The sequence below is a fragment of the Delphinapterus leucas genome, chromosome 7 (genome assembly GCF_059928025.1).
Source record: "Delphinapterus leucas isolate spDelLeu-1000000601 "Yukka" chromosome 7, BTC_Dleu_Yukka2, whole genome shotgun sequence".
Lineage (NCBI taxonomy): Eukaryota > Metazoa > Chordata > Mammalia > Artiodactyla > Monodontidae > Delphinapterus > Delphinapterus leucas.
In genome coordinates, this window is record NC_143135.1 from 27,495,445 (window position 1) to 27,639,623 (window position 144,179).

The 144,179-nt window shown below is 41.2% G+C and overlaps 1 protein-coding gene across 1 annotated transcript; it reads left to right on the forward strand.

Annotated features, from left to right (window-relative positions):
• Nucleotides 1–8,585: 8,585 nt before the first annotated feature.
• On the forward strand, nt 8,586–92,567 carry MPPED2 (metallophosphoesterase domain containing 2). Its single transcript, XM_022583716.3, has 3 exons — nt 8,586–9,133; nt 52,163–52,344; nt 91,977–92,567. Exons 1-3 carry the CDS (start codon nt 9,006–9,008, stop codon nt 92,204–92,206), a joined length of 540 nt encoding a protein of 179 aa, XP_022439424.2. The 5' UTR covers nt 8,586–9,005; the 3' UTR covers nt 92,207–92,567.
• The last annotated feature ends 51,612 nt before the right edge of the window (nt 92,568–144,179 follow it).

Genomic DNA, 144,179 nt, shown 5'->3' on the forward strand with positions numbered 1-144,179 from the left:
GATTAAATCAGTCAAAATCAGTTGAAAAGTTTTAACCATTTGGATAAGGGGTGTACTGCTAACTCATAGAAGAAAGAAAACAAAACCAAGCATTTCTTCAAAAACATGATTCCAGTCAGTGTTTGCTGCTGGGCTGGAAATCAAAAACAAAATATAAAGGAGCCCCTCCCCATCTTTGGCATTCTTTAACGCCAATGCCACTTGCTGTGGTTTATGCTGGGTAAGGAAAGTGACTGTCCTCTTGCTCCCAGCACATGTGACAAGTACGGACACTCTGGACATACTGTACAACAAAAGAAATACATTAGCAAGCCCTTCATTTCTACTCAGGCATAAGACACACCTTACTTCAAATTCAAGTGCCAGCAAAAATAAACTCAAAATGGATTAGAGACCTAAATGTAAGGCCAGACACTATAAAACTCTTAGAGGAAAACATAGGCAGAACACTCTATGACATAAATCACAGCAAGATCCTTTCTGACCCACCTCCTAAAGAAATGGAAATAAAAACAAAAATAAACAAATGGGACCTGATGAAATTTAAAAGCTTTTGCACAGCAAAGGAAACCCTCGAAAAGACAACCCTGAGAATGGGAGAAAATGTTTGCAAACGAAGCAACTGACAAAGGATTAATCTCCAAAATTTACAAGCAGCTCATGCAGCTCAATAGCAAAAAAACAAACAACCCAATCCCCAAATGGGCAGAAGACCTAAATAGACATTTTTTCAAAGAAGATATACAGATTGCCGACAAACACATGAAAGGATGCTCAACATCACTAATCATTAGAGAAATGCAAGTCAAAACTATAATGAGATATCATCTCGCATCAGTCAGAATGGCCATCATCAAAAAATCTACACACAATAAATGCTGGAGAGGGTATGGAGAAAAGGGAACCCGGTCAGAATGGCCATCATCAAAAAATCTACACACAATAAATGCTGGAGAGGCTGTGGAGAAAAGGGAACCCTCTTGCACCGTTGGTGGGAATGCAAATTGATACAGCCACTATGGAGAACAGTATGAGGTTCCTAAAAAAACTAAAAATAGAGCTACCATATGACCCAGCAATCCCACTACTGGGCATATACCCTGAGAAAACCGTAACTCAAAAAGAGTCATGTACCACAATGTTCATTGCAGCTCTATTTTCAATAGCCAGGACATGGAAGCAACCTAAGTATCCATGGACAGATGAATGGATAAAGAAGATGTGGCACATATATACAATGGAATATTACTCAGCCATAAAAAGAAACGAAATTGAGTTATTTGTAGTGAGGTGGATGGGCCTAGGGTCTGTCATACAGAGTGAAGTAAGTCAGAAAGAGAAAAACAAATACTGTATGCTAACACACACATATATATATAGAATCTAAAAAAAAATGGTTCTGAAGAACCTAGGGGCAGGACAGGAATAAAGACGCAGACGTAGAGAATGGACTTGAGGACACGGGGAGACGGAAGGGTAAGCTGGGACGAAGTGAGAGAGTGACATGGAGATATATACACTACCAAATGTAAAATAGATAGCTAGTGGGAAGCAGCCGCATAGCACAGGGAGATCAGTATAGCACAGGGAGATCAGTTCGGTGATTTGTGACCACCTAGAGGGGTGGGATAGGGAGGGTGGGAGACAGGGAGATGCAAGAGGGAGGAGATATGGGGATATATGTATATGTATAGCTGAGGGTGGGAGGGAGACGCAAGAGGGAGGGAATATGGGGATATATGTATAGCTGATTCACTTTGTTATACAGCAGAAACTAACACACCATTGTAAACCAATTATACTCCAATAAAGGTGTTAAAAAAAATTCAAGTGCCAGGAAAGCCCATTGTAAAAGGGACATATTTTCAAGTGAATTCTGTTTGATCTTTTTTTATAGGGGCTCCAACCAGCCTCTCTCCCTTCCTCCCCAGGCCCTGGAAACCAATTAATCTCAGCACAGAGGCCACAGACCAGGCTGAAACGGTTCCTTTTTATTTTTAGGGGATATAATTTCAGCCAGGATGTCTAGTCAGTTGTCACATAGTATACCTAGCACACTTCTCCCTCTCACACACATCCATTGGATTTCCCTTTGGAGAATGCCTAGATTTTTGAGTCTGCCTCCTGGAAAGGAATTAGAGCTGGTTGGCATCCAAATCCTTCAGCTCTGACAATGGCATAACATCACAGGGCCACCTCATCTTTCACAGTCGACACCACCAACCAAGTTTTCTAAAAGCCTTCTCTTCCTTGTCCTCTGTCTTCTAGCATTTCAGCCACTTTTCTTTTCCTTACGTGTTTGCCTACAGTTCTGAAAACCTTTTCTTCCATAATCCAAAGTAGCAGAGAAAAAAGGACAAACTTTTATTTTTACGTTTTTGAATTGCTTATCCTTTGGGAGAAATGTGCCCCAAACACAAAAATGGAAACAATTAGTCTTTGCCTCTCCTTGCCTCCATATACTGAACCTGCCTTAATTCATGGAGGTGAAAGAAATTATCAGCTGTATTGGCCTAGGAACAACATCGCAGAAAGAAAGGGGTGTGTGTGTGTGTGTGTGTGTGTGTGTGTGTGTCTGGCGAGTTGAAAGGCTTGAGAAAAGGGAGCATAGCTCTCCCCCAGGAAAGTCTAAGCTCAGCAGACGGGGAGGGGGACCCAGGGTCGCCTTCCCTGGTTTCAGCGCAGGGCCCGAGCCGCTCCCCTTGCCCCTGAGGCAAGCTCTGCGCCCTGGAGCTGTGCCAGGACTGCAGACAGCGCCTGGCAGGTCGGTGGGTGGGGGGCCTGGGGCCTGGGTGTTCCCTTTGCAGAAGACGCCCATTTGGAGGGAAAACTCCCTTTATTTTCCTGGGGCTCCGTAGCCCCCCTCCCCGGTCCCCTATCATTTTTACGCTGATCGCACTCCTGATGATGAACTTGCAGCTCAGCTTCCTGCCGCCTGCTTGACCCGGGAGCACCAGCAGGCCGCCGGCCTCGCCCTCAGCTCCCTCCTCCTCTTGCAACCCCGGGGCCTCAGGGCGCCAGTGGGGGTTCGAGTGGGCAGGGGCAGCAGGAGGGGCGCGCGGGGGCGCGGGGTCCCGCCGGGGAGCGCGCACAGAGCGGCGCCTCGGCCGCCCTGCTTCCTGGAGCTGTGCTCCTTTGACCCCAGTGGCAGTCCCTGTCACTGCACCGCTCTCGCTCCCTCCGGCTCGCCGCGCCCTCGCTCCCTCTCTTCGCCCCCTCGCTCGCTCTCTCCCCAGATCGAGGCTGCTCCCGTCCTTTCTCCCCCGCGCCTCCCTCTCGTGCCGCGCCCCCCGGCCCCCAGCCCCAGCCCGCGGCGGGACCTCTGGGGTCGAAGGTTCTGGCCCGCCCGCGCCCCTCGCCGCCCCCGCGCGCCTCCCGCCGGCTCCTGCTGCTTCGCGATGGATCGCCTGCTCGCCGGGCGCTGAAGGCATCCCCGGGACCCGGAGCGCAGCCCGGGAAAGGTAATCCGCCCCGGGAAGGGAGGCGGAGGGCGGGGGAGGGGGAGGAGGCGGCCGGGCGCCCGGTGCCGCGCGCGAGAGGAAGGGAAAAAAATGCACACACAAAGCGGAGCCCGGGTGCGAGGTGCCTTGTCAGCGGCGCGTGCGAGGGGCTCGGAGGCTGCGGACCGCGGCTGCCCCGGTGCCCCTGACATTCTCACAAGCCGGCGCTTCCCGGGCAATTCGGAACCCGAGGAGGGCTTATTTTCAACCCCCGAGCGAAAGCGAATTCTTTTTTAGGAGCTGTCTCCCTCCCACTCCCCATCTTGACCTTCTGCCCTTCTCCCCCCCCCCCCCCCAGTCCTCGGCCCTCGACCTCCCGGGGTCCTCACCTCGCGGCTCCCTCCTCCGCCGGGATTTCTTAGGAGGGAAGGAGGGGGTGTCGGCGAGGGGCGGCGGCGAAAGCCCGGCAGCGGGGATGGGGGTGGGGACGAGGGCTCGGCGAGCTGTTTACTAGAAAGTCCCGGGGTTATGTGTTCGAGCCGCCCCGGCCTAGGCCCGGGTGCATTGTGTTCGCCCGAGCCCCGGGCGCCCGCGGCGGCCCGAGCGAGGTGCGGTGGCCAGGAAGGCGCCGCGCAGCTTTGTGCTCGGGCTGCGCTCCGCGGCCGCCCCCGGGCCGCCCGCGTGCGCGCCGCTCTCGCGCGGGGCTGTTTCTCACTCTCTCCCGGCGCCCCAACCTCGCTCTCCCCCGCCGCCTCCGGTCTCCACGATCGCAGCCTGCTGATCGAGCAGGCGACCCGGGTTGGGCTGCGGGGGACGAGCAGCGAGAAAAAGTAACCGTTGCCGCCCGATTTCTTCCCTTGAGAGGCAGGAGTTTCTATGCTATTTACATGTAACAGGGTTATCTTTGTAAAGCCTTTGAATTCCAAGGTTTGCGGCCTAGGAGGTAGAGGGGGCATTTTCCTGGAGGTTGGGGAGGGGATTAGAATCTACCAGCAAGGAAGGAAATTAAGGATGCTCCAGTGGGGTAGATTTATTACCACATTCCCCCCCAACACACCCCAAATTAAGTGCAAATGCGGGTCATGAAAAATGTGTAATTGACTTGAGATGCTGCAAACAAACACAAACAGGTCATGGAAAAAACAAACAAAACTTTAAGTGCAAGAAAAGATTTCCAAAGGGGGGGGGAATCCGTGGCTTCCACACCCCCTTCCAACGCTCGCTGGCTCCCTCCCTTTCTTTCTCTGCCGCTCCAGGGAAGCAGCCCCGCAGCTCCGGGGCAGGGAGCAGGGAGGCGGTGGCGGCTCCGGGCGCGGGCGCCGCTCTGAGGGTTCGGGGATGCCAACGCACCCTGGAGGCTGACGTCGGGGGCGTGGGGCTGTGATGCTCGAGCGAGGATGGTGCGGTGTCAGAGCCATTGGCCGCCGGTGGTCATCAATCAATTCGGGGCTGGGGGAAAGGTAGAGAAAGAAAGGCGCCCAACGGAGCCTGGGGCCGCGAGCGCCAGCGCCAACAGTGCCAGAAGCGGCGGCCTCAGCGGAGGCGACGGCGGTGGCAACGGGGGACTGAGCGAGTAAGGCGAGCTGGTGCTCCAGGAAGGAAGGGGGAGCTGTAGTCCAGACAAGCCGGCCGTGAGCCGGGAGGGCAGGGCGCGCGCGAGTGTGTGTGTGTGTGTGTGTGTGTGTGTGTAGTTGCTGACCACCCCCAACTGCCCACCCTAGATTTAAAACAAACACACCAATCCAAAGTAGAGAATTCCGCGCCCCCCGCCCCACCATATATAGACTCTACGCGTTGCCAGAGGCGCGGGAGAAAAGTCCTGTCCTTTCTTTCCGAAAGAATGTGCCAGCCGGGTGTCCGCAGTGCTGGAGACAAGTTCAGGTGTAAGTGCGTCGGGAGGGAGGGCGCTCTGTGGACAGAGGCACGTGGAACTTTGTGCATCCGTCTAAACACCTTGCTGGAGAAGCCGCCCGGAAGGCTTCTGGGCATCGCTCCGGAATACAGGGATGAGTAACTGGAGATGGGCATGAAAGAGTAAGGGCGTGAGTTGAGAAAGCACTCGATCTGTGCTGCAGAGGGAGGAGAAAGCGAAATTTGGCGGAGTCGGAGCAGGCGAGTCCCAAAGTCTGGCCAGGCTGTCGGGCGGTCTTCTTAGGGGTAGTGAATAAAGTGAGCATCCTTGTTTAAACGAGGAAATCACGGGCTCCTTTCTCATAGGCTGTGCCGTGCGGTGCTCGGGCAGAGAGGTCATGAGTTGTTGCTTTGAAAACTCTTGGTAAATTGGACTTCTGGTGTCTAGGAGGTGGAGACAGTTATTTAATTCCTCAGCTTTTAATCCCTTCATTGCCAGCAGACTTTAAAAGCGTTTCCCACTAGATTCCTGAAAAAGAACATTCCAAGTTGCACAGCTTAAGGCACAGGATAAGTGATTGCTGTCTAGGAAATGCAAAATGTGCTCACATGATTTTTTTTTTAAAGAGAAAATCAAAGTAGCACCAGCATGAATGTTTGGCAGTGTCACATTTTTCTTTAGGATTCCTGGCATTTACTACTGGGTTCCTTTGTTTTATAGAGCAAATGTATTGAAGTATAAAAATGGAAATTTTAAAAAAGAATACTGGTCTCTGTAAATATTATACATAAAGTAATGTAAGTGTGATGAGGATGAGATGCTCCAAAATCTGATTATTTGGAAGGTTTTACTGACTAAATATGTGAAGCAAGGTGATGCAGGTTCTTGGTAGTTTTAGGTGGTGTATCATTCTGTCTTGTTTCAAGCTTTTTCCAGGTTTCTCAGGTTAGAGGAGGGAGTTTACCAAAAAAAAAAAAGGCCTTTCCCATGTATTGGTGTTTCCTGTTCTTGGGATGTGATCATCTTGTGATGCGAGTGGGGGTGAACATAGCATTTTTAAAAAATAAGCTTTTTCTTGATTTGTCTGTAAAGGTTCCTGTGAAAGTTTTGAAGCTCTCTGCCTCAGTCTGACATTTTCTTCAAAGGACTCCAGATTAAAGAAGATAGACACTGCAGGTGCACTGTTTCGATAAAACATTTGAAAGAGAACATGGTAAAGATGAATTCAAATGAGGTGCCAGCCACCCATTTAGCCTTTCCGAGTAACAGGGGCCTGTGCTTGCTGAAGAGGCACAGATCTCACTTGATAGAAAAGGCAAAACCCCATGTTGACTTTAGGGTACAGTGGACCATATAGGAGTGCAAACTGATCGCCTTCTAAGTTCCATCTTTTCTGGGCTTCAAACGGGAGGGTCTGATGCTAACTACTGTAAGTCATTGCCTAGATATTTACGTAACAGGAATGTATCTTTCATTTGTAGGCCATTTTGCTTAGTTTAATTAGCGAGTTTACTCCAGAAACATTTAAACTGTTTCTGGCACCCGGTGCAGAGATTGTTACTGAGAGGTCACAATGGTCTAGACATGAATTTTGCTTCTCTTGCTTCTTGATGTTCTGTATTTCACACAATAGACATTGATGGCAGGAACATAAGACTTGCCATGTAATTTTTACACCACTCTCTAATTTATGCAAACACTAAGTTCTTGCAGTCTGAAAATGTGTATTTTTTCCCCTCTGTGCTTTGATGGCTAACATTCTTTTTAATGACAGTCATTTCTATAACAGGAAGATGTTTTCATTTGTTTTTACTTTTCAGCGTGGTGCAATTATGCAGTTTTGCGCTTCAGTCGTGTCTCTCTGTACTTTGTGTCTCAAAAGAGAATTACAGTACTTAGAACAGGACTGCAATTTGAAGCAGGTGTTGTGTTTTACTGTTATGCAAAATAACAGTAAAATATAATTGTGGCGGAAATTAAGGAAACAGCTGCAAACTTGGTATGAAAACTGCTACATTATGATTTGTAAGCAGTTCTTATAGATATCTTACATCAGAGGAGTGGGGAAAGATTTTAATTTGTTAATCCTACTGGCCTGGTTGTCTGTCAGCTAGTGCTTAGAGGACTCATACCTCCCATGAAGTCAGGAAGAAGAAAGAGAACCCTAAGTGACACTTTGTTTAAAATGCCAGAGCATGAGGGATTCATTTCTTGGCGGTGCTGTTGTGCATTAGGAATGCAGGCAAGGTGGGTGTTATTTAGCTTGCTTTGCTCATATGAAGAAGGCAATGATTTGAGTAGAATGCTGCGGAATTTCTTAGCCCAGCTAGCATATGGAGGACTACACAAGCCCCGGGTTGTAAAATAATAAAATAAATGGCCTATGGCAGGCCATCTGCCTTTTGCTTGGTATTTAAGGTGTTTCATGCCAAATTTAAATCTAATCCTATTATTCTAAATATTTTTATTTGAGATAGCAGCTAAGATTCCCAGAGCTTAATGGTGCACATGGTGAAAGTATTCTAATGTGGAGCACTTAAAGTAAGAAGGCGGGTTACCTAAGGGTTATCCAGGGAGCGTGCTGACCACTTCTTTAAAATTTCACTGATCAATTGCAGCAGCAACCAAGCAGGGGTGTGCTCTGCTCAGTCTTTGCACACTTGGTATAAAAATAAGCATCCTCATTTCCGAACCCAGTGCAGCAAATAATATATTGACATTTATACAAAGAATCAAAAAGAACAGAAACGTATTTTAAAGTATGAAACCAGCTGCTGAGAAATATGCAGCACCAAGCAGGAGTGAAGCGGTAGATTCAATGGCCGCCCTCCTTTACCTCTCCTTCTGGGCTCCAAGAGGGGCGGTAATGAGTGCATCCAAAATGGTGGTCCAAGCCTGGATGTATTTGACTTTCCTCTGAGTAACTGGAGGGTTTAAAGAAATTATATTACATTTAGCAAGAAGGATTTGCCTTCCATAAAGTTCTTGGCCAGAGTGGAATCCATATATATACCAAGATTTGAGTACCTATGTGTGTTGGGAGCCACTGTGAAAGAAAAAATTATATGTGATGTGTGTATGTATTATGCGTGTATTACAGTTACAAACAGGTATCTGTTATGAGCACAGCATTTTACATTTACATTTGGCATTGTGTTTTATGGCTGTGCTAAGCACCGGGATTTCAAATTATTCTGTGACACCAACTTTGTACAGACCAAACATTCCAATTAGCAGGGAAGGTTTGGAAGATTCGCCACTTCGAGCACAAACCATTTATAGTTAGACACCATGGCAACTGTGGATGTGCCCCTTCCGTAATTCACGTTAAGTGCCATAATTATAATTAAAGAGGAAATCTTAGTTTGAACACCATTGAAATGATTTGCTAGCAGCCAGCCTTATCATTTGGAGTGTCATGTCCATTCTGAAGTACATGCTGGGTGGAGAATTGGGAAAGGTTTTATCCATGAGGCAACCACACAGATTAAGATTTTTCCTGAACCAATTTCACGTCTAGGTGTCCCATCTGACATCGCTTAGAACATCCTCTTTTTCTTTGTTCTCATTTTTTTCATTTGTTTTTTTCAGAAACACACAGCAGTATTGATGAGTAGACCCTTGGGTTCAGAGATTGGGCTGAAACGCACCATGCCTGCTTCCATCCTTTGCTCCGGAAAGTTGTGAATTGCTCATGCCTATAGGGAGGAAGGATGGCACATGGGATTCCTTCTCAAGGCAAGGTTACCATAACGGTGGATGAGTACAGCTCCAACCCCACCCAGGCATTCACGCACTACAACATCAACCAGAGCAGATTCCAGCCGCCACATGTACATATGTAAGTATCACTCATGAACTGAAAAAAATTAGCCATCAGGAAACTAGAAATAAAATAAGAAATTCACTAATGACTTCTGCCCAGGAGAATAAAAGGTGTATGATTCCCCAAACAGATGGGTATCTGTGGTTCCAAGTACAACTCAGAGGAATCCTCCACGTCGGTGTAACGCTGAACTTTTCCAGAGTATGTACTTTCAACTACAATTTGGCATGAGATCTTCAGAGCCTCTGAGGGTTGCCCTCATTTTGTGTATAACAACAGAGAGGTTAAGGTATTTGCCTAATGTCACACAGTGAATTTTGGCAGAGTCTCCTGACCCCTAATTCAGTTTGCTTTATGTTATACTGCTTGCCTCCATGATGAAATATCTTTAAAATTTCTGTAGTTTCCCCCCCAACACACACCTCACCGCCCCCACCCCTTTACATTCAGCTGGGAAACAGGCCTAATTGGGACTAATTGTCCAGCCACTGCTAAATCCATCGTCTTGCCTGTTGCTCGTAGAACGTGTGCTGCATGCTGCAGGACTCAAACAATATGGGGAACAAAGGATTAAGGGACAGTGGAACAGTTGGTTCCAGGAATTGTACTTTCCCCTCACTCCCTAATACTATTTAAGTCATGTCTCAGTTTAAACTGTTTCAGGAGCAAAGTGTGGGAGAAATCCAGAGGCAAAGATTTTGCAGCACCTGGATGCACACCAGCTTTTTTTCCGTTCCTCTGCTGCAGGATGTGCTGGGCTTTCAGCAGAACGGGCAAAAGGTCACCATCTCCCTTGTTTATTCAAGGCCTGGTGCTCATTCTCTATTAGACTCTTCCAATGTCTAACATGAGTCTTTCACAGTAGGACTAAACCCCTTTGCAAACCATTATATAGTCAAGAGAGAAAAGAGGTTAGGGCTCTGTTGAATGTTTTTGCCATTGCTGGCAAAATTGAACTCGGGGCACGTCCAAGTCACAAGCTCTTTTTTAAGTAATTGTTTTATTTGAGCATTTAAAAAAAAACAGTAGGTCTTCCCCCAACCCAACATGCAGACACATGCGCACACACACACTCTCAACCCCCCCCCCCAATTTAGAAACACTAACCAAACAAAAAGATCCTTCTCTTGACTGCCTGGGTAGTATAGTAAATACTGGGATGTTACTTCGCCAAGTATGCAAATAGAGCTACTCAATTATCTATGATGGGAATTCTGCAAAAAAAAAAAAAAAAAAGGAGAAGAAAAAGAAAAATCCTTGCAAATGGTTAATGCTAAACTATTTCTAAGATTCTTCTACTTTCTTTAAATCAGAATATATTCATGATAATGAAGGATTCCTAACATGGTTTTAAGGAGAGGGTTTAAGGGGAATAAGATTTTTCTTTGTTAAAACGGCTTTTCTGAACAATAACTGTGTTCATTTCAAATATTCCTTTTATTCTTCTGCTTCTGATAATTTCTTTTTCTTCAAATATGTTATAGAATGTGTGCAAGCTGGGCTTAGGATTCCTTTAGCTCTGCTTTGCTGGTGTGACGTTTTGTATTAGAGAATCACAAAGCACTTTGTGGATTCTGTTTCCTCCCAGGCAAAAGAAAGTATATTTTGCCCCAGATTCCTTGGAAAATGACTGATAGGGAATCTTAGCTTATTCTTCGCTTGTTTGTAGCCCTAAGATTCCACTGGTGAACTGTGAATGCTCAGAGATATTTTAAAAATCATGTAACTTTAGGACTGATGTGCTTAGATCTAGCCATGAAAAGTTCGAAGGATCAAATTATACCTTTTATGAAAACAAGGCTTGAAAAATGGAGTTTGCAGGGGCAGCCTAGACAGCTGTGTAGCCCTTTTACCAGACTTCCTTCCTAGAAGTAGAGGATTCTTCCACGGTCAACTCCATCTGGCCTTTTCACCTTCATCACCCACTAAGGGCTTCCCACCTGAACTCTTTGTTCCAGCCACGCATGTTGACTCTACCACCTGAGCACCCCGTGAGCCCTTTCCATCTCAATGCTTTTACTGTTTCTCACAGCTGAGACACTCTTACACTCTGCTGAGAGCCAGTTCAGGCCCCTCCATGTCTAGGAAACCTCTTCTATCTCACCCAATCCAAAATGACTGTGCCTACCTACCCCCCTACCAACACGATGTCCCTCGTCATTTGGTATTTACTTCAAACCAGACCTGTCTCCCACCCGCCCTCTCTCTCAACTATATCATTCATTTCTTAAAGGCAGGGATTGAGCAGGTAACAGGTGCTTAGAAATACTAATTGATTGCTTGCTTGATTGATCCATTGATTTGATTGTGAATTGAGATGAGAAATTGTGATTGAGATTTGGAAATTTTCATTGGGATCCTTCTGTCCTGTCTTAATATTTTGAGTGTTTGTATGAACGTGTGTGCATGTTATCAAGATGCTGGCCGACCTTTTCCTTGGCCTTTCTTTTCCGTGCTTGGTGCCCCGGCACAGTGACTGGCCCATGCTGGGCATTCAGCTATCTTAGTTAAATGGGATCATGTTATATTTTAAAAGATTGCCTTGAGTCTAAATAGAAACTTAAATTGGCTGGAAAATGCCTATAAAATGTTTAGTCTAAAATGTCTTAAGTTTTTCTAAAATTTTTAACATGCTATGGTAGAGCTTTACTCCTCTCCACAAAGATATTGTCTTTTCCACTTGAATAGTTGCTCATTTATTTTGCATGGGTTTCTTAAAATATTTGCTTTCCTTTAGCACTTAACAGCTGAGGTCTATGAAGACCCATGACAGATCACCTGGATTGGAGATACAATGCTGGGTCCTTAAATGATCTGTTATTTTCTTTCATGAAACCTAGTTGAGGTTTTCTTACCTTAGTTAAGGAATAGCTCACTTCCCATTTAATTCAGTTTGTCTCACCTCAGCTTTGTGACCCATCTTGGGCAATTTACCTCTTTTCTCCCGGCCTCAGTAAATGTAAACATTTGTAACAAATGATAGATATGGATCTTTTTAGCTCTGACATACTAAGATTAAGATTGCAATTAAGACATTTATTTGCAAGGTGTTGCTGTGGAGGGAACACAGATGCGTAAGACCCGGTTCCCATCTTTAGAAGCTCATCACTGATTCAGAGTTGTTGTTCCCACTGGCTTTAAGGGTTTACTCCATGGTCTTGGTTTGGCTTCACCTGTGAGTTCTGACCAGGTTGCTACCAAGCTTTCTAAGAGTCAGTAGCCTATACATCTCTGCCTGTGACGTAGGGAGGATTTTTTTTAAAAGAAAGCAATCCGATATGACCTTGGAAAAGAAAATTAAAGCGCAGTTGGAGTTGACAGGGCAGACTTGAACCCAGAATTCATGAGCCCCTCTTATCCAGACTCTTGAACATACTGATAGATGTGATAGTTGAAAACCAACAATTGACAGGGCTTCATTTTTCTACAACCCTGTCACCTTCCCCAGCAGAATGTTATTTAGTATTTTTAATGATGAAAATTATTTAGTATTTTTAATGATAGTGGGAGGAGGTGCTCAAGGAGCCAGTGTAGGTCTGAAAACACCATCAAGATTTGGTATGTTTTAGATTATCTGAGGCCTAATAAAATGCTGTAAGACATCTCTAGTAGGGTACCCAACCATCTCCGTTTTTGCATCGAAAGTCCCACATTCCGGGAGACCCCTCAGTTCCCTGCAAACCAGGATGGTTGGCTACCCTACTGAGGTTAATTCCTCAACTTTTTCTTTAAGGTTTGGTTGCTAGGAAGCTCAAATCAAATTTTATTTTCAGTTTTAGCTACATCCTTGTCTACGGCTTTAGTTCTCAACACCCCTGGAACCTTACTTAGCTCTTGTTCTTTTATACTTATTTTGAGGAGGCAGTGTAGTGTCGTGGTCGGAGTCTCCAGTGGAATCAGATTGTTGGATTTAAAACCTGGTTGCACCGCTTACTAGCTGTGTGACCAACCATGGACAAAGGTATTAACTTCTCTGGGTTTTTTTCCCCATCTCTAAAGTGTGGATGATAAAAGTAGTGCCTATCTCCAAAGGTTGCTGTGAAGGTTAAAAACTTGTAAAGTTTTTAGAGGAGTGCTTAGTACATACTCTGTACTCAGTAAATGTTAGCTCTTCGCATTAATGATTGTTTTATTGATTCTGCACCTTTTTATTCTAAGCTGTCTCGGTCCGTTTTGAAAATCACTGGAGTATAAAAAATGAATAAATAAGAAAATCACTAGTAAGTTTGTCCTGTCTTCCTCCAGGACTCATTACTAGCAAACTTGGCTGGGTGGGAGTTTTGGCTGTCAGGGTTGGAAGGTGCCCTGACTTCTTTTTTTAAAATTTTTTGTTTCTAAACTTTTTATTGAAGTGTAGTTAACTTACAAAATTGTATTAGTTTCAGGTGTACAAAATAGTAATTCTGTATTTTTATAGGTTATACCCCATATAAAGTGATTATAAAATATTGGCTGTATTCCCAGTGTTGTACATTACATTCTTGTAGCTTATCTATTTTATATCTATTAGTTCGTACCTCTTAATCACCCTCACTTATTTTGCCCCCGCTCCACCTCTTACCAATCTAGCAACCACCAGTCTGTTCTCTGTGTCTGTGAGTCTGTTTCCGTTTTGTTATATTTGTTCGTTTGTTTTATTTTTTAGATGCCACATGTAAGTGAAAACATATAGTATTTGTCTTTCTCTGTCTGTGCCTTGACTTCTTATTGCCTGTCAAGGAGTGTCTCACCTGCCTTCAGTTACTCCATGGGATTGACAGTCCCGAGGGGGCAAGGAATCCCAAGAGCTGAGTGTCGCCTGGTTGTTCTCTGCAGAATCACAGTGGCCTTCATTCACTTGTGCTCGTCTCAGGCCCTTGTACCCCCATCAGTCAGTGTCTTAGGCTCTCTACCTATGGCTATGGTTACAACAGAAGCATCAAGAGTTAACCATAATTAACTAGGACTGAGTACAAAGGGCACAGCTTGAGCTGGGGAATGAGGACAGTATTCACACAGCAGCTGAGAATGTGGTCTGAAATCAGAGATCTGTATCCACATGCTGATCCCACCAGTTACTGGCTTGGCTAGGTGATGTTGGACAGAATTGTTGAACTTCAGTCTTCTCATCTATAAAATGGGTTTGACGAGTCTCTAAGACGGTTGTAAACAATATATGAGATTATGTATATGACATAGTGCCCAGAAGATAGCACTTGATAAATAGATGCTGTGATAATATTTATGGTCTTGTGCATTAGCTGGTGAGCATGAAATAAGTGTTAACATCTTTTTGTTTGAACTGCTTGCATAAAACTTGACAAGACCAACTTGTTCTTGTTGCTTTGTTGTGTTTTACAGCATCTGTCAGTGTTTGCTTGGGTATTGCTAATCCGAAATGATCTGAAGCTTTTAGGGTATCTGGGTGATCTTTCCATGCCAAATTGTTACAGGATTTTGTTTGTCTGATCTGAAGTTTCATTCTTGCATGGTAGGAAGTAAATGTTTATTTCAGGTCTGAATTAGGTATCCTTAGATGCAGGAAGAAAGTTACAGAAGAGTGTTATAGAATGATGCCATTTGGTTAAAAAAAAATCTCAAAATGTGTAGAAAGATAAATACCAACATTACTGGTGATCATGTAGGGAATAAATTTGCAAACAAATCTGGGGGAGGGAGTGATGGGTTATTTTATATACTTTTGTATAATTTAAATTATTTTTATAAGAACTATGTAATACTTTTATGATAATAAAAACTTTTTTTAAAGAATGATAAAAATGTGATTTGTCTACAATCCCTTCTGCTTTGTTAGCAAGGTTTGCATTAAAGGCTCACTCTAATGTAAATCTACTTTCTTTGAGCACTGCTTCCTTGGGAGGTACCTTCTTCTGTTTTATGTTATAATCAAGGTATAGACCAAAGGCTGTTCATTGGTTCAGTATAATTCAGCTTGGTCATGTGTGGAAAGATGTGAGGCCAAGGATGCTGGCTACTTCTTAGTCCTATAACTGGAGGGAAATTTCTTTAAGAAGTACCTTCAAATTCATTTTTGAAAGCCAGCAGAGTATATAGTATCAGTAAACAGATAGCTTGCTCTAGTGGATGACTTGACAGTGTTTCAGGGAACCTGGATTCTGGTCCTGTCTTGGTCACTAATTAGGTTTGTGATTCCGAGCAAGTTGAGCCTCTTTGAATTTCAAGTTCCTCACCAGCCATTGGACTCGATGCCCTTTAGCTTCATTCCTTCCTACTCTGGCAGTCTAGGGTTTCTCCTTTTCTTCTCTTTTCTTTAGTCTGTTTGAAATTAAGAACACAAATCCCTCATCATTAGTGATATTCTGTAGGGAAAGATTATAATAGTGAGATATCATGGGGATGCTTTGGAGGGGGAAGACCAATGACCTCTTCCTCACACAGAGGAAGAGTATCAATGAATGAGTGAATGTCTGGGGCTCTGTAACATTGCACATTACTAACAAGGTAGAAATTCATCCTTTGTCGCAGAGCTGGGCTGCATTCACTGTGCAAAAAAAAAAAAAATTCTAAACGTTTTTCTCTTGGTAAGCTGCTTTCTCCTTCTCATTACAAATTTATCACTGGCCTGAACATTAGCATGGCCATAATTTCTGTTAATGTTTTCAATCTGAAATTCGCCTTGGAGATGGCTGAATGGCCCTTTTGGCTTGTGCTCATATATAAACACGGGGTATTTTTCTTTTTAAAAATAAGCTCTTTTTCCTATATGCTCCCTGAGGGCACTGGTCTTGTGGTCCGTGGCAGTTAGACTTCATTTTAGAACTGACTTATTTCCTATTCCGTCGATTTCTTTGTTTGAATTCTGGCTTTAAAAAGGCAACCTAAAATTAGATATATTTTTTTGTCCATATGGATTTGTTCTTAGAAACTTAGCTGTATATTGCATAACTGGGTAGTTTTGTTTGTTTGTTTGTTTTTGGTTACTTGACTCTCTGGGAGGGTAAAGAATTTTGACAAATAAAGTAGATTCTTTCTACTGTGGTATGCCTGGATTTCAAATCCTGAGGCAGTTATCTACATTTGCAGAGAGAAAGGTTCATACGGAAAGTGTGGCCAGTTCCTATCCTGAAACTAGGAACTCGCTGCTCACCTCTCCTTATGGATTAAATTTATCTCCTGCTCTAAGTACAGTTTTTTAAAAAATTTCTTTTAGGGAGACATTTTGATAAAAATAGACAAAATGACAAGACTAGCTAAACAGGAAGTATTATAATAAGGAGTCTGTATTTGAAACATGCTTAATTTTAATTCTGAGATTTAGAGCCAATGAAGATGTAGATTTTAAGACATAAAAACAAAGCTAATGCCACTAAATCTGCCACATTTTGTGTAACAAACTCTAGGTAGTTCTGAACTATTTCCAAAAAGGAGAAAAAACTCACCGAGTCTGGGAAGATCTATCCACCATCAGCTTGTTTTTCTTCTTTTTCAGTATTTCCTTAGCTCTCTCCTTCCCATGTCTCTTCCCCTTTTAGACTTTCCTAGCATCCAGGAAATTGGATGTTTCAGTAGCTATCCTGGAATGATTAGGCTATTATTTCAATATTAGTACAGACAAAACTACCACACTTTTCCAGACCGCCGTGTTAGTCTGCCTCTTTTTTTTTAATGTAAAGAGTACACTTAGAGGCTTTGTCTGTGTAGAAACACTAACTCTGCAAAGAGGAAACTCTGTTGAATTTATTGGCCTTTGCAGTATTTGGGTCTGCATATTTTTCTTCTGTTTTGCTTTGAAGATTTTTTTTCTTCAGTTTCTGTCCCTTTAGAAGGGTAAAATAAGAAAATGCGTTGTTGCAGGCTTTTCATTTTTTTTTCCTTTACCACAAATCAAGAATATAAGCCCCTCTAGTCGGTTTAAATTTTTGTATGGCTTTATATTACATAGCAAAGCTCTTGACACTAGTTGAGAAAAAAAAAAAAAAAACAGGAAAAGAAACACTAGTACCATTTAATAAAGCAAACAAGTAAATTTTCAGTACTTGATATTATTGCGCCTTAAAATTCCAGATGAGAATTAAACCCTTCTTGAAGTTCATTTGTCTGTAGTGGCTTCGTTAAAAGATTACAGGGCACTACACCATAACATGAACTCTACTCAAATCCATTTATTTCTTTGGTAGACAGTCTCTGAAACCTTCCAGCTCAAAGGTTTGTCAATTCTGGGATTGGAAAAATATCTTTTCCCGTCTTTCGGTGGGCTATTTCAGCATTGCTGCTGATTGGCTAAGAAAAGTGGCTTACTTGTAGTATTTAGTTTTAGGTATTTGGGCCACAGACCAAGTTTCAAACCGTTTACGTGTTGTACACCTCGTTTAAAATGTGTTTTGCGCAAAGACTTAAAACTGAAATCAAGAAAAAAAAGTGAAATCTCCCACCAGCTAAGCAACCTCAGCATGTTTCTCTAATTTCCTGAGTTAGCCTTTTGCTATGACATAGACATTCTACCAGCTCTATTTTGGTCCTGAGTTTTGGAAAACTTTTCCCCCTTTTGTTTCATTTTGCTTTGCCTTAAGACTTCAGAGATAACCACAGAAGCCTGTCAGACTACATTAGGCATTTTTAAAAAAAAATCACAAGTATCATACCCATTGCTCTTGGTTTTGCCTTATATTTAATATATTCCATTTTTTTAAAAAGTACCAACTTTTACACGTTGGTCCTGCTTGGGTGGGCAGCAGATATAATGTGGAGGTACATGTTTTATGGAGAAGAGGGAAGACAGTGGTATATGTGAAGGAGAGAGAAAAGACGAGAGGGTGGGCCTAGCAGATATATCCTGTTAGTTCATAACTCTTTCTTGCAATTATGACGTCCGTGGCCTTGGGCTTGACTTTAACACCAGGAACGTGTCAGCATCCCTAAACATCCATCAGCAGGAAGATAAGACAGATTTCACCTTGGCTTTGTGGGGTATGCATGCCAACTCTACATACCAATGGATCCAGCATTTGAAAAGATCAGAATAGCAATTTTTGATACATTGACCTGTTTTGATCCCTGAGAAGGAACAATTTGGTAGGCCTTTTTAGGTAACTCAGAAGTTGAGGTTTGCGTTTCAATATATAAAAAAAAAGTCCATTTGAGAAATAGTGAACTATGAATTGGCTTTTGAGAAATGTAAAAGTATCTGAAACTTCAATTGCCCAAGGTCTGCCATCTGTTAGTATCTAGGAGACTTACCATGCGTTGTGCTCAGATTCTGACTTTTACAGGTTAACTTGTTTTCACTTTGTTCCTGACCTTCACATTTTGGGCACAGCTGGATGCTCTGAAACCTGTTTTGACTCCACCAACTTAGAGAAAAGAAGAATGAGGAGGAGGGAGTCTTTGGGAAGAATAGACAGACTAGGAAGGAGGTATTACCTCCTAAAGGATGTTAATCCCGAATTCTTCCATAATGCAGTTCAAAGAAGGATCTGTTTTCCCCCATGTGAAATATAAAGGCATAGGCAGGTGTCCTTTTCCTTACAGAAGAGTGAGTCCAATACCACCCCCTTGCCCACTGACACTTGAGAATTCAGAAGGGAAATAATAACCCCGCGGGAGGTGGTTGGTCCCATGTCGTGCCCCTTGGTGGCGGATGGCTGGCCTGTTTTGCATCTCTCCATCTCGACCCCTCCACCACGTTAACGGCAGCCGGCACGCTCCACTGTTTATCTTGGAATTGGATACCATCATCTTGGCAACCAAACTGGGACCTTTCCTGCTCAGATTGTTTGTCATTTGTTGTTAATTATCTGTTACCATAAATTCTGCACTTTGAGAAAAAAGGGAATGTTTTGAAATATTTCCTCCAACATGTAAGTGGAGCTTCATTTTCTGTGGACAGAAGAGGGGAAAAAAAGATCAGCCCTTTTGGGAATGGGTTTCAGGGAAATCAAATGCTCTGGTTTTTCAGACCAGATGGGTTAGATCCTGCTAATGCAGCCAGGATTCGCAGCAGAAGAACCTTTGCAATTCAGGAATTATCTATATTTGTGAGAGGTGCCCCCTTTTGAGGGAAAAAAGAATTTACCTTTACATAAGGAGTTGTGCTTTTATCGCAGTCTCTTTGTGCCATAATTGTGTGTTGTGTGTGTATGCTCGAGAGCCTGTTCCCTGCAGTTTCTCACTTTCAAAGGTTATTAAGACAAAGCAGTCCAAAGTGAAAGGTAGCTTCTGCTTACCTGCCTTTGTGAGGCATTTATTTTGTCAAGTATAGAATTAAAATGAGCTTTCTGGCCATTAGTGGATTTTAGTCATGCCCCCGCCCTCTGCAGGGAAGGTTGCGTCACCTTATGAACAAACAGCACTGTTTTGTGAGGTGCTGTATCATGAGCTGAGGGAGCCACCGCTGGACTTACTGTCTTAACAAAGCGGTCAACAGAAGAACAGGAGACAGGAAGAATGCGTGCATGCATTTTGGAGGGAAGAGTTTGGGAGTGAAGTGGTTATTGCTAAGCAGAAATCTAGGCACATTTAAAGACATACAAACTGAAATCATTTGAAAAGTTCCAAAAGAAAGTATATCCAGAATCCAGGCTGTGTCTCCACCCCGGGACCCCTTACATGTGTTCGCTTATAGTCTCTGTTGCTAGTATCTCATCTTTACCATGGGGATCATAACAATATATGCCTCCATAGGTAATGGTGAAGGTTATATTAGGTGATGCTTAGTATTGAGTAAAGCACTTAGCACAGTATTCCAAAGCTCCATGCATGGAAGCTACTGTTACTAATATTGTTTACCCACAACATCAATGCTTGAACTTCAGCAGAGTTTTAATGGCGGCACATAGACCATCATCACCATAACTTTTTTTGCCATTAAGTTTGGTGTGTCTGTTTTCTTCTCGTTGAGGAGCTTTGTTTTTGTTTTCCTCTCACTGTTAACGTTTTTAGGGTTGTGCTGTCTCCCAAGGCATCCCCACACTGGGAGGGAGGATTGAGTCTCTGCTAACCTGCTGATAGTCAGGGGCACACACTTAATAAACACCCATCGCAGCTCCTGCCTGCTGCTTGGGACAGTGTAGCTCTCAGAGATGTGCCTTTTCCTGGAGTTGAGGAATTTGCCTGGGTCTGCTGCCTTTGGTTTCTGCAGAGCCAGAAAATGTTCTTCCCAGGCTTAGAAGGAAGGAATCCTGACCTGAATGGTGTTGCCCCTGAAATAAAACATCCTTTCTACGTATTCCACTTCCGTTATCCTTTTATCTCCTCCCTCAGTGTTTTTCAAAGGGAGTACGGTAGGTGTGTGTGCATTATTTTAGAGCACAGCTTACAATCACATTTTAGGATTAAGAAATGAGTGTTAACCTAGTGTCTCAGATTTAGGAACAGTTTGCGTATGAGAACAAGAGACTGGATGGAGGAGAATGGAGGTTGAAAAAACGCACCCTCACACTGCTCTGGGGGAGGCTGGGGAAAGGATTTAACACTTTGGATTCTTTAGAGGCCATTAAAACTCTGATGGGATTGGATTACCTGACTGCACATCTGAAACATGAAACCCTTGCCCAAACCGTGCAATCGAGTTAAGCTCAAAATTCAAGGCCTTCCCCTAAGACTGGCCTCTGGGTAAGCCTCACCGTGGATGGCAAAATGATTTCCTTTGAGAGGAGCAAGACTGCAGTGAGGCTTTTATGGCCAATTGAGCCTGTATGTTGGTGCCAGCCAGACAGTTGGCAGCACTTAGTGCCAAGTTCGGTGATCTGTCCACCAGTTTTTCCCAAGGTCTTCAATTCCGTCTGGATTCAGGGCTGACATTGAAGAGAAGTCCATTGTAAATCCAACTTCCTAGGCATGCCTCCTGAATTTTTTATTTTTCCAAGTGGAGAGGTACTGAGAGGTGCCGGGAGAGCAGCAGGCTGCTCCCCTGCCGTCAACTTTGAGGCTTGGAATGATGTCCTCCTCCCTAAATACACTTCCTTTCCTCTCTCCACCTTCGTCACTGCTTCAGGGGAGCCCCTACCCCTTTCTCTGGATTACGTGAACCCTTTGTGTGTATGGACCCAGAGCACCTACAAGTAATGCTTTCCCTTGGTCGCACTTTTTATAAATGTGTTTTCTGAATGCTTGTGAAATGTCTGTCTTCCACTAGGCTTTAAGCTCTCTGAAGGCAGCATCTCTTTTTTTTTTTGCGGTACGTGGGCCTCTTACTGTTGTGGCCTCTCCGTTGCGGAGCACAGGCTCCGGACGCGCAGGCTCAGCGGCCATGGCTCACGGGCCCAGCCGCTCCGCGGCATGTGGGATCCTCCCGGACCGGGGCACGAACCCACGTCCCCTGCATCGTCAGGCGGAGTCTCAACCACTGCGCCACCACGGAAGCCCGGCAGCAACTCTTTTTATTCTTTGTTGCCCATCTGTATCCACAGCACGTATCATAGTGCTATCACATTCTAGATACTCTCCAAATACTTGTTGAGTGAATGAATGACAGTTGAGTTTTCAGGGATTCCATGTTCTCTTACTATGTGCTTTCCCAAGAAGTGTGTGCTCCCTTGGAATCATTCATTCATTTTGAGGGCATGTATTTAGACTTGATGGTATACTTGGCTTTAAAAAGGGTAACTTATGAGTCTCCCGTGTTTTTTTCAGGATGGAGCTGGATGAAGCTCAGAGTGAGTATTTCTGATACTCCTACACTAATGCTATAATCTGTCCTGCCTTCGGTTGACTCTTACTTTGACAGTAGTAGACTCTCATTTCTAACACAGGAAAAATGTCAAAGTTTCACTTTCATCTTGACCCTAAAGATTTGGGTTTCCTATCTTTTTCTCTACCTTAAAAACTGAGGTATTAGAAAGTATGTTGTCTTAACTCCTTGTAAAGCGCTTACTTATTTATCCTATTTGGCATCAACTATTATTGGCTAGAAGCGTGAAATTAATTAGGATATATTTCAGCCCGAGTACCAGGAGCCTGTCAGCTGTCCCTAATATGTGGAGTTTACCTGAAATGAAGACCACGAAAAGGGGTCATCTCTTATCATGGGAATCACACATTTTGCATAAAGCGAACCAATTTTATTCTGTATCCTTATGTTTTTAACAACTTTACTTTTTTTTTGTAGTAAACTCTTCTAGTTCTTATCATACGACTATTTTCACAGAAACCTGTGATTTGGGTTTACTACAGATAACACCACTATAACGACATTGGTGTTATACAGTGATTGAAAGCCTTCTGAAACTTCTGTTTTAAAGGTGAAACAAATGAAATTTAAAGGAAGCATGCAATGGATTTCTAATTACTGGTGACTAAGCTATAAACTTCTTGAAAAGTAAATGACAAAAAAATGCTGCTGAAGAGTGCCAAGCTTAAGGAAGAATTTTACAAGGGGCAGAGCATAAAAGAGGGGAGAGAATAAGAGAGATTTGCATGGCAAGCACTTTGGGGCAGGAAGTTGTTAATTTAAGTGATGGGCTTTAGGTTTTCTCCCTGACTGTCCCCTTACTGTGTCTACTAAGAAAGGTGTTGTATAATTAGGCTTTCTGGAGATCCCTTTTGGCTGAGGACCTAATTGAGTTTCAGGACTAGAGGGCTGAGCTGGATGGAGTTGGGGGAGCTTTTGGCCCTGCTGGTCGAAACCCATGGGTGGACCTGCCTCTTTGATAAGTACCTGTAGTGACTGGCAGTGACATTGTTTGGGGAAAGTATGGTTTAGTAATTGAATAGTCAGTGCTCCTTAGTATATGAAAATCTCTCTTTAACATAGGGAAGACACCAAAATCCACATGTGCAATTTAAATGAGCTTGTATTCTGCATTATAAATATGCACCGGATGCCAAGTAGAAAACCGGAACACTCTCTCAGGATGCTGTTAGGGCCAAGCGGAATCTCATTAGGGACGGCTTCAAAGATCAGTTCCTCGTGTCCATAAAAACAAGTGTAAATTATCTGGTGCGCGCCTGCTGTTAGCAGTTGCGGTGTTGCATTATGCATGATGCCAGACTGCACAGAGGAGCCACAAACCGCTTGGAGCTCCAAAATAGATGTGGGGATTCCTCCACCCATACATAGATATTTTTTTGGTGCTGAGTCCTACATTTTGGAAATTTATTGGTGTGTTTCAGTTAATGGAGGGTGCTACATATAACCTGCTCGTACATTTTTGATGAATTGGAGTCAGTTTGGAGAGGCGTGATAAGGCTCTGAATTGTTTATATGAACGACCAATCTACTCAGATTTATGTATTTTGTTCACATCTGGAGTCAGATTATGGACATAGCACAGTGCCTGGTACAGTAAATAGTTATTGATGAAGAAGTGGATAAATGGACGTCTTCTTGGGTCTAGCAGTCAGGATAATGTAGAAATGCAAACCACCCAGTCCTTGTCTAGTAGGGATGTTTTGCTTACTTAAGGAGACAATCAAATGTGTCTGAATTATATACACTTGATAAGATAACCGTGTGTGCACTGTTAATAATAGAAGGATCAAGGTGTATTTTTGCATACCTGTGTGCTGTGCTCACTGTGAGGGAAACATGTAAAGACTTTTACATATGGACAGTTGGCAACCCAGAGAGCTTAAATGACCAGAGCAAGGTCACACAGGACGCCTGACTTACAGTACATTGTGTGTGTCTTTATGACCCTTAGTGAGCAGAAGGTGCTTAAGCAACTTACAGTTTGGGGCAGACAATAAATCCTAACCGGGGCCCACTGAAAAAAAATGCATAACGTGAAAGTTGTGAGTTAAGTTTTATTTGGGGCAACTGAGGACTATAGCCTGGGAGACAGCTTCTCAGATAGCTCTGAGGAACTGCTCCAAAGAGGTAGCGGGGAAGGTCAATATATTATATATATATGATTTTAGTGAAGCACCAGTTCTGGCAGAGGCTGGCTGCTAGGCACGAGGAGCATATGTCTCCGTTAATGATTTTAGTACTTTTGTAGATATGAGGAGATGCAAGAATTTGCGCTCATAAAAATCTTCTCCTGAAAATATCTAACTAGCTGAAGTCCTGTTCTGTCAGTTTTCCCCAGATCACAGAGGTGCCTCATTCCTGGTCTCCATCCCGAACTCCTTTCAGGGAGCGTTGAAGGTCAGTGGCTGTGGTGGATAGTGACTTAATCCTTGTAGAGGCAGATGGCAAGTGCCAGTTTTTAGTTGGCAGTGAGTAGGAGAAGCGGGGGAGAATTTCTTTAAGAACACATCTGAAATAAGCCTTTTACGAGTAATCTGACTTCATTCTATTAAATTGCTTTCCAATTTTATTTCCTAATTTTCCACTGTAGACATAGCCCAGGTTAGTCAAAGCGTCTTCATGTCTAATTCTTTTCCCAAACATGAAAGAAGGAAAGCTCCCTGTAGGAGGCACCCCGTTATGGAAAACTGTTTAAATGAAACAGGAGCAGCTATTTTCTGCCATGGAGGATCACACTTTGCTTTCATTTCATAATATCTCCTCCTTTTCTTACCACCCATGTGTCCCTTGGTTCCTCTAAAACCTGGCAGCGTTTTTCTGTACCTCAGAGTCCAGAAACCACTGACATTTCCTTCTCGGTGACGATGCATACTGGACAGCACTTGCATCTTTGCTGGGATGTGGGAACTGAGAAGTGTGGAGCCATATGCCATGGACTTGGACAGTGGCACACATTCCAGACAAGTGAAATGGTTTCTGGCCCACTGCTCGTGCTGTGTGGGAATGAGCAAACCTATATGCTTCTAGGTCTTTCGGAGACATGAAGATAGAAGGTTAGATGCTTCAACACAGTACCTTTTACAAAGTTCAATTTGAGTACAGTTTTGAGACCTGACCGTGGTTGAATATCAAGGGTTACTTCAAAGTCACCTGCATTTTTGAGAATTTCTCAAAGGTTGCTATTTGGAAATAATCTCTCTGACCAAAAAAAAGTGGTGTTACTGCATAGAAAATTGCTTCCGCGAGCCGTAATCGGTGTTGGCATCACTTGGGAGACCATCGAAGTGTGTCTTCTTCACTAAGATTGAGAAACCCCATAGCCACGAGTCACTCTGCAAGTAGCATTTCCAGCCACGTGCGCTTGGAAAAAAGCTCTGTGGTAGGTATGAGGTATCCTATTAAACTTCTTTATGTTAAAACTGCAGCTGGGCCCAAGTTGGCTTTGGCGACGGTCCTCTCTGCCTAGGGTGCTGCAGATCTAGCCATCAGCCAGACTCTCACCAAATGCCTCGGATGCTGGTGCAGTGGCCTGCAGCTGGGCGTTGCTGGTGGTGAGCCAGAAGTACCTGTTAGATCTTTAAAAGCGGAGCAGCACAGACAAGTAGAAGAATTCTTCCAGCTCTGTTGCTTTTCTGGGAAGTTCAGAGAGGGCATTTAGCAGCGACTTTTGCATTCAGTTCTGACTATTGAACTTCGTAATAGGAAAATTATCTAATAAAAGCTCTAGTTTTGGGTGGTGATTAAAATGAGTAGCTCTGGAATACTCAAGACCCCCACTTAACTGCACAGAGAAGCTCATAAAATATGCATGGTGAGGAGTCCAGCTAGTGAATATGTTAGTTGTAGAAGTCTATACTATACCTCCCTGTAGAAATTATACATCTCCATTGTTTATATACGAATGTGTGTGTATGTATCTGCACACATACCCACAGATAAATGAAGGTTTAAAATTAAACATAGATGAAAGTGTTTTCTGAACACTGCTGATGGCGATCTAAAAAACAAATAAAACATTGGACATTGTTTGCATGTGGGTTGCACACCTCAGCTAACGATTACTAACACGGTTGACCTTGTTTTCTATTGAGGGCACCGAGAAGCTACATTATGAAGCATATTGGGTCAACCCGGAGTTCACAGTTAACATCATTTTTCTTTCTGTGGAGATGAAAAGGTCTTCAGCCAGATTGTTTTCTTTTGGTTCCACACCAGGTGGGGGGTAGCATGATTTTTGCATGACTATGGCTCTGCTCTATAAATGAGCAGATTCAGTCTTTTGTTTTAAACGTAATCAGCAAGATTGCATTTGCATTGCTTGTAAGTGAATCGCATAAGTGAAATTACACTGCCTGCATCTCATTTGGTGTCATAAAATGTTACGGGATGCAGGCTGTTTTTCTCCAACTAAAGTGTCTTCAGTTGGTATTAGGATGCTTGCTTTCATTTTCCTTTGTGACCAAATTTATTGCATTCTGCAGAGCTAGGGCTCATATTTTCACTTAGGTTAGTTGCTGGAGAAATACTCCTTCATGTTCCCTAGAATAAGCTAAGATATTGGTTCAGTAGGGGGTAAATGGAGTTTTAAGACTATCTCATGTCGTGTAGCAAGTGATTGGTAATCACTTGCTGTAGTTTGACACAAACTTCTGCTTCCTAAGAGTAAATAAATGCTAGTCACTGTTGGTTGGAAGTATAATGCAATCTAAAGCTTTTCAGGCAGTTAATGTAAACCACAAGATGGTTTACATAAAACAAAAACAAAAACTTCAGTTAGTCACTTTTTTTTAATGACCAGTATAAAATACATATCTTAATTGGCTCTTAGGATAGTCTTAAGGCAGTTGACTTAAAAGTCATTTTGAGATTCCTCCGCTTATTTCCTTGAAAATAAATAATTTAACACAACAGTAGTAATCACTGACTTCAAAAGTCAGTAATTTCAGTGACAAATGAGAATGCCCTATTTCACAGATCCCTCCCCCTTCCATTGAGGTTTTCTTAATTCATGAATTTTTCAGGTGGAAGTTTGAGGGAAGGGTATGAGTTCTTAGATAACCTAGAACATGGTGTGGTTATCCACAAAACCGCTGTTTGTTAACTACATGACTGATAAAACCCCACAAGGCAGCGGGCAGCTGAAGTGCTGATTATGCCCTTTGGTAAATGTGAAAACTGCTTTCAAAAAGAAAAAGTATGCCAGTTATACTGATACCAACAAAATCAAAGTGCTGAATAACGAATGATGATCTTTAGTTATTTGGATAGTTATTAGTAGAAAAAAAATGGGAAGAATTAAATGTGACGAATAGGAAATGTAAATATCAGAGGGTGCGTTGTTTCGCCTATCAAAAGAGAAGACTTGAGAATACTAAATCCAAAAGCAAAACTAACATTCTAAAATAGCTTACAGGTTTTTTTCAGTAAGACCTTGAAGGAGAAGTGCAGTTTTGTATTCTCATTATCTTAAAAAAAAATGTGTCTAGAAAAACGTTTCATATGGAAGGAGAGGATTGAGTATAACTTCTTTTTAATTAGTGAATTTTTAATTGAAGCATGAGACATAGAAGTGTACAAATTAACTGTATTTGACTAAATGAATTCTCACAAAGGGAACATGCTTATGTGATCAGTATTGGATGTCGTTTTAAGGATCATTTGTTTTAGTCTGCAAAACAATATTCTAAAGTCATGAGATTTTAAATATCATAGTCTCTGATAAACTTGTATTAATAAAAATTGTAGAGACCTTTGTTACTAGCAGTGTGTGATTTACAAAGGAGATAATTGTACGTGTTGGGATCCCAGTGGCCTCCCTAGGATTCCTCTGTAGTTGGAAGTTGCAGGGCTGAGCATATATGTGACTACTATGACTTTTATTTAAACTGGTCTCTAAGGCATACTTTCCATTTGTAGTCATTTAAGATTTCCCGAAGGCTCCTCTCTGTGATTTGATAATTCTCTGGATAATATTTCCAAACGGATGACCTTCTTGAGTTAAAATAATTTTTTTAGTCTAGCTTTAAAGACATCTTTATTTTCTATTCCATTCATCACCATTTTCCCATTGAAAAAATTAACCATGCCTATCCCACTTCAAATGAGCAGCTGCACTTTGAAACTAGATCCTTCTTTTGGCTGTAATTGTCCAAATGAGGAGGACTAGGTTGGCTAACTATTTTGAAAGGAATTGATTGTGACTGTAAAGCATTTTTTTTTTCTTTCTTTCTTTTTTTTTTTTTTTTGCAGTACGCGGGCCTCTCACTGTTGTGGCCTCTCCCGTTGCGGAGAACAGGCTCCGGACGCGCAGGCTCAGTGGCCATGGCTCACGGGCCCAGCCGCTCCGCGGCATGTGGGATCTTCCCGGACCGGGGCATGAACCCGTGTCCTCTGCATTGGCAGGCAGACTCCCAACCACTGCGCCACCAGGGAAGCCCGTGTAAAGCATTTTTATGCTTTCAGTTACTTTCTGTTCAAATTTTGGTGTGTTCCCAGCTAGAGAAAAAAAAAAAAAAGGAAGAAGAAAGTTAACAAGGAAGGAGGGAGGGAAGAAAGAAGGACAGAAACAAAAGAAAGAGGAAAAGGAGGGGAGGCAGTTCACAAAATACTTGTAAGCAAGACAGCTCTTACATGGAAATAGCTTAACTCCAGCCTTGGAAGAAAGGGAAAGAATGACTCCAAAATCTAGTCTGAAAAACACTTCGGGGCTTGAAGTATGACTGTAAACTACTGACACAGAGTTTTCTTTTTCATAAATTCCCCAGAATAAATAAAATAGTAAAAAAATGCATACATACATACGTGTGTGTGTGTGTGTGTGTGTTTATTCTGTTTGGTGTCATTTTCATCTATTCCTGCAATACCTACATTGCTCTCAGTATGATTCTGAAACTATTTCTTTAGCGGTTGTCTTTGGAGCCAATTCATGGATATATAAGGAAAGAGTTCTGTTTTCCAGTTACAGATATCATCTTCATACATATTCATTCATACCTTCTTGGTGAAATCCTTAAGGTGTCCAAGGAATAAAATTCATCAGTGAGTTTTTACTTTTGACTTTCTCACTCTGGCCACAGGGCACTTTAGAGTTACCAGGCTAAATGTCTTCTTTGGTTGCCCGAAGAGTTCTTATATACATAGTACTATGGCAGCCTTATACTTTTCTACAAAGGTACTAGACTGTCTATTGGAAAGCTGATCCAAAGGATCCTATGCAAATGGAAAATATGGTCTATCAGCTTACAGACTGAAATAATTGCACATTCTGTTTAGGTGACCAAGATGGCTGATTAGAGATGGTTACTGATTGGTTACTTAACAAGTAGCCATTTTTTTCAAAGGAAACTAACAATCGTAATAGACTAGCTGGCTATATATGTATGTTAAATCTCATAATAACTAGGGAAGAACACTTCCAAATGAACATGAATTATAGCTCTGTTTATTATACAATTGTGAAAGCTAATAATTTGTCTTGACATAATAGCTGCTTTGAGCTATCAAGAGTCACGAATAACTGAAAATACATATAAATTTCCAAAAATATATTTGAATTCTTATATTTTGATTATACAAAATTATACATTGTCTCCAACAAAAAGTTCATACTGATACCTCTAGTTAAGACAGAAATATTCTAAAACTCACTTAACCTTATAAAGAGAATGGCGAATACCATGGTCTTAGAGTTTTGATATGTACTTGCTTATTTGGCATGGTCATGCTTTTATTCATTCACTAATTCAAGTATTTATTGAATTTATGCTATGTCCCAGGCAAGCAAACTGCTTGAGTCTGGGACTGTTTAACAAATTGAAATGATAATCTCATAAATTTATTATGGGGGAAAATAATTCAATGTAATGCACACTAATGGTCTGTATCGGCCTTGAATCAAAATTTTTCATAGCCTAGAGTATAAAACTAACCCTCATTATTTTGATTATCTTCCATTTGATGGCTTTTTCTTCATTTTGTTGTCTTATTTTGCTTGGTTAAACACTCTTTTTAGGGAACCCTTTTCCCCTCTCCTTCAGGGCATCTTAGATCTTCTGGGCTTCAGGGCAGACAGTCTACGGTAGACCAAGGAAACCAGTTAAAATGAGCAAACCAGACAGAACAAGACAAAATCCACAGAGATTATAATAATAATAATAATAAATAATGGCTACCTTCTTTGGAGTGCGTATTGTCTACCCAGTAAGTGCTAACTGCCTTAATACATTATTTTATTTAATTCTTAATATAACCCTCGGAAGTGGGTGGTGTTATTCTCATTTTGCAGATAAGAAAACCAAGGCTAAAAGAAGCCGTCCAGAGTGACCTGGGTTTCACAGTTGGTCAGTGAAACATGTTTACCTGAGTCTATGCATCATGCTAGTCTGTCAAGGAGGCAGCGATAGACCCACAGATTAAAGACTTGGATTTTGACTGTTTTCTTCTTCATGAAGAAGCATGAAGTAAATACAATCCCGATCCACAAACATATTTTTGGAATAGTTCCACTGATTGAGGCTCTGTAGAGAAGCATGACCTAGGATGACTTTTTCTCTCAGATAGAAACACAAGTATGGAGGAATTCATTATTAGGAGGCTGGGGGAATCCATGGAGAAAATCATATTGGATTGAGACTCAAGTGGCGTAGGCTTCATCCTTAAAATGGAACTAATACTGGTTAGAGCAGATGGTCTTCAAGGATCCTTGCATCTCAAGCGTTCTAAGATTTTAGTCTGAAGTTACTCAGAATTCCTTGTATTCCTGGACTTTCCACTCAAACGCTACGTGGATTGGAAGATAATGCAAAGAGAGGTACAAATGGAAACATTACACTCACAAGTCATGTAATTCCAGAAGGAATGCTCAAGACTGTTAACCCATTCAGCTAAACACCCAAAACTGAGTATAAGCATTTAAGAAGGAAAAGATTTTCTCTACCTCTAAGTACATTTGGGGGCCCTTGGAAGACAGAGATTTCCTCAAAGAACACATTGATATGGAAGTATGAAATAACGATGTGGAGACTGGGCCTTTTACTGAGTGAAATGAAGAATTTGAGATTCCAGAGAAGTGTGTCAAGGTTTTATTTCTTTCACTGGTTCTTAGACACACTCATCTAAGAACATATCAGTGGCCTGAGCAAGCTTCTAGTTTCAGAATGGCTGCTGACTCACACTTTGACATTGGACAAGTCTCTCCAGCCTTGTTTTCTTATCTGTAAGATGTAGTATAGGTCCCCCAAACTGCCAAAACACCTGTAAATCAAGTATATCTTTAGATGTCACACAAGCCAGAGAGTGACAATATTGAGATGGTGTTTGGAGTGATGGGACTCCCAAGTGACTTGAGTTATGGCCAAATGACCAAGTCAGAGGACCTGGACTCACGTCATTCCTATGGAGCAGAATAAGAAAATTCCAAAGTGAAAAAAAGAAATATGCAGTTGAGTGAGAATGGTTTGTCCTCTGGAATGAGTTAAATAGGTGATGATAATTCTGCCGTCGTACACAATGGCATCGAGGAAGATGGTGGAGGAGGCCAGATCGTTCAGTCCAGCATTGCTGTGGAGTCCCGGAGACTCTCTGCTTTGGGGTTGGTGTGAGCTGCAGGTCTAGAAAGGACGAGAGGGCCTGTTACTCTGAGGAGTGTATACTAGTGCACTAATGTAAGGGAGACCAGGCTTAAGGGAAGGCAGAAGTGCGGCATCTTCTAGCCCAAAGGTGTGGCAGGAGGTGGCAAATCTCTAGTGGATAATCTTGAGTTCGGGGGAAGAAATTTTAAAATAGGAACCCAGCCTTAAAGGAACAGAGTGAGGGCAAATGGATTGCGTTCCCTGGACTTGTAGGTTATAAAGGCTTATGGCAGGAAGGAGGAGAAGCTCATTTCCTAGAACTGAAGTGGAAAGCAAAGCAGAGGGAGATGCCAAAGTGGCTTGTCCCTGAGATGCTTGAGGAATGGATTAGGATTTTCTGGATGCCATCTATGGTCAAGGTTGGTCAGGGTCAGCCCAGAACCCTGGCCTGGGACTGAGCTGAGTGGTGAGCATGCAGCTGCCATAGCTCTGGGGAGAGAACTGGCTTGGGGAGAGAACTGGCTTGGGGACAGGGAACCTTGCTGTGTATTTGTTGGGAAATTCATAAAATGCCTGGAGGACCCTATGTTAGTTAAGGTGCCCCAAGACATGCCAAGAAGTCTGAGAAGGGTGTGCTTTTTCTCTCTAGTTCTTAGTTTGCCTCATAAGGTTAAAAAGAAGGAGGAGTAGTCCTCAATTTCTTAATCTCTAGGTCTTTGATTTATGTTTCTGATTATTTATGGTCATAAAATGGTCAGTGTAATCTACCTGACAGCTTCCTCCTTGCTGTATAGCCTTTTCTTGTCAGTAATACTGAAATCCTTACAATGTAAGACAGACCTGTGCCAGAGGTGGTCCTTGGAGTTGTAGATACCATATTTAACACTCAAAGAACCCTCTGAAGTGGCTATGGATCCTTCCTTCATGAGGCTTGAATCAGGATTCAAACCCAGCTCTTCTTATTACAAAGCCCATTCTTTTTCACAAGGCCATCCTGACTTTCAACTTGAAGTACTTTCTTTCCTGTGTCTCGATCTTGTTTTTAACAGGAACAATGAAGATTTTCAAAATTCCAGATGCCATGCCTAGAAATCTACAGAAAGAAATGCTGTCTTCTCTTTGCTTAACCTTTAAATGCTTCAGACAAAAATATGTGTTGGTTTGTTTTTTAACTGTAGGAAATGCAAATGTAACTCACGAGTTGTTTCTTGAGACCACACCATCCTTCCCAAATTTGAAAGGCATGGCACTGAATATTGGATCTTAAGATGATGGTCGTGGGTGAGCATGGAGGTAGTGAGTGAGCCCAGATGATTGTGTTCTCTGACCTCTAAGCAAGACCTACATTGTTTTTTACTACATAAGCCTTGCCTTTCTGCTTTTCTCTCTTTCTCTTTTTTTTTTTTCTGAAAGACAATATAAGGAACGTGGTAGTTTACTTTATAAAGTAGGTTTGATGGTGCAGTTGGCGGCAAATGGTGTTGAGTGGTGATGGAACAGTGATTTTTGGAAATAAACTGTGTAGGGGAAGAAGAGGAAAGGAGATACATATGTGCCCTGTGTTTGCATTGGAGCAGGCAACGCACAGGTGGGAGGTGTTTGTGCTCGTCCCTGGGCTCGCCGTGGGTGGCCAGGACTGTCCAGAACATGATTTTATTTATCTTAGAGGAGTTGCTGTCATTTTTTTTTCCCAGAACTATTGGCATTTGAGGTTCACACATCACTGAACTCCTGGTCTGTTGGCATTTGAAGAGTAGGACTCACGGTGTTTCTCACTTATGGCGAGAAGTTATATAGCTAGTGCCCCAAATGGCCCAGTTCATGACCACAGGCAGCCCCAGTGTTAGGGCTGTGTGTCTAGAAATCTTGTCTGGGCTTGACAGCTTAAAAGCCTTTAGGGGGAGTTCAGCAATGGGAAACGGCTAAGAAAATTACGACAAAACTAACCCATGAAATAACCTGCAGCCAGTGAAAACGTTTATAAAGAGTCTGCAGTAACACTGAAAATGCTGATGTTATAATGATTGAAGTGGAGCCCCCAAATCCCCGAATATAACATTTTGAATGCAGAATGATCCCAATTATGTTTTAAAAATGCATAGTGAGGGCTTCCCTGGTGGCGCAGTGGTTGAGAGTCCGCCTGCCGCCGATGCAGGGGACACAGGTTTGTGCCCCGGTCCGGGAAGATCCCACATGCCACGGAGCGGCTGGGCGCGTGAGCCATGGCCGCTGAGCCTGCGCGTCCGGAGCCTGTTCTGCGCAACGGGAGAGGCCACAACAGTGAGAGGCCCGCGTACCGCAAAAAAAAAAAAAAAAAAAAAAAAATGCGTAGTGAAAAGATGAAATGGAAAGAGACCAAAATGTTACTAGTAGCAATTCTTAGGTAAATGAAGCTGGGTTCATCTTTCTTTGCTTTGTATACACATATTCTTAATTTTGTTGATGTTAGTTATTTGTGACTTTAGTAAGCGTATATTTTCCAATTAGGAGGAAAAGGCTTTTTTAACAGCAGAATAATAATTTCACATATTTGGGGGAAACTTGCCTTTCTGGATCAGGGAAATTTGCTTGTCCTTTGTGATTCTGGTTTCTCAGGTGACTCTTATTTGACTGAATTAACACATCACTTTGTGTAAAATAACACCTACTTGACACAAGTACTGAGATGACCTAGAAGACTTGGCAGTTTTAATAGTATTAGGTGAATAATAATTTTAAGAGATAGGGTTGAATTATGAGTCACAAACTGGTATGTTCTTTCGCATTTAGGGTGCAGGCTGCTTTATTATCCATATAGAAGAGAAAGTTGGAATAATTCATTAAGCAGACTATTGGGTTTTGTCATCCTAGTGAAATTAGGGCTATCCTGAGAAATTTCTGTAGAGACAGAAATAATGACAAAACAATACTAATTATGATGATTATTGGTCCTTCACACCATACTCAGTGCGTTCTCATTACTTCCTCACAACATTTCGATGAGGTATTTTTACCCCTAATGTAAATGTGGAAAAGCTGAAGTACGAGATTCAATAACTTGCCCACATTCCAGAGATTGTCCGTTTGTATATTTGGGATTTAGATCCATGCTGTTTGTCTCGAGAACTTATTATGCTCATAAAGTATTATGAGCGATTCTAGTAAATTTCATGCAGAAATTTATATTCAACTACCTGTTTTTCTTTTAAATGAACTAAGAGATGGATGTGAATGATATTTAGACCAGTCAGAACACCTGATGACAGATAGCACTTTATGGTTTTCAGGGTATTTTCTGTTGGACAATAACCAAGTGGACAAAACTCGAATTTCAGAAGCTTATTAGATGTTTAAAAGTTATACCTAATATTTGAAATCTTCAGATCTAGAGAAAACTTGTATTTCTTCAATTTAACATTGGATTTGTATAGAAAAAAAGTACTGGACTGGGAGGCAGTGTAATAGTGAATAAGCCAGGAGTTGGACAGACACCTCTTGTAATTGAGGCTTCACCATTTATGGCATCTCTGACCTTGGGGAGATCACTTATCCTCATTAACCCAGTATTTCTTATTTGTAAAATGGGATTAATAATACCCACCTTATAGGGTTCTTGCAAGGAATAGAGGAAGTAATATTCATAAAATTCAGGCACAGTGCCCAATGCCTGGCATTCACTGATGGGAGCCATTATTTTTGTTACTGGGAGTTGGGAATCATGGAACCTGGAGCCAGTTCTGCTGCTAACAGTGGTCGTGAGCAAGTCCCTCAACCCGTCTGGATCTTCGGCCCCAATGGCAATAATAACACTGTCTTTTTTACCTACAAGGTGAGGATGAAATCAGATTATACATGAAGCAGCTTTTGGAAAAAGTGTGAAGGGCTGTACCAACATACAAGTTAAAGATGAAGGGAACAGTAAGCAGATCAGAAGGGGCAAAGTAGTTGACTTGAGTTTAGGTTGTAACTGGAACTTCCCACAGGAGTTCATTTTGCAGAGAACAAGTTGAGTAAGTTATACTTAGTCTCCTGTGAAAAAAAGCTTTAATCCAGAAACCCAGCAGCATTATTCACAGATTCGCCTGTCTTGTGACCTCTTATCAAGAAAAAGCCAGCCCCGACCTGGACATTGTGGGAAGCCTTATTGCATATTTTCCCCAGTGAGGGCTGGGCCTTTGGTTATTAGGGAACTCTCTGACAGACCTGGCCAAGTTTACTCTTTCACTTGAGAGTGAGAAAAAGAACAAAACAGCCCATTTCTTCAGCCTGGCAAGCTGTGGAAGCATCAAGTGTAGATATGTGCAAGCTGGTCCATACCCCCTCAGACCAATTTATAAAAATTATCTATGTGCTAAATTGCCAGGCACACTCAGAGAAGTTTTGCTTTGGCAAACTTACATCAAAATTCCTGGCTACTCTCAAATCCCTGCCCGGCTGCAGGTACCGTAGCAAACATTTTAATTACTCTCTGTTTGTCCTGACTCTTAAATGTTTGCTACAGGACAAAGAGAAATTATATTTCCAGTCCCGCTGCCCTTATTGAGATGGGTTCATGATTCTTACTGTGTTTGCCAGTATGGTGACATGCTACAACATGGGTGGGAAAGACACAGTAAGTTCTTTGGAATCAGAAACTATTTGTAGTTGGGGGTTATAAATGCTCTCAGTGACTTTCTCAGGCTACCACTCACCCTAGATTCCAACAGGAATCACGTCTGTACACAACAGTGCCAGCTCCAACCTTAATCAAGTTTAATCTGTCAGCCAAGACTGCGTTCCTACAACGGGCATTTGGAGGCATTGCCTATTAAAATATCAAGTCTTTAGCACTGCCTGGAAAGCAAATCTGAAGGCTTGATCGGGACTACCATCTTTTAATTATTATTATTGTTATTGTTGTTATTTTCAAGAGCAATTGATATGGGAGTGAGAAGGGGACTGGTTGGAACTTAACATGCCCCCTTGGCCACCCCTCCCTAAAAGATGATTTAAAAACAGGCAGTGAGCCAGAGAATTTGCAAGGCTAACTTTCTCACGTGGAAGAGAAAAATTATTGCAATGCCCTTTAGCTAAGTACACTCACTTCAGCCTTTATAGACGGCAGTGATCACGTGGTCACCTCTTCATGAGGAAGAGAGCTTGAAACAATCACACAGCAGAACCTCCAGAGATTGGGGGTGGGATGGTATCTGATAGGGTACAGGCAGTACCTGTAAGGTTTTTTTTTTTCCTTCTTTTTTTTAAAAGGCGAAGGTTTTTTGAGGAAGTTATCTTTTTTCCAGAAAACTAAAGTGGCCCAACTTCCTTTTCATCTTATCCATCATTGCTCTAGCAGAAAGAGATAGCTGACATGCCTCAGTCTTAGCAGACCGGTAGGGCACTACAATAGGCAGTTTTGCGGAATGCACACCTCAGATAACCGCCCTCTACAGTTTAGCATTTGAATGGGTATATGCAGGCGTGAAAAGGAGCAGACAGTATTATGAAAACAAGGTGGAGGAAGACTTTCTCGTAAACTTTTGCAAATGTTGACACAGACCTGAGAATTAGCTGAAGTTTATTCCCTATCCAAAGTATCCAGGAAAGTCACTGATTTGAAATAGAACAGGGTGATTTTATATGTGAACTATCATGAGACCAATAAAAGAATGTAGAAATGACATATAACCAGGTGCTGAAAGAAATTGGATCTGGCCAGGATAAGGACTACGGTGTAATTGGATTTGTGTGTTATCTCCTTGGGTGTTTAGGAGATTGTGTGTGTGTGTGTGTGTGTGTGTGTGTGTGTTTGCACTGAATGTAAGCTAACTGTTAAAAGTACATTGTATAAAGTTTGGCCTCTGTAAAATGTGGCCTGTACTTTGGGCTCAGTCAGTCTTGGTTAGTACCTTTTGTTGTTTTTATAAAGTTTGGAATAAAATAACCACTTGTTCCTGATGGGTACCTGGACTGGGTGAGTAGTCATAACTGTAGTCATGATGATTCGTTGTCCAGGTTTTGTGAAAACTGGAATCTGGATAATGCATTCCGACTTAGCAATCCTTACACCACTGTGAAGTAGAGAGGTACAAGCTTTAACAAATTTAGGAAAGTTTAGGTCACCTTAGAAATGCAGTGTCTACCAGGGAATTACCTTCCTGTAAATTCAGCCCTCTGACTCACTTCCTCACCTTCCTACCTCTCTCTCTCTCTTTTTTAATATAGTGTTCCTTTTATGTTGAATGACATTACCGTAGCTCTCTGCTTGGTGATCTCCTACTGCCCCTTCAAGACGCAGATAAAATATACCCACTTTGTGAAGACCTCCCCATCCCCAAATAGAACTAATTCCTTCCATCAGTCCTTTTCTTGGAAGACTCTCAATAATGATGGCTAACGCTTAATGAGCACTTCATATGCACCAGTCCCTTTATAAGCAACTGTCATTTAATCTTCGTGTCAACTTTATGAGGCAACTACTATTATTATCCCCAGTTTACAGATGAGACACCTGAGGCTTTGAGAAATTTAGTAACTTGTCCAGGGTCTCAAAGCTAGGCAGAGACAGAGCCATGGCCTAAACCCATGCCCTGTTGATTCTCTAAGTGACATAACTGACTCCCGGACCTACATAGATATATGTGATTTATGGTCACATCAATTACAGTTTGGTATGTATGCCCTCCCCAGCAAAAATGTGAGGTTCAAGATGGTAAAAATGACAACCCTTGTAAAAGAATAATTCTTAAAAATTCTGACTCTCACCCAGATATAAAATGAATACTTGTTAAAAATTTTATATACCTCATTAATAAACAAGGGAACCAAGAAATTTGTTATAACAGATTTATAAGAGGACCACAAATTTATATGGAATAAAAGAAGGTTGAAATGAATTCACAAATGGATGCAAAACTGGAGGGGGGGAGTCAATTGAACATCCACTGGACAGAATTTATTTGCATCTGTAGATAAGAATTATTTGCATTGCCTTCACTTATCTACAAGTTACAAAGTTGTATAATAGCCCACAGACTAAGGCCTATATCCCTGTGGGATCAGATAATGCCTGGAGGCTTTATCATTCCATGAAAAGGATGCTCACTCCAGTCTTAAATTTTTCCCTATACCTTTGAGAAACAGTATTCCATAGCAAAGGGCAGAAGCTCGTGGTTTAGATAGGCTCTGAATCCAAAGTACCAAGCTTACTTGTGTGACCTTGAATAAAATTTGGAAGGAATACAAAAAAGTTCACATGCTTGGCAGGTGTGTGCGTGTACACACACATGAATCCTGCAGAGAAAGATCTTGAGGGGATTAAATGTAATAATACAGGAAGAGCCCCTGGCACATAGTAGATACTACTAAATTTCAGGTATTATTAGTAGTAATAAAGTGTCATGTAGTTGTTGCTTAATAAATGTTGAGTGACAAAATCAGGAGTGGACAGACTTTCCTGTTAAGGTCCAGATAGTAAATATTTTAGGCTTTGCAGGCCATATGGCATCTGTCACAACTGTGAAACTCTGCTGTTGTAGCTCAAAAGCAGCCATAATAATATTTAAACAAATAATATAATTGTGTTCCAGTAAAACTTTCTTTCTAAAAACATGCACTGGGCTGGATTTTGCCTTTGGGCTACAGCTTGCTGACCCTGGACTAAATGATTAAAATGGCTAACTCAGAAGCTTGGGGTGAAGGACTAATTGCTAGTCACACCTATTGGTAGACCTTGCCAATGCCACTCAACAGGGAAACCTGGGCAGAGGTTAGCCAGTGGTAAGCTGAAGTTGTAACATGGGAGAGGGCATTTCTCTTTGTTATTATTCAAAGTAAATCGACTACTGGATATGCAGTCAGACCTAGATTTTAATGTTTTCTCTATCACGTACTAGCCGGGTGATCATGGGCAAGTTACCCACCACGTCTGTACCTTGGATACACCAACCCTGAGATAACCATGGGGAAATGTAAACTGTGAAATACTCTACCCAAGGTAGTAAGTACTCACTGCTGGAGAGGGAAGTAGTCCTCTATTGATTCTACCATTGTGTGGGAATTATGTAATTTCTATGGTTGAATAGTAGACTAGCTATTTCAGCAGAAGATAAAGATGTAAGGTAAAAAAGTTCTCTCATTGTCACCAATCAGTCTCCAGAGTAACATATATTGAGTCTGAAAATTATTGTATTGGATTAATTTTGAAAGGTCTTTAGATGTTGGCATCATGTTAAGTTGCCTTACAAATAAGCAGTTGTCTTGAAATGGACTTACGTGATGTCCCATATGTAGCTAAAAATGGTCTTTCTGCCTTAGGGACAACTGATATTTTGAAAGTAAGTCAATAAACTCAACCCAAAGTTGGAAAAAACATTAAGGACCATTAAAACCCAACATCTGGCTACATACTTTAAAGAAGACCCATTAGCCATGCAAATATGAAGTTACCTGCACTTCTGATAAGCGCAATTAACTAAATAATGAATTCCATTAACAGCTACTTGTGAGACATTAAGACTTGGAAAACTTGGCTTTGATGAGTTGGGAAGTAGAAAAACACAATAGAATTTGGTTTCCTTTGGCAGAGTTTTAATACAAGAAAAAACCCCTTTTGATCAGTTAGATCCAACATCTTCTCATGAATATCCCCCCAACATTTAAAAAGTAAATGGTTGTGTTTTTTAATGTCTCTTAACATTCTTTCTACTGGACTGAGCCAGTTGAAGACATGTTTTCAGGTGGATCCAGTGTTCAAAAATGACCCATATTTTGTTCTTGAGGTTGGAATTGTAATGATTAATTATTAATTTTAAAAATGTGTGCCCCATTTTAGGACAGAATCTGCTCTTATATCTCTGTGTGTTGTGTTGTGTAAGAGGAGGTTGTAAGCTGGCGGATGACAGAGCAGACACTGAGCAGTCAGCTTGGGACAGGGCCACCTACTGGCCTTGTGCCTCTGCTTAATCTGAGTCTCAGGTTTCTCGTGTATAAAATGGGAGAAAGACAGGGCCTACCTGCTGTAGGGATTAAATGAACACTGCCCAGATGAAGGGCATCACACACCTGGCTTTGAAGTGAAAAGTGTTGCTGTTGCTCCTCGTCATTACCATCGTTATTTTCAGCCAAAAAATTCAATGTCAGTATCCAGATGTCTTAGTCAGCTGGTATCACAAATACTATACACTGGGTGGCTTAAACAACAAACATTTATTTCTTATGATTCCAGAGGCTGGGAAGCCTACAATCAAGGTGCCAGCCAATTTAGTTCCTGGTGAGAGCCCCCTTCCTGGCTTGTAGATGGCTGCCTTCTTGCTCTGTCAAGGTCATCTTTCTTGTGTCTCTTTTTATAAGGCCACTAATTCCATTCATGAGGGTTCCACCCTCTTGACCTAGTTACCTCCCAAAGGCTCCACCTCCAAATACTATCGTATTAGGGCTTCAACATATGAATTTTAGGGCAGGACACAGACACTCAGTCTGTAGCATAAGACTAGTGATAAAAAATGGGGACAGGATGAAGCTACAGGAGCTGTAATCATGTAGGATGTTGTAGTTCATTTTTGACTACTTCTCCAGTCCTCGTTTACAGTATACTCATGATAGTTTCTGTTTGTAATATCATCAGGTTTCTTTTTTTTTAAAGAAGATGTTGGGGGTAGGAGTTTAGTTATTTAGTTATTTAGTTATTTATTTTTGCTGTGTTGGGTCTTCGTTTCTGTGCGAGGGCTTTCTCTAGTTGTGGCAAGTGGGGGCCGCTCTTCATCGCGGTGCGCGGGCCTCTCACTATTACGGACTCTCTTGTTGCAGAGCACAGGCTCCAGACGCGCAGGCTCCGTAGTTGTGGCTCACGGGCCTAGTTGCTCCGCGGCATGTGGGATCCTCCCAGACCAGGGCTCGAACCCGTGTCCCCTGCATTAGCAGGCAGATTCTCAACCACCGCTCCACCAGGGAAGCCCTATCATCAGGTTTCTATTGCCTTTCCTTCATATCCTCTCCTTTCTGTTTTCACTGGGCTTGGCTTTATCATCATACGCCTAGATTTTTACAGTTAATTTCAAGTCAGCCTCCTTTCCTTTAATGCCCCCCCAACCCCATCCCCATCCCCCTCACATCCTGCAGGGGCCACATCAGTTTTCCTAAAGCCAGCTTTCTTTGTGGCCCCTTGCACCTTTCAATGAGTGAAGGAGGAGGAAGTTTCCCACAGCCTCCAGGACTGGTTCAGGTCCCACAGTCTGGCTCTCTGTGGTGTGATCCCCAATGCCACCAGCCTTTCAAACCTCCCACTGCTCATTGACACAGCAACTGTGCTCTGGCCATGCCTCTTTACTCACAGGTCCCTGAGTAAGCTAAGTGTTTGCACGCAGTGCCCACTGTTCCCTGGACAGCCCTTCTTTTCTGCCTGACTTTCCAAGTCCTGTGCTTGTTTAAATCCCAATTCAAATTCCAGTTTTAGGCCACTCTCATGCCTCTTCTTTCTGAGCCTAAGATCCTTTGTCCCAGGCATTTGAAATTGACACTCTACCTTGTATTCCATGCCCACTGTAATGTCCCCTGTCCTTCCTAGCCCTCAAGCAATGCCAGGCATTTTCTCCTTTACCCCACAGTACCATGCACATTCTTGATTATAGTACTTTGCAAATTGTTTCATAAATCACCTGTTTACATATCGCAGAGACCATCTGGGACTTGGCTTTAGCTGTCTCCCCAGCGCTTAGCACAATCTATGGTTCAGAGAAGGCGCTTAACAAATGCCTGTGAAATAACTAAATGACTGAGCAGGAATCAGGCAGGCCAATAAACATTTGTTGAAGACAGGCATACCTAGTTTTATTGTGCTTCACTTTATTGCGCTTTGCAGATAATGTGTTCTTTACAAATTGGTGGTTTGTGGCAACCCTGCGTTGAGCAAGTCTATTGGCACCAATTTTCCAGCAGCATTTGGTGACTTTGTGTCTCTGTGTCAGATTTTGGTAATTCATACAATGTTTCAAACTTTTTCATTATTATTATACTTGTCATAGTGATCTGTGATCAGTGATCTTTGATGTAACTATTGTAATTGTTATGGCGCGCCACAAACCATGCTCCGTATAAGACAAGGAACTTAATTGATAAATGTTTTGTGTATTCTGACTGCTCTACCAACCAGCCATTCCCCTTTTCTCTCCTCCTCTGGTCTCCCTATTCCCTGAGACACAACAGTATTGAAATTACAACAGTTAGTAGCCCTGCAATGGCCTCTAAGTGTTCAAGTGAAAGGAAGAGTCGCACGTCTCTCACTTCAAATAAAAAGCTAGGAGTGATTAAGCTTAGTGAGGAAGGCATGTCGAAAATCAAGATAGGCTGAAAGCTAAGCCTCTTGCACCAACACTTAGCCAAGTTGTGAATGCAAAGAAAAATTCTTGAAAGAATTGAAAAGTGCTATTCCACTGAATACATGAATGATAAGAAAGTGTAACAGCCTTATTGCTGAGTGGTCTGGATAGAAGATCCAACCAGCAAGATTAGGCTTTCGCTTTCCTTTAAGCGAAAGCCTAATCCAGAGCAAGGCCCTAACCCTCTTTAATTCTGTGATGGCTGAGAGTGGTAAGGAAGTCACAGAAGAAAAGTTTGGAGCTAGCAAAGGTTGGTTCGTGAAGCTTAAGGAAAGATGTCTCCATAACACAAAGGTACAAGGTGAAGCAGCAAGTGCTGATGCAGAAACTGCCACAAGTTATCCAGAAGATCTAGCTGAGATAACTAATGAAGGTGGCTGCACTAAACAACAGATTTTCAGTGTAGGTGAAAAAGCCTTATATTGGAAGAAACACCATCTAGGGTTTCCATAGCTAGAGAGGAGAAGTCAATGCCTGACTTCAACCTTCAAAGGACAGGCTGACTCTCTTGGTAGGGGCTAATGCAAGTGGTGACTTTGAGTTGAAGCCAGTGCTCCTTTAGCATTCCAAAAATCCTAGGGCCCTTAAGAATTATACTAAATCTACTCTCCCTGTGCTCTATAAATAGAACAACAAAGCTTGGATGACAGCACATATGTTTATAACATGGTTTACTGAATATTTTAACCCCAGTGTTGAGACCTACTGCTCAGAAACAAAACAAAACCAAACCTTCTTTTCAGAATATGACTGCTCATTGACAATGCACCTGGTCTGCCAAGAGCTCTGATGGAAATGCCCAATGAGATTCATGTTGTTTTCATGCCTGCTAACACAGCATCCATTCAAGTTTGTGGATCAAGGAGTCATTGTAAGAAATACATTTTGTATGGCTGTAGCTGCCACAGATAGTGATTCCTGTCATGGATTTGGGCAAAGTAAATTGAAAACCTTCTGGAAAGGATTCACTGTTCTAGATGCCATTAAGAACACTTGTGTTTCATGAGAAGAGGTAAAAATATTAACAGTAACAAGACTTTAGAAGAGGTGGATTCCAACCTTCATGGATGACTTTGAGAGGTTCAAGACTTCAGTGGAGGAAGTAACTGCATATGAGGAAATACCAAGAGAACTAGAATTAGAAGTGGAGCCTGAAGATGTGACTGAATTGCTGCAATTTCATGATAAAACTTTAATGGATGAAGAGTTGCTTCTTATGGATGAGCAGAGGAAATGGTTTATTGAGATGGAGTCTACTCGTGGTGAACATGCTGTAAAGACTGTTGAAATGACAACAGAGGATTTAGAATGTCATACAAACTTAGTTGATTAAAACAGTGACAGGGTTTGAGAGGACTGACTCCAGTTTTGAAAGAAGTCTTACTGTGGATAAAATGCTATCAAACAGCATTGCATACTACAGAGAAATTATTTGTGAAAGGAAAAATCAGTAGATGCGACAAACTTCATTGTTGTCTTATTTTAAGAAATTGCCACAGCCACACCCCAGCCTTCAGCAGCCACTATCGTGATCAGTCAACAGCCATCAGCATCAAGGCAGGACCCTCCACCAAGCAAAAAGATCACAGCTCACTGAAGCTCAGATGACAGCATTTTTTAGCAATACACATTTTTTTAAGTTAAAGATGTACATTTTAAAAAAAATTTTAGGTATAATGCTATTGCACGCTTTATAAAGTATAGTGTAAACATAACTTGTATATGCATGGGGAAACCAAAAAAATTCTTGTGATATTCGCTTTATTGTGGTGGTCTGGAATCGAACCCACAATCTCTCTGAGGTATGCCTGTCGTGAACTGACAGACCAACTGCAGAATCCTTAAAGGAAACACCCTTGTTGCTTCTTTGTCTTCCAGAACTTGCCATAGCACCTGGCACGTAGGTAGATGCTTAAGAAATCGTTACTGACTGACTACCTTACTGACTGACTGTGTGGAATGACAGGCCTTCAGTACAGTGTCACGTGCCTTTTTTTTTTTCAAATGCAAGGCCAGTATCCAGAAGTGTAAGCCGATTAACCTGGTTGTTAGGTTAAAAGAATAGGAAACATTTAACCCCAGACAACACATCTCCAGTGGGATACTTATGACCCAACCATATGCCATCTGAGAGGCTTCAGTGGCTCCTACAGTAGCTAGCCTGACGGGCACCAAAACCCCTCCAGTGGGACCAACAGAAGGACCAGGAATTCCTATCGCGTGCAGTGCGTGAAGAATTAAATTGTTACCACTTAATATTCATTGAATGTCAGCGCTGTACTTTTGTACTAGGAGAAAATAGATGAGACACGAGACACACTCCGTGCAGTGGGCTTTGTTAGCTCTAATTAGTTGGTAGTAGAACAGTGCTGATACAGCAGTTCAGCAGTTAAAGGAAAGCAGTGCCCTCGGTACAAATGTGAGTATATTTATGCATCTGGTTCTGTTATGCTTCCTTACTGTGTTTCAGCACCGTTACTGTTCTGGGGCATGATGGCTAAATTGGGAGAGTTTTACCAGCTCAGAGTTGTAGCAAAACAAGAACAGCCCCGTTTCTGAAGGAACTATTTAAATCCCACATCCTTTAATTTTTGTTTTATTGTGGTAACTGGGATTCTGGCTTATTTGTTCTCTTTTACACTAGAAATACCTGGGAGCTCCATCTATGGCCCTAAATTGCAGTTTCACTTGTCTTTATATGTAAGGTCTGGCTAATACTGATTATATTTGGATGGATCTGGACTGTGTTCACCTTTGCATTGTCTGGAGGCCAGAAAGTAAAATTGCAAAGATAAAGAACATGCTTTAAGCTGCTTGCAAGACTGACTTGTTTCTGAGGTCTTGCACAGATTCCTAGTGGTGTAGGAACGAAGCAGCTAGTCATCTGGGCATCATTTGGTCCTGCCCCTCTTTTCATACTTGAAGAACAGAGGCTATAGGAGGGAAAGTGACTTGCCCAGGGTCACATAGCTAATTGATGACCAATGTAGTTGGGGCATAGGAAGGCCCTGGACACCACAACCATAGCTCTTTTTAATGAGGCTTGTCTCTCAACTAAAGTAGCCCCTCTAATGACACCTGTATTTGGAAACATTCACAATCAGTCTGACTTGACATCTCTGAGAATGAGGAACACTCTTTATCTTTACCAATATTCTAAAAATCAAATTTTATATTGCTTATTTTCCCTATGAACTATAACGTGTGGTTTTTGAAGTTTTAAGAGACTTCATTCAACTGGATAATGTACATAAGAATTGAGGGTGTCAGTGTATGGAGCCCTAAAACTTGGATAGTTTTGACAATTAATTCAAATAATTTTGAGCAGTCTCTCTAGATATTAATGGCTACAAGAGTTTAGGTGGTTGATTTGCTCTCATTTTATAATTTTTATCATCTTTTTCTCCAAGTGCAGGTATATTTTTAGGTTCCAAAATTAAGTTGGTAGAAAGAGAAGTGAATTGGAAGTTAGAAAACTTGAGTTCTAGTTCTGTAGAGTAGACAAACCTGAAAAAATTTTAGTACTTACGTATTTCTTTTAACGTGTCATTGAAAAATACAACGTGTATCCACGTCATGACTTCATAGATGATACTGTTTAGGGCAAAACTAAGAAAAAATTGTGTAAAAGCTGTAAGACGCTTAACAAAAATTAAGTAATAGTATACACAGAAAGGCAAAAACTGTGAAGAGGATATTCAAAGAAGAGAAACACAGGATTAGATCATCTCTGAAGCCCTTCCAATCTAAAAATTCTGTCATTGTACTAACTTAAGCCTGGTATTTATTTATTCATTGTTTTGCTGGCAGGTTTTGCATATCTTTATCAAACAGTCAGGTGGAGAAGGGACTGAATTCTTATGTCTAGGGAGGATGGTGTAACATCACAAACCTAATTTTAACTCTGATGCCATCTGAATTTTCAGGGTAAAAATGAAAGCTTTAATGTCACATTCGAAAACTTTTTAAAGTCAGTGGAATACATAAGCACAACATTGGGGTTTTCAAGTGGAATGGGGGATGATAAATACATAGAAATCCTGTTCAAATGTTTTGTAAGGGTTATAGTCTACCCTGACGCTGAATTATAAGCTAATTGTGTACAATAGGCTTTTACTGCACTCTCAGCCTAAAGAAGAAATCCACGTCATAACAAACCACATGATTACAGCTTTTCTGAAGATCTGTCAATAGGACTTGCAACACTGTGTACATTTGTTATTGGAAAAAATATCAAATATGGCCAGAAGAGGATTCCGTAGTGTAAGCAATAATATTATCATATTAGTTTTTTATGGGTAAAAAACTCTAATGGGTCAAGATGGAATAAATGAGAATGTTTTATTTGTTTGAATAGGCCATGGGATATATAAACATTTGACAATCAAGCTTTAAGAACAAGATTTGAGGCTTGGCACAAAACCTGGAGACTTAATTGGAAAACCATTTAAGATGTTAACTCAGGCCTCCCCTAGGAAAGTCCTCCAGGGCGTCCAGCTCTGTTGGTTCTCCATCGCCTGTACTAGCATTTGTCTTGGATAAACAGCTCACTGGCCCATGAATCCACGTGGCCCATGAATTCTGACACTATAGATGGGGGGGGGGTTCTGACCAATCAGATTGTATTCAGGAGATCACTAGGATTCTGGGGACGCTTGACATCCTATCACGCAAGGAAAAATTAAAGAAAATGTGGCCGCTCCACTAGGTTAGGGAAGATTTCAGGGGATTGTAATACATGTCCTCAAATATTTGAAGAATTGTCAAACGGAAAAGGGACTGAATTCTCCTTTGCTATTTCAGAGTGCAGAACTAGGATTAAGAAGGAAGTGACAGGAAGGAAGTGAATGTTTTTCTTGACTGTGGATTATGTGCCCAGCGCTGTGCTGGCTGTTGTTCGTGTGATCTCCTTTAATTTCACCAAGTTGTGTGGTAGCTGTTATTATCTCCTTGTAACAGAAGGAGAGATGGAGGTCAGAGAAACTAACTACTACTACTAATAGTAGTAAAAATACTACCACTGAATTAAAAAAAAAAAACAAACCAAAAACCCTAGCATTTATTGTCTGCTGTGTGTCAGGCACTGTTCTGAGTACATTATTCTTGAGTACACTATTTGTACATTATTCTTTCTCATCCTCATGGCAGTCCTGTGAGTACCTCATGGCAGGTACTATTTGTATACTCATTTTATTGGTAAGGAAACCAAGGCACAGGAATTAAGCACATTGCTTGGTGTCACACTGTTAATAAATGTGGAGTGGGATTCAGAGCCAGATTGTCTGGCTTTATAGCCAAACATGCCCCCACCCTTACGTCATTCTGCATCTTTACTTTCAGAGCATGTGCTGTGTGCCAATCTAGTGCCTGACAATTTATATCCTTATAGTAATATAATAGACTAGGCATTATTATTCCCATTTTACAGATGAGGAGAAAATTGAGGCTAAAAGAATGAAATAACTTGCCTGAAACAAATAGCTCGGCCAAATTGTTACTCAGCCTTCAGGCTCCAGGCCAAGTCACTTTGGACCACGCTCAGCTTTCTCAGAGTTTCTGGATCGGAAACTTTCTAGCAAGTAGAGCTATCAATAACCAGAATGGGCTGCCCTGGGGGAGGAGAGGGGACTCAGGAGCTCCCCTTCTCTGGAAATGCTGGAGAGAAAATTTATGTCAGCTAGGCAGGGAAGGGATAGAGGAGATTCAAGCTTCAAATGAAGAATTGAACCCGATGCTCCCTAAGGTTTTGTCCAGCTCTGGGATTTTATGATGCTGTGTTTTCTTCTCATCTTCCCATGTCATCTTGTTTTCCCCTGGGTGTACTCAGATGTACGTGCAAATCTCAGTCTGCTATTTGAATCTAGCTCTGGGGGTTAGATTGCCTTGGTAAGAGACTCACTTGCTAGGATATTTGACATGATTCCCTAGGGGAAATGTTAGGTCATGTGAGAAGTCAGCAGCATAAGCGGTAAGGCTGTTAACTAAGAAGGAAAATGCAGCGGGAGGGTCTTCCCACAATGTGAACAGGTAGATCTGCCCATAGCAGTCAGGGTCTCCCTTAAACTTGCTTTCACAGGAAAATGTTTGGCTGTCTTGCCTTTTTCAAGGCGTTTGCCTAATGCCCAATTTGGAAATAGTCGTTTCCCTAGGGTTGTCTCAACTTTCATTATATCCATGGCAACTTGCCTACTCTACTAGATATCTTATTTTCAGCTCTGAATGCCTTTGGGTGGAAATGCCTTCCTTCCTATGACCCCCCAGGTAATATTTGTCATGTTATTCAGTGTGGCTCTGACAGGCTGCACCATCTTGTCTTCCTGTACTTAGTCCTGTGCGTAACAAAGAACATCAGTGTCTCTGGGTCAGGGGATGTATGTAAATTCTGTATCTGCATCTTTATATCCCCCAATTCCCCAATCTTCTACCTTGAGTCAACCCTCCATATCTCTCCCCAACATCTACTAATTGTCTCTCTTTGATGACATCAGGTTGGTGGTGTTGATGGGTGGGCCCTCTCAGCCCTCCTGTGTCCCTCTGACTCATTGTTTTATTTCAGCTGAAAGCTGACAAGACACATTTTTCTTCCTTCTTCCTCTCCCCTCTTTTTCTTTTTTATCCCTTGGCCTTTATTTCACTGTTAATGATGTTGGACATTTGAGTGTTTCTCTGGAGGAGGCAGGAAGATGGGGAAGGATGTTGAAGCCGCTCAAAAATTTGACTGGTGTTTCAATAGTCATAGAAAGTGATCTCCCAGCAGAGAGCTAAAAAACATATCATGTACCACATGATGATTCACTTCTCTAAGCTGAAGAGGTTCATAGCATATACCTGTGCTCCTTTCTGCTTTATAAATTCAAAATGATGACTCTGATGTCCCTCTGATAAATTCAGATGGACTCCTAAAGGATTTTTATGCAATAGTTGTGCCCATAGCTTAGCTGAGTTGTGGAAAGAAAGAAATGGGATTGTCTATGCTTTACCATCAGGATGAGAACTGAACTGGAAAATAAAGATATATAAATATTGACTTTATTCATATAAAGTCCAGTGGTTTCATTCAGATGTTGGTGGTTTCAGTATACATGTGCACAGTCCCAATCTGGCGAGTATCTTAACTTTAGGTATAAGAATAGAATATTACGTATCACTTTCAGAGGGTGACACAGCCTGCTGCGGCAGGGAACAGTTCTTCATTCCCTGGGAAAACTACTTTTAGAAGATAGGCAATATAGGGGCTTCCCTGGTGGCGCTAGTGGTTGAGAGCCCGCCTGCCGATGCAGGGGACACAGGTTCGTGCCCCGGTCTGGGAGGATCCCACATACCGCGGAGCGGCTGGGCCCGTGAGCCATGGCTGCTGGGCCTGCGCGTCCGGAGCCTGTGCTCCGCAGCGGGAGGGGCGGCAGCGGTGAGAAGCCGGCGTACCGCAAAAAAAAAAAAAAAGAAGATAGGCAATATCAATTGATACAATTAGAATCACTGAGACCGAGTATAATAGAGTCTCAGTAATGGAAAGGCAGACAAACATTTTTATATATATTTTATTTTTAATATTTATTTAGTTTTATTTATTTATTTGGCTGTGCTGGGTCTTAGTTGCGGTACACGGGATCTTCATTGCCGCATGTGAGATCTTTAGTTGCATCATGTGGGTCTTTTAGTTGTGGCATGTGAACTCTTAGTTGCGGCATGTGGGATCTAGTTCCCTGACCAGGGATCGAACCTGGGCCCCCTGCATTGGGAGTGCAGACTCTTAGCCACTGGACCACCAGGGAAGTCCTTATATATATTTAAAAAATCAACATTGGATATAATCATGAGGGTTTCCAGGTTACTCATGAGATCTCAGTGGATTAGTGAATTTTCTCCGTGATAACAGCACTGTTAATTTCTAACCTTTTCAGGAAAAAATCCTTTTTGTTTTTTTGCAGAAGTTAAACTTTTTTTTGGGTTTCCAATGAGACTCGCTGCGTTCACCAGTTCACAGTCCCTCCGTCCTTTCTTTCTTCTTCCAGCTCTCCTTTCTTTTTCCTTACTTTCCTTCTTCTCTGACAAAGATAAAATAAAATTAAAAGATTAACCATTAAAGAAATGCAGTACTATCCAGGTTGTATACTGATGTCTTTATTTCCTTCACGAAAATTGCCATTGTTCAAATAGATTATTTCTTTTTTAAAAAGTGGAAAAAGGAACAAAAAATTAAACAGAGGCTTTAGAGGCAACATGTACAGGGAATCTTGTGTTGAGCTTTCCTTATGTCCTTTGCTGCATTTTAATGACCCAGGGTGGGGCGGTGATATGAAATGTTGTTCCTTATTTAACGTTTTACACTCTCACCTCCACATTGCGTATTTGCTTCTCTTGTGACCTTTTCGTTGCATTGGTAACTGCTTCTTTTCATCCATAATCCAAAGTAAGTGTACCTTCCTGCAGAGAAATTACAGGAAGCTGTCAGTGTAGAGTTAGTATAGTTAAAGCACCCTTAACTCTGCTCTAAACCCCTTAAATAATTAAAACTGTATGCTTGAAGAGTCAGATTTGCATTTCTTTACCAAGTTTATTTAGCACACTTTGTTACACTCAATTAAATGAGAATGTTCTGTTTCACTTTCTTTGCTTCGGGTGGATCATTTTGCCTTTTGATTCTTGTGCCCTAGTGGTAATTTCACAGTGCTTAGGTCTCTAAAACTGAACATATATTAATGCATATGTAGATCTATACACACCCATTAAAAGGTTTACTATTTGTACTGAATAGAATCTTTGCCCAAGGCATTTGAGCATTCCAAGTAACCTAAGGTGTAACTGGGACAGCAGATAATTCATGGTGGTAAAGAAGGAGCTGGACAGAGTTGTTGGAACATCCAGTGTTTTATTTAAAAAGCCCTGTAACTTCGGCATCACCTTCAGTGCCCACAATTTGATGTGTGAATCTCCCTGCGAAAACAAGAAGATAAAAGGTGTTGAATGGTTCTAGAAAGGAAATTAAATACAAGTACTATGACTCTTCACATCTCAGTTGGCAAAGCATGTGCAGAATGTTCTTCATAAATTAGTTCATTGCTTAAGTTATGCATGTTTAAGGAGGAATAAATTAGTTATATCCATTTCCTAATGAGTAGTGGGATCAATTGGAGCTTGATGAGAGAGGAAAGAGCATCATTTTACTTCCCCAGTTGGGTTCGATATCCCTAAACTTCACCATGAATCACTCTCTCAATTTCCTGAGTTATTTCTGACTCTACGTGTAAGATAGTCTGGCCTTTTAATTTTCCCACCAGGTAAGTAAGACTTCTTGAATTTGCCCAGTGGGTTTGTAGACGGGAGATGATGTCTCCTTTGCACCCAGAAGTGTTCCTTGTTACAATGGGCCCCTCTGTCTTTGCATCGGTTTATCTGGGTGTGTTCACGGATAACAGTCAATGTGTATGTGCGATGACAATTACGAGGGTTCTAATATGTTTAACTGTTATGGGATCTGTTATGTCTACTTTAGGGTCGACCCCATCCCATATGACACTCCAAAACCAGCGGGCCACACGCGGTTTGTCTGCATCTCAGACACACACTCCAGAACAGATGGTATCCAGATGCCTTATGGGGACATCCTTCTCCACACAGGCGATTTCACCGAGCTGGGACTGCCCTCAGAGGTTAAGAAGTTTAATGACTGGTTAGGTAAGGAATGATTGCGTTCTGGCGCCCCCAATTAACCTTTCCCGTCCGAGTGTCACTCACTGCGTCCTAATTGAATTAGAGCACTTGGAAGCTAGCTCAGCCATTTCTCGTATGAAATGCGGTGGTGTCTAGCTTTAATCCAATTCTGTTAATTAAAGATGAATTTTTAGATATTTAATTTTACTGTGCATCCTTTCAGTGCCTGGCCTCGGTGGCTCTGGGGCAAAGGGATGGAAAGCTTTGAAACCAATCTCATCTCACTCATTCTGCTTTAATGAGGGCATTCATTGGCACACATGAGACGTAGAATCATGTTTTTAATTCATTGGCTCTGCAATCCTTCCCAGATATTACAAGTGAAGACCTACTAGTAAGAGACCATTTCTAAGGAATGAAGGAGGATGTAAAAGCCCTTATATAAAGGGAGGGTCCTAGCACAGGGCTGCTTGGGGGCAGCTTTCCCAAGTGAACCAGAAGGGTATCCTAAGACCCCTGAAAAGATAAGATGTCCTGCTGTAAAGCTCCAAAAATTTGGAATACGAAACCACCCTCCACTCTGTGGAAAGGTAATAGCAACTTTGTGGTTTCTGTAGAGGCACCCGTGGGTCGGGGTTATGGGAAAAATGTTGGCTCCTGGGTCAGGCAGTTGCCAAATATTAGCATTACAAGGCAGTCATGGGGTTTTTCATAGCGAGATTAGATGACAGATCTTTTTTAGAATCCTCTTAGGTGAGGGAAAGGAGTATAAGAATTACATAGTAAAGAGTAAAAATCACTCCGCAAGAATAATGTCATGAATAATGTGTCAGCCAACAAAAATTACTCAGGAGATTTAAGGAGAAACTTGAAAATTCATTTTTCCATCAAACTAAAGCAGGGTTTGAGACATTTTAAAATAATTGATTAAGTGATAAAATATATGTGTTAATGGAAAACAATATTCATTAAAAACAGTGAAAATATTTTAAAAACAATGAGCCTAACTATAACATAACTATTTTGAGTTTTCCTGTGACCTTGCACATCTATCCACCTTTTATAAAGTTGACATCAGGGTACATATCTGCTCTTTTGTCTGTTTTCATTTGATAGTATTGGTAAGATTTTAATTGATTTTGCATAACTTCCATATTTATCCTTTTTGATAGCAGTATGACATTTGTATTGTTCTGTATGTTTATTTAATAAGACATCCCTCTAAAAAATGAACATTTAAATTGATAACAATTTTTCCTCTGAAGCTAGCACTGAAATGTGCGTTTTCATTTGTATATGTCTTTTTGCTTCCATTGACTTATTTCTTAGGGTAAAGTACTGTATGAGTTAAATTACTGAGTCAAAGGATATGAAATTGTTTATGATTCTTGCTGTACATTGGCATCTTGCTTTCCAAGGGGATTGTAGCTGTGTACTGACTATACCAATTTTACCACGATCTTGGCAACATTGGATATTGGAGCTTTATATTTTGTACTGTTTCAGTAGGTATTCAGTCATCTCACTTAAAACAGCAAGATATCTTAAATATCATTCAGCACAATCTCATTCTTACAAATGACTCAGATACAGAGAAATTACCTGACTTTCTCAGAGTCTCCTTGTGGTAGAGCTGGGCCTATAATCCAGATCTTCTCACTCCTCTTTTGCATCTGTCAAATTTGCTTTCAAGTACTATTCTCTCTTCATTTTAGCAACGTGTATTTATGAACTATTAGCAGACAAAATTATTTGGGGTTGAATTTTGACAGTTTTAAACTGTTCTGTGACAGCTGAATCTCAACACAGAAATGATCTCGCTGCATTGACAATGTTGATTTGTAAAGGAGTAACCCTGTGGGAAGCGTTTACAGAAATAAAAGACAGGATAGATCCTGGTTATAATCTTGTTTAGCCACTGACCTTGGGCAACTGAGTTAACCTCGCTTTTCCCCTTGGTTTCCCTCTGTAGAACGGAGGATTAATACCACCTGTCTTTCTGGTTTGTTGTGCAGGTTAATCAGTACATGATTGCAGCTAGGAAGTTTTTGTGGGCCATTCACAACTGAATGGGGAATGTGGCGAACGAACCATCAACAGATATTTACAGGGTAAAAACAAGAGGAGGTCAGAGGAATTGTTTAGTAGAATGGACGTAAACACGGGGAGATTTCATAAGGGAATGTACTCCATAGATGGAAAAGTGCCATAACTAAGGAAATAAAAAGGTAAAGAAATAAAATGCTGAGGTCCAATTGCAAGATCAGTTCCTTCTCGTCCCATTTCCCCTCTGATCTCCTGAGGCAGGAGGAAGAGGTCTCTGCAAGGCACGCAGAATGCGGGGCTGAAGGCAGCCCACAGCGGGGTAAGGATAGAGAAGTTTAGAATCCCATAGGGAAAGCCCAGAGTAGCTCAGTTACCCCAGCAACCTCAGGGTGCTCCAAGGGTGAGAGATGGTGTGTGATGACACTCTACCGCTTGGCTCAGTTGGGAACCTCTCACCTGAAAAGAGTGCTTCCAGCAAAAGCTGCCAGGTGGCCTAGGAGAGTGGAGTCAGGGGTCAGATCAGTCTAGGGCTTTTGCCATAACAGGGCATTCAACTCTCACCAGAATGGTTCCTCACAGATTCGGCAGGCACTGAGATCCAGTGAACCTCTAACTGATTTCCATCTCTCTAGTCTAGGCCACCCTGATTCTTGGAAACAGCCCGACCATCCCCCAGGCTCCCTTACTTTCCCAAAAGGCTAATCTATTTCGGCTATAGGCTAGGCACTCCTTCTCTCCCTATAATATCCTTTGAAGGTTGCTAATGTTATCTGCATTTTACAGATGAGGAACCTGGAGCTCAGCTGGGCTATCTTACCCGAGATCATTTAGCAGAAAAGAAACTCAGAGAGGCTAAGAAATCCACCCAGATTCACTCAGTGAGTAAACCTGGGGTTGTCTGACCCCCAAGTTATGAGCCCTTTCCCATTCCGTGGTGTTATGAGTGGGTTTATGGCAGCTAGGAAGCTTGCAGACTTTAGGCTTGAATTAAATATGGTAGCTTCCAGCAGCTTCATGTGGAAGTTGAGTCACTATTTGACCATGTGCTGTTATTTTAAAGATGTGGTTAAGCTCTGCCCATCTTGAATCTCACGCTGACCTACCAGCTGCAGGGGCTGAGAATCCCATCACGAGTTCTGTGTTGGTTCAGACATGGTGGGCCCCTGGTTAATTTGTACATATGCCACCTGGCAGGAGGAACACACAAAGTTATTAATACAAAGTAGTTTATGAGATAAGCAGGTGGCACAGGGTCATAAGATGATAGGACCCAAACTAGGTACAGCCAAAGGTTGGAAAGGCAATGCAGCCTTTAATGATTACGAGCAGCTAGGAAGAGCCTGTGTTGAATTCCCTGCCTTTGATAAGTTGCTTAAACTCCTGAGCCTTGATTTTCTCATTTGTAAAATGGACGTAATAATAATAATATACCCCATGGTTGCTGAGAGAATATACTCTGTGATACACTCTCTGACCATTCTTAACACACCGCTTGGCCTCTGGACTTTCAATAGATAGTGTAGAGGGAGACAACAGAGCCAGCGGCATAGAATGCAAAAGGCAGAGACTAGAAAGGACTGGCGCCATAGATTTAAGAGGAATTTAGAGTGTAAGAGGGAGCCCGTAGAGGCTGAAGACAGGTCTCCCTCTTAACAATTACACTAGTGGGACAGAACATTGGGACTGTAAGAAGACTTGGAGGTCCCACCTCCTCATTTTTTTTTTTTTTTTTTTTTTTTGCGGTACGCGGGCCTCGCACTGTTGTGGCCTCTCCCGTTGCGGAGCACAGGCTCCGGACGCACAGGCTCAGCGGCCATGGCTCACGGGCCCAGCCGCTCCGCGGCATGTGGGATCTTCCCGGACTGGGGCACGAACCCGTGTCCCCTGCATCGGCAGGCGGACTCTCAACCACTGCGCCACCAGGGAAGCCCCCACCTCCTCATTTGATGGAAGGGGAAACTGAGGCCAGAGAGATTATATGAATTACTCAAGGTCACTCAGCTAAGTAATGGTCTTGTTGGGACTGAGACTTGTATTGTCTATGGGTGGCAGGGGCTAGACACCGTACCTCTTCCCCCACCCCTCCGTTACATGTATCATTTCATGCAGTCCTCAAAATAACTTGTGAAGTAGCTTCTATGACTTATGAGTAAGCTATTATTAGCTTCTTTATTACTTAGGAGGAAAACTGAGCCTTGGTGAAGTGAACTTACCTAAGATCACGTGACTAGGAGGTGACCTGAGGATTTGATATTAGGTCTATCAGACTCTACTTCCCATTTGTGTTCTCCTGTCTTTCTCTATTCCCAGTCTGGGGCTTGGGATCCCTGCTGGAGGGACTATATCCTGAGTAAAATGGTGTTTTTGTTTGTTTGTTTGTTTTTTGCGGTACGTGGGCCTCTCACCGCTGTGGCTTCTCCCGTTGCGGAGTACAGGCTCCGGACACACAGGCTCAGCAGCCATGGCTCACGGGCCCAGCGCTCCGCGGCATGTGGGATCTTCCCGGACTGGGGCACGAACCCGTGTCCCCTGCATCAGCAGGCAGGCTCTCAACCATTGCGCCACCAGGGAAGCCCAATGGTGGTTTTTTAATAACTACCTTTCTAAACATACACACTAACACATATATAGGCTCAGAGCCTAAGGTGGGTCTATGTCATTTCTCATATGTCAGAGTTGTCGGAAAGAGGTACAGATAGGTCTTTGCTAAAGAAATACTTTTTAAGGTGATAGTTAAATCCTATAGTCCCATTCATGTGTTAGTTCAGATTTGCTCCAGGGGTGTCATGAATGAATAGGCTTTGGTGGGCTGAACTGGGATCCTAGCCACTCAACCATTATGGCATTTTCTTTTTTATCTTGGCAAAAAAGTATCTCAGTCACAGACTAGGCTTAAAAATAAACTTGCCAACTATAGATTAATTGCCAGTTAAAATGTAATTGTTTTTATTGTTGGTAAATTCCAAACCGCTGAAATGCCTGAAGGCACCTTTTGTGAGGCAGTGGGTCGTGTGTGGTCTTCCTTCACTTTGCCCCTTTGGTCTTTCTGTGTCTCTTTGATGTTCTTTACTGATCACTTGATTTCATCGTTCCTGTCCTCTCATGTTTAGAATATTTGTGGTAACCTTCTTCTTGAATATGCATATATGTCCATGGATGCTGCACAAATGGAGACCTTATCATTTGATTGGTCTTCATATTTCCAACTTTCAGTTACACCCACACCAACTTTCTTCCCATCCCCCGAATGCACATGCCCTTCCACACTGCTTTCCTGTTGCAAACCCTGTTCCCACTTCCTGGAATGACTTTCTTCTCCAGGAGAACTCCTTCATCCTGCGTGACTGGTTCTTTTTCCCTTAACACTTTGGTCAGGCATCTGTGCAGCCCTTCCCGTGGTTGTTATGTCATTGTTTCCTTGTCTGTCCCCTGCCTAACAAGTGCTCCTCGTACACCCAAGTTCTGAGTAGGGCCTGGAACATAGTCAGTGCACACAAAGGATTGTTCAATCACTGATTGAATGAATGAACATAAAGGATAGGACTTTTCTTCTGCCTGCACGCTTGGCCAAAACTTTAAAATTATGTTGTACTGCATATAAAATGTCTTGCCCTGCCCTTCCTTTTCCTTTTTGTCCTCAAAGTATGTATCCAGTTGGCTGTCCTTAGTGATTCCTATATACTGTGCAGAAATGCTTAAAAAGGGTTTGTGGTGGTTGTTTTGTTTCCTGTATTATAATTAGAAAGACAGCTTTCTTGGGTGGCCTGTTCTTTTAGACGAAAGTTGATGTTTAACAATCTAGTCACTCAAAATCCCTTTTAACACAGCACCAATGCCATGAAATTAAAATTATGGCTTTTCTTGGGTCTCAGTTGTCATTTAATAGCTCTGAGTTTCAGTTTCTCCAGGGCTAAAAGAAAGAATGAAAATGCTTCCTTGGAAGATCTCAAGCAAAGGGTTCTTTGTATTTGTAGGAGCACTGTATTAGGCGCAGTTATAACAGAGTATGACTGTAGCAAACATCCCAGATCATAGATGCACAAACTGATTTTGCCCCTTTCAGAATAATCATACCGGGAGAGTGTGTTCCTCTTCCAGTGATCTTGCTATTGGCCCAAAGCTTTGGAGCTGGTCTTTGGGAAAAGCTTTCACAGCCTGGGCTATTTATTTTATTCTTATAATACATGTAATGTTCATTCCTGATAACTTAGAAAATAGAGATAAGCGAAAGAAGATAACAGAAGTACCCATGGTCAGAGATACCACTGTTAACATTTTTAAAGAATGCTTTCTATTGAATAGAATAGGGTGATTCTATACAGGATGTTTTCTATTGATACACACGTACGCATACATATACGTGAGTGCTTTTTACCAAAATAGAGATCTTACAGTAATACTGTTTTGTAGTCTGTTTTTCATCTCAACAATATATCAAGAACAACTTTCCACATCAATAAATATGGCTAAAATACTTTTTCCCAAAAAAAGCATACTTTTCGATATAAATAGGATACACATGTTATAGAAATTCAAGTTTTTGACACGTGCAAAGTAGAAAATATACATTCCTCTGTATAATCCTGTCTCCAGAGTAATTACTATTCGATGTGTAGCATTTGAGAAATTTTTCTGCTTTGAATATCCTCAACGGCAGCAAGTCTTTACCCTTTAAGTGTTTTTAAGGAATGTTTTAATTTTTTTTCCTTTTCACAGTTTGTTGATTTTATTTTAACCATCCTCATCCGTGTCCTCTGCTGCTATAATAGTCAGTCTCTACACAGATGACCATTTCTCAGCAGCGCATTTCTCAAGGTACACAGCAGATGGTTCTGAGGACTCTGGCCCTTGCTCTGCAGTTACTGGCTACACTGGTAATTACTTGAAGTGGTGAAGTTTTCTAGGGTTCTTGGTCCTGGGAGGACTGTTTTCATTCAGTTTCTTATTCATCCTGTGATAATGGCTGAACACTGTTGTCCTTCTTGTTCCTTTAGGATTTCATGAAACGATGGTAGTTATTGGAGAGGCTTTCCTTCCCCCTGAACTCCCTTGAAGGGAGTTTAATTTCATGTTGTCTTAGCCTAGAAGGGCAACAGAGTGAAACCAGAAGGACATTGTTTTAGGAGAAGAGGTTAGGGACAGGATGGAAGGGCAGGCTTCGCAAGAAGGAGTACAAATTGAGAACGGTGTTTGTACCACCCATGGCAAGCAGGAACCTTGGAGGGAAGGGAACCCATGGGGAAGAAGAAGAGAAGCATGGGTAGGGTCATTTGGCCTTGCCAGCATCTCTGTTTAAGGAGTATTTTTAAAGTTAATAGAGCTACGCATGTTGTCCTGTAACTTTAGAGAATAAAATTACAGCACAGCATTCTGCTGAATGGGTGCACTCTGGCTTATTTAGCCAGATCTTTACTAGTAGACACCTATGGTGTTTTCATTTTTCTTTATTATTATCTGCACCAGTGTGATGATCATCCTTCTTGCGCTCTCTTTGCAAACATCCTTAATTTATAGGATATCTTCCTATAAGTAGAATTGTTGCTTCAGATGATATGTACTTTGAAAAAAGGGTTTAATACGTATTGTCAAATTTCCCTATATAAAGATTGTAATTCCTTTCTGATACTCTCAGTAGTATTTGGGAGTTGGTGTCACATATTTTTGAATATCCTCAGTGGCAGGAAACCTTCACCCTTGAAGGGCTTTTTATTTTTTTTTAATTTATTTTTTTATCCCAATAGAGAAGGTTACCTTCCTCCATGAAGGGCTTTTTAAAAATGACTACAGACTCTTTTTTTTAATTGTGAAAGCTTGCGTACTCATTGTGAAAAAATGCAAATAACTGTACAGAAAAAAACCAAGTTCACTACTCTTCATAGTGGGAGTGTATCCTGTCGTGTAGTGTATGAATGCATGTGTGTGTGTATTGATGTATGAAAAGACAGTATGGTGTCAGGTTAAGAGCGTGAGTACCAGATTTAGTCTGTGTGTGTTTAAATCCTGCTTTCAACATTGTTAATTTTGTGATCTTCAATTTATTCATCTGTAAAAGGAGAGTTATTAATGCTTAGTGTATCTAACCTACAAGAATTGTGGTGAGGTTAAATATAATAATGGGTACCCAATGTGTACAGGTAGTGAATGGTCACTAAATGTTACCTACTATTCAAGCTGCCATGACTCCTCCTTTCTGTCCTTCTGGTGAATTTCTCTTATTCCCCGGGACGCCAGAACTTCAGGGAAGGTAGCCCTACATTCTCTTGTGCCACAGTGACCTCTGGCCGGTGGCCCACTCTGCCTGTGGAGCATAGAAAAGGATGAGCACCATGGCCTCCCTGGCCCCCAGAAACCTGGCCCTGTCTCCTTTCCCACACACAACACACAAAGACGTCTCCTTGGATTCTAATTAACCTGTGAAACACACACCTGAGGAGGCCAGGCTCGGTCTCCCGTCATCTCCCTTGTCTCCCTCCTTGAATCTGGCCACTGACTCGCCACCCCTACACGTGCACACAGTGTCACCGTCTCTCCTGAAAACCATTCCTGCCCAGTAGTTTCCTGTCTTACAAACTCCAGCACACCAGGCTTTAGCCAGGTTATCGATGGCAGATTTCAATTTATTTTTAAAATTCTTACGCATAATGCTTTCTAGGTGTGGTTTGCACATTTAAGGTTGGAGCTTGCGAAGTGGGCAAGTTGAGATATACCATTTTGAATAAAAAACAATGATGTGACATAATGGCAACAAAATAAATAAGTCATGGGTCTGTCAAATACAGCACGGTGACTATAGTTAATAACACTATATGCTATAGTATAGTACAGTAGAATATACTATAGTATAGTTACACACATAAGTATTGCATATTTGAAAGTTGCTAGAAGAGCAGATCTCAAAAGTTCTCATCACCTGAAAAAAATTTGGTAACTATGTGTGGTTACAGATATTAACTAGATTTACTGACGTGATCATTTTGCAATATATGCAAATATTGAATCAATATGTTGTACACCTGAAACTGATATGTCAATTATGCCTCAATAAAAATAAATAAGTAAAAACAGAACAAAACAATAATGTGACATAATGGCAACTGCTTTCTAGTAACGTGCCTAGCAGTTCCCAAAGAAAAGTTTCAGAAATGATTTGAGCAGGAGAGCCTCATTGGAATGTTTACAGCGATATAACTTTATGACCACTTAAAAGTCACATCTAATAACGAGGTAAAGGTTAGAGGCTTTAAGAAGGGCAAACAAGATGACTTGTCCCATGATTTATAGAGGAGAATGTGCGAGACAGTTTCTTAGAGCCTAGAATTCCCTGGTTCTTATCGTTTACAGTTTTAATATCAAAGAAGTTTCTTAATCTTCAGTTTGCTCACAAAACAGTGTCTGACATGCTACTCTTCAGCTTTGGACTGATAATTTGTTTTTCCCAGTTATCACCCTAGAGTTATAGTTTATTTAGTGGCTTCTCTTTCTGTTTAAATTTATTTATAGCTTCTCTTTCTAAGCAATTTCCCTGGGTTTATTTTTTCCTTAGTATGACATTCTAGAATAAAAGTGTCTGTGAGCTGCCTATATATTCTATCAGGTGGATGCAGAGATCCTGTTTTCCTGTCTGTAACAGTATAGGATGAGTATCTGTGTAATCCAAATAACAGTTGATTCATGCTTACTATTTACTCGTCCTTTATATTGAAGAATCTTTTATCCTAAAGTGAATTACTTCATGAGTCAATTCATATATAAATACATTTTCCCAATAAGGATAAAATTAACTTTAAAGTACAGGCCATTTTATTAAGTACAGTACTTAAAGAAAAAAAACACACACAGAATAGTTGAATATGCTCAAATAAGTAAGATTGGGTTTTGTTCCAATGGAAAGGATCATCAGTGACCTGAGGACACAGAGGCTAGGTCGTTTCGTGATCCATGTGAACCTAATCCTCTCTGTTATGGCCAGACATTTTCTTAAATTACATTAATTATACTGGTTCTAATTTATATGACATCTTTCCTCCAAAGGATTCAAAGTACCTTTGAGTATATTAGATCATTAATGCTTATAATGGTCCAGGGAAGTTGATATGGGCAGACAGTATTACCCCTGTCTTGCTGATCAATGGATGGAGATCCAGAAAGGTAGAAGGACAGACTGGGGTCATACCGTGAGCCAATCCAGGAGCTGAGACGAGAGCTTTGAACCACTCTTTGAACCTTCACTTCTAAAGCTCCCTGCTTCCTCCTTTGCTGAAATATCCCCATCTCCTAAAGAGAAATAGACGTGGCCAAGACACATATAACCATTACTTCATCAGCTTAACAGAAAAAAACCACATAAACACTGTCCTGAAATGGGTGAATCTTTCCTCACTTTACTGTTTGAAAATTGTATCACTATTAAAAATAAATAAATAAAGTTTAAAAAGGAGCTCTTTGGAAATAAAAAAGTCCCCAACTTTTCCAAACCGTCTGGCTAAGAGGCAATATTGAAACCCCCAAACTGTATAATCCTAAATCTGGACCAGGATCCTTGTATCCCAGAAAGTGAAGGGGCTTCACCCTCGAAGGATTATTTGCATGTGATCTCCTCTGGACCAGGTCCTGCTTTGTGGTAGGCGCTGAGAATGGAGAAGGGAACAAGAGAGCAGTGTCACTGCCTTTAGCATCCAGCCCTGATGGTCAGTATTATTTCCCTGATTTTATAAATTAGGCAGCTAGAACTCAGGGAGTCTAAACATCTTACCCAATTTTGCACAGGACGGGGGGCTTTATCTTCTGCCTGGGTGTGATGCCATTTCTCATCCTGCACTATTTCTACATATCAAAACCTGGGAGATTATTTTCATTCTTTGAGGTTTTATCTGTGGCATGGAGTCCTGATTTTATCTTAATCTGTTTCTCTTTCCAGATACTTGCATTTAACTGGAGACTAGGTATTTTGCCACAGATGGTAGAAGGTACACAGATACCTCAAAGACGGTATATCGCAAACCAAATTAGTATCTCCTCCAAATACTGCTCATTCTCCTGAATTCCCATTTCTGATTCACATGACCATTAGCCCAGGCACCTAAACCTCCTCTATCTAAATATGACTATGTTTTGTCAGTTTTCCTTCTTGAGTGTCTGTTGTACCTAAAGAAACTGCCAAGGCTCAGCCTACCATTCATTTTCCTGGAACTGTTTAATAACTAATGCTTACTGAGTATTCACCATTGCCTGACTACTTACAAGAATTAACTCATATCTTCACAACGTTCAGGTGGGTTGATACTGTTATCACCATTTTTTTTTTTTTTTTTTTTTTTTTTTTGCGGTACGTGGACTTCTCACTGTTGTGGCCTCTCCCGTTGCGGAGCACAGGCTCCGGACGTGCAGGCTCAGCGGCCATGGCTCACGGGCCCAGCCGCTCCGCGGCATGTGGGATCCTCCTGGACCGGGGCACGAACCCGAGTCCCCTGCATCGGCAGGCGGACTCTCAACCACTGCGCCACCAGGGAAGCCCGTTATCACCATTTTTACAGATGCAGTAGAGGCACAGGACCCTCTTCCCATGGATTATGCCGTCAGACTCATATTTTCTGGAATGCATTTTAGGAACCATTTACCAATGGAGTAAAGTCTGTTATGCCATTCAAGGCTCTTCATGAGCTGGTCCAATCTATCTGCCCAGCTTCCCGCCCCAACATACTTCTCTCCACCCTCTCTTTAGCTCTTTGGGCTTATGGTCATATCTTTTCTCTCTTGCTAGTCCTCCGGACACAGACACATGCTGGTCCAAAGTCGTTCCCACCTTATCCATTTCCCGGGTCTGTTGGTCTCTGCTCAGACCGCCTTGGTGAGATCTTATTTTTCCTACTTCTGTGTCTTCTTATTTATTATCAATCTTCCTCCACTGAATGCAGGCTCTGTGAGGGTCTGGATTTGTCCCATTTACCACCGTCATATCCTCTATACCTACAAGAGTATACCTCTGTGCAGGAGCTGCCAACACATGTGCGCTGATTGGATGGGTAGAGGAAGGAAAGCAAGCTCCGTGAGAGCAGGGGTGTGTCTCTCTGCTCCTTGTCATTGATGAGGTCGCAAGCATGGTGCCATGTGCATAGTAAGCGCTCAACAGATTTTTGCTGAATAACTGATTATTTGCTCCTGTGGGTCCCACTGCCTGCCTGCCAACCTTGTTCCCTTTCTTCTGTGAATTTTGTTCATTCTTTAAGGCCCAATTCAAAGGTTACCTCTGTTACGAAACTGGCCCTGCCTTCCCAGTTGGTCGTCATCTTTTCCTCCCCTCTGTATGGTGTTTAGACCGTTAGCACACATTACTCAAGGGCTTCTCATCTCTTTTGATTATGAGTCTCCTACGAGCGTATTGCCAGCGGAGTCTTTAGCAAATAGAGACTCTTTAATAAGTGTTTGGTTTCTTCACTTCCCAGTTGTATTTCCGTGAACAAAATGCATTGCTTCCCTGATGTTCAGCCACCTCTTTTCTCCAACAAGGAGAAATAGAGTTGTGAGGGTAACGTTTGAGGGACATCCTCAGAAGGTGTCAAGTGCCATGTAAATATTAGAGATGATCATTTTATTTTAACATCACATCACGTTCTTACATCAGAAACCTTCGAACGGATTTCCAGACCCCACCACAGGTTTCTGGATAAAGACAGTCATCCTTGTACCAAACTGACCCTGGGTTTGGCTTTGAACTTGCTGATACTGCATAGGTCATTTCCATTTCAGCTCTCCCACGTCCTCCCAGCCCGCCTGCATATTGTCTCCTGGAATCTTTTTTTCCAGCTGTCCACTGGGTTTTTGACTGTCATTTTCCTGGCCCTGAAGCTGCATGGAGAGTCAGTTCTGCTTTTAGTCTATCACTCGACTCGCTAATTCTTGACGTCCTCCCTCTCCCCCTTTGACTGATAAATATTTATTATTGGTTTTGTGTGCGAGTCTTCAAGGTTTCACTCTGCCTGACCCCTGTGGTCACTTAGTGATTACATGCACCAGCTGAGGTACTTTATTCACTCTGTTTTGGTGTGAACACGTCCCATGGGTCTTGTAACTGCTATAATCACTTGACCCTACTGGCTGTTAAATGCCTTAAACACAGTTATTTTAAATTTATAATTGTTTTCATTAAAAATCCCTTGTAGTAACTTAGCTGACCTTGCTGTCAACTTGGCATAATGTGCAAGGGGGGAGAAATGAAAATATTATGATGCAAATAATATAGTACTCATCAGAGATAACACGACAGATCATTAGCTCACCCCACGCATGCTCACTTGGAGTCATGCGAGGAAGATGAACGAGAAGAGGACATAATTGTAGCACTGTCCATGTAATTCAATTCAGCCATTCCTGCACACGGGGCAGGCCACTGGCCTAGGGAGCGGAAAGTGGAGTGCAGTCCAAGGTAAAGTACCAGAAGGGCCATTAAGGTGTAGACAGCACTTCTCACACCAGTGGGTGGCCCCAGTTGATTAATCATTTTTCAATGAACATTTTTATACTTCTTATTTTGAATCTAATTTCAAATTTCAGAGAAGTTGCAAGAATAATACAATAAACTCCAATATACCCTACACCCAGATTCCCCAACTGTTAGTTTTGCCTCATTTGCTTTATCATTCTTTCTTTCTCCATCTCCCTTCCTCCCTCCCTCCCTCCCTTCCTCCCTTCCTTCCTTCCTTTCTTTCTTTTCTTCTGAAGCATTTGAGTGTGTGCTACAGATATCAGGCCCTTTACTCTAAATTTTTCAATGATTCTTTCTTGAGAACATGGCCATTCATTTACATTAACCCACTACAGTTTTCAAAATCAAACATAAATTGATACAATTCTATTATTTAATCTCAGATTTTTTTTTCAGATTTTGCCAGTTGTCCTAGTAATGTCCTTTATAGCATTTTTTTCTCTATTCTAGGGTCCAATCCAGAATCATGCCTTGCAATCAGTTTTAAAAACCAAACCAAATCAGACCAAATCAAAATACTGTTTCTCACTTTCTTACCCTTAAAGAGTGAGGAGGTTATAAAGGAAACTTGACCTTATAAAATTAGCCTATTTATACCTACATTTCTAAGTAATATTATAAGAAGAGTTGTATATTAACTGACAAGATGCCATGCTATGTGGGTGTTTGTAAACACGTTTGTTATCTCATTCAGTCCTCCGAGCAAACATACAAAGAAGTTATTCTTGATCTGAAGCTACAGATGCTGCATCTACCATAACATAGATCCCCAAATTCTAAAAGGCAGCGTCTGTGTTGATTCCTGCCTTCTTCCACGCATTCGGGGAGAGTGGGCCTCCAGGATCCTAGAGATTCACGGCAGTGGGGACTCGAGTGATGTTATCTTTCTTTCATTTCTAGTTTTTACACTATACTGTCAAAGACCAGAAAATATGTTTACCGTAGAGAGTTATCTAACATGTTTGTTTTGCTCCGAGAGGTACTGCCTGGTATCTTCATGAATTTTAAAAATTGGTGAAATTCTGAATGAATGTCAAATAAATTAGGTTTGTTTGATGGAAGGCTCTTAGACTGCTGGCCAGAATGTGCCAGAGTGAGATCATAAGAGCTTGGGTAGCCTGGCTGATGGTACTGGAAACCTGCACACTCAGATTTTCTGTGTGTTTCTGGCGTGACTAAGTTAGTCCTGATGGAAACTTGAAGGCACAGTCCAGAGCTATCGATGGAAGCGTTCCTACAAAGACAGCTTGGTTAGTAGCATTCATAATTTAGCCTAAAAGGGGGGGAATTCATTTTGAAACTCAGATCCTTACTCTTGGTTTTGTTTATTCTTGTTGTTTTTCTATTTTATTACTTGGGGAAGGAAATGGGAGTAGTTTTGCATTTTCACTTAAATTTTTTTCCAGTCTTTCCAATATGTTGTTCCTGATCAGGAACTGCTGCTTGTCCATAAAGTGCTTTTGTACAAAGTGTGAAGAGGTGTCTTCTGAACCTGGTGGGTACGTGCTTGCTGTAAAGCACACAGCTCCCACTCACCCCCTTGGCTTTGCTCTTTTGCAGTCAACAGCCTTTGCAACCATATACAGCAACCTTCAATTAGTCTTCTATTTTGATTTGCCCCCCCCCAAATGAACGTTCTCTTTGTTTGCTTTTTTTCACTTTTTATTACCTATCTTTGGATAATGTTTTTAGACTCAAATTTACTTGTTTGTCACCTTGTAACCTTTTGATAATGTAATATATGCCATTTTTATGTACTGTATTTTGAAATGGGGGATTTAAGGCATTTGTTTTTAGCATTTGTAATAGTCCATAAAACATACATAATTGTAAAAAATATATATAAGTTCTTAATTAAAATATCTCTTTCTAATTTTGAAAACTAGAGGAGACTTTTATAATCTTCCAGATAAGAATTACATTGGGGAAAACCTTTTCTTTTTGATTACACTACCTGTACTTCCTAGTTCTTTTCCCATTTGGAGTTTGTTTTAAAACCTATTTGGTTGCATCCAAAATGAATAATTAAGCAGCTAACTATAACATGCATTATTGATCTATCAGATTTAGATGTTATCACAGAAGGTTTTGTGTGCGCTATGAAACTGAAATAAACTTTTTTCCTGGTATTTCTTAAATTCTCCTTGTGCTTCCTGAAATTTCAGGAGCAGGAAAGAAAGAGCACATTTTTTTTCTTCTAATTTCAGGGTAAAGTTGTACATTAAACTGTGTTGTCTCCCTTCTTTCTGCCATTGATATGAATCTCTACTTTGTATTTTTCTACTAATAAAAAGCTTTATTTTGTATTTTTCTCCTTTGTTTGAAAATAAGGTTGGGAGATAAACTTTCCTATTTTGAGGAGACTAAACATGCCTGTGAGGACAGACATCTGATATAAAACATACAAGTTCCAAAGCTTTGATTTCTCTGTAAAATACTGAGAATGAGATTGTTAATTCTTTACCTATAGACTCTGAATTATTTCACATTACACAGTCTTTTGTGATTCAGTGCCTGCCGTATATCAAAGACCTATGCATTTATTTCCCTTTATCACCTGCATTTGGAATTGATAGTCAAACAAAAGCTTGTAGTAATAGTCTTAGTGGTGGTGACAGTGGTGGTAGTCCTAGTGATTGGACTAGTGTTACTAGTAGGAACGGTGGATGGGTTAGCTGTACTTTGTGAGGTCCTTGGGGGTTTAAGAAACAAAACTGTTAGTTGCATAGTTTCATATTCTTCATTTTATGAATCCTTCCTTCGCAGAAAGCCTGGATTTAGAAAGCAATGTAACACAAAGCCTAAAAATGACTTATATTGAGTTGACAAATGAATCTCTAAACTTGAATATGTAGCACTGTGAAAGTGAGGAAACTTACCATTCTTCTATAAAAATAGGCAGAAACCAAAAATACATGTATGTCTTTTGTAGTGCAGATATAGGTTTTCAGTCTGAATGTTTTGTCCTTTTTTTTTTTTTTTTTTTTTTTTTTGCGGTACGCAGGCCTCTCACTGTTGTGGCCTCTCCCGCTGCGGAGCACAGGCTCCGGACGCGCACGCTTAGCGGCCATGGCTCACGGGCCCAGCCGCTCCACGGCATGTGGGATCTTCCCGGACCGGGGCACGAACCCGTGTCTCCTGCATCGGCAGGCGGACTCTCAACCACTGCGCCACCAGGGAAGCCCAGGATGTTTTGTTCTTTGGAAAGGCTGCGTGAGGGTTAGGGGTGAGGAAGGGTGTGATTTCCACCTTCACAGCTGTTTGCATGTGCAATTCCTACTCCAGCTAAAGCCTTCTTGTCCAGTGTGACGGGGACTGGAAAGTGTGCAATTAATCAAAAAGTCAGCTAAAGCGGGAAACTATAACTGTGATAAGCATGTAGCTAAATATTTTTATTTTAACTTGAAACATACAGATGTTCACGTTTTGGCCAGTCTTCTGATCTATAGCTGCCGTGTCTGGAGGCTTTTCTTTGAATATAGACATTGTGATTTGGAAACTGCACTATCATTCTTAGGTAAATCACACATATAGTTTATCACCTTTATCTAAAATGTATCATATTTATCACATTTCCACTGTATTTATTGCGAGTAAGCACGAAAACTTACTTGCAAAACAATCTGAGTGCAGAATAGTCCTAGATAATGATGATTCTTTTCCCCTCACTTTTTAAAGTGGTGTCATATACCCTCATGCAACAGTGAATTTATACAGTCTTTTAATGTTCATATCTAGTCATTTTAAGTCTCCTGGAAGTATTTTATACATGGTTTTAACAAGGTCAGTTTGGAAACTCGTTTCTCATGACAGGAAGAAGAAGGATCATGAAACTTGTTAAGGTGGTTCCTGCTATCCTCTTTGATTAGATGATTATGGTAAAAAGTACAGCCAGCGTAAACTAGTTTGGGGATAAAGGCATGTAATTCTGGGATGCCGTATGTTGGAGCAGAAGTGCACAGGGGTCGCCAGGGATAATTGTGACTGTTATTAGTCAGTGCACTGTGGGCAGCAGCCAGTGTGTGTCTCGGAGGGACTAGAGAGTGTCAGTTAAAAGAGTCTAGGATTTCTGGAAATACCTAAAACAGAAACTATGTGTAGTTTCTGTTAGTTGTTTTGTAGCTCATGACTTGCCGTATGCTCTTTCAGTAGTCCTCAGATGTAAGTTTTTATTCTTATGGATGGTCCCTTTGCCTGCCTTGCAAATGTTAAAAAAAAAAAAAAAAAAGGTCATTGGGAATTCCCTGGTTGTCCAGTGGTTAGGACTCCGTGCTCTCACTGCCGAGGGCTTGGTTTCAATCCCTGGTCGGGGAACTAAGATCCCGCAAGGCGCGCGGCACGACCGAACAAAAAAGGTCATAGATACAGCTTAGTGATACGGAGCATGCATGTGTTCACAAGTCAGTGTATCTGGGTGTGTCTTTCATTTTTATTATACATAAGCCAAAATGCATTACAGAGTAAGATTCCATAGTCTGAGGGGTCTGGAAAGAACTCGAGTTTTAAGAAGGGTCCAGTCTCCTGGAAGTATTTTATACATGGTTTTAATAAGGTCAGTTTGGAAACTCATCTCTCATGACAGGACGAAGAAGGATCAAGAAACTTGTTAAAGTGATTCCTGCCATCCTCTCTTAGTTTTCTTTGTCGGGATCAGAGCAGGTGAGGTCTGAAGTTGTCCATGCTTATAGAACACGCTCTTTCCCCGTGCATTGGCACCCTGCTCCGTCACCTAAAGAGTGAGAGAAACACACCAAATGATCAAGAACTCAGCGCACACAGGCAGGCTCATCCTTGAAAGGTTTGTACTACTTCTAGACTTGGTTAGTTCAGAGTTTGTGAAGTGTGCTTGGTTCATCAAATATGCAGTATGCAGGATTCTGCACATCCTTTTTAAAAATTTAACAAAGCTCCTCAGTAGTGTTGGTTTAAAAAATCTCTTCTACCATATGTGTATGTTTGAATCCATCCTTTTTTAAAATGTGTGCTTGTGGTATTAAGAAAATAGGCCAGGTGTTCATAATACTGTTTGTGTATATTCTGGTGTCAAATATAGATGCACACCAACTAGCAATAGCTGTAAAAATGAAATCTTGCACAAGTTGTGCCCTGTCTTCGCGGTCAGCAGGAACAATGCTTTTGGGGTTGAAGAGAGGCTCTATCACCGAGGAGGTGTGTGTAGGAGTCTGTTAGCTCAAGAAGCGGGGAGGGGGAGGTGCTACAAATTTTAGTATAATGCATAATGTAGAAAGAAATTTTATCCCATCATAAAGATTAGCGGGCTGTGTAATTCAATTTAAAATTGGTCGGTGTGTCCTGACCATTATAATAGCCTTTCTTTTTTTTTGTTTTATCGCCATTCCATTATTTTAGGTCGTACGCCAATGTAGAATGGAGCATACAGCTGAACCATAGTAAGTCTCTTTCTGTGGTTCCACCCATTGGAGAAATTGTTGGTGAATGCAAGAGATTATCTTAAAATGAGTTAAGAAAATGCTTGCTCAGTTGAATGCCTCCTTGTTTTCTTTCTTACTTTTTTTTTTTAACATAAAATGAATTTCTTCTGGGCAAGCAACCATTGAGAGTGAAATTCTTTTAAAAGCATTTGCTGGACACAGGGCTTGGTTCTCAAAACTCCAGCGTTAGCACTTACCTGCAGTATCATAGGCATTGCTGTGCCATTGAAAACCAAGATTCAGTAGCTTATGTTAATGCAAGACTGACAGACCCACATCTGATGGCAATTACCCATACTGGGGGGTTAATAAATGTTCTTATAATTACTGTCTTTATTTTCTTTATTACAAGAAAAATGGGCAGCTTCCTAAGCCGTACCTTCTGCTTCTTGCTCCAGTCTTGGTGACTTGCTAATTAACTGTTTTGGTTCCAGTGCTTCATGGGTTCTGCTGAGTTTAATATTCATGTTAGGGAAATGCTAAATTCTTTGGCCAAAGTAGTAGGAAAAAACTAAATTACATTCAGCAAACATTTATCCAAGTGCTCGTTATGAACAAGAAACGAGGAGCTATAATAATAATGAGACTTGGATGCACCAGAAGAGTGTATGGGAGATGAATGCATAATATTTTCACATCTTTTTTTTCTTCTAGTTGTGAACGATCTTAATTTTTATCCATGTTCTTAGGGAATTTCAGCCCTGAAGCACTTTGTTAAGAAGGATCTTCATGCCACATCCAGACTCAATGGGAAAGACATTGTGATCAGTTAGCAATGTTTGCCATGTTGTAGGATGGGGAGATGGTTACACACATACCATGTGTTTACAGGTCCTGGTTTAATGTCATTCATCTTTTATCAAACTCATGCTCTCTGACCATGATAGACAGAAAATGTATGCCTGCTTTATTTTAACTCTCTGGCCAATCCAGACTTTCAAGTATCTCTACTAGAAAGTTCCTGAAATGACTTGACTTGGTGGGATGTTTACCTATCTTCCACATTGTAGGCAGTTTCATGTCTGTTGCTAGAGGTTCTTGGTGTATCGTGGGGCAAGTTGGGGCCATTATGTGAATCAGGCAGTCAAGAAGACAAGAAAACACAAAACTTTGTGTTCTGTGGGATTTAGGAAGCAGATTAATTTTGATTTATGATCCTAATCTATAAAGAATCAAGGTTATCTAATCACTCTGATAGGAGTTAACTTTTGAGCTTTTTGCATACTTACTTAAAAAGGCGTTAATAGACCAACTCAGTTTGCCTATTATGTCCCCCAAATCTTGGGCAGCTCACTTTTCCCCCGTTCCCTATCTCCTAAAACTGACTGCTTATCCCAGGTAGGTGGTTAAAAATTCAGATTCCTGGAATCTAGCTCAGACATATTGAATCAGATTCTCTGCTTGTAAGTCTGAATAATTGGAGTTTTAATGAACTCCTCTGTGGCTTTCCTGCCAGTCCAGTGCCACCATTCTCACTTATGACAGTGTCCCATGGTCAAGTTCAGGGATACATTCTGCAAACTCTCATCACCCTTAACAATAGGCCATTCTTTTCCATTGTGATCTCTGTTTAATTCAGTTACCTCATCTGTAAAAGGGGATAATAGTTCTCACTCCATAAGGTTGTTCTAAGGATTAAGTAGGTTAATGTATAAAGTTTTTTAAGGCAGAGCCCAACAGAGGGTAATGTTTTGTGTGTTAGTTCTAAACCTCATAATGGTCATCGTCATTTGATTTTGTTTACAGTTATCAGGATCCCTTACTAGGCTGTTGTAAGGAGGAATAGAAGGTATACAAACAGTATTATTTGGGAGAAAGATTATTAATTAAACATGTGGACATATAGACATAGTGAGTTGCATCAGTTAGGAGGCTTTTGGCTGCAAGAAACAAAATAGCTTAAACAGCAAGGGGCTTGTTATACAACAAGAAGTTTGGGAGTAAAGCATTTCTCGGGATCTGGTAGTTCAGGGATTCTTTCAGTCTTCCTTTCTCTGCTTCTTATATGCTGTTAGTCTTGCTACTAAGGTTGGAGAGTAACTGTTGAAGTACCAGGCATAGAATGAAGGCATGACAATGTTCAGAGGAGGAAGAGGGCCATTTCCTCCTTGTATTGTCTCTTTGTACAGGTGGTGACCCTTTCTCAGAAGCCCATCAGCAGATTGGCCCTCATGTCTCATTGGCTAGGACTGGGTGACGTGCACCATTTTAAACCAATCACTGGCAAGGGAAATAGAATTGCTGATTAATCAAGATCCACTTGCCTGGGTCTTCTAAGAATAGGCCCTTCTTTCTTGAGCACATGGCTTTGGGGGGTGGGGGGGAAGGCAAGAGGGGTGAATATATGAACAAAATTGGAGGCTCTGCTATCTTGGAAAGCTGGGGTGAGGATTTGAATAGACCATCAACAGTGTCTGCTTCATGAGTCAAATAATGAAGGATCTTCGGATGGCACCTTGGAGAGAGTCACCTACTATTTTCCTAGAATAGAGTTCATTTAGTATGACTTACTGTAATTCAGGAGACAGCTGTTGTGGCATGGCAAGCTGGTGACTGAGACGCCTTGTGTAACACTTAAAATGTCATGCTTATCACCTGTTTCCTATTTTCATCTTGAAACTTTTTACTTTTCTCTTTTTCTTTTCCTTTGATTCTTTTTCTCTTTTCTTTCTTCTGTTTCATCTCTTGCCCTTCGCATGGAACAACTACCAGGCCCCATATATTAAACAGGATGATTGGCTTCTAGTCACCTATGTCTCTTTCCAGTAGAAATGATGTCCAGAGAGAAGATTCCTGTTATGCAGTCAGATTCCAAAACTTTGAGAGGCTCAACCCATAATCGTGTATTATGTTTGATGGCTGGCTGTTCAGAGTAGCTTAATTTTCTTTCTCTCTTACCCATCTAAACTTGATCTGTCAAGATTGTTTTGTTTTGTTTTGTTTTGTTTGCCGTACACGGGCCTCTCACTGTTGTGGCCTCTCCCGCTGCGGAGCACAGGCTGCGGAGCACAGGCTCCGGACGCGCAGGCTCAGCGGCCATGGCTCACAGGCTCAGCTGCTCCGCGGCACATGGGATCTTCCCGGACCGGGACACGAACCCGTGTCCCCTGCATCGGCAGGCAGACTCTCAACCACTGTGCCACCAGGGAAGCCCCTGAAGATTCTTAACGATAGCACAGGGAGTATCCTTTTAATAATCCAGATGAATTAGTTGTCACCATCAGTTGGTCATCAAGAGATGGAAAGACCCATTGGAATCTGAACCCACTGATATAGGGTAGCAAGGATGCCTGTTAAACCCTCAGTAAAAGAGACATGCACAGCAGTCAAAGCCTGGCAAAAGCAAAAATAAAAGCAAGAACAAATGGAAATGAATGATATCATTGTTCAATTCTAGTGGTTTTGAGCTCAGTTTCCTTTATAGGTGAATTAGCCTGAACCATGGGTAGACTGAGGACTCCCTCTGCCTCTGGACAAGAACGAAAGTAGGACAAGAGGCCTCCAATACCCCTCTTGCTAGGGTCATGTTGGCCACTGAGATCTTACCTAATTGCTAGAAGATGCAAAGAAAAAGTGGAAGTGAGAAAAGAGAATATTTTTCCTTAAGATCATGGCCCGCTCAGACCTAGAGAATCAGAGTCTCCCAGGAGGGAGCCTGGAATCTGATTTTTTTTTTTTTAACTCCCTTCCTAATTCAGGACATCAGACAGGTTTGGAAGCCACTGGCCTAGAGTAACTATCTCAGACCTTCTAATGATTAAAGTGTTTGCACGATCTGACTTCTAGGGCAGTGATTTTTCAGCCGTGTTACAAGGGGCTAGCAATGGGGCCCAAGGGGGGCAGAACTCTACCTCTCGCCCCCCACCTTCAGGCTCTCTTCAACCACAGCAGACGCATTTTGACTCTTGTTCTTTAATTCAAGCTTCTTTATAAACTTTTCTTTGAACAAAGTTTTCCCTTCGTTCCACTTGTTCCACCACACAACAAACAAAAATGATCTGCTTCTGGACCAAGACACAGGCTGATACGACTTCCTGTAAAGCCTTGTCCACGGCACCTTTGGAGAGCTGAGAGAAATCCTATTAAGGCCTTTAAGTCCTGAGGTTGCATGAATAGAACATGGAAAGTCAGTGGTGGCCAAGTAGAATGACCGTGGCGGGGGGGAGCAGAGCCCCTGTCAGGAGTCAGCCCTAGTCCTCCCCTCCCCCAGCTCAGCGCCAGTCAGTACAGTCTTCGCGGGACAGTCTGTTACCTCCTGTTTGGCATCCCTTCAGCTAAGCCATCATGCTATAGTAAACCTCAACTACCCAGAGCCCAGTTCCCTCTAATAGGATTTTTAAGATGACCAAGGTAAAGCCTAAGAAAATAAGCAAATACATCAGCTTTGTTGAACTGCTCCCAACCACCCCCAGACAGCAACAATAACTCACTTGCAGGGTAATGTGCACATCTAGCCCCATCTTGTACCTTTTTACCTCCTGCATGGCTGCTTCACCATCAGGCCCTTAGTATGCTTGTCTTCCCGCGGCAGGAAGTTGAATAAACACGTTTTAGAAATATTTTAGATCACAAGAGTAGGTTTAAAAAAATATTCTCTAGTTAATTTTCCACTAATTGACAATAGAAGATGGGTGTTCTCATGAAAATTGAGATCTTAAAGGAACCACATGGTTGATATACTCTTCTAAACATAGCGCGCACCCGCGCGCGCATGCGTGGGTAAGCATGCATGAATGTGCTTCCTGCTTCCTTACATTATGTTACACATGATCAGGGAAGTCTATTTCTTATGTATCTTATTATAGAAAAAGGGCTGGGCAGACTGAAAATGTCCAGTGATCTCCCTCAAAGACACCATCCTTGATTGCCATATCTCAGTAGATTTCCTGTTATTCTCCGTCATAGCACCTGCTAATACCCTTCTTAGGATTTACCATAATCTGAGTTACATTTGTGGGTATTTACTGCTTTATTGTCTCTTACTCCCAGCTGAGTTTAAGCTCCATAACAGCGGAGACCTTTTCTGTTTTGTGCATCATTACGTCAAGCACACTGCCTGTCATACACTAGGACCCCAGGGAATAGCTGTTGAATGTCATAGGGAGACTGACCATTCCATGGGCATTCGGGACCCTATTTCATCATCAGATCTCATTCTAACTTTGAGAGGGTCAGGGATCTAATGAGATTTAACGGGATCTAATAGGATTTCTTTCCCCCAGGGCTGCTGGATTAGGAAATCAGGTTGTGACCTGACTTTGCAAGAGCTTTGAAATGAGCCCAAAGGGAAAGGAAGCCACAAAGTGGGTGAATCTAAGAATGTGGCGTTTAAAGTGAAATGCCACACTACAGAGTTAAAAAGTGAGAAGAGATGAACCCGAAGAATTGAAATCTGGCCAGACCTTCCTAGTAAGGAATCAACTTTACAGTCTTTGGATGGGCTTGAATAGCAATAGTTGTAGTTCTCTCTTGTGGGGGGTTGTTAGACCCTGCAAAAATATCTTCTTTTCCTGCTAGTGTATCTAATCTCTAGTTTCTGGCTAAAACATTCCAAAAGAATTCATCTTAAGAAAGTAGTTAGTCTTTTTCAAAAAATTTTGACTGCCATTTTCAGCATTTAAGAATCAGTGATACTGCTTTTACCTCCCACTCTGAAGAGAATAATCCTAGTAAAAAATGCTAGTATTTCAGAGATGGTCAGACATGAAATACCATGGTTGAGATGAGCCTATGTGTTATAAAAATATCAATCTAGAAAATCTTTTGCTCAGAGCCTTGAGAAATCATCTTGGTATTTTATGTGAAAAAGGGGTGCTGAATTGGCTGAGAGTCAACAAATACAGCTCCTTAGCTACTGAAGGAAAAAAATAAGTAAAAATGGCGATGTTGCTCTCATGGAAGATCTTTACTGTTGGGTTTCATTAAAGATGCTTCAGCAATAGTGTCAGAGACAGAAGAAAAGTTTAGAAGGACAGTGGTTGGATTCAGAGCAGTCATTTCTTTTCTATTTCTTTCTTTTTTTTTTTTGTTTAAGATTTTTTGATGTGGACCATTTTTAAAGTCTTTATTGAATTTGTTACAATGTTGCTTCTGTTTTATGTTTTGGTTTTTTGACCTTGAAGCATGTAGGATCTTAGCTCCCCAACCAGGGATTGAACCCACACCCCCTGCATCGGAAGGCGAAGTCTTAACCACTGGACCGCCAGGGAAGTCCCAGAGCAGTCATTTCTATTAAGTTACTCTCTGATTTAAGCTCACAGTTAAGGTGGCTAAACAGATGCCCTTATGGATCAAATGAAAGAAAATAATCTTCAACTATAAGAGTAGAAGTTTAAAAAAGAACAGGAAAGAGTATCCCAACAATAAACTGAGCAGTCCTGAGTGTCCATGAGATACGAAGAAATTAGTGGCCATATGCCCGGGGGTTATTGGTTGGTCCTTGCAGGTAGTGGCAGATCGACTTTAGTCAGGATTAATGATTGTAGGCACCGTCTTCAGAAAAGCCTCTCAGTTTTTCAGAACCTGAATTCCCTAATCTTTAAAGCAGATCATTTAAATGATCTCCAACTCAAAAACTCTGACCCTGCCATTGTATGATGTGGTAGAGAAGGAGAGGATTGGTCTGCAAAATAAGGAGTTTCACCTTGCACAAACTCACTGGGTGACCTGAGTCGTTTAACCTTGCTGGGTCTTAGTTTCTTGTTCCATGGAAGGAATGATTCTGATCTCAGATGACTCGCCTAGGTTGGAATCTCAGCGAGCCTGGAATTAGAGGATAAGAGGTCAGGAGCACCCTGCTGCCTCTTGATTTTCTGTTGGAAGCAAAAGGAAAAAGCTGGCCCTACAAGTATGTTAGCCTGGATTCTTTCATCTGACCCAGTGACTTGGGGGCCTGAGAAGATGCACACACATGTCCTGTTTGGCTTGGTCAGTAGACTCATTCGTGAAGAGTGGCCTCTGCAAAGCCAGCTGTCAAAACATCAGTGATTTGCCTGAGGGGCCTAGGAGGGAAAACGTTCAGATGAAGGGATACAATGAAGAAGAAATATAGGAACCTTCCTCAAATAATGAATGGCTGTTGCATTAACTCCACTATTGATTATCTCCTCTGAGCTCCCTAATCCTGGGAACAAAGGCTGGAAAAATCTTTAAACGAATAGTGTTAATCATGCAACAATAGTAATTCCCTTCTCTTTTGAAATTGAAGCATTATTTGCGTGATGTGTATAGCTTATTCATTCATTTATTTGTCCATTTATTTGTTTACCCATTCAACAAATTTGAATCCTTACTATGTGCAGACCAGTCTCTTTGCTTCCATCTGCCTTCCCCAACAAAAAGTCCCCTTATAACTGATTTTTAAAATCAGATTTGGTTTCTCAATGACAAATGAATAGAATATCTTGTGATGGATATATCTGGTGCCATCTTAGGATAAAATAAAAATAGGATTTGTAACACTTTAAGGCCATCTGGAGTCCAAAACTGAGATACTAGCTACTCATATTCACATTATCCTTAACCAGGATAAAATTATTTCTTCATTCATTCATTTGGTAAATAATTATTGAAGCCTTCTGGGAATGCAAAGAGGAATAGAATAGAGTCTGACCCTCCTGAAGTCCGTAGTCAAGTGGGAAAGAGAGCCCTGTAGACAGATCCTTCGTTCTATGAACTGAAAGCACTCGGCAAGCTCAGAGCCCAGAATACGAGTGGAGGGGTGATTAATGGGGGCCAGGTCACGAAGAGTTGTACACATCACACAAGTGACGTGTTTGGAGTTTGGCTTTTTGTCTATAGGCAATAACAGGGAGTCTAGGAGGATTTTAATGTGCGTGACTGTGTAAGTGAACAGAGGAATATATGTGAATAGTTTTCTATTCTTATAAGATCACCTTAGCATTAGTGTGTAGGATGGATTAAGTCTTATAAGAAGGTATATTAGTTTGCTAGGGCTGTCAACAAGATACCACCGACTGGGTGGCTTAAACAACAGAAATTTATTTTCTCACAGTATGGAGGCTAGAAGTTTGAGATCAAGGTGTCTGTAGGTTTACATTCCCCTGAAACCTCTCTCCTTGGCTTTCAGATGGCTGCCTTCTTGCTGTGTCCTTGACATGGTTCTCCTCTGTGCGTACACATTCCTGGTGTCTCTCTGTGTGCCCTTTTTTTTTTTTTTTTCTTATAAGGACATCAGTCAGATTGGATTAGGGCCCATCCTATGGCCTTGTTTTAACTTAATTACCTCTTTAAAGACCCTATCTTCAAATACAGTCACATACTTGAAGTACTGGGGGAGAGGGCTTCAACATAAGAATTTTAGGGGGACTCAATTCAGCCCATAAAAGAAGCAAACCGAAAGGTAGGGAAATCCACACCTTGTCAGAAGGCATGGATGTGTGCAATAAGGGACAGAAATGGACATGTATTTTAATGAACAATTTAAGGCTAAAGCAGTATGTATTCATTTGACTTCAAATGTTCAGGAATAGGGACCCTCATAGAACAAGACCACCTGTGCTTTTTTTTTTTTTTTCATTTTACTGTCTTGTTGTGAACAGTGTTCCACAGACGGTATGTTCTCCAACTGTGGCCTGATTATCTGGATTCCTTAAAATATTTAATTGAATCATTTAAATGAGAGCTTTAAAAAAACACCTTATGCTTTAAGCATACTACTTATGAGAAAACAGATTTAAGAAGACACAATGCAAATTTGTCTCTTGAACTGTAGCTTTAAAATGCTGGGGGCTAGTTCTCAAGAAACTACTAAACTATAATGTCTCAGTCCATTCAGGCTGCTATAACAAAATACCACACACTGGGTGACTTATACGCAACAGAAATTTATTTCTCACAGTTCAGGAGGCTGGAAAGTCCAGAATCAAACATGGTTGAGTTCTGGTGAAGGCCCTCTTTGTGGTTCATATATGGTGTTCTCTTTCTGTGTCTTCACATGGTGGAAGGAGCAAGGGAGTTCTGTGGCTTCTCTTTTATGAGGGCGCTAATCCCATTCATGGGGTGTCCACCCCCACCCACATGACCTAATCACTTCCCAAAGGTGGCACCTCCAAATACCATCACATTGGGAATTTCAATATATGAATTTTGGGGGGACACAAATCTTCAGACCATAACATATGAGTAAAGAAGAAAAATATAGAAAGTGAAATAGACCTCCAACTCTACTTCCTGGAACCTTGGGCCCCAAGGGCCATGATGGACTTTCCAGAAATCCTTTCTTCCTGAGAAATTATACTACGTATTTTGTACTGCTTCATCCCAAAGGGGAGGCTTGGGGCATTAGGCCACAAAGCTCTTCCCAAGAGAAGAGGTCAGAGACTGTTGGAACTAGTGTTTCAATGAAACCTAAACCTTATCAGCAGGAGGCTTCATGATTTCATACTACCCAGCAAGTCTTCTTTGTAGCTTCTGATTATCTGGAGTTCTTAGTAGAAAATTTTGCCAGCTGAGGGGTGGGGGAGAAGCAAAAATGGAAGAGGAAATGAATGCGATCTTCGTTCTCTCCATCTCATCGCTGTCACTATTGATCAAAATAACCTTCCCTGAGAGATTTCTCTTAAGTTTTTACCCTTGGAAGGCTTCATTAAAATTTTGAAATATAAAATGGGAAAAGTCGATTTTATTGGATCCTAAATTTTGCTCTATGTGGCTTCCTGTCCAGAGTGCAAATTATTAAAATTGACATAGAATGTGTGTGTAAGGTAATATCATTTTTTGTAGACTTTTCTAAATTTCAAGATATCCGTAGAGTGGATTAGATTATATAGCAAGTGGGCACTCTGAAAAGAAAATAGAATTGTGTATTGATGCTTTCAGAAATATTATTTGATGGCAATAAAATATTCTCTGAGATTCCCTTCAGAGGGGAGAAAATGGAGTTTGTTTGCAGTAATTGCACTTTCTAGCATTTGCTCTCACACTTTCCAATATAAGCCGATTGAAACCTGTGATTTGGTTTCGCTTATTGGCAAAAGTACCAGGTAAATTCATCTGTGATGCATTTAAAGAAGATGCTTTTGAAAGTTTGGAAATTGAGATGGCTTTTTCTTATTAGATTTCAAGAGTATTAGGGTTCATTTCTATATTTTAGTCTAATGTAATATTAGCCAAATATGTTCTTTGTCAATTTAGTTTTAATCAAGTTCTAGAAGACCATTTTCATCTAGCCCCAGTGGCGCTGTTAAGGCAGAGATTTTATTTCCACTGTCAACCCTCTGTTCTGGCTTCTGTGGACCAGCCCCTTGGAATCACTGCACACTGAAATCCTGCATTCATCTGCCCAAACATTGTTTCAGCATGCAAAAATCATAGTAGCTATTACAAAAAGATTTTTCTTTATTATTACTTGTGGGGTTAAAGTGGGGAGGGAATCTAAAAAGCCTCTAAAATTGTTATTATTTTTTACGGATGACCTTTATGCCAGCATTATTTTTATTTGATTTTTTACCATACTTAATGGTTTAAAAGGCACACACATAGGATTTGTATTTGTTCCTCTAATTATTCAGTAGAGTAATTGCCACTTGTTTTGTAATTATTGCTGGAAGGAACACCTTTTTCTTAGTTGCTTTTTTAAAGGCTTTGTGGGGAAAAAAATCCCAACATATTGTTTTTCAGCTCACCATAGACTTTGTCAGTCAACACTCCTAGTTTGTTAAAGATACTCATTGAATACTCTTTTAAGATGGTAAGAAGTAGGAGATGAACCCCTTATCTCGAATGAAGTTACAATGCAGAACAAAGACAGGATAAAAATAATGATAATAATAATAATCGTCCTTTATGTGTCAGTTTTATATTAAGTTCTTTATCGATCTCACTCAGTCTGCGTGTCCACTCTGTAATATAGGTTGTGCAATTATCCTTATTTTTTCTGATGAGCAATATGAAGGTTAAATAGCATGTTTTGAGTTTCAGTTTCTCAGGTAGTAAGTGACAGAATCAGAAACTTGGTCCCGAATCTGTCTGACTCCAAAGCCCATGATCTCTCCATCATGCCATCATTTCTACATTCTATTATGCTCCAGTGATATAAACATGTACACGGCTGGTTGAGATGAGACTTGACAATGTTGTTACCAATTCTTCCTGTGACTATCCAGTGAAATCCTGATTTGGATCCAGTTTTCTGAAACTTGAGGAAGTCAACTGAAGGGTCTTTAGGAGATAGTCTGATTGTTTCAGATCAGATTTGTTGTATTTGTTGTATCAGTCTTTTTCAACAAGCCAAGGCTCTCATTTGTAAGGAAGAGGTTGGACAAAATAAACAATGAAGAGACTACTCATGGTTCATAGTAATAGTCAGATGGTAATACTCAAGTATAATTGGAGCCATGCTTCCTTGGACAGTTACCATCATGGCTTTACATATAGAACATGCCATGTTGGCCTGGGAAGCAACTTAGAGGTACTCAGTTGGGAAACAAGGAGGAGACTGTCATTCATTTTTAATACCTTGTGGTAGTAAAGTGTATGAATATGTGTGTGTGTTTGTGTGTGTTGTGTGTGTTGAGTCACAGAAAGCTGTGTTGGAATAAGGTTATGGTTGAGACGAGAATGCATGCAAACAAGTTGCTGCTGAGCAGCAATCAAATCTCTGAGATGTTTTCAGGTCCATAATAATTATGGGTACTAATGGCCTTGTGGTTTACACTTCTTAGTCACGTTACCTGTCATCAGTGCCGTATACTGGTGACTACTCGGGTCCAGAGGGGGGCCTGCTTTCCTGGGTGAGGGATGGACTTTGTGGATTTAGGCTTATAACATCTCCTGATGCCTTGTGATTCTTTTTATGGAGGAGGCTGAAGAGGAGGAGGGAGCATTTCAGCTGTGGCTTCTTAACACTAGCCCTAATTCCTGCAGCAGACCACTGGGCGTTCACTCAGCATTCCTTACTTTCTCCTGGGTTTCCGGCTCAGCCTTGACATTATTGTAATATAGTTTTCTGTGTTTAATATTTCTTAGACTTGGTTTCCCATTGCAAGCATGGAAGAAACCCTAATGCATGAGTTTCAGAGGAGAAGGTAGCAGTCTGAACCTGCTGTGTGGCTCCATCAGCAAGTGTGAGTATTAACGTTAGAGCTGTCAGGACTTGTGAAAATTAATGGAGCCTGACGGGGGACAGACTGAGGTCAGAGACGGAGCTTGCCCTGATTGAATGTTTCTGGTGGCTTTGCAGCCGAGGCAAGTGAGTGCAAAACCGTGGAGCCGAGAGGGAGTGCTGGAGGTCCATTCATTCATTTAACATGTAGGCCGTGGGCACCAAATATGTGTCAAGCACTTTTCTAGGTGCTGGGAGCAAAGCAGGGAAAGGTGGGCTCTACCTGCTTCTAGCTTCAGAGCCCTCTCCCTACCTCCAGGCTGGACTCAGCCTTTCTCTGCTGTTGGCCCCCAGCAGTCATCAAGGAAGGAATTTATTAATTTATTTTAATTTTTATTGAAGTATAGTTGATTTTCAGTGTTGTGTTAATTTCTGCTGTACAGCAAAGTGATTCAGTTATACATATATATATTCCTTTTCATATTCTTTTCCATTATGGTTTATCACAGGATATTGAATGTAATTCCCTGTGCTATAGAGTAGGACGACCTTGTTGTTTGATCGATCCATCCTATATATAATAGTTTGTATCTGCTAATCCCAAATCCCAATCACGGAAGGAATTTAACTGACACATCTCCTTAGTCCATCCCAGAGCCTCATAATTCTTCCATCCTCATAGCCATTGGTATTTGTTTTTTCCTTCCATCCTCCTGCAAAATTTTCTGCTTGGCCAATTTTCAAGCCCAAGTTATTCTTATTTATTCCTGAGTGGAATAGAGAACCTTCAAGAGTTTAAACATTTCCCTCTCTGCTGGAGTCATGATATTAAAATACAATAATAATTTTAAACAGAAAAAAATGCCTTCTATTATCCACCTTGGGGCTATAACAAGGTCCCTTTATAACATTGGCATTAGGGAACATCTACAGTGCCCCACACAGACCAAAGGTTTCGGAAATGTGATTGAATTGCAATATATCTCTTTTGTGTATAACAGTCCCATGATAATAGGTCTGAGTATATATCTGTTTTATTCTTTTGAATCTCAGAAAGTTCATTTTTTCTAGCACATTGGCAAGGGAAAGTGAGCCTGAAGCTTGTGCCCTGTGAGTTGTATTTTCCTGGGCATCTGGGAGCCATTGCAGGTTCTTCTGACTTGTTATCTCTGTGTTGTTTTCTTCTTGCTACATAGTGAGCTTTATTTTATGTGAGTGATATGCTAGAAATATTTTTGGTTTCCTCATATATTTTCAAACTCTGGAATTTAGGAGTATGGAGGGGAGTGTGCATAGAGATTGGAGATATTTAAACTAATTGGTCACCATCGTATAAGTAGGTTTTCCTTTACCCAGAAAACCCAGCAAGCCATGTTTGCTTTGGGATGATCTCCTTCACAAAGAACTACTATTGTACTCTGGGATTTTTCCCCCCTGGGTTTTTAGCAGAAATAAATAGGAGATAGCAGTCAGTTAACCTTGCCTGTCAGATCCCTGATAAAAATTGGGCATGGTGAAGGTGGTATTTGTCGTAAGTCACAACCTGATGGCCATTTTGGTTGCCCCTATTTCCCATACTCCCCATTCATGAAGAGTGTGGGGCAGGAGCCAACTCCTAGTAGGTGGCAGGCAGATTCCCAGGAAAAGAAAATATTCTGGAATGACTTTGGATTCTGATCTGACATGAACTTGAGTTTTCGAGAGGAATACATCCTATAATGATTTTTAAAAATAGGTTGCAGTTGTGTGATAATTTTGATGAACATTACTTTTATTGGTGGGTGCGGGGCAAGGTAGCAAGGAATCGTGTTTGGCCAGAGGAGCACTTATATATGTTTATTGTAAAATACTGATGCACACGTGCCCTAGTCCTCACCACTCTCTCTTACTTCTACCTAGTTCAGTTCACATTTTTGTCTTATTTCTCTGGTCCCTGTAGACATTTTAGTTTATTACCTTGGACTTCTATTCTACTGTCAAAGCCTCATCTTATTTCTCATAATACAGTCAACAAGTTTTTTAATTCTGGGACTCTGCATGACAATGAACAAAGGAGCTTTTTTTCCTTCTCAAGTCTGTGACCTTCCCTTCCTTGGGTAGGCTCCCAAATTCTTCTGGGAGCTATAGTACAGCTTCTGCACCCACAGCTGCGGTAACATTTGGGGAATGCCTAACTTGAGCCAGCATGTGTGGTATGAGGAGGACTCATGTAAGAGATAGGTCTTAAGCCAAAGTCCATGAGGCTGTTAAAAATTTGGGCTCACCTCCACTTAGAGGGGTGGGATAGGGAGGGTGGGAGGGAGACGCAAGAGGGAGGAGATATGGGGATATATGTATATGTATAGCTGATTCACTTTGTTATACAGCAGAAATTAACACGCCATTGTAAAGCAGTTATACTCTGATACTGATGTTAAAAATAAATAAATAAATAAATCATGTGTCCAGAAAAAAAAAAGATTTGGGCTCACCTGACAGAATACTAGCAGGGGAGGCAAAGAGCTTTTCTTGTCCCACTTTTGCCACCAGCTTGACTTGTGACTTTGCTTAGCAAGTGACAGCACCCCTCTGGCACTCATTCTCTTCATTAGTAAAATTGAATTGGATACATCAGTGATTTTTCTTTTTAATATTTTTAAGCCAGGGCTAACTTTCTTTGATTCAAATCTTTCCCCAAATCGTAAAATAAAGGAAAGCAGTGCTGCCATGGTGAACATGGGAGCAGGCCCCTCCCCTCCCCCCTTGTCTCTTTCCTCACATCGCCCTGCTCCAGCCCCAGGGAGGGTTACAGAGCACAGCTTTCAAATCACTCAGGGTGTGAAACATGGGAGCCGCTTTAAGTGATACATTAAATGTCCAGAGTTTGGGAAGGAAGGGAGGCTGACCTTGGCACAATCCGCTGTGTGTCTGCTTTAAAGTTGTCACGGCTTTATCAGACATGTGCATAGCCAAAGATCTTAGTTTTTCTTTTTCTGTTCCTCTCTCTATACTCATCGAAGAGTACCTTCATCTGATTCTATGAAGATATTAGGGGTATTCCAAATGAGTGGTCACTCTTGAGAGAAATAGAATCTGGGCGTAACTTATCACAGGTTACGCTATTCATTTGTGAATGAGGGGCCAATCCTGGCCCATTTTTTGGCAATCAGTAAATGTTAAAAGAGATGGGTAACTGTATGTTAGAAGGAGGAAAGCAGTGATGTGTTGAGGGCACACATTTTCAAGGTTAGAAGCATCTCGACAGAGGCAGCTAGGTTTGCACTGTGTATAGGTTGAAGGTCTCATAGGTCCACCCACCATCACCTCAGATCCAGATATCTTAATGACCCTAGCAATGTTTTTGTTAATTTGAAGGATACATTGGACCATGCCAGTTTCTGCCTTTGGAAAATCAAAGTTTTCTTTTTCATCTCCACATGCTTTTCTTCGAAGGCAATGACATTGTGCAATGTGACCAGGGAGTGATCCAATTTGTGGATAAACTAATATTTTCTTGGTTGGCAGCTGGGAAGGGCAATCATTATAATAATTATTATAACACAGCTAATATCTATTGAGTGATGATAAAGTGTGAGAAACTGTGCAAACCTTTACATGCAGTATATTGTTTAATGTGCATCAAACCCTAGGGGTAGTATTTTTATTTTCCCCCCATTTGTATTTGAAGAAACTGCAGTTTAAAAACAGTGTATTGGAGAGGATTTGGCTAGACTGGATTGGAGATGCTTCCTCATTTCACTAAAGTTCTGGAAAGACAATTCCAGAAGCTTGCAGCTGGTAGGCCAAATTAGATGTATTAGAATTGGCCCCCAACTGTGTTTGTTTGTTTTTAATTGAACTAGCAATTCAGGAGGGCTTAAACTTGGAGGACAACCCAGTACTGGTTTAAGCCTTGTCATATAGCTCAAGATGACAAGCCCATTCCTGGAATTCTTTTTAGGAAGTTCCTGGTAAGTCTTGCAGAGGTTCATTCATTCCTTCAACAGATACTTACTGTGTGCCTGCCATATGGGAAGGTATTGAACTGGGTACTCTGGGCCAAACAAGGAACCACAAGCCACAATCCATGCCTACAAGGACCTTACAGTCTAGGAGGAGACAAGTCACATGCAAAGGGTAAAACTAAAAAAATGGAGTAAAATAATAAAGTGCACTGATTATTTACTCCATACCACACATGTGCTTTAGAAGCTTTATGTCATTTTATCTTGAACACAACCTATGAGGTGGATGCAGTTATTACCCCCGTGTTGCTAACGCACCATAGAGAGCATAAGGGCTCTGTCCAAGGTCATACAGCTAACATGTCATGAAGCCTGCAGAGGCCCCACTCTTACCCTCTTGCTGCCTCCACAGTTTAATTTGTAATAAAATTTAAAAACTAAATTGCAGAGAATAGAAGTGTGACACATGCAGTAAGAAAATATTAAATAATATTCATAGAAGTAAAGATGAAGAGGGAAAGTGTAATGGGTCAGCTGAGAATGAGGTGGGACACAAAGGGAGTTGAGGAAGAAGAGAGGAAAGGAAATACCGGAGAGGGAGGGGGAGAAGGCAGAGTCCAGCATCACTAATCCAGGAAGAGATGCTTTGTCAGACAGGGATGTCACTGTGGAGACATCCATGGAGATGAGGATGGAGAAAAAGGCTTGGCTTTGGTTTTTAGGAGGTTTTTATTGACATTCAGGGAAGCTTTTGGAAGAGTACAGAAACAAAGGCAGATTGCGTTGGGTAAATTCTGAGTAGCCATTTATGTCTAAGTTGCTGATTCTAATAGTAGGGTAGCCCATCAGGCAACACAGTCGTGATAAGTGGGCCAAGGTGCGAGAAGTAACAGGGAATGAGGAGGTCTGCAGCAGACTGAGGTCAGTATCGCCTGATTTTTTTATCTTCCAGAAGAAGCCAGAAACCCTGCATTTTTGGTGTGATATTTCCTGATTTCTAAATGTTAGTTCAACTAAGAAAATAAAATAAAACACAGTTGAGGGCCCACTATAATACATCTGTGGGCTGAATTTGGCATACCAGCTGCAAGCTTCTAGAATCCTCCTTCCAGAAGTTTAGAAATAAAATGAGGAAGCATCTCAAAGAAGAAGTAAGGTTAGGGATGGTGTAGGATTGCATTTGAGGAGTGTGTGTGTGTGTGTGTGTGTGTGTGTGAGTGAAGAGCTGCTTGTTTTTATTTTCTTGGGGTGGGTAAACATAAACTCACTAAGGAGGAGAAATAAAGAGACCCAAAATATCATAGAGAGATGTCTGAAAAATTAAAGTGCCAGTGGCAGGAAATGGATTAAGAGGCCAATTATTAGAAAGATGAGAAGATGTAAACAGTGATCGGAAAGTGAAGAGAAGGAAATGAAGAGAGTCTATCTTGAGATGAGGGCGTATTGTATGCTAAGTGCAGAGTCAAAAGGAGCCTGGAACCTAGAGAGGAACCTGGAAAAGTTTTGTGATAGCGGCTTAGGGAATAGGCAGTGGCAAGAGTATAGGGTGATTAGAATTGTAGAATAGCAGGGAGGACCCAGCTGACTTCCATTATCCATTAGTTTTAAGTGAGCATCTATTTATGTGATATAGATACAGTAGGAGATACAGATTTGAATAAGACTTAATTGATGCCTCCAAGAGCTTATCGTCTTACTTATGATCAGTAGCTCTAAACTGAACTGATTGATGGGCTAGTTTCCCAAATTACATTCATTCACTTGCTAGTCATCACTTTGCCATATCTGTGAATTATCTGTGTTATTATTTGCTCAATAGTTTTCTTTGAATCATCTCTTAATTTATATACAAAAATAGAAAAATGAAAATAGAAATGAAAAATGAAGCCATATATCATTACTTGCATTGTTGTGTTTTTCCAAATATGCATTTTTAGAACATACAAAACTACTTGACATTTTGTCAGAAGTTCATCTCTATTCCACCTAAAATAATCTTGTATCTTACCAATAGAACATATACCGTGTCTTAGGAAAGATAGAACTGGTTAGTTGGTAGAATTCTTTAGGTCATTCAAAGCAAGAATTTTTCCACATTAGAATAACTGCACTACGGCCTTGGTTTTTTATTCAGGCAGGTCAGCTTCGATGGCCTGATCTGAATAAAATGGATAAAGGCAGGCACCTCTTTGTCTGACAATTTTAAAATAATGCTATTTGAATAACGAGAAGTTAGAGAGCCTTCCAAATTAATCTAGTCTGGAAAAAACCAAAAATGCCATCAAGTAACAGGACAATTTGCATATAAAACACAAAGGTTGGCAGATTAGATGAAAGGTCAGTTCAGCAAAAAAAATATGTCAGACAATCTCATAACATAGGTAACAGAGGATGGAAGTTGGAAACTACTATTGGATTCTCAGAAAGAGATGAGTTTGTTGGCAATGCGTAAATATCATCACGATTTTCTGTGGCTGTTCATTTTGGTGGCTACTTCTTAATGCTGAGTCTCCAAAATTTGATTTAAAAGACACTGAAGAGGCTGTCTTCCTGAGAAAGATTTACTTTGCAGCAGTTTTACTTTTTTTTTTTTTCTTAACTGATCTGAAGGGGAGAAATGTACTCCCTTCACCTTGTTTCCCAGTCTCACCCATTCCATCCCTGAACCAAATCTCTGAAATGGAAAAAAACAAGAAACCAAGGCCTCTTGCAAGAGCAGTGGTACATAAAGACAGGGTTTACAGCGAGTCCATCATCATGAATGATTAAAGGAGGACCAGCAGCTAAAGCATGACTTGTACAAATAGAGTTGCTCAAAGGTTCAGGTAGGACCTGCCTTGGAGCAGATTACTGTCCAGGAAAACATTTCAGCCCGTTCCGGCCTTGGGAGCACAGGTGAGTCTGGGGATGCAGTATCAGGCCAGTGTGTTCACAGAGCCATGATGTTGAAATTGTGGGGCATCTCAAAAACTTCCAGCGTGTGCAGTACTGGGAATTTGCAGGCTTCTTAATACATCTTTCATCTGTATTTTAAGTGCAGGGAGTTGTGCAAAATATCATCATTCTATCCAAGTAGCTTGCAACATACATCACAGTCTTATTGCCTTATGCTAGTGCAGATTATAAGCTCTGCATGCATTTAAGAGAGGCTTCCTATTTTCTATGAGCTCTTCACTGTAGCCTTGCAAATAACTGAGGCCAAAGGCATTTCACAGAGCATTGTGGGCTAATAATCAAGGATATCTGTTGATGCTTGGCCACAATGTTTTCGGTTTCGTCTTTCTGCAGTGTTGTTTTCTGACTGCTTTCACTTCTCTCCTAAGTCTCCCCCTTAACCCACATGCTATATATACAATTTAAATACTTTTATTAAATTTTAAAAATTTAATAATTTTAAAAATTTTATACAATTTTTCAGCAATTTGCATTGCTGAAATCCAAGTGGGCCTATGACAAAACTTGCCTTCCCTTCCAAACAATATAATTCTCTCCCCCACTGTAAGCTTCATTAATTGAATCATTGATTCTGGCTTGCTGGTAAGGACCAATTCTTACAACAAATGTATCCAATTTCCTGCTAGTGGTAACTTTCATTCTTCCTGGAATAGCAGGCAACATTAATTTTGCATTGGACCTAGGAGTCTCAGGAAGCTGGAATTATAGGCACCATCGTCCCGCCCTTTTCCTCCTCAAAATAAAATGAAATAAAATAAAACGAGCAGCTGCCCAGTGGTGAGGCTTGAGGGATGGATAATGACAAAGAAGAGAAAAAGGCATTAATTTCAGGATGGGGGCAGCTGCCCGGCACTATCTCCCTTTGGATTTTGGTTCTTATAGCATCACGGTGAGTTATTAATATGTATGGTCCGTATTTTATTCAAACATTATAAATCTATGCAGAAGTCTGGTGTTTGGGTTTTCCTTTATAGCTTTCATTCTTCTTCCCAGAATTATCTCATTTTGATCGGGAAACTTCTGCATAAAAAACACACATGGGGAACTCACATTTCCATACCATAAATATTAAAAGGGGGTTAAGCTTTACAGTTTCTTCTCCCACCCCAACGGGAGGAAATTTAGCCTTCTAATCAGGGGACCATTCTTAATGTTCTTTTTATTCGCAAGCCAAAAGGTAAACTTTAACTTGCCGTATGAAATTGTACTGTGTAGTTCCTTTCATTTATGTAAATTGTGAAATGCTTGGCTATGCCATGTCTTTTGTATGAAGCTTATACTAAAAAATCTTAGCAGTTATCTGAGTTGTTAAGAATAGTTGGTCGGCTTATTTTTTAAGGGTCAAAACCAAGTCCAGACCTTTTTAAGGCTCGTGATTAAAGTACTTTTTGCTGGATAATTATAAAGTATGGATTCGTCACAGTGTGGATTCATCACAGTGAATCTGTAGCAGACAGAAAAGGGAAGTGAAACTAGCAAACTTAATGTCTCCTTAGTAGCTTTTTAGCTTCTGAGCAGCTTCCTATCTCCCGTTTATTGTCATTTTTGTTAGCATAAAAAAGTCGTCATAAATTTCGGTTCCCATGGAAATAGAAAGGAATGCGTGAGCTATTTCATTTGGGGATACTGTCTGCTAACCACGCAGTCTCTGCAGTTGTACTTCGTGATGGGAAATGTACATGCTAATTGGTGCTTTTTTTTTCTTATTTCAGGAAACCTGCCATATGAATATAAAATAGTGATTGCTGGGAATCATGAACTGACATTTGATAAGGAATTCATGGCAGACCTTGTTAAACAGGACTACTACCGTTTCCCCTCTGTGTCCAAATTGAAACCAGAGGACTTTGACAACGTTCAGTCCCTCCTGACAAACAGTATTTACTTACAAGACTCGGAGGTAACAGTGAAGGGATTCAGGATATACGGTGCACCTTGGTAAGTGTTCATTCCAACAGTCTTCCCCTCTGTTTTTTTAGCTCAGCACTCAGAAAGCATGGTTCTGGCTTAGGTGCCTTAAACCAAAAGGATAAAGATGAAGAGAAACCTTTTGGCTGTATTTAGAACATAACACATATTTTGGCACTGCTGCAAAACACGATGCTTGTTGTTTTCATTGTGATGCAGATTTCTTTAGGCAAGATCAATGGGAGCATGGCTTTGGTAGATACGTGTCTGTTTGTGTGACCGGGGCTGCATGTGTGTCTGTGGGACACAGAAGGATTTGGTGGAAGGTCACTGTGTTACCCTTCATGCAGATTCAGCCACTCTGAACATTCCATCAGCCTACGTGACTCGTTCCCTTCTCGTTTTACATTGGAAGCACTCATAAAATATCTTGCTTACATTAGAGTTTCTCAAATCTTGCTACACATCAGAATCACCTGACCAACTCTGAAGAAATACAGATTTTGAAGCCATATCCCCCTGAGACTCTGATTCTCCTTCCTGAGGTGGAGCCCAGTGACCTGTATTTTTAAAGCTCCCCAGACAAGACTGAAGCACAGACAGTTTGGAAGTTACCGGTTGAGAGCTCAGTCCTAGAATTCTCAGTACTGAAATTCTCAGCTCTAGAAAACTTGAAGCAGGTGTGTATTCCTTGGGACCAGACAAGGAAACATTTTGACCTTGGCTCTATCAGTTGTCAGTTTTCTGGTTTTGAAGAAGTTAATTCATAGAGAAGGAACCTCAGTGAAAATAATACCTACTTTTAGAGGGTTATTATGCGGATTAAATTAGGTGATGTTTGCAATGGATTGAGAAGAGCGCCTGGTGATTTGCTTAGAATAACAATTACCATTTTTGAGGCCTTAGCTCTGCCATGAGATATTTATGGGAACTTGAGCAAGTCACTTAGCCTCTAGAGCCAGTTTTTTCATCTCTAAAATGGGAGCGTTAGATCAGAAGATCAGTAGCAGAGGAGTCTTGGATTTTTCTTTATTTGCTTTCTTACTTTTTGAGAGCCCTGTGTGTATATAGAGCAGAAAAACTAATCTTTACTCACTTAACCTGGAAAAGTATCCCAGTCCTGCCTTAGGAGTTGCGGATAAGGCTGGAAAAGGACAGAGTGAATTCAGATTGGCCACCCCACTCAACAGTTTGGATTGTCTTCTGTAAAAGAGAAAGTTGAGATATTTCCTGTCATTTGGTTTTCTAGCCAAATTTGGTTTTCATCAGTCCAGAAGGACTGATGAGTGGATACAGGAAGTATATTTCCGTTTAAAATCAACCTGACCGTGATTCTGAACTCTTAATTGAGTACTTAACCAAATGTCAGTCACTAGGTCCTTTATACCTATTATCTCATTTTCTTCAAGCTACCTTTAAGAGACAGCCACTATTGTGATTCTCATCTGGCAGATGAGAAAACTCGGGCACAGAAAGGTTAAGTAACTGCTCAAGAATCACACGGATTCTAAGTGGTAGCATCCTAATTTCAGTCTGGCTGCAGGGTACATGGTATGCCTGAGGTGGTGGTGGTAGTGCTGTGGTAATTGGTGGTTATAATCTGCAGTGTTTATATCCAGCTTTATGAATGCACGTCAATTAGTTCTTTTTATATGTGACAAGGTGGTAAAGGGCAAGAGAACAAACAGCAGAAATTAGCCCTATCAAACAATAATCTGAAAGCTGATCTTGGGGTAATGTAGGATGTCGATATCAGCATTTCTGGGTAAAGGGCAGGAGAGAGAGCGCTTTTTCAGCTTCACAGCTCACTTCTTAATGACTATGCAGTAGTTGAGAAATGACCTCTAATTGGCAGAGAAGCTCTACATGGAGTGGAGATGATTTTTTCAATGATTTAAGATGATTTTTGAAAAATCTTCAGAGCCCAGAACATTTAAGCCCACTCCTGAACAGACAGGACTTTCAGAGATTCCCTGGATTGATGGTTGTTGGTGTGATGACAGCAAGCTTCCTCCATTATCTGAGCAGGTCCAGATCTGTTTAGGATAGGGTTTAGCTCAACTAGATTATGGCTGTGATGCATGAGGGAGTGATTTTGAATTCCGAGGCAGATTGTGTAGCATCTCAAGAAATAACAAAACATAATAGTTCCAACATGGGAAGTAATGGGGCGTAATTTGGTTTTGGTGGTGGTACAAACTTCGGACAAAGTTTATGTCTGAACTGGATTGATCTCATTCAAAATGTTTTATTTTAATATTGGAGAAACTGGTAAAGTCAAGAAAACACTCAGCATTAGTCTTCTAAAATGTTACCCTGAAGTTGTTTTTTACACGCAGTTTACTGGGATTTCTAGAAAGTTTGAACTATTTCCTTTCTTTTTACAATGAGGGAGATCTTTAAATGGAATTTGTCTCACCCATAGGAATTGTTGATACTTTGTCTTTTTACCAAGAATACAGGGGTTGATGAAAAGGAAATTGCAATTTTGTCATATTTTTATGATGAAAATTAGTATTAATATTTAAAAATAATAATTAAAATAGTTAAAAAAATAATACTCTCAGAACTGCTGTAATCTGAACATTGATTTAGGAATGCCTATGTTAGCATTTCTATGCAAGGAGAACAGATTTTCCCATTTCTACTACTTATTTATTCAGCCTTGGGACCCTGGGCATTTTTCTGAATGTCTCCGTTTTCTCATCTCTAAAGTGAGAAATAGCAATATTACTTCTCTCTCATGGTTGTTATCAGTGAGTTAATGCAGCCGCAGCACGCAGAAGACTTCCTGGCATAGAGTAAGTACTGGATAAGTGTTAGCTATTACTGATGTAGCAGGGTTGGTGTTTCCAATGTACTTTGTACCTTTGTCCACCTTCACATGGAGACAATTGCACTAGGAGTCAGATGGGCTGGCTTCTAGCCTTAGTTCAGTCTCTGCTGATCGCACAACAAATCCCTTCTCTATTTTGTAAAACAGGGGTAGTGAGGTCTGCCCCACTTTCTCTCTGATGCCACTCACCTCAATAGTGACCAAAATTAGAATCTTTAAAGCGCATACATATTTGCGGGCATGCTTGATTATTTTAATATCTTGTACAATTTTTAGCTTCTTTCACTATTAAGAATTTGACTGGAAGCAAATCTGGCGGGGGGGCGCGGAATTTATACTAGAGCTGCTACTCGTCTCCTATGAGACATAAGGATTTTCCATCCTAAGATTCACACATAGGTGGACATCTGCTTAGTAACCCATTAGATACTCCAACTCCAAAATAATGTGAATGGTTTTAACTTTGATTTCCATGCTTTTCCTGTAACTTTTCTGGAGGGAATATTAAGTTCTGATTTACTGATATTGCTAGTGGTTTTCATTTAAAAACAGAAATCAAAATAAGAACCTTGATACTAAGGATTTCCATCCTGTCACAGGTTTCTCAAAAGTAATTACCATCTCTGTGATAAACCATAATGGAAAAGAATATAAAAGAAGAATGTCTATATGTGTATCACTGAGTCACCTCGCTGTACAGCAGAGATTGCCACAACTTTGTAAATCAGCTAGACTTCAATCAAAAAAAAAATGTTTTTTTAAGTAATTGCTGTCTGACCAGGGAGAGAGCTTATTAACTCATGTATTTACAAAATGTGGATTGTGACTCAGTTTCACTCTAAACAAGGTGTATTAGCTCATATTCATTACATGTTTATAACTTGTAGCACCGCTGAAAGCTTCCTAAAGACCAGAGAGAATTAACGCAGCGTCTCCTAACTTACAATTTAGGAGGAATTTGTATGTGGAAAGTAACTTACAACAATCCTGAGCAGTCATGTGTGTTTGCAATTGGAGCACACTGTCGTGCCAATTAGATCAGCAAAGAAGAGGGTTTGCATGTGGTTTGATGGGTCTGGGAAAATCCAACGGCCTACACTGAAGAAGTTGTAAATGGGGTGCCTTATCCTGGAAGAAAGGTGCTCCCTTGGAAGGAAGGCAAGAGTTGACCCGTTCTCAAGGGGCAGCCCGGCCTCAGGAGGCCTTCCACCCGGTTCTGTGGCTTCTGTATGTATTCCTTCGGCACCTCATTCTTCCAAGAATCGTGAAGAAAGGAGTCAGGCATGATGTATTGTCATGGGACTAACAGTTCAGTCACAGCTTTTCTTAACTTCTCCTATTACACTTTTCCCTCCCTCTCTGGGGGACAGAAGAGGGTCTTGTGTGGCCTAGCAGTTAGATCTGCCCAGGACTTTGCTCTCATAGCAGCACAGCTCGTGGATTTCTTGTATCCCTTGTGATTGATTTTTTTGCCACCGAGGTGCTTCCTGATCTCCTTTCGTGATCACTTTCAGCTTTTGATCCCAAAAATGTGTTTTCCAAAGGCTGACTGTGGTCAGAAAAAGGAGACAAAATTCTAATCTGTCAAATATCAACCACAGATATTTGTGCTAATTCACTGCTTGTCTGGTCAGGGTGGAGGGGAGGTGGCGTTTTGAAATCATCTCTGTATTTTTGGTTACTGGATCTGTAGCCAGCATTTTAGTGCAAGTAGATTTCCATAAACTCACTCGTGGGACTGGGCATTTAAAAATCGACTGGCCCCTTCTTTTTTCTGATTTCAGTTGCTCTTTGGCTACTAAGATGCTTATGTAGAAAAAAAAATCCAGGTGCAAACGGATCAGCAGCCAAGCCACAAAAAGTAAAAAATAAGTCTGCCTTGCTCTGACCTGAGTGTGGCAGTTGTATTGTTCAGCAGTGCACCTTGTTCCCCTCCTGAACAGAAACGCAGAGCTAGTCTCGCATGACTTTTAATGAATATGAGCGGGGCTTTCCAGTGTCCAGGAATTTGATCTCTACGCTGACCAAGGGGTCAGGAACAAAGAGCACACTTTCTCCTGTTAGAGTAGACCCAGGTGTAATTTGTCAGATTTAGTAATTGTAGAGGAAGTGCCTTAACTTCTGCAGCAGGAAAATTAGATCGAGCCTAGGCAGCGTAATTCTAAAATGGCTGAAATAGCAAGAGAAAGTCCATTGAGCTGCGTTTTCAAAGGAAGTGTGTGCAGGATATTTTTTTTTTCCCTTCCTCTCTCCCCCTCATTTTGGATCATCAACATGTTGACTTTGTCCATTCCTTCAGATGTAATTTTCTCAGCGTTTTTCAAAGTGGGAGTTAAGCGTTGATTCCATTCTCTGCAGCCTTTATAATTGTGTTTGCAACCAAACAGCTTCAAGGTTGCTCACGTTTCCTTGTTCTGATCAGCACAATGGTACTGTAAGTTTACCCTGTCAGAAAGCTTCAGGTATTTTTATTTCCAACTATAAGGTTTGTAATGCATCATGTATTTCGCTGACAGTCTTCGAGTTCTTGCAATAGCGAAAAAATTAACAGCAGATACTGAGTGAGAGGATGAGAAAACCAATTGGCAACTCATGATAGAATTCAGATCTGGGGATGGGTGGAATGGGCTCATTTATTTTATTTTCAAGTCATACTTAGTAATTAACTTGGGCCAAAAAGAAAAAAGGGAAGAAGAAGAAGAAAGAAACATCTCCACGTTCAGCAGGAAAGTCCTTTCACACTAAAGAACAGGACTGTACAAACAAGACTGATTCTGTGCCACGATTTCAGGGATTCCAGCTTTTATTCAGGAGGGCTCAGGAAGGTATTGGCACAGAAACAGGTCTGTGTGTGTGTGTTAAACAAATACGCACTCTCCTTCTACATGATTCTGTTCCAGGGCCCAGGCTAACGTTTCATTTTTCTTGGCGTGAGGCCCACGGACTCTCCCATTCTGAAACCTGTGGCGGGTCTGTCCTGCTCTAGAATTACAGGCTCTGTTTACATTTTCGCCTGCCTCAGAATGCAGCTGACTGCTCTGAAAGCTGCACGGGATCAGCTTCATTTCTGGTTTAACAACCGCGCTGTTTATTTGGAAAAGGAGAAAGCAAACCCTGTCCGCTTGCTTCCTACCTCCCATTGCTAGCCATATCAGTGCATACCTTGGCAAAAGCTGGTTTATGTGGAGTTTAGGACGTTGGAGGCAACTCATACCTTTCCGCCTGCTTGTCGTGTGCCTTTAGCTGATGTGTTGGTGGTGGTCGTATAGACGAATGTGGAGAGGGGTATAGAAGTGTTCCCGGGCATTCAGTTATGCTTAATATCAGCCATTGGCATAATTTAAATTTTTGCCTGCACATTCTGAGAGACCAACTCAATTAGCAAACGATGATAATAAACTTCTATTTGGATGATATATTTCACTTAGAGAGCTTGTACATGTGTTATCTCCTTTGGGCTTCACAACAATTCTAAATAATTAAAACTTAAAACCAATTCTAAACAATTCAAAGGCAAAGGGCATGTATTCATAATAATTATTAATACTAGCCAGCATTTACAAGTGCTTGTACGTCGTGACAGTGCTGCCTGGTGTTGCCTCCTATTGACAGAAGAAACCAAGGTCGAGTTTTGGCAGAAAAGGCAACTTGCCCAAAGTTAGTTTGGGGAGAAATAGGACTAGAATCCCACCTTCCTTTGCTGAGATCTTGAGGCTGAGCTGGGATATCCTAGTAACCGCACATGTCACTCTACTACTTGACCTGAGGCAACTCAGGAAGTGGCCACTTAGAAGCCTTGGCTGTTCCCATCTAGTTGCAAAAAGGACACACAGAAATCCAGGCCAGTCCTCTCAGGAGCTCTCAGGCTTCAGTGTTGGGGTGCTTGAAGGGGGGGGACAATGGGATGTTGGGGGGACAGAACAAAAGATTGATCTTTTGCACGGTGTGCTCCAGAGCCTAGGGTTTAAAAAATGAGGATCTATACCTGTGCGTCATAAGACATGGATCAGCTCCTCTGGTGTTTCTGTTCCATGGCGACAACTTCCGTTTCCTCTGCACACACGTTAGAGGGACAAGTATCGGGTGTACATGGCTATTTCCCTCTGAAGCACCAAGGAGCAGCTGAGAGACACGGCAGCCCCGGGCACATGCACCGAGAAGGAAGTGCTGACCGTGCTTCCCCACGGAAGTCGGGCTGGTGTGGACCCACACACCATGCTCCAGGCAGACCTGGACTTCCACGATGAGACCCTGCCGGCTTGCTGCTGGGTGTTCTTTCATTTTCTCATGTTACACTGACAGGTTCCTTTTTAACCCAGAGTTGCTGCTGGTGGAGGGAAGGAGAGGATACAGTGGCTCTAAGCTCCACAAGGGCGGGGACCCTGTCAGCTTTGTTCTCCATGCATACCCTAGGCCAGCCCAGGGCCTGGCACACAGTGGGTGCTCAGCCTGTTTCTGCTGAATGAATGAATGAATGAATGAATGAGGGTGGTAGTGGTAAAGATGTGTCTGTGGCTGCCTGACTGAAGGTTCACACATATGAGACACCCAGTTGCAAAAGAAAAAACATTTCCAAGACAAGATCAAGCATAGCCATGAATCTGCAAGGACAGCTAGAGATGGTAGAACAAAGTGGAACCAAACAAAGCACTAACCTACGTCCCTGAGCTCTTCATGAACATGTCTAGATCCTTCCCGAATATTCGGAAAGATAGAGTGCACGGCATCTCTCCAGCTGAGCATGGTCAGGGAGCAGTGGGACAGACCTACCTAGAAGGCAGCGAGAATTTTCAAAGAAAGGCTCAAACAGTATTTTTAGACTCTTAATTGTCATTTCTGTACCTCATTTGCCTTATCCCCATGCTCTGAGTAGCTACAGAAATTTCTATTAGATTTGGAGACTACGTCTTCAAGCTACAGTAAAAGCAGCCAGTGTAAAGTGTGAGTTTGGTTGGAAGCTAAACCGAGTGGGCCCTCAGAATGTCCTTTGGATGTTAGAAACCAGTTATTAAACATGTAGTATTCTCTTTTCTCAATGGTTGAGTTCTCAATGGTTGAATTCTTTGAGTTGAATTAAAGCCATACAGATTCTGTACCATTTATTTTCAAGCTATTTGGCAAACATGTATTTCTTATTTAATCCTTTGAATTGTAAGTGTAATGTGAATTTCTGCAGATATTACCAGGTGGTGAGCCCACTGGCGTCCCTTTGACAGTTGTGACCCATATTTGCTGGGTTCCAGGCACTGCTGCTGCTCTGCCTTCCTGCATACATTTACCCTATAGCTCAGGTGTGCTCACAAGGAAGTCCAGGTAACTACACAGGTAGGTCCCTCGAATCCTCCTGATGATCCGTAGTGAGGGTGAATGGGCTTCGGAGCCCACAGCTTGGAGGTTGCCACTTCTACCTAGTGCTCCGTTTTTGCCGGGAACCTCACCTGCATGGCCTCAGGTCGCCCCTTTGCCCTTTTTGGTGAGTCTGCCTGCTGCCAGAGTTGTTTCACAACAGAGTCACGGTGATCAAAGCCATGCTGTGTTCTGCGCTCAGCAGGGGAAAGGCCCTGTGCCCTTCTAGGCTGCTCTGTAAGAGGGCCATCAGAGGATGTCACTCAGCTTCCCAGAGAGTCACCTGTATGCCCGTGGGAGGCTTGTTGGGAGACAGGACTAAAACATGCTGTGCTCAGGGACATCCCTCTGACAGTGAAGGGTTTGTTGAAACTGGCTGAGCTCTTCTTGCTGATTCCCTCTTTCCTTAAAACATCAGTTCCTCAGGTTAACAAACTTCTGGCTGGGCCTCCCCAGCAGGGAGACACCCCCTGAAAGGTCTGGTCCCCAGGCTGGACATAGCTTAAACAGCTGCAGCCCTGTTCTACCTACTGTCGGGGGAAGCAGTGTGTGTATAGAGGCCGCAGGCTTTAGCCTTTAGAAGCAGCTGTCCCCAGTGAGCTTGTGTCTCATTTTTATCATTTAGAACTCATTTACCTTCTTAAGCAAGTTGTTTCATCTCTGAGCCACAGTTTCATCTGTGAAATGGGTATGCAAAGAATAACAGCTACTATTCCTTAAGCATCACCCACATACAGGTATTTTACGTAAAATAGTTTTTAAGCCTCACAGCCACCCTGTAAAGAAAGTAATACTTCCCCCATTTGGGAGATGATAAAATTGAAGTTTTATGATGAAAATAGAGGAGTTAAATAACTACACAAGGACACTCATTTCCTAAGTAGCAGAACTGGAAGTCTAACCTCAAAGCCTTAATTTTTTCACTGCTCTGTGTATGTTTCGTGGGATTAAAATGCGATCGTGTATGTTAAGTTCCTGGCACTCAGTAAATGCTCAATAAATATTATTTTCTTCCCTGGAAAGTAATAGTTATGTAGTTTTGTGATGGCTCTTTTTGTTTGTTTGTCTGTCTGTTTTCTTGTCTTTTTTTATGGTGGTATATCAGGGTGGAAGGGGAGAAGCAAAAAGGGACAGAAAGGAGGTGAATAAAAAACTTAGTCTAGGAAAATAGTTACCCCTATGTGTGTGTGTGTGTATGTGAGGGAGGTGGGGAGAGAAAAGAATTTTTAAAAGCAAACATTGTATGGTTTCATTGCACAGCAAGTTGCTAATGATCTGGATAAGTGGAAACCATTTAGGAAAGGAACCCCATATATCGGCAGCATGTGGTCAAAGGACGTGGAAGAGTGAATAGATGTCTGTTAAATGAAGACATATGGGGCATTTTAAGGTCACTTACATGGAGCATCATTTTAAATGTATGAGTAACGCTTGGGACTGGTTTTCACCCAGGAAAAAAATAAAGGTAATCTTGGATGGGAACTATAAATTGAAAGTGGAATGTTCCGTGAGGGCTGCTCAAACAGGAAGTTAGTGGCAAATCGGAAAGCTTTTGGATTAGCAGAATGTGTCTGCATTCTGTGAAGAGCAGAAAAAATGAGTTTGAAAATCTGCTTTAATTCAGGAGAGGATATAGGAAGATTGTTTTGCGCAAATATTAGAAAAGATCAGCTAGGTTAAAGTGTAAATACAATTACCGTTACTAACAATGTCCAAGTATGAAATTTGCAGCAAAAAATGAAAAATAAATGAAGAAAAGCACCTGGTATGTAAAACCTAATGTCTGGCATGGTAGGTTTAGGATGGATCACATTTTTTAAAAAACGCAGTGCTAACAGGGAGATCAGCTCTGTGCTTTGTGACCACCTAGAGGGGTGAGATAGGGAGGGTGGGAGGGAGACCCAAGAGGGAGGAGATCTGGGGATATATGTATATGTATAGCTGATTCACTTTGTTATAAAGCAGAAACTAACACACCATTATAAAGCAATTATACTCCAATAAAGATGTTTTTTAAAAAATTTAATTTTTTAAAAAAACAGTGCTAAAATTTCATAGAACCTACAGTAAATCAACATTGAAGACTAAGTAAAACCAATGCTATGTGCGTAAAGGAAAAAAAAGAGGTCAGAGCTGACACACTGATTTTCCACCTTCTCCTAAAATTTGTTATGAACTTCTTTTACATATGATGTACAAAATGATGGCACATAAAACTAAGTGCCTCTGATGCCTGCCTGGCTCTATAACTGGAGATGACTGTTTCTCTCACTACATTTCAAGCTACTTTATGCAATGAAATGATGGGACATATCAATTTTAATTCTAAATCCAGTAAGGTATGCTGACTTTCCGTGCCACACAAGACTCCATAAGCAATGGGAAGTAGCTTAAAGCATCATAATTCCAGAAATAGGATTATCAAAAACAGAAACTAGGGGAAAAAAAAGTTTTTATTGTCTTATTGATTTAAAAGTCCAACCCCTCAAATCACTAGGCCATAACTGGGGCCTCTATTTTCATTTTGAATCAAGAATTAATAGAAAAAACCTTCTTGCTTTGATCTTTTCAGAACGAAATAAAAGCTGTTAGACTAAAACCTAATCAGAAATGGTTGATGGAAAAACTAGTTGGAAACAGGCTGTTGGGCTATTATTAGCCACCTCCCCACTTTTTTTTTCTTTCCTTGGGTGTTATGACTTAAGGGGAGAAATTGTGGAAAGGACATTTGTTTAAGAAATTCAACTCAAATTCGTGAGTTTTGCTTTTATATTTAAATATATTAATATGTAGGAAGCACTTGAGAATGAGGATTTTAGGCTGTGTTTATGATGCCTCTGTTACTAAACATTTTTTAATGCTTCCCTATTTTTCAGATGAAACAGCGAAGACTAGCTATTTTTCTTACCCAAATTCAGCTTCTCCCTTAAAAAGATGTAGTAATTCTGTACAGGGAAGTACTTACCTGTAGATCCTGCAGAATGAATATGAAAAACAGGAGACCTAAGTGTGTACATATAATGCTGGCCCTGACCTTTGTGCTTTTAAATAGCTCTTACCAGAGGCGAATTCTGCATGGTTTGCTGGCTTACAGAGCAGCTTCAGAGGCAGGCCCAGGAGAGGTGAGGGAATTTTCAGGGTATTGAAGTGCCTGCCTACATTCAAACATACCATATGTGCCATTCAGTACTACTCTTAAAGGGAAAATCTGATATTAAGGAGGGTATTGGTTTTTAAGGTTATTTGTTATAGAAGTTGCCTCTGTAGAGTTTGAACTCTGTTCTGAAAAGCCTGAGAGAAACAGGATCACTTCGTTGGAAAATTTGAAGTTTGGCTGGCCTGTAAACCACAGGCTTAACCATACGCTAAAGTCATTTCTGAGGTTTTGTAACTGTTGATACTTATGATTTTCATTATAAATGTGTTTTTACTTTGTTGATTGTTGCAATAAACAGAATCATTGGATTACTGATAGAGCGGAATACAAATATGCCAGAGAAAATCCATTTTCTTTGTCCATTGACTCAAATAACTCTTCTTGTGGATGAGACCAAAAAAACTTGTCTTTCTGGGTTTTCTACAAGTAAGAACAGAACAACAGCAACAAAAAAGGTGAAAGGAAAATAGCTATTGCAGAATATCAAGGGTAGAAATCATGCAAAAAGTAGACATCTCAATTCCTAAAGATTATGTTTTCCAAGCTGTGTAAACTCTCTTCAGTTAATCGGACACTCACATGAATAAAAACTTTTACCATTCCAGTGAAAATTCATCCATTCACCTGGTTTTGGTCATTCAAGAATTAGCATCAGACATCAGAGAGCAATGGTATGTTTTTCTTCTTACATGTAGCAGTAAGCTTTTCACAAGCTAAATTCCCACCAAAAATACACAGAGGTATCTATAGCGTCACAGAAAAATGTATATACATATATAGAGAAAATGAAAACCGAAAGGTAATACACCACAAGTATAACAATGGTTTTCTCTTATGAATTGTTCTTTCTTTCATTCTACTTGTCTGGGACTTTTATGTGTTCTTGCAGTGGGTAAGTTTTATTTTTACAGTCAGAAGAAAAGGCCACATTCTCTAGCTGTAAGACGTATGCTAGGGGTAATTTGGACATTGACTCTCATTTTTTCTAACTTTGTGCCGTCATTGTGTATCTGGTTCTTGCAGAGTTGTGGGCCTGCACATATGCTCACGCTTCAGGGATTACCTGTGTCACAGGCCATTGCCAAAGATGGGGGGGTGGGCATGTCCATCAACAAGTTCTGTGTGTGCCCTGCTGAAATGGAAAGATTCCCGGAAAGCACCAGAGCTGTGCTTCATTCCGCTGAAAATTTTTGTTTCCTCCTTTAAATCAGTCTCTCCCAAAGAAGGTGGAACCCAGATGGCTCATTTGGTGCTGGGGTGACTGACGGAACCCAGCCCTCTTTGGTGCTGCATTTTTGACTCACCCCCGCTGTGTGACTTGGGTCTGTGGGTCTGGCTTTACAGAATGCGACTTCAGTCAGGGAAAGCCTGGTGCCTACCTTTGCTTATTTGTATTCCAGTGCTGTGCCCTCCCCTACTCTCGTGTGTCTTTATTCTATTAGTCTGCAAAACAGGGCTCGACTTGTGATTAGTCCTTGGAGCTTGTTTCTATTAATCAGCCTGCAAAACAGGTCGACTTGGACGCTTTTGTTCCAGAGCTTAATGTGTTCTCCTTGTCAGGCTGTGGTTCAGGCTGCTCGGTTTGCCTTAAATGGGACCAGGCAGTGAAATTTGGTTTTTATATGCTGATTGCATTGTCAAGAGAGAAAATACCATTTGAAAAGACAACAAGAAAATGCTAATGTAGAATTGTAGAGATGTGTTTTAGGAAGAGGAAAAGTTTACAGAAAATAAAACTTGTGTAGCTTGGTTGTGTTGTAGGATACACTGCAGAGTGCAGTTGACTGGAACAGAAAATAAAGCATCATATATATTATGCAGTCAAGAAGTATGGTGTGCAGCAAAGGCTGCCTATTAATAATAATTTTATGTGTATTTATGTGTAATTTTCTTTTGATAACTTATAGTGGGAACAGCATCCTTTTCGCCACAGTATTGAGGGATTATAAGAAGACCCAATACGATTTTGTGAGTTTCCTTTGCTCTTTTCTTCCCACCCTCCCTTGTGCTGAAGGACCTTGGCACAGATTAAAATTATTCTACCTGTTAGGTAGGGGGAAACTCTGTATCTCAATTTTGTTATCTTCTTTATCAAGGGACAAGCATTGACCTAACTGTGGAAGATAGAGTGTGGGTGAGCTGAGTGATGATTATAAATTGCTTTGTAAAATGCTCGTTATCACCATTTGAAAAATTCTGCTAACTCCAATGTGCAAAGGAGAAGATTGCTGGAAAAGAATTTTAATGTGTAACTTTTCCCAGTGACGGCAATGCTATTGGAGAAAAACAGTTTCCTACTGGAAGTCATCTTTTACATCTCTAAAAATTTCTAGTGAATTTCAGCCTTCATTACTTGTGAAATAATGCCCCCTCTAAAAAAAAAAAATAATAAAGAAATCTGTTGAAGTATATGCAAGGAGCAAACTGTCAGAGTCCCAAATTAAATTTGTCATCAGTGATAAATTTAGTGCTGTAAGATACTTTAATAAGTGCTTCAGCTTGATTTATTGGTTTTGTGAGTTACCAAGAGTATATTATGTCTTGTACAGAACTTAGCAGAAGCAATTTCTGACTAGACCTTCCTTGATTAAAAAAAATGAAGTCTCATTTTAGTCGCGGTGGTAATTATTTTAGTGCCAAATTGGAAGGTAAGCACACTGCAGTTCTGTCATTAATATAAAAAAAGAAAGGAAAGAAAAAGAAAAACATGCCAAAGGGAAAACATTTGAAAGGTTCTGGTTCTTTATTTTTGCACATACTTTATTTCCTTCGTGTATACTGGGTGTCTAGGCTGTTTTACTGGTTGGGACTTAAGTTGCAGCCATCACACATATAATCACTAATGAGTGTCAGGATTCAGCTGCTAATTTGAAAGGCTTTGTGGCTCTTTCACCCCAGAACTAGCAGCTTCATTAGGCTCTGCTTTGTCCAACCTGACCTTTGCTGGCCTCTAGATCACAGCTAAATACCAACATTACACCAACACTCTCCCACTGAAACAGTCCAGACCTGATTCCTTTGGTGCATATCTTATCAGAATCTGCTCCTGACATAAACTTGGGTGCCTCATGCCGCATAATTAGGATTACATTCCCCCAAAGAGGCCCTATTTCCTCACACCCATGGGAGTGTTCAGTTTGATTGGAGATTTGAATTTTAGAGCAATTAGCAAATTTCTGTCCTTTTGTTTTTAAATGTTCTTTTAAAAGGCATAATTTTTAAATGTGTTTTTATGTGAAAAGCAACAAATTTTTTTCCCCCTTGGGGAAGGAAAACCCATACAATTTATTATTAATGGCATCAAATAAGAAAAAAGAAAAGGAAATCTAAACCTTTCTTTAGAGGTTTGTCTTTGGGAGTGCACTCTCCTTAAAAATCAAACCAGTTAGCAAGGAGGTGGCGGAGAGCTTTCTATTTGTTGTGCTCTTTTAAACATCCTGAGAAATAAAACGTTGGCATGATTTGTCAAGCTTTAGGTTGTCTGGAAGGAAAGCCTTTATTTCTCAGTGACATAGTTTAGATTCTCCGCCTGCTGTTCCCAATTCCCAGAGAAATTATTCTGCATTAGTTTAAAATTTTACCCTCGGCTTCCCGGGTGGCGCAGTGGTTGAGAGTCCGCCTGCGGATGCAGGGGACATAGGTTCGAGCCCCGGTCCGGGAAGATCCCACATGCCACAGAGCGGCTGGGCCCGTGAGCCATGGCCGCTGAGCCTGCGCGTCCGGAGCCTGTGCTCCGCAACGGGAGAGGCCACAACAGTGAGAGGCCCGCGTACCGCAAAAAAAAAAAAAAAAAAAAAATTTTTACCCTATAGTTGCTATAAAGCAGTAGTCAGGTGGTGGTGTCTTTTGGCATGGTCTGTGGCTATCAACTAGGAAAATAAATCCCTATAAACTTCTTTCTCATCAGATCCAGTCTTCCAAGCCAGGTCTCCAGTGATCTTATTTTGAAGTGGTTTGAATTCTCCTTCCTTTTTACGGAGAGTCATAAAATTAGAGATGGGCAGGAGCACTCTGATTGCATCACTTTTTCCACCCCTTTGGCCAGTGGCTCCCCTCCCTCCAGCATATTCCCTGGTGTTCCATTCAGCCTCGGTTAGGATACTAAGACCAGAGAGGCTTCTTGTTCAGTCCCCTCTGGGAAAATGTCCCACAGTCCTTGACATGTGGGTATGCTTTCAGGCATGCAAGCTGAAGTTTTCTCCATTTTAAGAATCCTCTGTATTCTTACCTTCAGTCTTTATTCTTATTCCTTGACCCTCAGAAACTTTTCCTGTCTCGGTCAAACAGCCTGTATGTGTTGTGAACAAAGAAACAATCCACACATGCATGGTTTTGTCTCTTTATCCTCCTCATTCAAAATGACAGCATTATTTAGGGGATTTTCTCATTATTAACCATGTGTCTAAGATGTCCCTAAATTCGAATAGTCCATAAATTTTACCTATAAATGAATCTCATAAATCCTAAGCCATTTCATAGACCCTGTGACCAGAGCTTCTCGGAATCTTGTTGGTATTGAGACTTTTCAGGAATCTAGGATCAAGATGAGGACTCTGTAAAGCTTGTTTTTAGATGGACAAAATTAAATTTATCAAAGTCCTCGGTTCATGACACACTGTTATCATGGGCCTGTGCATATGCCTTGTTATTATCGTGTTATTTATCCATTTATGAATAATGTAGTGAACATCCATTGACCCACACTACACAGCCAGAGAACTAGACTACTGACAATAATCTGTGTTTGTCTTTGTGCTTTCCCCTCTCTTACTGTTACGCCTTCCTTCTCCAGGTATACATTAATTTGAATTTTGTCTTCTCAAATAGATACAGGAAAAGCGTTTGACTAATTTCAACATTCATTCATAAAAACTCTCAGCAACTAGGAGTAGAAAGGAACTTCATCTGATACAGGGTCACAACGTACTGTTAGCATCAGAGTTCATGGTAAATATTGAATGCTTTCAAACTAAGATCAGGAAAATGTAAGGCTTCTTGGACTCACACTTCTAGTCACCAATTTTTGGAGGCCCTAAACCGTATAATAAAGCACAAAAAAGAAATAAAAGGAATGAAGATTGTAAAGGAAAAAGTAAAATGGTCTCTTTTTTGCATGTGACATGGTTGTTAATTTAGAAAATTCTAAGGAATCGCTAAGAATCAAGAAGTAATAAGTACATTTAGCAAGGTTACGGGATAAAGGGCTAGTATATAAAAAGCAACTGCTTATTTATATACTAGCAACATAAACTTGAAAATGAAATTTTTTTAAATGTTAATTACAATAGTACCAAAACCATAAAATGGCAAGGGTAAATATAACAGAAGATCTGGAGTATCTTTTCACTGAAAATTAAACAATATTGCTGAAAGGATTAAAGAAGACTTAAACAAGTGAAGATATACTGTGTTTGTAGACGGTTCAGTCCTCCCCCAATTAATCTATAGGTGCAACTTAGTCTGCCGGCTGAGTCAAAATCTCAGCAGGCTTTTGATTTTTGGAAATAAACAAGTTGATTCTAATATTTTTTTGAAAATGAAAAAAGAAGATCTAGCATAGCCAAAAGTAATTAAAAAATAAAAGTTGGTGGACTTATATTATCTGATATCCAGACTTACTATAAATCTTTTAATAATCAAAACACTGTGATAATGGTGAAAAATAGACATATAGATCAATGGAAGAGAAAAAGGAGTCTGGAAACAGACTCACACATATATGGTCAAATGAGTTTTGACACAGTGCCAAGGCAATTTAAAGGGGAAACAGTAGTCTTCAATCAACTTGGACAAATAAATGTCATATGGAAAACCTGGACTCATACCTCACACCATATACAAAAATAAATACAAAATAGATATTATACTGAAATAGAAAAAGTAATTCTATAAAACTTCTAGAAGAAAACTTAAAAGAAAATATTGGGATAGGCAAAGAAATCTTGGGCACATAAAAAGCATGAATCTAAAAGGAAAAAAATGACAAATTGAACTTTATCAAAATTAAAAACTTTTCCTGTTCAGAAAACACCATTACAAAAATAAAAAGGCAGTCCACAATCTGGGAGAACATATTCTCAACATATAAAGCTCACAATTATGTAAATCTCTATCCAGAATATCTGAAGCACTCCTACAACTCAATAATAAGAAGACAAATAACCCAATAAATGGTCAAAAGTTTGAATTGTCTCTTCATAAAGAGATATATACAAATGGCCATTAAGCATACAGGAAGATATTCACCGTGATTAATCATGGTGGACATGCAAACTAAAACCACAGTGAGATACCACAATGCACTGTGTAGAGTGACTAAAATTTCTGACAATACCAAGAGTTACAAGTGTGGAGCAACAAACAGAACTCTTACACACAGCAGGTGTGAATATAAAATGGTACAACATCTTTGGAAAACTTCTGGCCGTTACTTAAAAAGTTAACCCACACCTACCATACAACCTGGCCATTCTGCTCCTAGATATTTACCAAAACAAATGAAAATATATGTCCAAGTAAAGATTTGTACACAAGCATTCATAGAAACTTTATCCACAATAACAAAACCCAGGAAATAGCCCGTATGTCCATCAACAGGTGAATGGATAAACAAGTATAATATAGCCATACATTGGAATACTACTCAGCAGTGAAAAAGGAGTGAACTACTGAAACATGCAATAATATGGATGAAGCTCAAAATGTTATACTGAATGAAAGAAGCCAGACACAAAATAGTATATAAAGTATGATTCCATTTGTGTGAAATTCTAGAAAACACAAACTAATCTAATTTGACAAAAAGATCATCAGTGGTTGCTTACACTGGGTGTAGAGGGAAGGGCATACTGCAAAGGGGACAAGGAATATTGGGGGCGGGTGATGGAGATGTTTGGTGTCTTGATTGTGGTCATGTTTCATCATCACAGATGTGTATACATATCAAAAATTCCATCAAATTGTATACTTTAAGTGGATACAGCTCATTGTACGTAAATTTTATCCAAATTAAGTTGATTTTAGAAAGGATATTAGGCTGCATGTAGTCTTCTGGGGCTTTCTTATTTCATTCAACACTTATTGGTATGTTTAATCAAATATTTGAGGAAAGGAGGGAGGAAGGAAGGAAGGAGCTAATGAGATATTTATGCCAGTTATTTCTTTCATAGGAGAAAGATGGGAAGAAGTTCATCTTCTTGAACAAAACAACCCAAATTCTAGATTCCGTTATCTGTCCATCTTAGATATAAGAGAATGGCCTTTCTAGAACAAGTTTACCATAACTTATAGCCCAATGCTATTGCTGCTTTTAATAATCAGGATAAGTTCAATTTGTATCAGCAACATTCTCTGTCAAGTTACACAGCTTTGTGTGTGTGTGTGTATGTGTGTGTGTTGGAGCAGCAAAGCAGGATGAGGGTATTCATTAAAACTCTTGGTTACGAGTAACAAATCTATTCAAAATACCTCAAGCAAAAATGGGAAATTATTGACTCATGTAACTTAGAAGTCTATGGAGACAATGGCATCAGGCATGGCTTGACCCAGATACCCAGGCATTATTATAGGAATCCAGCTCTGTTTCTTGGCTAGGTCTTTAGGTGTTGACTTCATCTGCAGACAGACTCTCCCTTGTGATGGCTGCTGACACGTTCAGCTTTATATTCAATCAAGAGAGTCTAACCATCTCAGCTTGATATACATGTCCTTCCTAAAACCAGTCAGTGTGGGGAGAAAGATGGAACGCTCTGATTGGCTAGGCCTAGTTATGTGCTCCTTCCTCAGGCAGGCAGGGGGTGAGGTGGGCCCCACCTGTACCACTTGAATTAACAATGGAATAGAGGTGAGTTTTCCAAGGAAAATTGATGTGCTGTTACCAGAAGAAGGCGGACTGAATGTTCCACAGACAAATAGTCTGATCATCCAAACGCACACACGAAAGATACCTGATGTGGGTAAGAAGAGGAATATCTTGTCAGTGGTAAAGTTTAAGTTTCTGGTCCCACTTTTCTTGCAGCCTATTTTTTCATGAACCATGGTCATTTTTTCATCCCAGTATCTTTGCTTCTGGCACTGAAAGCTAGAAACACTCTCAACAGTGGGTGGTGGCGATGATGAATTGAAAATTCTGGAGTGGCACATGCCTTTATTTATAATGGGCCCAGCAATCTGAGATTCTGACGTAGCTGTACTGGTTACCTATAGCTATGTTAAAAAAAAAAAAAAAAGAAATCACAGCATTTAGTTGCTTAAATAACAGACATTTTTTATCTTACAGTTTCTGTAGGTGAGGATCAAGGCCCAGCTTAGCTGGGTCCTCTGGCTCTAGGGTTTATAGACCATATAGTCAACGTGTTGTCCACAGCTATAGTCTCATTTCAAGGCTAGGCTTGGGTAGAATTCACTTCGAAGATCACTTTAGTTGTTGTTGATAGGATTCAGTTCCTTTCAAGTTGTTGGACTGAGAGCCTCAGTTTCTTGCAGTTTCTTGTTGACTTTTGGCCAGCGACCTTCCTCAGTTCTTTGCCATGTGGGCCTCGCCATAGGGTAGCACACAACTTGGCAATTGGTTTGAATGAGAGAGAGAGCAAAAGAGGACCAGCAAGGTGGAAGCCAGGGTCTTTTGGTAATCTAATCTCAGAAGTAACATCCTATCATCCTACCATATTCTTTTCATTAGAAGTACGTCACTAGGCCCAGCCCGTAACCTTAGCCGAGGTGGCAAGGATTACACATGGGCATGAATAGCAGGAAGTAGGAGCATTGGGAGCATCTTAGAAGCTGCGCATGACAGTGGCAGTGACAATGGCTGTAGAGGAAGGAATTTGCCCATCTCCCTTGCCGTTGAAAAGTTTTCTTTTGGGAACTTCAAATGGTGGCCTGGGTGCATGAAGTGGACTAAAGAAATTCCCACAGTAGGATGAGGGCTTTGGCAAGAGGGGGTTTTATGTTTATGGTTAGAAGTAGGATTGTGGGGTACAGAAAATTATTACAGAAACAAACTGAAAAAATAATTGCACAACAGGAGGTGAAATAGAGATGCATACAAAGAGTTATGTTTAAAAATGTAAACTTTTTTTGTTTTTTAATTTCCACATGCAATGTAATGTTTAGGCACGCTGCTTGGGAATTTATTTCTAAAAGAATCGTTGACCATTTTTCAGAAATTCCTTTTGGTTTTAAATACTGGTCAGGAAAAACAAATGATGTAAAAATATGTGAATAATTTTCTATTACAGAAATGAAAAACCGATTTGCACCTAAAAGTGCAGGAGGTGAAGTAGTTTAACCCTTTCACCAGACAGTATGGCAATATGCAATATATTGCTTCAGCTGTTTGAGAAGGCTGTGATGTATTTTTATGCTGACATAGAAAATTATAAATTACATTGAATTAGTATCCATAATCACTATATATGTACACAAACCAGTTCTAAAAAGAAAACAATACACTGGTTTAGAATTTACAATTGAAAACCTCACAAGGTACAGTAAAACAATTAACATGCTTAAGTGCCAGATTTTGATTTCTAGTTTAAAAACACTAGCCTGTAAAATGAACGCACTCTAATTCCATTAGCAGCATGAGCATTTTTCCACTGACTTGCCTAATATGATGGAGGTATGTTAAATATGCAGATTTCTCTGAAACTTTCATTGGTGCTGCTTGTCAAGAAGGTAAATTTTGGTGAATGGGTTAAAAAGGCAGATGCACAGCCAAAACGAAACAAAAAACAAAAACAAAAAAAACCCAAACAACAAGCCAGGTACACTCCAAATATTCTAGTGTTTCACCTGTAGGGATAATCAGTTCAAGCAAACAAGACTTTACCAGAGCATATGGCTTTACAATGACAACACTTTATCAACTAAGTTGTAGCAATAAATGCTTAATCTCTACCAATAGACTTACATTTTTTGATCCGCTTTAAACAATACGGAAAACAGTTACCAATCAAAAACTGGTTATAAAAAGAACACCAAGTATTTCTTATTCAAAATCACTTTTGTAAGTTAGAACAACCAAAATAACACTTAGAATTAGCAAAAAAAAGAAAAAGAAGAAGGGAGTGCAGGAAGGAGGGAGGGAGGGAGGAAGGAAGGAAATAAATGACTTGAATGTCTAAAAGCAGGAGACCGATTTAAAAGTTGCAGCATATTTATATGATAGAATGTCATGTAGTGATTAAAAATAATTTTTGGAACAGTGGTTTTAAACTTTTTTGACCACAAGTCACAATAAAAAGTCGTTTTACATCAAAAATAAATATACACAAACTTTTACTTGAAATTAAAATTTCATCTTATCCTTTGTATATAAGATGTACTTTTATATTCTTTATTCTATTTCGTATTTTAAATTGTGGTAAAATATACATAACATACAATTTACCCTTTTAACCATTTTTAATTGTACAGTTCAGCGGCATTAAGTGCATTCACATTGTTGTACAGTCATCACCACTATTCATCTCTTGAACATTTTCATCTTCCCCAAATGAAACTCTGTACCTATTAAACATTAACTCCTGTTTCCCCTTCTCCCAGCTCTGGCAACCACCATTCTACATTCTGTCTCTATGAATTTGACCATTCTAGGTACCTTGTTCAAGTGGGATAATAAATATAAGTGAAATATACCTATATATTTACATGCAATACTTATCCTTTTGTGACTGGCTTCTTTCTATTTATTTATTTATTTATTTATGGCTGCGTTGGGTCTTCGTTGCTGCACATGGGCTTTCTGTAGTTGCAGCGAGTGCGGCTACTCTTCTTTGCAGTGTGCGGGCTTCTCATTGCAGTGGCTTCTCTTGTTGTAGAGCACGGGCTCTAGGCGCGCAGGCTTCAGTAGTTGTGGCACGCAGGCTCAGTAGCTGTGGCCTGCGGGCTCTGGAGCGCAGGTTCAGTAGCTATGGCTCACGGGCCTAGTTGCTCTGCAGCACGTGGCATCTTCCCGGACCAGGGCTTGAACCTGTGTCCCCTGCATTGGCAGGCGGATTCTTAACCATTGCTCCACCAGAGAAGCCCTGGCTTATTTCAGTTAGCATAATGTCTTCAAAGATTATCTATGTTGTAGCATGTATCAAAATTTTCTTTCTTTTTAAGGCTGAATAATATTCCATTGTACGTATATTCATCCATCTGTCAAAGGACATTTGGGTTGATTTCACCTTTTGGTTATTTTGAATAATGCTGTTATGAACATGGGTGTATAAATACCTGTTCAAGTCCCTGCTATCATTTCTTTGGGGGTATATAGCCAGAAGTGGAATTGCTGGATTACGCTATATTTAATTTTTTGAGGAATTGCCTTACCACTTCCACGGTGGCTACACCATTTTACATTCCCATCAGCCACGCACAAGGATTCCGGTTTCTCCACATTCTTGCCAACACTTGTTGTTTTTGATGATAGCCATCCAAATGGGTGTGAAGTAGTATCTCATTATGTATTTCATTTTTTAAATGCAGGTCCCTAAAATCTTTTCATGACCTGCTAATGGGACATAATCCTCAGTTGGAAAAAGAATTCTTCTCTGAGATTGTTGGATGAAAAAAGTCAAAGTATGGTCCCAATTTAGTGGCGGGGCCAAAAAGCTTTGTGCAGAATGTGAAGAGTGCCTCCAACTAGTGGTGGTGTCAGTGATTTTCAAATTTTCTTTGTGCTCTTCCAAAATCTTTGGAAGTGAAAATGTGTTTATTTTCTTAAAAAAAAAAAAAAAAAGAGGTTGTTTGTGCCTATGTGTGATGGGTTTTTGTGAAGGGACTGTAAGAATTAGAAAACTTAGAAGAATGTACAGGAACATGTATATTCCCAAAGAAATGAGCCCCAATGGGTCAGTGAACAAGTATTTAGTGCATCAAACTCTGAGACTGTAGTAATGAGTAAGAGTGTGTGGTCCTTCCTCTCTGGAGCTTACATTCCAAGGCACAGAAAAAGATGCATTCAAAGCAGATTGAATATGATTTGCATAGGCTGTTAGATACTGGGAAGAGTGTCCTTGGTGTGCAGAGAAGGAGATTCGGAGGCTCTGTGTGAATGTACTTGGAGCAAATGTCTGAAGCCTCCCAACGAGCATCAGGTTGAAAATCGCTGTTGTCTCACAGTATCCTGAACTGTATCCAGGGTTCTTTCCTCCCTTGGCTTTTTTTTTTTTTTTTTTTTTTGCGGTACGCGGGCCTCTCACTGTTGTGGCCTCTCCCGTTGCGGAGCACAGGCTCCGGACATGCAGGCTCAGCGGCCATGGCTCACGGGCCCAGCGTCTCCGTGGCATGTGGGATCCTCCCGGACCAGGGCACGAACCCGTGTCCCCTGCATCGGCAGGCATACTCTCAACCACTGCGCCACCAGGGAAGCCCCTCCCTTGGCTTTCATGCTTCACCTGGGGAGCGTAAACATAGTCTGTACAAGTACCCAGATACAGTCCACAAATGGTGGGCATTGTATATAGGATTAATAAGAATCACACCTGACCTTACCAACCCTGAAAAGTGCTTTTTGTTAATTGATTGAATGAGGTTTATAGAGATTATTCTGAATCTGTGTTTTAAACTGATTCATTGTCCTTCAGAGATCCTTGGATTCTGGGTCCATGAGAAAAATAAAGCAAATTAGGGAAGATGGACATTCTCAGGGGATCCTTCTAGAGCCCCTTCTCAGTGGTAAAACTTATTTTTATCCTGTCTTGGATTTCATTTGTTCATTAGTTTAGTGAACATTTGTTGAGTTGCCTGCCCAGTGCACAGTGCTAGACGCTGGCAATATGAGAATGAACAAAACAAAATATTGACCCTAGAAGACCTCATAGGTCTCTTACTAAAGAGAGGACAAGTCACTCATTTAACAGATTGTCACAAATGCTACAGCTAATTTTGTAAGATTCCTTTGGAGACAGACATGATGAGTACTCAATTCAGCTTTGGGTGGGTAAGGAAATCCTTCAGGAAGACTGAGAAGAATCTGTAAGAGGATATTTCAGGCAGAAAGAGCCACACATACAATGAATAGAAGCAATTAAGAATTTAGGATCTGCAAGTAATTCCGTTTTCCTAAAGTGCTGGGTGTAGTAGAGTAAGAAGGCCATAAAGGGCCTGATGAGCCAGGTGAAAGAGTTTGGACTTTATCTTCTGGTTCTGGTGAGGCCATGGAAAGATCTGAAGTGGGAGAATTATTTGGCTCTATTTATCTTTTGGAAAGAACTCTAGCAGACGAAAATGAAGGGAGCGAGGAAGGAAATGAGACTGGGAACAATAATCAGAAATGTAATTGTCCAGGAACAAGATGTTGAGAATCCTCCTTAAAACATTCTCAGGAGGGATGAAAAGGACAGCAAGACTCCAGGAATGTTGAGAAGATAGAATTGAAAGATTTAGGACCAACGGGCCGAGGGTAAGAGAAAAATTTAGATTTCTGGCTTGCCAACTAATTAAATAATTCCAGTAACCTGATAATGGACATTAATGGAGTCTTTTTCCAAGGAGTCCTATTTGGAGAGAAGTTTGATTATTTGTCTTGGATATAGCCGGGCACCTTCCTATGTGACACATCCTACAAGCTTCCTTCTTTCATTGACCTGGGAGGCATATTCATGTAGAGTCTCAGAGGTCCGTAGCCTACTCAGGATGACTTGAGGTGGGTGAGGTGGGGGAAGAAGCAAAGAGAGAAGCATCCACTGAAACCAGACACTGGGTGCCAAGTGTTGGGCTAAAGTAGTAGCAGGGTGGGTGTGCAAGGAATAAGCTCCCAGGTCCTCAGCTGGTAGGGCTGGGAGATTTTTGGAACTTAGATACCAGTAGCTCAGAGCACGGATGATTTAAATAAGGCTGTGAATGATATGAAGGTGTTGGCACTCTACTTTTAATTGGTGCCTGCTGCTGAACATGTGGGGTTGTTGGCTTGAATGTCTATGCTGGATGGACAGGATAGGAGATAAATGAAGGGAGAATGTTTTCTAAAACTTCCTGTGTTTGAATCAGGAACTCTTGTGTTTACATCACTAACTGTCTATCCACTGACCACTCCATGATGGACCATCCTACTTACATCCAAAAAGGAAAACGTTAAATGAAATTGAATTAAAAAGTTACATAAAGAAACATGCTAAAATAAAAGTGAATAGAGTGATTCAAATGGATAGCTGAAAGAATTCAATCACCAGAGTATAACCACTCATAGGCAAGAGAGGCTCTTTGAGTTGAAGTGACTGCCAACCATACTTTGAATGCTGCTGGTTAAGGGACATGGTTCTAGTTGGGCTCAAGGCACTCCCCGTGGAGTTCTCTGGGTACCTTCCAGGACATCATGACAACAGCCTGAGCTCATTTCCTTGGAGAGATCCTAGGGGTTAGGCCATGTTCCTTGCATTGAAATTTACTTGTTTAATATCATTAGATTCAGAGAGAGAGAGAGAGAAATCTTCCTAATCATTGGAGGACACGGAAGAAGGAATGATGGTGATGATGATGGTGATGCATTGCTTTTGAGGCTTACTCTGTGGCCAGCACTCTCTGAAGGACTTTACACACCTCTCCTTCAGTCCTCATAGCAACCTGCATCTTAGATAGCTCTCACTACAGAGGAGGCTGGGAAGAAGCGATGTTAGGGAACTCTCATGCTGATGTACTTATTTGGAGAAGCAGGGCTAGACTTGGATCTCTCTGCTGTGCTATTGCTACATCTCTGATTCAGAGTTTCCTCATCTATAAAAAGGGAATAAGAGTAACCATGCATCCCTATTAGGTTATTTGTTGTGCAGATTGGATGAGCTGGTACATGTAAACTTCCTAGAACCATGCCTGTCATCTAGTAAGTGCTCAATAAATATTAGCCATTGTTTTGTATTATTATCATTATTATTCTACATGACTTTTAATATTTAAAAAAAGAGGGGCCATATTTCAAGAAAAAAGTACATGGTAAGGGAACAGAAATGTACACACATACAGCCAGTGAAAACTGCACTCCTTTTCTGCTTCCATCAAAGGCTATTAAAATTGTAGGGCCTGCTATTGTATATTTATTCAGACATCAATCTTAATCAGCCCCTTTGCTACTTTGGCAGTAAGGGCATTGTAATTCTATTTTTATCGGTTCCTTCCTGTGCACCAGACATTCAAAATAGCATGAGTAAGGGTCAAAAATATCTTAATGGATTTGGTTCCCAGAGATATCAGTGACCAGAGGAAGAGTTTTGCAGAAATTTCTTCCTGAGCTGATAAGGAAGGTAAGCAGGGAAGGGTGGAGGGAGGGCTGGCCGAGCAGCTAGCTGTGAGTCTCTGTAGACGGAAGAGGCCAAGATCAAGCGGCAGCGGGAGCTACAAGGGAAGAGTCTGGAGGATTAGAGTATAAATGCATCCTATCTCCAGGTTTGTGCTTGGGACCAGCATTGTATAATTGTTCAGGATAACACTGCCCCTTCATGAGGTAACGTGTTTTAGATAAACGGACTTACTGGTGTGATCGCGTTGTTTACACACACATACACAAGTATAGAGGTTACTAGGCTCTTCATATTTTTGTTTGGATCTCTTGCCTGGGCATCTTTTCTTTCTCTTTCTTCTCCTTTTTTCTTTCTGCTTCTCTCCTCTTCCTCCTCCTCCTTCTTTCTTTTTCTCTCTCTCTGTACCATTTTATAGTCAGAAAGTTGTCAGAGTCTGGAAACTGGGGTCGAAGGGAAGAGAAAATGCGATCAGAATATCCAAAACAACTGTATTTCTTACAGAAATGCATGTGATGCAGTTTCCCAAACAGTGCTAAGTTATGCCACTTAATGAAGCATGACATCATCTCAGGCAGTGCACAGATGAACATTTGTCCTTTAGTAAGTTTGTATTTATGGCATGCATATTGAAAAGTGAGAGTGTATGTGTGTGTACATGTAGCACACCAAACTTGTGATTTCATGGATACTATTGCTTAGGGCGAGGATAAATTTATTTCAGTAAGTACTAAAAATGAGGCCATATGTAGAGAAATATTTAGTAAATATTAATACAGGTGGTACACAGATGTGGCGAATGAATCATGACCGTGGTACACGAGGACTGAAGCTTGGAAAACACTGTTGTAATATACGTCATCTTTTGCTTGTACCCGGGGCCTCTGGGGAGCTCTGGTGCCTTCTCTGTAGAGATTGTGGGATTGGCCATTCCCTAAGTTACTCTAAGAGGCACGCCTGCCATCTTACCATGGCTCTGTCTTAACATCAGCAAGCCTATCTCTGAGGTCAGGATTCTGAATATAACCAACCCATTCCCGCTCGCAGCAATTCCACAGCTGCATCTACTGATGGAAGCCCAAGACATGAGCAATAACTCTGTGTCAGCAACCTCAGTTTTTAAGGTGTGAATGTTAGTCCACTAGGATACACAGACGCAAGAAATTTCACATTGACTTATTTGTTTGTTTGCTTTTACAGTTGAAATAAATTTAAATCTGAGTCCTTACCCCATAGCGCAGGAAGAAATTAGATCTCGCTCATGACTGAGGCTCCCAGCCCTGGGCCTTGGAGAGAAGAACCTGGACATTTGGAGGGGGCCCTCTGGACTTTGGTCCACTGCCAAAGGGCTCTTTGGTGGCGTTTCAAGGCCCTTTAGTCCCTTGAAAGCCGGTGATGGCTCTGTTTTCCCTGAGTCAGGCTGGGGAATCTCTGCCCCAGCTGGGGGTGAGGGCATGATTTGGCCTCCTGACACAGCTGTTCCTGCTGAGGGCTTGTCACTCCCCCGCCCACCCTGCCCCCTTGCCAGGAACTCCAGTGAGTCCTCACTACCCCAGACAGACCTCCCATTTCACTGTGGAGGAGCTCCCAGCCCTCCTTATCCTGCCCCTTCACCCCACCCCTGTCCCCAAGCGCGCTCACCTGGCTGACCTCCCAGGGTGTTGACCTAGCTTCATGCCCTCAGTGAGAACAAAAGCCAGGAAGGGTGGGGGTAGGGAGTGTTTCTGGCAACTTCCACTTAAGCCATGATCTACAAACACCCCTGAGGCAAAGGAACACAAAGGCCTTCTTGGAATAAGGGAGAGAAAAACAGAGGAAAACCAAACAGAGATTCATATTTCTGTTAACTATTCTGTCATGTGTGAAGGTAAAAATTTGAAATATGTGTATATGTTGAAAGTATTTGTTATAATATTACACACACAAACTCTCTTTGTCTTTCATCTCAGAGACTCAGAAGTGTTTTCAAATATGTACACTATTGAACATGGTTTCCCATTCTTACTAAATAGAGTTGGCTCAAATGTAGAGTCAGAAAGACATGGTCACATAGGCCTTAATAGTTCAATAATAGGCCTCTTTCAAATGCATTTTATCCAAAAATTCAGTAGGTTTTGGGGGCCAAAAAGTACTGTTTCAGTTGAATTTGCAAAAGCCTTTAAAGTGGGGGAAGATAACAGAGAACCAGCTCAGTCCCTGGCATATGATTGGATCCAAACACGTCATTGCCCCTTTGGTATTAATGTTTTAAAACTCACAGGCCACGCTGATCCTTTGTTCTTTGCGTTCAGATCCATTCTCTGCCCTTGCCTGCTCCTGTCTGCATCACAGGGCAGACTGACTGCTGCCAGCTAGGATTCCAGGCTCCTTTGCCAGCTGGCCTCCAGTGGGGCTCTGGAGTCCAGCTTCCCCTGGAGAGCCCTGTCCTCAGGGGTCGAAGCTTCTGCTGGGTGGGCTGTTATGGCCCCGGTTATCGGTGGTCCTGGCCTCCAGCAACAGCATCTTCTCTCTTTGTCATTCCAGCCCCATGGGAGGGCAGTGGCGTCCTACAGTTGCTAAATCCAAGTTCCCCTTCAACACCTTTGAAACTAACTCTTCATATTAACATGAATCCTTTTATTAAATTACCTGTTTACCATACATTGATGTCCTAGCTGTGTCCTCATTCAAAGCGGAAGATAAATCTGTTAAATTTCAGAAACTGAAATTCCTAATCTGAAAGTAATGATACTGTGTGGAAACCCATAAGACCAAATCATAATAACTTTCCTTTAGTCATTCAACAAATACTTGTGGAACACCTAATTTTGCCGGGGTTAGGAGTAAGGTCTGTGCTCTCGTGGAATTTTCATTCTAGCCAGAGATCAGCAGACCCCAAATAAAAATAATGTAAAAGAAGAATGTCAGAGACCGATAAGTGTGGTGCACAGGAATAAAATAGACTGATGTGTTAGCAAGTGGCTACTTTAGGGAAGGCATTATAATTACTACAAATTTGGGTGTAGCTTTCTAAGATATTCCATTCACTGAAACATTCTCCTTTTCACTATCTTTTCAGATTCTACCTGCCAAAGACCCTAAACTAGGAATTAGGGCTACATTTGGACCCCAAATGTGTTGTTTTCCATGTATGGTATTTTGTTTAAACGAATAAATAAATAAGTTTAAGGTCTTCTGAGGTCCATGGACCCCATCACTTTTTCCAATTGCTTTCATATTCTAGCTTCACCTACTTACCATACCTACATGAACTCTAAACGCAATCCCAGCCCGAAACACTTGAGATCCTTTTAATTTGCTTAGTATTGGTCTTTCTGTTTGATTGAGAACTTATCATTTGCCGGAGACGGTGCTGAACATTTTATTTCATCTTCACAACCTAGTGGGAAAGACATATTACTCATCCCTATGCCGACCCCAGAGCCAAGACTCGCAGGTGACTTGCCTAAAATCATAGAGCTACTGAGTAGCAGAAATAGTAATCAGACTCAGTCTGCTTAATAGCAAAACTGAGTGCTTAGCTGAGTGGGATTGTCCCAGAGAGCCTGCGAGGTACCCAGATGCCTCAGAGGTGTTCCTGCTGGCTTCCTAACCAGATAACTTCCTTGAGCACTTCCCTAAATCCTTGCACCCTCACGATAGAAACTCAAACATAAAATAAATTATAAGATTGTAATTTTATAAATCATAAAAGTAAACTGAAGACGAGCAATAGGAAACAACTTTGAACAATCATGCGTTTTTCTCTGAACTTGATCAGAAACTCTCCTGATAGGCAAAATCATCTCAAATTAACAGGTTTCTGCCCAGTGGCACAGAAGAGACTCATGAAATGCTGTGTATCCAGACAGTTGAGAAAGAGCCAGTCTGAATTAGTAAAAAGGCTAAGTTTCAAAATGGTTTATTATAGTTATGTATATTGAGGAACTGAAGTAAACTTTCATGGTGTTACTATGACAGTGAGAAAGACAAACAGTGTGTATGTGTGTCATGTTTCATTGTATGGAATCAGCTTTTCTTGGGAAGGGGTATTCTTTATTCTGAAATTATGTTCATCCTACATTTGGGGCTTTAATTTTATTTTTTAATGAAACGTAGTAGATGATAGTCAAGTGTGATGTGTTTGTGATTGCACGTGTGCATGTTTGTGTTTTAGTATCCTTTCATCCTAGAATAAAAATTAACTACTTATTATTAGTACCTTAGACATTCCTTGAAATTTTACAAGCCCGTGAGATCCAAAAGTCTGGTTACCTCTGGCTTTTTATGATAAAGATCAAATCAAAGAGGCTTATATGTGTTTATTTCCTTTCACTTACTTGTAATGAGTATTTGCATAGTTGTTAAGATAGCCTAAAAATTATCAATATAACTAAATCAAATTTTTATTGAATGCTTACTATATACCAGCTTATAGTTTACTAGTTTAAATGTTCTCTTTTAATCTTGTCTCTTTAGACACTACATGGGTAAATTTCAGCTTAGCCTTTCCCTGACTTACATTTTTAAAAATTCACCAATATGGGTTCCATATGATTGATGTTTTAATATATTAAAATATGTATTGTAACAGTTTAGGCATAGCTCCATATCAGTGAGGATTTTTATGCTGCAAGTGACAGAAAACCCAAACTAGCTTGAACAAATGTACTGGCACACGTATTTTGAAAGGTAGATATGGCTTTAGAGGAGGTTTTAACGTGGCCTTAGCCATGTGACTGTGGCACTGTCTCTCTTTCCATTTCTTAGGTTGGCTCTATTCTCAGGCATACCGTCTCTCATGCTTTCAAAACAGCTGCCTGTGGCTTTGGGGGAATGAGGGGAAAAGAGACAGCATATAGGGGGAAGACAGACTCAGTAAAATCCTGCAGCTAGTCCTGCTGGCTGACTTGGGTCATAAGCCCAATCGCCAGGGCCAGAGTGATGGAAACTGACAGCCTTAGCCTAAGCTGCAAGCTCTGTCTTGCTGGGCCTGAAGTGCAGTCAGCTTACCGTGGATGCTCAGTGGATTCTGGGGCAGTGGGGAAGAGAAATGGAGGAATGAGCATGGGAAAGCAACCAACAAATGTCTACTCTGAGCTGTTTACTGGGGGCGGGAAGTGGACAGCTCCCCCTTTGAAGCTCCTTTCCTTTACATAATTACAATTATTTGGTGTTTATTTCTTTCAGTAGTTCCCAGTAGTTTATTGGAACTGATATTTCAAAATTGGCCTGAATAGATAGCAAAGAAACCTTTCTTAGTGACATAAATCTGTACAAAGAAAAGATGTTTGGGATTTTTTTTTTTTTACCTCTTCTCTCTCTTTTAAAAGTTTACCATTTGAATAAAAATGGACAAATTCAATTCCAAAGTCACTCAACTATTCTTAACTACTGTATTTCCTTTTTTTTCTAAACCACAGGTTCTTGAGGAAATTCCTTCTTTCTTTCCTCCTACAGTTAAAACTCTTTTCTCCAGCCAGTTCCCTTCTGTATGATTCTTTTCTTTCCAGATTTAAAATCTCTTCATATATGCCTGTTTAGATTTCTTATTAAACTTTCCATCCATCAAAGAAATACCAGATGATAGGAACTGTGCCCTTTTCCATACTTTTTGCCATGTGGGTAACAAATACATCTATTTATTTCAGTTTCCATCAATTAAACACACTACAGTGGCTTTTTATTTAATCAGTTATATGGACATTAGAGTGGATAGGAATGGGATATTACTGGATTCCCTGTTTGCAAGTACTTGGACGTTAGTAAACTTCTCGTGGAGACCCAGTCCAAGAAAATAGATTGAGGGCCAGAAATAGAAATAGGATTTTTTTTCCCCTTAAATGAAGGAAGTCATTGTTTAAAATAATACTTAAAAGAGACTAACTTCCCCCCCCCACTTCCTTTTTAAAAAAGTTTCTGAACATACTTTTAAAAGATTCTTGGTATCTTTATATTATTTTCAATAATTTGGATTATTAATGCAGTGATTTTTACGCAGAGCATACACTGAAGTTTTGTTATTCCTTCATGCCCGAGTTGAATCTGTAGGCTGTGAGTGATTTTTTTCTCTCTTTCCAGATGGGTCAAAGAATAACATAAGCGAGTTCATGCTGGTGGTTGGTACTTGTAGTTGGTTTTGTTTGCATTCTGCTTTTTGCTGTCTTTGGTTTCTTGTTAAGTTAACGGAATGTTTATATCTTTGATTATTCCCTGGTACAGGGGTATCTTTACCCTGGAAAGGGGGGTAATGAAGAACAGGTGTTGCCTGTGAACTTTGAGTTTTATGTCCTCAAAATGTGCCCAGAACCAGGGCGGAGCTTTCCAAGTTCTTTAGTGTGGATCACTGTGTTGGTACCTGCAGTATTTCCCCCAGCATCCCCCAACGCCCCACTTCCCAGCCCTCTGGGTCTGGCAGCACCTGAAGGGGGCATACAAACTTCTTGAATTACAGTTGATAAGTTCACCAGATGAGCTTATGCATGACAGTGAGTGCCCGGCAACTCTGCCCGAATGTTTACACAGGACCATCTCCTGAAACATAGCGGAGTTTCCATTTGTTATAGGAAATGTCTCATGCTTACCTTCAGAATCTGGAATAAGAATGGGAAAAAAATTCTAGAGATTAAGTTGTCATGGTGATTTTTCACTTACATATGTGAGGGCCAAAAGAACTTTTGCTCCTCATAAAGGTGTAGCCATTGTAGTCAGCTTTCAAGGAATATTCTCTCATTTTTAAGGTCTTTTTTATCATATGCCTGCCTCATGGTGCCAGACTTTGCGCTGTCGGGTCGTGTGTAGCCATTTCTTTATCCCGTAGCAGCCCTGACAGCCTTTGGGGTTTCTTCATGTGATACCGATGTTGGAGTGTGACTTGCAGAAGGTAGAGCATCCTTTCCCCTCCAGCAGGGGTAGACAGGTTGGCGCTGGACTTTGCTGTGGCTCAAATGAAGTGCTATCCGAGTCCCATTCAGTGGTATCTCTGGTGCAACCTCTCCTTTTGAGTGTTTTATGATTTTTTATTATGTTAACATACATAACATAAAATTTACCATTTTAACCATTTTTAATGTACAGTTCAGTGGAATTAAGTACATTCATATTGTTGAGTAACTATCACCATCGCCATCTCCAGAACTTTTTTATTATTCCAAACGGAAACTGTATACCCATTAAATAATAACTCCCATTCCTCCCTCCCCCGCACCCCCTGGCAACCATGCTACTTTCTGTCTCCATCAGCTTGACTACTGTAGGTACCACGTGTAAGTGGAATCATACATTATGTGTCCTTTGGTGTCTGCCTTATTTCACTTAGCATACTGTGTTCAGGGTTCATCCATGTTGTAGCATGTGTCAGAATTTCCTTCCTTGTTAAGGATGAATAATATTTCATTGTATGTATATACTTCATTTTGTTTATTCATCCATTGATGGACACTTGGGTTGCTTCTACCTATTGACTATTGTGAATAATGCTGCTCTGAGCATGGGTGTACAGATTTCTGTTTGAGTCCCTGCTTTCACTCCTTTGGGGTATACAGCCAGAAGTGGAATTTCTGGACTTTGTGGTAATTTTATGTTTAATTTTTTGAGGGGGAAAAAAAAAAATCATTTCCATGATGGCTGCACTGTTTTACATTCCTACCAGCAATTTATCAGGTTCTTTTTAGCACACCCAATTCCCAACCACCCTACACCCCAAAATATGGTACTTGGAGATGACTAATTCTCATCAGTAAAGGTTTTCTCCACTTGGGGGGGGGAGGTGGGTGAGAGTGGGAATTGGACTCCGCATTTATATTATGGCCAAGGGAAGCAGAAATGTATAAAAAGAAGAGGAAAAGAATAAAATGTTAAAACTATGGCATAATAAATGCAGAGAAGCAAAGCGAGCTTTCACAAAGAATACAGGATCCTCTAGATTTAGACAGAAAATGCTGTAAACAGGGTGTGAAGCTCTCAGCTGTCCAGCACTCTTTCATTTCAGGGCACACCTGGTCTTTTGTGTGCCAAGTACAGGACGCCCTGTGTGCCTCCGTGTGACCGAGTCTGCGGTGCTGTCTCTTCTACACCAGTGTCCGTGTGGACTGCAAAGTGGAACAGACGCCGGTCTGACTCCCTTGCTGCCATTTGCCTCCAGATAGCTCAAACTGTGTCCTCTCCTTTCTGGAAAAAGAGAATATCTGTTTGGCTTTCTGAAAACAGTTGCCACCCTTGGGCAAAACTAATTGTCACAATACACATGTTCTGCTCAGGATGTCCAGAAAGAAAGACATGTTTGATGCCGGTACATACAACCCAACCTAAGCAACCGCATGTCTGGCAGGTTTCGGGTTGGGGACGGGGTTTGAGGCGACGGGCAGGAGAACATTGCTTCCAGTTTCATGTAACTCTGTTAGCTTGAAATACCTCTTGGAATAATATGACCCAGAGAAAGAGCTTCTATGTGAAACTTTGTGGGTTTGAAAACTGCTCTACTGAATATTTTATGATCTTCTTGTCAAGGCCTCGCCTTATAACAGTGACCTACAGGCGCTACAATGGCTTCTTTCTTATGAAGACTTGAACATTTCCAATTGCAGAAAAGCCTCAAGAGATGCAGCATTTCAAAAGTCATAGTTTAGGTTCTATTTTCTCTGCTGAGATGTTTGTGGATTTTCTTATTATAAAATTAGAGTTGTCATAGCGACTTTGTTTCAAACCAGATATTCCATGGTCCCATAAAAGCCCCACTTTAGGAAATTGGGTTTATTTATCAATGCGCTGACATTGGGCACAGAAAGTAACACTTCCCTGATAAACAGGCATCTTTGATAGATGGAGTGGTTAGGTAAATTTAAATTTCTAACGATTAAACAAACAACTCTTTTATTTCAATACCTTTTGGAAATTGCCCTAGGGATTTTAAGTCAGGGTCGTCTAGGGTCTCCAGGTGACCATAATTAACAGAATTTTATTGGTCCCACTCATCTAGGTTCAGAACCGTGGTTCCTGAATACAGGTCTCAGCCTTGACCTCGGTTCTTGTTAATCCAGTGGCTGGGCCTTGCCTAGACTTGAATCAGAACCTTTGACGGTGGGATGGAAATCTGCACCCTAGCACCCAGGGTGATTTTTATGCCCCCTAAAATGTGAGAACAACTGGCTTTGAAGTTACAGTTGTTTGAGTTGGCAGTGTATTTATTCCTCGAATTTCTCCTTGTAAACTGACTCCTGTTTGGGATATATTTTTGCCTCTTTCCTGTAAAGTGGAGGGCAAAATAATTTAAAATCCAGTTAATTCAGGACTCTGGGTTTATTGAGGTATGGATAATTGTGACTTTTATTGATTTTTAAAATATTTTCCCCTTAATTATATGTTTCATTTCAAGCTCGTTCTGCTCTGTGTTACAGCAGAAGGGCTGCTGCTACAACTCAGGGAACCCAGTTATACACATGGTTCACTTTGTAGTCGTGTAATTTTGGGCGTCACCTTGTCCCTTTAGCCCTCACTCTCTTCATGTATAAAATGAAAATATTGATTGATTTCTAACTGACCTCCGAGTTTCTTTCCATCACTAACATTTCATGGTTCCTTATTTTATTTTTTCACTTTTTCTCTCCCAACTGCATAACGTTTTCTCATGCATGGAACAGGAAAGGACCTTTGAGATCATCTAATCTTAATCGTTCATTTAGCACAAGAGAAAACAGACTGAGAAGCAGATGGGAGGTGCTGCTTTGGAGGAGCCAGAATGAGAGCCCAGGGCTCCTTCCACTGTGACGTGAATTGTGTGTTACAGGAAGGGCTCCATTTCTTACATTCCAGGAACACCCCATGTGCATTAGGTGCTGTAGCATCAGAGGTTGCCCTGGACATTTGGATATTAGGAATTGAATGCAGATGGGTTCATTAATGTCATTTTTTAAATTGAGGTATAGTTGATGTATAATATTATATAAATTACAAGTGTGCAACATAGTGATTCACAATTTTTAAAGGTTATACTCTATTTAGAGTTATTATAAAATATTGGCTATATTCCCTGTGTTGTACAATATATCCTTGTAGCTTATTTATTCTATACATAATAGTTTGTATCTCTTAATCCCCTACCCCTATCGTGCCCTTCACCCCACCTCTCTCCCCACTGGTAAGCACTTGTTTGTCCTCTATATCTGTGAGTCTGTTTCTTATTTATGTTCACTAGTTTGTTTTATTTTTTAGATTCCACATGTAAGTGATATCATATAGTTTTGTCTTTCTCTGACTTATCTCATTTAGCGTAATACCATCCATGGTGTTGCAAATGGCAAAATTTCATTCTTTTTATGGCTAAGTAGTATTACCGTGTGTGTGTGTGTGTGAGTGCATGTGTACATCACATCTCCTTTATTCATTCACCTATTGATGGACACTTAGGTTTCTTCCATATCTCAGCAATTGTAAACAATGCTGCTATGAACTATGAACATTAGGGTGCATGTATCATCAAACCATATCTTCACTCTGAGAACCTAGATTCTGGGGAGACCCAAATATGAATGAAGACCCAAATTAGGAATGTGGCAGTCCACAAGTAAACCCCGGATGACGCTTGTTACTAGGTCTAGAATGCCAAAACAGCGTAGACCGCAAACTTTATTGGAGCCTCTGGTGCATTGGAAAGAACATGGCTTTTGGACTTAGAACTGTGTCTGAACCCTGGTTCAGTTACTTACTAATTGTGAGACCCTGAGCAAGTCACTTTACCTCTCTGAGCCTCACCAGCATAAAGGTTGTGAAATAGCTGATTTGCAGATTAAATGCAACCACCTATGTAAAGATTCCTGGAATTTAATGGGCACTGAGTAACTGCTGGCTTTCTTCCATGGACTTTTATTTACTTTTTGGTATTATTAGGGTCTGAAACTTTACAAATTTGGGGCACATATCAGCAATTTGAAAATGACAAGGGGTCACTTTAAGCTTCTCAGGTGACTTAAGGAAGATATCAGTTTCCAGCCTTTGGAAAAGAAAGGACCAGTTTGAAAACTTAGAAGGTTGAAATGCCATATCAGTATATGAGTGAGAAACTTCTTTTGAGCTGTCTTATTATGGGTTTATGTCATCATTAAGCATACAGCCCCTGAAAGAACCCTGTCCCGGACCAGGGCAGAAAACCTCGCTCGCCTTCCGTCCCCACCTTTTCTGGTTCTCAGCATCCCTTTAGAACGTGTTCAGCGAGTAGAGCTGGGTGAGCCTTCTCAGAGCATGGTGGTTTACTCCATAGGTACTGATGAGCCTTTTTCACAGGAAGACTAAAGCCTTCTGAGTGAACTCCCTCGTCTTAAAGGATGGAGAGGAAAATGTATCAAACAAAGCCTAAGAAGACTGATCCCCACCAGGAATTTTTTTCTACAACTTATTCCTCTTGCAGAGGTATTAATTTTTAACAGGGGTATGGATCAGTATTTTTCCAGGTGTGAATTAATTCCTACTGCCATGTATTTGTCGGTCTAAACAGTTTTTGTTCATACTGCTAGCTGTGTGATTGAATGAATAATTAGTGCTCACATAGTGTTTTAAGAGCCTAACCTTCCTGGAAAGACAGTGCTGGTGTAAAAGGCCTTAAATATGAGGCTGTTATGGCACTGTTTAAGAAATTGGAAAGGCCCCAAATAAATACACTGTCCCTATGAAAAAAATGTGAGTTGAAGAAATAGGAGGTTAGGCCATTTCTTTTCATTCCTGTTTTCATTTGATTTTTAGGATGACAGAATCTCTGGATTGCAACATTCCTTAAAGTTTAGTTAGCCATCCAGTGCCTCTACAACAGTCCTTAACACAGGAGAGAAAGACAGAGAGAGGGAAAGGTATTAAGAATGAGAGAGAATGAGAATGAATGAGTTCATCCAGTCTCAGCTTAATCATCTGAGTAGTATAAAGGATGTGGCCAGGCCACCTGTTACCACATGTATGGTCAGGATTGATTTTGCTGGTTGGGTGCTGGTTCTGCTTCCACTTGCACTGCAGTGCTTTTGTTCCTCTCAGCTAAGGGCCATTCATCAGGCAAGGCTGTATGTTCTCCTTTGATTGAACCTATGTCCATCTATGCCTCAGTCCACATGTCAGGCAGCTCCTCAGATATTCAAAGAGAATTGGGTGTTTTCCTTAGCTGTTGTCTCTTTTCGAGGGGAGATTTCCCCCAGATTCTTTATTTGCACCTCATTTTGGGGGATGACAAGCAAAACTAAAGGAACTGCCGCAAGGTTTCCTCTGTTATTCATCCTAGTGCAGGTTTTCTATAGAGAAACAATATTTATTAAGAACAACTCAAGTCATGCCTGGAGAGAGTTTTCAATTTTTTAGAAATTATGCTGTACTTCAAAAGTAAGACATAGAGGCTTTGAATTCAGGGTGAAACATTATCCAGGCCAGTGTCCTGTCTATGTTAGATTGGGGAAACTGAGGCACGGAGCCTCGTAGTTAGAGCATCAGTATGTCAGTCTCGAAGGGCAGAATGGATGGCAGATTAATGAATTCTGGATATGCCCAAAGGCTGTTCTGATCTGGGCAGGACTGTCCAGGTGAGGGATCTTTACCTTTGTGAGTGGTGGGGAGCTCCCATATCTCATCATGTTAAGCCAGGCTGCTCTGCAAAGGGATGGCTTCCTGGGGGGAATAGCGATGCTTAATTGATTTTCACTGTTGATGAAGCACACAGCCATACCTTCTGATCACCTCCCATCCCATATGGGGAGGAAGGTGTATGTTGTAGAAGCTGCCTTTTGGTATTAAAAAGAAGAAAAAAACAAGACACTGGAGTAACCTAAGGATATACACTTAGCTTTTTTTTTTTTTTAACACCATGAAAACTAGTTTTATGGAAAACTGGTTTTCTGTTTTAAATGTATATTCTAATAATAAAATTAGAGCTATTGCCAAAACTCATTCCAAAGGGCAGCCTTTTATTTTTAAAGCATGAAGAGGGAAAGAGACAGAGAGAGATCATGTCCTTTATTTTCAGTGATAATTGTCCACAGTCTCTCCTAATTAGCCTTTTGAGAGGGTCACTGGCAAAGCTTTGGATCCCCTTTGGCAGAGCTGCTCGGTGGGACAGAACATTCCCAGCGCCTCCGAGGGGAGCGGGGCGGAGGATCTTAGGCTGGTTCCCAGGCCTGTTTGCTCTGAGCACCGGCCAAGCCAGGTTTGGCTTTTGCTCACCTGTCATTCCAGCAATATGTGGTGACATTTCAAACTGCTAGAGTGGAAACAAGGTAAAAACTTCTTGGAGCATCTGGGAAATTTCATTTAGACAGAGTGTCAGACCTTAGTCTCCAGTGTAAATACTAGAGGCTTTGCTCTGTCCAGTTATACAATAGCATTTGGTGTGAAATTAAATCAGAGGCCAGTGAAAATCCGGGTAGGATCTAAATGTGATGAGTGCATTTGAGTTTCTCCCCAAAGTTAGGAAACCACATGCTTCTCCACCCTTTGGCCCCCGCAAGTACCTGGAAGAGGCCTCCGCAGTCTTGAATATGAATCCAGTGGTTAAATGCTGTACCACAGAGTAAAAATACAGAGTTTATAGACCTTCTGATTTTTAAAAAACTAGTGCTTTAGAATCTGGCCTGCTACTGGTTGTTTTAACTTGCCCGGCAACCTAACCCATGTTCTCAAGTAAGCAAGTGAGAGACTTCAGCTTCTAGAAGGGTGAGCTGTGTATATTCACAAGCCATTCTGTTCATTTTTCAGATATAGGATTTTTGAAAAAGAACAGGGTCACTTTCAGTCTATTGCCAACTCTTTTTATCTCTCAGAGATCAAATTGTCAAATTTCAGGAAAACTTTTTTTTAAACTATCATGAATTTCAAAGGTCATCTTTACTCTCTTCAGCAGAAACATTAAACTTGTAAAAAAAAAATTATAAATTTCACTCTAGTAAATTTTTTTTCTCTTTTTTACCCCCCAACACATACCAGAAAATGCTTGGGGAAAACGTTTGCCTTCACTTCCTGCTATTCAGCACTGTGCATTGTTAAACTGGCTGTGTTTATACACATCATGGTTATGGCTGGAGCCCGGCTATTGTTGAAGGATGTTAGACAGCCATTTATCACAGTCGCCAGTAAACCCATTGTAAAAAATGTCCTACTAGTTGACTGAGGCTTGGATTTAATGAGGCTGTAAGAATGGACCAGGTTTGTGTCATGCTGTAAATAAGGTTCCTATAGCAACATCATCAGGATGGAGGTGCAGATTCCTTTTGTTTTCAATAGTCTCCTTGCCAAGGTAAAAAGAAGCCCCTTCCTTTTTAAAGGAATCTTTTGAAGGAATTGTTGCTAGCTCAAAGGAATTCATGAAACAAAGGTGTGTGGCACGGAGACAAGATCTGGGATGACCTCTTTGGGAAAGGAATGACTCTTCCCTGACCTCTTTTGTGTCCTGCAGCAGCCGGGAGAGCACCGGAAGTTGCCTTGTTGACGCCAGTTCCATGCAAATGCCATTCAGATGCTGTCCTGGTCCCTCCTCAAGGAGGGCAAAGCCAGCCCCACAGAGAGCAACTCTGAGACTCCTGCCAACCTTTTAAGGGAGTAATCAAGTTAGACATAGTGGGAGGGCATCTGCCCTTTTTTGAGCCAAGTGGGGGAAGCTCAGGAGAGAAGAAGCAGTCTCCTTTGCTTGGTTTTATCAGTGCACAGTGAAATCTGCCATTTCAGAATCACAGTGCACACTGTAGAAAATGACCAGAAATTTTGGTGCACTCAGTTTTCCCCATGGGAAGGAAAAATCAGTTATTTTCCTAATATCGGAGGAAACAAATTCAGTGAGAATGTCACCACGCAGCCAGAAGCAGGTGTGCAGGGTGTGGTGTTACTGGTGGGCTGCAATACGCTATTTACAAAAATAGCCAGTCTTGAAATTGCCCTATTAAAGAGAAATTTGATTGTCTCAAATAAAATAAAGTGGTCTCCGTCTTCATTTTGTCATGGCCCCCGCAAAGCCTCAGTTCAAAGAGATGGGTTTTCAAGACGGCTAAATGAAAGGATGCCGGAGGGCCATTGGATAACAGAGGCGGCTCTTCCACCTCTGCAGGTCCCCACGTCTTTCTGGACCTGCAATGCCTTCGAGGTGTGGAGCTTCTCAGACTGAGCCTGCAGCTGGGCAGGACAGTGCACCCCTTTAGTCTTGGACCCTCAATTCTCTTTTCAGTGAAGAGGTCGTCCTGGGGAATCCATTGCTTCTACTTTGGTGGTCATGAGAAGCTACATTTTAGCTGCTCATAGTTTAGCTTTTTACATTTATTTTGCCTTTATTTTATATTTATATGAAATATAAATATATACAAACATAAATATATTTTTAAATTTATTTTATATTATTTTATATTTATTTGTTTCTGGGTAGAAGAAAAAAGTTCACAGGGGTGTGTTTCCTCTCAGTGCCCACAGCAGAGAACTGGATTGATCGTGCAACCTTGCAGGGAACGCCTGCTGACTCCACCACGGAGTCACACGTGGACAAGGGGGGCAGTCCGTTCCGGGCCTTCTCAGCCAGCAGGGTCTCTTCTGCAAGGTTTCCATCTGCAGCAGCTTTCCCTGCCCAAAGCCCTTCTTTCCCAGATTCCACTTTTTTTTTTTTTTTTTTTTTGCGGTACGCGGGCCTCTCACTGTTGTGGCCTCTCCCGTTGCGGAGCACAGGCTCCGGACGCACAGGCCCAGCGGCCATGGCTCACGGGCCCAGCCGCTCCGTGGCACGTGGGATCTTCCCGGACCGGGGCACGAACCCGTGTCCCCTGCATCGGCAGGCGGACTCTCAACCACTGCGCCGCCAGGGAAGCGCCCAGATTCCACTTCTGTTGTAAGTTCCCACCATCCTTTTTGCGGAGCAACGTAGAACAGTGTTGGCAAAGAAACATGGCAATTCTCTCTGAGCTCTTTTGTCCCAACAGTCGTTTTTATAGCCCCACTGCTAGACAAAATGTGTTTCTAGAGACATCTTAAGGCAAAACATCTTCATGCCAAACCCTCAGGACAAAAACTCCACTTGCCACATCGTCTTTATCCATTCATCTGCTGATGGACACTTAGGTTGCTTCCATCTCTGGGCTATTGTAAACAGAGCTGCAGTGAACATTTTGGTACATGACTCTTTTTGAATTATGGTTTAGAAAGAGAAAAACAAATACCGTATGCTAACACATATATATGGAATCTAAGAAAAAAAAAATGGTCATGAAGAACCTAGGGGCAAGATGGGAATAAAGACACAGACCTACTAGAGAATGGACTTGAGGATACGGGGAGGGGGAAGGGTAAGCTGGGACAAAGTGAGAGAGTGGCATGGACATATATACACTACCAAACGTAAAATAGATAGCTCGTGGGAAGCAGCCGCATAGCACAGGGAGATCAGTTCGGTGCTTTGTGACCACCTAGAGGGGTGGGATAGGGAGGGTGGGAGGGAGGGAGATGCAAGAGGGAAGAGATATGGGAACATATGTATATGCGTAACTGATTCACTTTGTTATAAAGCAGAAACTAACACACCATTGTAAAGCAATTATACTCCAATAAAGATGTTAAAAAAAAAAAAACTCCACTTGCCTATGTCCTAAGGGCATAAGTGCTTTATTCACTCACAAATGTTTATTGAGTGCCTGCTAGGTGCCACGTACACTGTGCTAAGCCCTGGAGATACACAGGGCATCAGGCATGATGCCCACCTCTCAAGAGCTCACGCACAAGCCGGGTGATTCTTAAACTTCAGCGTGCCCAAGACATACCCTCCTCCAGAGGTGTGAATTCATTGAGTTTGAGTGGGACCAGGAGTCTTCATTTCTAAGGAGCATTACAGGTAATCCTGATGCAAGGATCACAGAAGAAACACTGATATAGTGAGGCGTGAGAACATTGAAACATCATTAATTACAATACTGCAGAAACTGCCTAAATGAAGGTCCTCACAGAGGGCTGTAGGAACAGAGGAGAAAGAAGGTGGTCGTGTGAAAGGTCGGCTGGCGCAGGCTTATGAACCCAGAGACAGGGTCGTGTTCAAGCCAGATCTTGAAAGATGACCCAGCCACGGCCACTTGGCAGTGCTAGAGAGGGAAGGCCTTCGGAACAAGAAATAGCAGAATCGAGGACACTGAGGCGAAAGAGTAAAGGGCACAGAGAGGCCAAAGGAGTGGGTGCAGGTGAGGATTCTGTGTGGGGAGCTCACAGATTTGGGGTTTATTCTTAGATAATGAAAAGCCTGTAAAGAATTTTAAGCAGAGAAGTGAAACAACCTGATTTCTGCTTTTATTCTGTAGTGACCAAGTGTGGTGGTTTTGGGCAACATTAAATGAACAGAAAGGGCAAAATGAGAAGAGACAGGAAATGGGAACTGTCTCATGGCTCCATTCTACTTTCCCGTTCCTTTGAGGCAGGCTTAATTGGTGTGATTCCATTCTCAATTTAAGAAATCAAGGTTAAATGACTTGCCCGTGATTGCACTGAGTTACAGGGAGAGCGGGAACTAGGGCACAGGCCTCCTCCAAATCTCCAACTGGCTCTCTCCCTGCGGGCTGTCAGTCAGGGAGATGATAGAAAAAATTCCCTCCCCCACCCCTTTAAATTCTGTGATAATGAGGCCCACTGCACAAAGCAATTGTATTCTTTTGAAAGTTCCTCTAACGTTATAGGAACACGCATGAAAATGGTAAAAGTTAAATGGACATTTGTGGCAATAGGCTTCTTTTAACATTAAAATAACATCTCCCATGGAGTACTGGGGAAGTTCCTGATAAGATTCTAAATAGACTAAATTTCTGGCCCTAAAGTAAAGATTCCTCAGTAGCAAAGTCCCTGAATCAGTCCAGTTTAAATATGAGACATGGGGTATTAGGAATCCCCATTATCCATCATAACAAAGGCTGCCTGATGACGAAGGACCACCGCCTCCCCGTGAACTGCTACTTCACCCTGCGCGAGGGGCGGTTGTGTTTCTGAGACCTGACAGCCAAGGTCCTTAGTCCTGAGGAGACAGCCTTTGTCACATCCAATTCCCAAATGTTATAAAAGAATCTAAAAGATGAAGAAAGGAAGCCAAAAAGGAGAAAGAAACAAGGGGTGAGATATAGCTTCCCATTGTGTCAGTGCTGGAAAGTAACTTATAGATTCATTGTCATCAGGGTCCCCGTCCACTCTTGGCCGGGAAGAAGCAGAAGCCAGGTGGCTCTTGCACCACAGTAAGCTGCTGCTCTCCTGTCTCCTGATCCTGTGCCGCCCACAGATTGTTTTCCAAAGATCCACTAGGATAGTTTCTGAATCCTTGAAATGCAAAAACTAAAATGATACTGGGAGCCAGAGAGCCTCTTCACTACTGCTTACCAGCTATGTGGCCCCAAACCAGGCCTTCCCTGAGACGGTTACCTCTTCTGAAAAAAGAGGCTAATATTCTCTTTTCTCTCCCTACAGAGTTTCTCTGAGGGTGAAACGTGTTGTTTTATGTGGACGTTCTTTGCAAACTGAAAAACTCCATTAAGACATATGACATTAAACTCTTGGCTATAAAACCTGGGTGCAGGACAGGACGCAAGGAAGTTCACATATGTAGCTTATATTTTTCTGGGTCTGTTTCCTGGATGTTTTAGAAGCACCTGGGCGTGACCCTGTTGCTCATCCTAGGAATCCAGGCTTCAGAGCCAGACCCAGCTGATGTCAAACCCCAGCTCCCCCATTTGCCCCCTGCTGGCCATTGCCAACTTACTTCACCCCTTCAGAGCTCAGATCTTCATCTGTAAAATGGGACCAATAACAGCATTTCATTTATAAGATAGTTACGAGCATCCATGAGATATGTGCAAATTACTTTGCGTAACCTGAATTATAAGAACAATCTAACACCTATGATTACTAATATAGTTTCAGTCGTTATATTTATTATTTATTCTGATCTAGACAAGGAGTGAGACTGTAGAGCTTCTTAAAGGCAGTGTCAAGGCTCTTTTGGTAACTAGATCCCTAGGTTCTAACAAGGGCTGGCAATATTATTAGATGCCCAATGCATATTTTGAAGTGAAGTAATGAATTCATATTCAAACACAGATTCATGGTATTCTGATTAATTTTATTTTCAGCTGAACTTAGGGACGTACACTCATTCATTCATTCTGCAAACATTTATTGAACACCTACTATGTGCCAGGCTGTGTGCTTGGCAATGGATATATATTAGGCATAAAATAGACCACAGATCCTGCTGTGGTGATCTTAAAATCTAGTAGGGGAGACTAAAGAACAAGCAAGTAAACAGGTGAGTAAAACAAATACATCCAGTTTTGAATTAGAATAAGTGATAAGAAAGAAACATAGAAAGGGGGGGAGTTAAAAAATCAGGGGAATACATTCAAAAAACAAAAGACTTAACCCTTTGCATTTCTCCCTTGTTGATGAAAGTTGTCTAAAATGGTTTAGTCCATGTTCTAGTCATATATAAGCTTGGACACATAGCAGTAGCCTCCATAAAGGCTGTTTTAAGAATCAGTGTGATAAAGCTGTAAACCTTTTGGGCACATCGTGATCCTCTATGGAGCCCAGGAAACCATCAGAAGCCTGGTCCCCTTCCTAGAGGTCGAGAATGGGGCTGCCCTGTGGGGGCCTGGCATCTGTGCCAGGTTTATGGAACTCCTCTGGTGCAACTGCTGTGCCCTTAAGTCTCAGAGCCCTGCTCGTTCCAGGAGCTGTTGATTCCTTTGCTGGCTGACGCTTCTGAACACTGTGGCTGCTTCCTCAGCAACAGAGATGTTGCTGCAGAAAGAATAAGATGGGGTTCAATGTGAGTGATGTGAAGATATTATCTAATTTTCTGATGGAAATCCTGTTATGAAAATGGTGCCCTTGTGATGTGTCTCCTTCTCCCCCTCAAATGATGCTCATTCACCTCTGAAAATATACCCCCTCTGTAGTAAGTGGTGACAGCAGACAGGGAACTCTTAAGCCAGAACTCCCCTCTGAAAATGCCCCTGAATGGGCTTCAAGTCTGTAAAAAGCCCTGAAATTGTATGTTAATTCTGTGTCTTTGGTGTAAATGTGAATTTTCTCTTTTGAAGGTCTGTGGCCTTCATCACATTCTTAAGGGAGGCTGCTCTCCAAAATAAGCCCAGCAAGTAGGGGTGACCTCTCGTGCGTCTTGGCATCACAGCATCCAGCCCAGGACTAGCGCAGACCAGCCTGTGGAGAAATACTGGCTGAATGAAGTAAAGTTTCATTTCAAGTATATGTACAATGGAAGATAACTCAGCCATAAAAACGAATGAAATTCTGCCATTTGCAGCAATGTGGATGGACCTAGAGAACATTATGCTAGTGAAATTCGTCAAAGACAAATACTATATGATATCACTTATATGTGGAATCTAAAACTACAAATGAATACATATGCAAAACAGAAACAGACTCACAGGTATAGAAACAAACTTGTGGCTACCGAAGGTGAGAGGGAAGGGGGGAGGGACAAATTGGGTGTATGGGATTAAGAGATGCAAGCTACTATGTATAAAATAGATAAGCAACAAGAATACATTGTAGAGCACAGGGAATTGTAGGCATTATCTTGCAATAATTTATAGTAAAGTATAATCTGCAAAAATACTGAATCACTATGCTGTACACCTGAAACTAATATAATATTGTCAATCAACTATTCTTCAATTTAAAAAAAAAAGACTCATTTTCAAGCAAACCCTTTCAGCTATCAGCAAAGGACAGGATCTGCACTCTGCCTTTTCTTCCTGGCCCCTGCCTAACTGCACACCTCTCTTGGCCGTGCCACCCTCTTTGATATGTCCCTCTGAGCCCGGCTTCCTATTTATTAGCTATCAATATCCACCACGTGCTGGCTCTTGTCAGTCTAATTTCGAGTTGCTGCTGCCGCTTGACACCCCGCACTTTATCAACCACACACTGCTTGGCTCCTATAACCACTGATCTCAGCGTTGCGAATAAACAGCAACACCAAGGCCATATTTTCTGGTCCCTGTCAGGCCTCCGCTTTCCTGGGTGAAATACAAGTCCTATTAACATGCTTCTCCTCATTGCCTCTGACAGTTTGATTAATTAGGCCTCCTCTTTGGGTGACCTCTGTACTAACATGACAAGGAGGTGAATATAAAATGAATTGTTTGCCCACATAATGGGCTACTGTGGGTTTGGGATTTTTATCAAATCAGTCAAAAGTTCCGAACTTGTTTGAGATTCCATGGCGAGCAGCAGCTCAGGAGGATGGCTTCTGGTCCACTGGGCTCTGTCACTTAGAGATGGGACTTAATGCCATTTGCTCCAGGCCAGGGAGAACACTACCTGACAAACAGCACCCTGTCTGCCGAGAACGACCCTTTGTTTACGCAGCCCAGGTCATAGAGTACCAATCTAATGTTCTTTAAATGCTATCAAATAAAATGACCTTTTGTTTTCAACAGCTTTTCTCTACCTCTGTCTCTCCCTCCCTGCTGGAAAACACAAATATGTTAAGTTTGTTGCTGCTTTGCCTCACAGAATGCTAATGCGGGACCATTAGGAAAGAGCACTTGAGTTCAATGTCCACCGTTTCATCTTCACTCGCTGTTTTCAGGGAAATCAGTAACTTGGGCAGGAAAAGTCGTTTTAGACTGAAACGTAGCTTGGGGGTGCTCCAGCAGTCTTGGCAAATAAGTTGACCTGCTTGTTTTCCATCACGGGAGGGCGGAGAGGGGTGGAGTCGAGGGATTCTCCTCGCTGCCTGTGTTGGGAAGCACTTCCTGAGCCAGGGAATGGCTTGCGAAGCCACTGATCAGATTGAAGTGTAAGCGGGGCTCTCTAACTGCTTTGCTGAGCAGGCTCTGTAGATGTTTTAAATCCTGCCTTCAAGGAAGAGTGGAACAGCTAGGGAGAGTATGGAGGCTGCAGGAGGGAAGCAAACAGGGACAAAGGTGCCAGCAGATGGAAAGGTGTCTGTTTCTTCTGCATACTTACAGTTTTTTTTCTTTCCTTTGCGGTGAGTTAATTTATTCTTTTTAAAGTCACAGCTTGTAACAGCTAGCACTTTTAAAAATATGCTGTTCCATTACAATGTCTTCCAGAGAAAACTAGTTTAGTGATGCTGAGATCCAGCCAGTGAATACCTAGCACAGAGCTCAGCGCTTGCTAGGTGCTCAATAAATGGTTGTCGGGTTGAACTGAACTGAATCTTTGCACAGGATGAATTTCTAGAGGGTGAGATGCTAGGAGCAGGGAGTAGGAGAGGGAACTTGCCAGTATTCTCTAGCATGTTCCCTTTTCTGTACACAGTTGGAATTCCCAGGGCCAGGGAGGAACCACCTTTAACCTTGACCTCAAAGCTATTCATTGTGTGGCAATCCAAATTTGGGCTGGGTTAACAACAGCTCTGTGCAACCAGCTTAGTGAAATACTGGGTGGTCCCTGGAGAAATGGTTGTACTAGTAGCAAATGGGGTACTCAAGAAGGTACATATCCTTCGACCATCATTTTAGAGATGATAACATTGATGCGAGGGAAGGGAGAAATTGCTGGATTAAAGGTTACATTAATTCAAGCAGATACTTGTACATCCATGTTCAGAGCAGCATTATTCACAATAACCAAAGGGTGGAGGCAAGCCAAGTGTCCGTCAACAGGTGAATGGATAAACAAAATGTACGTACCTAAATGGAATATTATTCAGCCTTAAAAAGGAAGGACATTCTGACACCTGCTACAACATAGATAAAACTTGAAAATATTACGCTAAGTGAAATAAGCCAGACACAAAAGGATGAAGATTCTATGATTCTGTTTAGATGAAGTACTTAGAGTAATCAAATTCATAGAAACAGAAAGTAGAATGGTGGTTGCCAGGGGTGGGGGGAGGGGGAGGGGGAGGGGGAGTTACTATTCGATGGGTACAGACTTCCAGTTGGGGAAGGTAAAAGTGTTCTAAGATGGAAGGTGGTGAAGGTTGTACAACGATATGAATGTACTTAATGCCACCAAACTCTACTCTTACGACTGGTTAAAATGGTACATTTTATGTTAGGTATATTTTACCATAATAAAAAAAAGGTTACATTAACTAGTGACAGATTGGACTGGAACTCAGGTCCCAGGTCCCCTGATTCCTAGTCCAGTAGCGGAAAGGAAAGATCTTTGCCTAGGGGTCAGAAAGTGTGGATGCTAGGTCCATGTATTAGTCAGAGGTCTTCTGACAGATCACGTCAGCCCTTTGAGACTTATTTCCTATCTATGATGTGCAAGGGTTGGACAGTATTCCCATTATGCCAGCCTTACACATCCAGGGTACTTACTCATCTACTGGTTCTCCTGTGGATATTTTAATGAGGCCAGCCTGGTTTTTTGCTCTCTGTATTTTCTCTTTGTCACAGGTCATTCAGGCAATGACTGAACACCTAGACTAGGTGTTGGCAAGGGAAAAGAGTGGGAGAAAAAACAAAAGCTTTAAAGGGATTGTTCATCTCCCCCAAACTTAATTTCACAGTTCCCGAAGAGAAAAAAAAAAACATTAATGCAGTTGCTGTCAAGAAATTGCTGTGTGTCCTGTTCTTTCATCCCAATGTGGGTGGTCACTGACTCCCAGAAATCCTGACAAATACAGTCAGAGGACATGGTGAAATTTATTTAATTAAGGCGGTACAGGGGCTGGTTCCATGTCATACACAGTTATAGGGATTTAAGAACTTAATGTTGTCATGAGTGCATCTGAGATTGTTTAATGTTTTGGTGCATTACTGAATAATTTAAGCATTTTTAGACTAGAATAAATTAAACAAGTGGGAAAAATCAAAATAAAACCAAAAGGAAAAGTGGAATGGAGCAAGATTACAATAAATGTCTTTTTTAAAGTGAGTTAATTTGTTTATTCTTGTTAAATCTTAACGTGTAACATTACCTGGCATCACAGTAAATGTGCATTTTATTTCTTATGTCAGCCCTGAGGTGAGTTTATTTGGAATGCTTATTTTAAACAGATTTAGCCATCATGGAAGTTAGGTCATCTTGGAAAAATGTGTTCCGTCTTAAAAAAAAAAAAAGAAAAGGATGACATTTTGTATGTTTGAGACTAATTCAGAAACCACTGTTAATTTCCAGTCCTGTTATGGACTACTTCTTCAAAACAGCAAGTGCATTTGATATGTTTGAAGCACTTTGTGAGACAAGCAAAACAATTTGGATCAATTGAAAGTGACAGCCCTGCCCCAGCACATGGCTTTATTTTCATTAGGTTAGAATGCAGGTGGAACGCAAATCATGCCTCTCATCGGTCACCTCTCTCAGCTTCATATGTTCTACCTTCCTGTGCTTTAAGGGCAGAGTTTTCACCTAACATTAGGATTCCATCCTGTTTGGTTTCTTTTCGACTTGTTTGGTTTTGTTACTTGCTTTTGAACTCATTACCAAAAGCTTTAATCAATTTCCATTCCGAGTAATTGCTTTTGCTTTAACTCTCACAAGATGGCAAGAACACAAACACGTTTATTTGGCTTTGAAAGGAGTGCTTCCTCCCGAAAATTTCGTGTCCCGTAGCAACTTGCATTCATCCACATATCAAATGTCGACTGAGAGCTGTACACGGCTCCGAGCACCTGGGTGGGAGGGAGAAACATAAGGTGGGCTCATCCCTGCTTAATACGAGTTTTTTATTTAGTTAGGCAGTCTGCCTTCTGGTGAGAAATGTCACTGATTCGTAGTGTTTTCAAGCAGACAGAATTCCATCCAACTAGTTACTGGTCATTCTCTCGAGACAAAAGATCCCTGAGGAGGGGTCTACTATCGATTAACCCCAACTGCATGCAAAGCATGCCGTTCCACTCTCCCTTGTCACCTCTGGGAAACACTTGGCCTCTCTCTCGCCTGTCTCCTTTCACTCTGTCTCTCCTCCACCTTCTCTCTTTCCCTCCCACCTGCTGCCTCTTCTCCCTCCAGCACTCCCCTCCCACAACGTGAAAGGAGCTCATTGAGACAAGACACCGACCCTGAAGTCAAGCAGACCCGAGCTTGACTACCACCCATGCCGCATGACCTTGGACAGGTTATTCAACTTTGCTCAATCTCAGATGCCTCAGGTGAAAGCAGAGATGGTACAGATACTGAGAAGTCGTTCTCATAAGCTCCAGCATGTAAAGCAGTCTGCCTCGTGCCTGAGACAGAGGAAGCTCTCACCAGTGTTAACTACTTTTACTGTCTTCTCATCGTAAATGCCGTTTCTGTTTTATGACTTTTAAAAATATATTATTTCCTGCTAGATCCCCAGCAGAGTGGGTGCGGAAGCAGGTGTGGAGGACTGGCTTCAGGAGTCTGTGTGTCTGTGAGCAAAGGGTTGTATTAATATGGCATCTGAGGAGTTTCTCATGTGATGGATCCAAAGCAGATTAGAATCAAAGATTAATAATAATAACTATTGTTTTTTAAAAAAGAAGAGCCCCATTGGATAGTCTGCTGAATTATCACCTTGCCTGTGATGTTCTGG

Excerpts from the sequence above, each read along its gene's own strand:
- MPPED2 (XM_022583716.3), top strand. The coding sequence starts at position 9,006 with ATGGCACATGGGATTCCTTCTCAAGGCAAGGTTACCATAACGGTGGAT. Across the intron at positions 9,134-52,162 it reads CAGCCGCCACATGTACATAT|GGTCGACCCCATCCCATATG; the intron begins GTAAGTATCACT and ends TGTCTACTTTAG. Across the intron at positions 52,345-91,976 it reads GAAGTTTAATGACTGGTTAG|GAAACCTGCCATATGAATAT; the intron begins GTAAGGAATGAT and ends TTCTTATTTCAG.